At 32.3% G+C, this 144179-nt stretch overlaps 1 protein-coding gene and 1 long non-coding RNA gene across 2 annotated transcripts; one reads left to right on the top strand and one right to left on the bottom strand.

Moving 5' to 3' along the window:
* Nucleotides 1–8436: 8436 nt before the first annotated feature.
* LOC134689561 (uncharacterized) lies at nt 8437–10668 on the top strand. The gene is made up of 2 exons (XR_010101867.1): nt 8437–9177; nt 9790–10668. It is a non-coding gene; the product is annotated as an uncharacterized LOC134689561 (long non-coding RNA).
* An 18203-nt stretch (nt 10669–28871) lies between these two features.
* On the bottom strand, nt 28872–111108 carry LOC134689772 (serine/threonine-protein phosphatase 6 regulatory ankyrin repeat subunit A-like). The gene is made up of 5 exons (XM_063549742.1): nt 111015–111108; nt 109813–109935; nt 108398–108813; nt 88527–88575; nt 28872–33721 (listed from the first exon to the last, which is right to left on the bottom strand). The coding sequence occupies exons 1-5, from the start codon at nt 111106–111108 to the stop codon at nt 28872–28874; spliced, it is 5532 nt and encodes a 1843-aa protein (XP_063405812.1).
* Between the last annotated feature and the right edge of the window lie 33071 nt (nt 111109–144179).

The following is a 144179-nucleotide window of genomic DNA, read 5'->3' as shown; positions in this document are numbered from 1 at the left end:
TTTCTAAATGGTAAACCATAAGTGATAAAGACATAGGGTCTATAGATTCGAGGTCCTTGAAATAAAAATGAGGTCAAGGTCAAAGGTCAAGGTCATATTCTAAATTTTGATTTTGGCTTATTTTCATTTATTTTCAAATACCTTATGACATATCGACAAATAATTTTTCATAAATTGTTAGTTGCGACATGTCCTTACTTGTATATTTTGGTTGAAAGGGTGCGCAGACAATAGAAGGGAGTTTTTGCCCATCTTACATTTAGAATTACGCGTTAAGTGATATTACTAATAAACCAAACATATTGAAGACCTAGGGTCTTTTGATTTAAGGTCCTTGGTTTGTGAACTTGAAATTGAGGTCAAGGTCATAGGTTAAGATGACGTTCTAGATTTTGACCTTTGCTTTAAATTCATATAAATACATCATAAAACCATAGGAACTAACATTTTAAACTGATTTTTCATCTTTCAATATCAAAATAGATCTTTACTAGTGGAAAGACCTACAATTGTTCTCTGAACAATTGGTTTTAAATTATTATTTTTTTTTTCTTCCGCCTAAATTTTTTTCTTGCATTGTATTGATGTTTCAAAAGATGTCGCTTAGATATTTGGAATATGATGTCGTATAGTTTATACGCTTTAAAAATTTACAACTGCGTAACAAAATACTTTACGTTGTAAGAGTTATCTCCCCAAACACTGTTATTCTTGTGGCCACTACTCCTTCACAACCGTAAAAGATTACAACAAATTTATTTTACCAAATTGCTCGTTACGTCTTCAGGATTAGAATATTCATTGGACCGAAGCTATGCGGAGACTCCATATGAGAGTTATTTCCCCTTATGCATTTGATATAAGTGATATGCGTTTCTAACTGGTAAACCATCAGTGATATAGGCCTAGGGTCTTTAGATTTGAGGTCCTTGGTCCAAAAAAATGAAAATAAGGTCAAGGTCAAAGGTCAAGGTCATATTCTAGATTTGGCTTATTTTCTCTTATTTTCAACAACCCTGAAAGATATTGACAAATTCGTTTTACCAAATTGTGAGTTGCGACATGTTGTTACTTATAAATTTTGTTTGGAAGGGTGCGTAAACAATAAATGAGAGTTTTCACCCATCTTATATTTAAAATCATGCCTATAGTGATATAACTCATTAAACATACATATTACAGACCTAGGGTCTTTTTGTTTGAGGTCCTTGGTTGGTGACCTTGAAATTGAGGTCAAGGTCAAAGGTGAATAGAACGTTTTATATTTTGACCTTTGCTTTAAATTCATATTTATACATTATAAAGTCATAGGAACTGACATTTTAGATTGATTTTTGATATTTTGATAATAAAATAGATCTTTACTTGTGGAAAGACCTTCAATTGTTCTTTGAACAATTGGTTTTTAATTAGGTCTTTCCACCTTTCCGTGGAAAGACCTATTGAATTTGTTCTGATTATTATTAGGTCTTTTCACTTTTCCGTGGAAAGACCTATTGAATTTGTTCTGATTATTATTATTATTTTTTTTTTTTTTCTTCCGCCTTATTTTTTTTCTTGCGTAGTATTGATGTTTCAAAAGATGTCTTTTAGATATTTTGAATATGATATCGTATAGTTTATACGCTTTAAAAATTTACAACTGCGTAACAAAATACTTTACGTTGTAAGAGTTATCTCCCCAAACACTGTTATTCTTGTGGCCACTACTCCTTCGCAACCGTAAAAGATTACGACAAATTTATTTTACCAAATTGCTCGTTACATCTTCAGGATTAGAATATTCATTTGGACCGAAGTTATCCGGAGACTCCATATGAGAGTTATTTCCGCTTATGCATTTAATATAAGTGATATGTGTTTCTTACTGGTAAACCATCAGTGATATACAGCCGGGAAGCCACGGAACGAATCGATCAATCAGATCATTGGATGTCAAAATTCGCGGGCAAAGTGGAGATAATCGGCAATTATCTTATAGGTGGCGCTGTTTCGAAAACAAAACAAATCTCTCGCTAGCGTCAACAGTCGGTAATACGATGATTACACGTTACTACCTTGTAATCGTGCCTGTTTGTACGTGTTTTTTTAAAGATAAATGTCACAGAAACCAGACTGCACAGCTGAAATGTTATTTGTTTTGGAAAACATTGAAATTCAAGTCGTTTTCTCGAGTCAATTTTCCTTTGACTTCTGTGTCTAAATTTATGGCGGGTAAAAACCCAACCTAAATTTAACTGGCACACTTGCATCCCCCTAAACCAATCAAATGGTAGAAGCTAAAAATAAATGAATTATATATAAATGCATCAGGGAAACCTCAAAACTACCCAGCATTCATCCCCAGCTTCCGCAATTTCACCTTCAGAAAGCAGTTTCAAGATTACAGATATTTTCCATTATTGCACCCGTTTTGAACCATTTATAACACCGTTTTTATAGGTTTCCTTACAGATACAGTTTACCTTAAGATAAATATATAATATATTATTATTTTTAGATGTTTTAAGACAACAAAAAACATTCCCTTACCCATTTATTAGCGAGGTTACCCCACAAACCCGTGGCTGAGGCCGTGAGGGGACGAACTTGATAAAAAGTTAATGTGAATTTTCAGTATTTCAGACCAGCTCCTCACTAATATTTTTTCAATTAAGTGATTTGTTCCTTTCTTACACATGAAAGCACGATGTACAGATTATCTGATATATTTTTGACTTTCTATATTAGAGTAGCACAGATTCTGCTGACTAATGATCCTATTTACATTTAAGAATACTTTTTATTTGTTCATCTGTTTTTTTTGGTTGCATATATGCTTTGATGACTTTCTTCATTTACCCATAACTATGTCTGGTCGTAGCAGTTGTAGTAAATTGCACCCAGAGAGAAGACCAGGACCATGTGCCTATTGTAACAATGATCATGTATCAAATAGATATATTCATTTAATTCAGAAAGCGAGTGACTTGCCAGATTTTACCAATTTTGTTTCTTTAAGTTATAAACTTTCTGATTTAGACTGCATATGCAGAAAATGTGAGGGCAAGTTAAAAAAAGCTTTTTCCAGACAACAGAATGATTCCCACACTGTCACTGAACCAGAGGTTTCCCCATTTAAAAAAATATGTACTGAGACTGATAAATGTTTTTTGTCCAATTTTGCAGATGCTGAAGAGTGTACTAGTTCAGATATTCATCATTACACTGAAATCAATGTTCCAGTTTTTGATAAAGCTTTTTCAGTTTCTATCCATACACAGTTTCCAGAATACAGTACCAGTGATACCTTTTTTTCTCATCTTTGTCATTCCCATTATAATAAATTAAACAAATGTATTAACTTAACTGTTGTACAATGTATAGTCTGTGATAAATTTTCTGGAAAAAATACTGGTTCATTTAAAACTGTCAGTGAGGATAAACGGGAGCTATTTACTCGTTACTTTAACTTTGATATGCATGTGGAAAATTTAATTTGTTGTCCATATTGTTACAATAATTTTAATTCATTTTCTAGATCAGATGCTGCAGAGGACCAGTTGTCCAAAACCACTGAATACTTATTCAATTGTTTGGAAAATTTTACCATTATAGACACTGAAAAGGTTACATCAGAAAATATAGATATATTTTCTTTCAGGTCTGTCCTAGAATCTGTAATAAATTCTTTTGTAGAAGAAAAAGCCTTGCTTTTACCAAATTTATTTGAGCAGTACAAATGTATTTTACACAAAAATGCAAACAAATTAGGCTTATGTGTTGAGCAGAAGGTTTTTCATCGTCCACAGTGGTTATTTACCATGTTAAAGTCGTGCCTTGGCAGAGCCCTAACATATTATGTGCCAAACAAGAAAAATTTAGGGAGGATGATATATAGGAATGGTACTGATATATTTGCTTGTTTACATACACTTGTTGTTGAAAATAGTAAATGCATTGAAGAGAATAAAAGATTAAATAAAGAAAGCATTATCCAAGCAGAAAAATTGGCTTCTACTGTATCAGAGGAAAAAAGAAAAAACAAACAAGAGCAAAGTCTAGAAGATGCTGTAAAAATCTTAAAAAATTATGTCAAAATATATGTTTCAGATAAAATCAAGATGGACGGACTTCCTGACATAGACAATTTTAATTGTAAAGATGAAATTTTGAAAATCCCCCCTATATTATGGAATTTTATTTTTCGAATTTGTTCTACAGATAATGAAGAGAAAGTACTGAAGAAGTCACAGTTTACTTGGAGTTCGCATTATTCTGAACCTCTTTTTAATATTTTCAGAATGATGCCACGTTTGTACATTTTGAGTTGTATTTTTCATTTACAGAATTCTCAGTGTGTGCAACCTTTGCATTTGTTATGTACAGACATAGCTGACAAATTTTCTAATTCATCAAGTACATTTCTTTCTATTAATGCTAGATTAGGGGCTGGTATCTCTAAGGACTCTCTTAGAAGGTACATCACTAACAGGTGTAGAGAGTTGGAACAAAAACAGAGGTATATTTTATCAGATAGTTTTATTGTAGCCTCATTTGACAATCTTGATAAAAACCAGGCTTACTCTGTAGTATGTGCTGGAAAAGATAGAAGTGGCTTTCATGGAACCACAATACAGACTGTGGTTCCAAAGCCCAGTCAAAAAATTAATATGTTTGATGACTCTAATCTGATTTCTAATCTTAATCATGTTAATCAGACCAACATCGAACATGACATATCTGAAGTTCCCAATTCCAGAGACCGTAAACTGGAAAAAGGAATTATTCAGAAACTTGTCAATCCAGAAGACAAATTTGGACTACCACCTGTTAAAAAGCAAAACAAGTTTTCTGACATGTCACCATCAGATTTAGAAGAAACAGCTGCAGAGATTTCAGCATGGGATGAATTTTATAGAAGTATTACTAAATATGGATTTTCTAAAAACTTTTTTAAGAAAGAAAATATTGTTTTACCAGGTATTAAAACCTTTTTTTCTATTCCTGTTGAATCCACTGAAAAATCAGATTTTTCATCAGTGGCCATATTGGACGAAACAGCAGATAGCAAAGATACAGTATTAAAGGTTTTGAATATTTTATATGATAAATTTCAAGTTGGTCAGTTAACAAATTATGTTATTGTTGTAGGTGATGGAAAGAGTTACGATCATTTGATCAAACTGAAATCTGAATATGGGGAACAAATGGATTGGGTACTTGCCTACCCTGGGGATTGGCATATTTTAAAAAATGTCCTTCCCATATTTGTAAAGATTTATTTTGATGCAGGATTAAAGCAACTTGCTACTAAACATCATCATGGAGCTACATTAAAAGTTTTAACTGAGTGTAGCAAGTTTGCTGTAACTCATAGGTTTTTTATACAAGCTTGGGAAGCAGTTATGAGACATCAAGTGAAATCCTTTTTTGAATACAAATCATGTGAATCACCTTATGATATTCAAATTTCAGATTTAATACTAAATATTATTTCAGATATGTCATTAGATGAAGAAGAAGATGAGGTTTGTAAACCTGATGTCTGGGAGAAGGTATGTGAGAAAAAAAAGGAGATTTTTGCTTTATTTACAGATGAATTATTAGAAGACTATAAAACTTGGCGTCATGAGAACTCCTCAGTCAACCAAACTTTTGCCTTTTGGGACAATTTTGTACATTTAGATTTTATGGCTTATCTTGGTTTGTTCTTCTCCATACGTAGTAGAAACTGGCACTTGCGCAATGTTTCGCTGAAAAAAATTACTTGTCTATTTCATGCTTTTGATAGGCAAAATTATCAGAGACTAATACCATACCATCTTGCTGATCTCCACACCTTTCCAGAACCTGTTATTCAACATTTTACAGCTGGCTGCTTCTCAGTTTCAATTTCAGGTAAACATTTGTATTCTGTAGCATTAGATGAAGCACATGAAATGGAGATTAATTTAAAGTCAAAAAATGCTCTTAACTCTTTCAGCCAGTCTTCTTTAGCTAACCTCACTTTTTATTTACCTTACCGAGCAAAGACATTGCACAACCTTAAATCAGAATTACAACTTGAAAGAGAAGAAGGTTTATATCAGAGAGAAGGTACAATGTCTTATGTTAAAAATGCAGAAAAAACAGTTTGTGAATACATGTGCAATTTAGAAACATCATCTCTGTTTGACATAAACTGTAATGAACATTTACACCATATTTTTACTAGAACTGAAACTGATCATGAACAAACTGACAGTTTGATAAATTACAGAAAGTATGGCGAGGAAGACATGGCTAACTATTTGAAATGCTTTTTATTTAGGACTTATGAAATAGCAGGAAAGCCTCCCTCAAGAAAAAGAAGAAATTTAAAAACTTTTGCCCCTATTAAAATAACTATTCACAAGCAAAAGAAAGAAATTAAAGATCAAAATACAGTGATTTCTTGTTTAAGAAAAAAAATTGCTTTTTCAAAGCATAGTGGTAATGCAGTCAAAGATTTAGACCAGTTTTTACAGTTACCTCGTGCTTTGTGCGATGCAGAAGGAATTCCAGAAAAGGGTCAAAAAGCCACTGCAGCTAATGTCTTTAAAAATATTTATTCTGATGCTTTTTTATTACAGGTTCCTAAGGCTCCAGTATCAAGTAAAACTACTGTCATTATTGATGGTATGTTTATTATTAATACCAGTCCACTTGCCTCACACCAGACCTTTGGTGATTATGGTGATTTTCTTTTTAATAGATGGATTATAAAGTATTATAATCAATATACAGCAAATGAGGTTCATTTACTGTTTGATGATCCAAATAGGAATGGTGTGAGCCCAAAAGACATTGAAAGAACACGAAGGAATACAGTTGTACAGGAACCAGTGGTACGTACATGTATTTCCTCTGACACCCCATTGCTATCAAACTGGAGAAATTTTATTGCAGTTCGGCATCAAAAGCGACTTTTGGTTAACTTTTTGTCTGAATATTTTTTATCTCTTTCATTGACTTATTTCTCTACTAACCAATGTTGTTTTGTTACAGCTGGAGGATTCGACGATGACAGAAAAGACAGAGCAATTTCCATATTAAAGGGTCAGGTGGTAGATTATGACTTGGCATCTGGCAATCATGAAGAGGCAGACACTAGAGTATGGTTACATGCATCAGTAACAACAGCAGATCAAGTCATAATCTACAGCCCTGATACTGATGTATTTTTTATAGGTTTGCCACTTGTACCTGCTTTGAATAAAACTGTATATGTGCAGTTGAGAGATTCACCATACAACAATTCATTTCTTTCCATGGACAAACTGGTAAAGTGTATTACTTTAAATGATTCGCTTTTACAGGGAATTGACAGTGTTTTGATATGTATGCAGTTACTTTTTATCTATAGTGGATGTGATTTTGTGTCATATTTCAGAGGTTGTGGTAAAAAGACATTTTTTGATGTATTTAGAAAGCATGCCTCTTTCATTGTGGGAAATGGAAGCTTTTCAGATGTTCAGGGTAATAATGGCCTTTATTCATTTTACAGGTTGATATGTTCTGTTTATTTTAGTAAACATCGTGCTGCATTTCAGCCTTATTCTACCCCTAAATCATTATTTGATTCTATTTCAGAGGGGGACTTACATGAAAAACATTTATCTTTTATTTCAGCTATCAGAGAAAAGCTGTGGGAAAGAGTGGTCACTGAAGTGGAAATGATGCCAAACCATGAAGCCCTCAAACTACACTGGATGCGGTGTTGCTGGGTGTTTGATTATTGGAGTCAGAGCACCAGCAATACCCATGCACTACCTGATTTGTCAAAATGTGGATGGCAAATCACTGATAATAGATTAGAAATTGTTTGGGACACTGTTTTAAATTTTCAGAAAGTCGAGAAAACTGTAGAATGGTATACTAAAGGGTGTGGATGTAAGACTGGATGCAAAACAAATAGGTGTAAATGTAGAAAGGCACAAAATGAAAACTGTGATGGTTTTTGTGGTCCAGGTTGTAAATGTGTAAACTGTTTTAATGTTCCAGGTAGTGGAGATCAAGTACTAGATATGTCTATTGACCTTGATGATGATGTCATTTTAGATGACACAGAAGAGTTTGAAGATCCAGTTGAGGTTGAACAACCTGAATTAGATGGATTAGTAGAGGAACTTGATCAAACAGATGATTATTGGCTTTTCAGTACTGAAGAGATTTAATTTTTATTCCTTTTCAGACAAAAATACTTAGATGAATGTTTTTCATGGCAAATCTGTTCAGTTTATCACAGACACAGTGCTTTCAGATGAAAAGTGGAATCAAGCTTGAAATATTGTAATAGGTATTCTTTTAATGTTCTGCATATTTAGTTTTTGATGTTCTGGAAATTTGCATTGGTGGGTTTCTGTCAAAATAATCTATATCTAACCAATGCTTTTACTGAAAAATGACACTTCTATTTTGAAAGAATGTTTCATTAGAGAAGCCTTGAACCTAAATTTGATAAAAAATTTGCAAGTCTTGAAATCTTGCTTGTCAATATTATTTGAGTCAGTTATCTAACTGCATTTGTATGAAATAATTTGATAAAACTTTGTGTATATAATGTTTAGGATTAAAGTGTTATGTTGTTTTTATATTTTTGTATATAACTTTCATGTAAATTGATAATATTCACTGATATTTTTTTGATTTTATTAATATTCATTAGTCGTATTGGTCTTGTTTAACAATTGTTTTGTTTTCAAATTCCTATCGCTAAATTTGCAAGTTCCACTGTTCAAATTTGTTATTGTTAATTCTAATTTTGAACCTCATCTTTTTGTGCATTTCAGGTATATTGGGGCTTGATATATTGAAATCTTATCAAAGAGAGATAACTCTTAAAATTGGAGCTATTGGAAAGAACTGCATTAATTATAATCACTATATTTCTTTTAATAGGACTATTGAATGGCTGTTCTTGATGTTTATTTTAACTAGACACCAAAGGAGATTAGCAAATACTTATGTATAATGCTAGATCTGTAATGTACATGTTTTTATGCCTTTTTTTCAGATAGCATCATCTATTATCATAGATATTTTTCTGTTATTATGTTTGTACCACAAATGATCAAGAACAATTATCTTCACTAATTTGCTTTATGCTTTGTACAAGTTTCAGATCTGTAAATACTGGTTTGAGAAAATTTTATGTTGGATGTACAGATAATAAAGGTATGTATATTATATAAAAATGGAAAGGGCAGATACAGGAGTTTGAAAATACAGTAAAATATGTTATCGCTAATTTTCACGGCAAAGTATATCAACAATGTGAATTATCAGTTGCCTATTAATAGCAACATATAACATTCAAATATATTTGAATGTGGACTTAATCATGTTAATCAGTACAAAGATTAATGCAATTTCACAAATAATTTGACTAGCAACTTTTAGTATTAACAATATTGATTAGAAATACACATTTACTTATTATATGAATTGAATGGACTAAAGATCTGAGAGTTTTCTAACTTGTTAACAAAATAAGGCCTTGTAAATATATAATTTTAAAAGGATTGAATTGTTATTTCTTGCAATTGAATATCATTGTTTGTATATAAATATGTATATTAGTTACTAGGTTTTACAACTTGTGTAACTTTTACTTTTATGAAGCTAATATTGAGCAAAAAAACTGATGGAGTTGTTTGATTTAAAATGAAAAAGTTATGAAAGCTAAGCAGTTTATTATATTTGTCTGCATGCTATGATAATAAGAGGGGCATATTGATGCTTGCCTTGCAAAAAGTTATTAAATGTGTTTTTTTCTTTTTATTTTAGGTAAGTGAATTGGAATATAGAGATATTGGTTTGCTGTCTTTGAAGGATTTTCCATGGATAGTGAATGAACATTTTAATCAAAAATAAGATATATGATATCTTGCATAGTATTTTTCTCTATATGTTTTTGTAATTTGCCACTTTAAAAAAAAAAAAATTAAATTCTTGGATAATCATCTCTGAGAGACAAAATTAAATTAATAAAAATCTGAAGAGGTTCAAATGTGCTCAAAAAAATAATTGTGAAAAAGTTTAGTACATTACAAGATATTCTTTGAAAAGTTCAAAGGAGAGAAGTTTTTAAAGATTGAATGTTTAGTATAGTTAGCACAAACATGTGTTTACTTAGAAAGATGTGCTTATTACATGTCATTATTATTTCATGTTTTAATGATTCAGGTAATATTTTGTGTTGTCTTATTTGTGAATGCTTGTCATTCTGTATCGTCTTGGGAAAGTTGGTATTGCACCTTTAGTACCTCTATGTGTGAATGCTGGTCATTTTGTATCGTCTTGGGAAAGTTGGTATTGCACCTTTAGTACCTACTGTGAATGCTGGTCATTCAGTCTTTTTTTGTGAATATTACCAGTTCATTATTTATTGATGTAATAATCTTCTTTTCATACATCATACATGTATACATTTGTGACCAGATCTGGCAGATCATCAATTTTCTTTTCAAAAAGAATTTGCTGAAACAGGACAACATACCTTTTTTTGTGTTTTATTCGAAAAATAATAAACCTCTTATTTGGTCCAACAGATATTTGGCGCTTTTTAGGTGATCTTCTGAAAATGTGGCAAGTTGTATAAGATGTGTATAGTACCATGTGTTTCAATTTACAATGTTCTTGTAGTTCAATAAATTGTTCATCAGATATTCTCATTCTTGTTTTCTTTTGTGTATGCATCAATACATACATGTATATTTAATAAATATCCAGCAGTGATTAGAAAATGAGTACACACCAACTTTATATGACAATTGAAGTTAATCTCAGCTACCTGGTAGATATTAAGACTTTGAAATTGGTTTAAAAAGTATTGGCTGCTTTTTTCTGCTTCTTTATTTTAAGATTGGAAAAATCAATTGTAACCTGCTCATTAATGGATGTGAACTATTGCTGTATTTGATATATTTTAATCATAAACCATAGTTTGTGTCTCCTAGAATTTCTTTTGTTCTATAAAAGAAACATTTCTGGTAATTCAGTCTTTTTTGGTGAAATAAAAGGAATTGTGAAGAAACAAATATTTGGTCTATCATAAGAAGAACTTTTTACCATTTCCATCATTTTTATAGATGAAGGTGAATGTGGTATGATTGCCATTGAACAAAAATTCCACCAGAGACCAAAGGATGAGCAGTAAAAAAAGGAAGGCCACTGAACTGCCTTCAACAATAAGCAAAACCCCTACCATATGATTAGCTACACCAGACCAAAGTCTTGCAAATCTTATCATAATACAAGACATTATTCAATTGATGCCTATAACTAGACAGTACAAAACTGGATTTCAAAAGAGACTCACTGGCTTCTGTTTGGTTAACTAGTATATTATATGACATTCAAGATAATTAATGTCAATGTTGTATGTAAAATCTGACATGATTTATGAGTAAATATTTACATGGTAGCTCTAAAGGTTCTGCCTACTATTGTCTGCTCTTAAGACTACTAAATGGTTGATTTTGGCTGAGACACAGAAAAGAATGTGAGCTGCTGGAATTTTTCTACATTAAAAAGAACCTCAATAAAAAGGTTGTTCCTGAGAAGATATTTCCTAGATCTTCATAATATTATTTATATTTACTAACCAAATATTGCTGTACATGCAAGCATAGAAAAAAAACCATATTCAAATGACAGATTAATTTCACAGCACCACCCCCTCTCACACACACACATAATATGTACAACATGACAGAACACAAAAAACACAACTTGAATATCAGAGAGTTGGGAAATCAATATGCATGTGTTCAAATTCTTAACCTGGGCATAGTTGATACTGATTGTGAATTTGATATAAGAACAAATAAACAATAAAAAAAAACACCATGTGTGTATTTGTACTAAAAATATGGAATTAATAAAAATTATAATATTCTTATAACTTTTTAAAACTGGTTGTGTCCAAATGTCTTGCTTTAAAAGGAAAATTAAATACCAACAGTTGTCCCAATTAAATTTTGAGTAACTGTGCAGTGCCAAATATGTAACAAAACGCCATAGAAGGTTATTATATTGAAAGAAATTTAAGAAAGGAATAATATTTTTTTCATTTCGGGCATCATTAAGGAAACGTATTTTTCTCACGAGTATTAGGGAAAATCCAGAGGTGTTACGAAGACCTGGATTTCTACCGCTTCGAGTCAAATTCTGACTCTAGGACTGGCACTGGTAACTGACACATTTTCATCCCTGAACAAATATCCGTCTTTTATTAACATAAACACAATCTGCAATAATTTTTCTACTGAAAATAAATGAAATACGACCAGCATATCACGATTTAAGGGAATAAATAACTATTTTCTAGGGTGTCAACGCCGGAAAATACTGATTCAACTTTTGTCAGGACATCATTTTTACGTCACATTGTGAATTCTGAGCGGAATCGCTTAAAACGGAGATAAACATTGTTCATATTAAACATTGTGAAGCTTCAATACCAACATAGAATCAACACATGAAGAGAAAAAACGGAAAATTCATTCCCGATTTTGCAGATCAAAAACGTCATTTTGTTTACGTCTAAATCACGTGATCAAAAACGTCTAGAGGAACTCTCCTGCGTCACTGGCTTCCCGGCTGATAGGCCTAGGGTCTTTAGATTTGAGGTCATTGGTCCAAAAAAATGAAAATAAGGTCAAGGTCAAAGGTCAAGGTCATATTCTAAATTTTGATTTTAGCTTATTTTCTCTTATTTTCAACAACCGTGAAAGATATTGACAAATTATTTTTACTAAATTGTGAGTTGCGACATGTTGTAACTTATAAATTTTGGTTGGAAGTGTGCGTAAACAATTAATGAGAGTTTTCGCCCATCTTATATTTAAGATCATGCCTAAAGTGATATAACTCATTAACCATACATATAACACACCTAAGGTCTTTTTTATTTGAGGTCCTTGGTTGATGACCTTGAAATTGAGGTCAAGGTCAAAGGTTAAAAGGACGTTCTAGATTTTGACCTTTGCTTTAAATTCATATTTAAACATTATAAAGTCATAGGAACTGACATTTTAGATTGATTTTTAATATTTTGATAATAAAATAGACCTTTACTTGTGGAAAGACCTTCAATTGTTCTTTGAACAATTGGTTTTTAATTATTTTTTTTTTTCTTCCGCCTAATTTTTTTTCTTGCGTAGTATTGATGTTTTAAAAGATGTCGCTTAGATATTTGGAATATGATATCGTATAGTTTATACGCTTAAAAAATTTACAACGACATAACAAAATACTTAACGTTGTAAGAGTTATCTTCCCAAACACTGTTTTTCTTGTGGCCACTACTCCTTCGAAACCGTAAAGGATTACGACAAATTTATTTTACCAAATTGCTCGTTACGTCTTAAAGATTAGGGTATTCATTTGGACCGAAGCTTTACGGAGACTCCATATGAGAGTTATTCCCCCTTTTCCATTGAATTAAGTGATATGCATTTCTAAATGGTAAACCATAAGTGATAGAGACCTAGGGTCTATAGATTCGAGGTCCTTGGTCCAAAAAAATGAAAATGAGGTCAAGGTCAAAGGTCAAGGTCATATTCATTTTGGCTTATTTTCACTTATTTCCAAAAACCGTATGACATATCGACAAATAATTTTTCATAAATTGTTAGTTGCGACATGTCCTTACTTGTATATTTTGGTTGAAAGGGTGCGCAGACAATAAATGGGAGTTTTTGCCCATCTTACATTTAGAATTATGCGTAAAGTGATATTACTCATTAACCAAACATATTAAAGACCTAGGGTCTTTTGATTTAAGGTCCTTGGTTTGTGACCTTGAAATTGAGGTCAAGGTCATAGGTTAATAGGACGTTCCAAATTTTCACCTTTGCTTTAAATTCACATTAATACATCATAAAGCCATAGGAATTAACATTTTAAACTGATTTTTCATATTTCAATATCAAAATAGATCTTTACTAGTGGAAAGACCTTCAATTGTTCTCTGAACAATTGGTTTTTAATTTCATATGCAATCCTTTTAGAAATTGGAACTGACATCCATCGTCATATAATTTAATTTTGGATGTAACGCGCCCTCTGATTGGCTGACGTTATTTTGTTGTTAGCCCATAGATATAATTTAACTGTGATGTCATCTACGTATTTTCATGGTTTTCTACGGTTTTAAATGGAATTTAGAATTGAATCATAAGAAATGACTGTAATATTTTTTCTGTCTATTCGAAATAACATAAAAAAAAGTGGAGTACACTGTTAAATAACCCGCTACGCGAGTTATTCAATGTGCATCAATTTTTTTATGTTCTTTTTTCATAGACAGACAAAAATATTACAGCCATTCCTGAAGGATGTTTGCTCCTCAACTTTTAGAATTTTTGCCAGATTTTCGGAATCCTCTGGTTTTATCCATGTATTACCCCTACTTTTCTTTTCATATTTTCATTACATATTATTTAAAAAGCCGTATTTCAAAATCTTATGAAATCCCTGTTATTTTTTCATAGTTTTTTAAACAAAAAAAGTGCCAATGTTAAGTGAAAGAAAAATCTAGAGAGAATTATTTCCCGCCAAATTTTCAACGGCTTATATCTCGGAAACAAGCGCGCGAACCCTCCTATCTTTTCTGCTTTTTTAGTTTCTTTATTTACATACTTTCAATTCATAACGGTCTTTTAAAAAGCTTGGCATACGATACAGTTACAGGGAAGGTGATGACGTTGCTAACGTAAAATGTTATTTTTGCAACGTCAAACTGTGACATATCTGGAAAAGATGCATTTTTAGACTGATTTTTATCATTCAACTGGTTTTATTTAAAAACGTTTTGTTTCATTATGCAGGGAGATTATGTTAACCAAATTTTATAAAGCTGTAATTATTACAATTTTTTAAATGTTGATAGATATACACATGATACAGCAAACATACGTTTCTTTTCTCAATTCATGACATTTTGATTAATATGCGTTATTTCTGAATAAAAAAAGTTTTTTGGATACTTATACAATGTTATAAAATACAGAAATGACAAACTATTTAACAAAAAAACAATTTGTGTTTATCTTTTAAAACAAACAAGTTATGGCTTTCTTTCTAAAGAGAAATTACGTCCCCTTATCAAAATTTTGAGCAAATATTTCGACCTCATTTAACTCAAAAAGAAGCACATGAAGGAATATTTTATATTACATATTTGATTTAATCAGTCAGAAAATAGCTAATAATGGAAATTGTTATCAAACTGTAAAAACAGAATCAAACTGAATCGTATGCCCCCAAACAGATGTTGATGAACTTATCATACTGCTATCCTTATACACGATGTCTTACTTACCGTCCAATATACAGACGACTTTTTCATTCTTAAGACTTTCACACACTTCCCCATCGTTGCATGGATTTCCAACACATGGGTCAAAATGTGGATCCTGAAAAACAATGTTTATCTAACTGCCACAAATGTATAAGTATTCGATAAAATACAAAGGTAACAAAGAATCAGGCCGGTAACAACCGTTGCCGTATAGTTTTTCTGCCGAGTAGTCAGGTCAAGGTCCGAGGCGATAGGTGAAATATTTGGGTAGGCTTAGTATTAAATGAAAACGTTAGGACATGGGATCACTGTAGAACCCTTGTTGAATAATAAAGCAGTACATAACATTACAATAGGAGGGCACATTTATCCTGTTGTTCAGATCCAAAGTGCCGGTTTTTGTACTATCAAACTTCCGGGAACTAGTACGCTTTAATATGCAATACAAGGGAAAACGGCAGCATTTAATTTTCCCAGGATTATGTTGGCTTTTGTGTACCCAAGGCAGGTGAAGGACGTCATATTAGGAGAGCTGTGATTGGATGTAAGGGTGCAATATATTTTTTATTTATCTATAAATAACTGCAGTGTGTATATTTACAATATAAATTTTGAAACCTTTTGAAATATTTTCTAGAGAGCTATTCGAAAAGAAGTTTGTCATGATGCTATTTGGCTTTAATTTTAAAACAGAATATTAAAGTACTAACACAACATATAACTGTTTTATCTAGGTTTATATCTTAAAAAGAGGTACATTTAGAAAATGATAATATTATCGCCAATGGCAGAATAAATAGTACCGTTACCCCTATAAAGGTGTGTTGGATTTTTCACCACATATCAGGATAAGGTATAGTTTTAACATGAAATGACTGCCACTTTGTTTGAACTTAAGACAAAGAAGCCATTCATGCTTGAAATTGCAGAATTTAACATAGAAAGTAATGGGGCTATGAATTAGTGGTTTTAAACCTTAAGACTAGTGGTAGTAGGCTGGATCAGGGAGACCTCTGCCATTCTTTTTTAAATACGGCATCAAAGGGTATTTTATTGTATCTATTTGTTTATTTTTATTTCAAGTATCAGTTAAGAGATATACAACCGCATTATTACTGTTTAATTACTTGTCTTTTCCATATAAACAAATAATTTTAGAAATCAAAAATGAAAAAAAAGGCATAAAAAATTAGAAAGAAAACAGTTTCTTTTTTTGTAAATATATAAAATAATAAAAGGATCCCTAGTTATAATATTATAATAATATTATCAATAGGACCTGTATAGGAGGAAAGCACGTTAGTGGGAATCGTAATATCATATTGGCACCAAAATGTGCTTAAAGAAGAATTTCTTTGATAAGATTACATTAAATATTACCGTCACTTGAAGTTCTTTTTGTTGATGGCATATCTTCGGTGAGATAATGTTGATTTTTCTAAATGTTTTTACATTCGAAACGATAAAAAATCAGGAAAATTATTGAAAACTCTACGGTGACATCAACATACCTGTATCTATAGTTTTTTTTCCATTTGGTTTGTTCTGTAGATGACGTAAAACTGATATCTTCTTTTATTTATATTATGTGTGCAGCACGATTTTATCATACGATAACATATTTATACACATGTTACCAAATTACTTTATACCCGTTGAATTTAAAATGTAATAACAAAACAAAAACGTTACTCGGGAATATAGGATTTGTGTTTGTGTCTTACATTCATTAATGCATGCCCTTATTCGAATTTTAACCTTACCGCTCTGTAATGATGAGCCTCAACGTAGACATAACCGCTATCATTTTGAAGATCGCCTTCCAAAACATACATTGGTTTCAAATTATTAAGTTCACATCTAAGATAAGCTTTGTTATAGTTGTAAGAATGGCATCTTGTTCGCCGGATACATTTTTGGAAGCATGCCCTCGGTGACATGTTTTCAAATGTACGATAAGCAAATCCACGCAACCTTACATTTCGTTTATCTGGATTTATCCGGAAAAATCCTGGTGTACATTGCTCAGCAGAGATTTGCAGGATTTTACTCAGTAACAGCAGTCCTTGGTAAATACTAACATGCATTTTCTACAATCACGATTCTAGTGGAGATTTCTCAAGTCGTCGTCAACTATTAAAACCGTACCTGATTATGAATTTATATTTCAAGTGATGGTCTGTGATATAAAACCATTACTTGCAAGTCACGTTGCCATATGCAGTTAAAATCATAATTAAATCTTTTGTGTTTTAGTGCAACAATATCCAACAGAATAAATAATTCACACAAAACGAAATATTTATACAACAAATATCAATACTCTATGACGTCAAATGACACAAATGAACGAGTTTGCTGTCCATCATTTGTTTGTAATGTTTCAACTAATACATACACAACACAATACTTTATTTCTTTGCGTTTTTGGTTCCAACACTAACAATCATAGTTACGTTTGGTTTCGTCGTCTTGTCCAAGTCGGTTATAAGTCTCATTCGGTAGGTCGTGGAAGAGAGAAAGTGATCATTGGAACATATCCATCGTTATCGTTGAACAGTATATTCCGAATGTTTAAGATAGTGTGAGGTATATAAAAGAACGCAATTTATCAAAATAAAAGATTTATATTAGGATATATATGTTTAATCATGTAAATGATCATACACGTTGAAAAAAATCAGAGAATTCTTATGTAATACAATTAATGTCTTGTCTCTTAGTCCTATATATTAATGCACTTTCCGTATTTAACAGATAAAATAAAACAACAAATATATTAGACGAAATCCAAGGTTAAAGTATGTTGGCCTCCAATGTGTCCAATATTTTTGTCAACCTTTTATGAAACATTAGCAGAAGATTTGTTCATGCTAGAGCGTAATGTCTGATACAAAATTCTAATATATTTTGTTTTTGTTTTATTATTATACTGGTAGATGAAATTGCGGCTAAATTAATACACTGTTATTCGGTTGTTGCGGATTAGTATTATAAAATATAAATTTTTGATTATTGTTTTGAAATAAATCAGGCAGTTAGTTTTCTTGTTTAAATTGTTTAACATTTGTCTTTTTAGGGACTTGTAATGCTTGCTACATCCATACATTGATTTTTGCTCATTACTGAAGGCCTTGCGGTGACTATTATTTGTTTTTTTCTATGTCATTAGGTCCCTAAGTGGGAAGTTATCTCATTGGCAATCTTACCAACACATCTTATTTTGATAATATAAGTTATTTAGCATCACACATTAACAAAAATAAAGAAATTTTACATGAAACCTTGTAAACCTTCATGGATTGTTATAAGTATTGGACATATTAGAAATACTCTAATTTTCCAGATCAGGAAAAAAAAATCAAATTGGACATTTTTTTAATAATAAAAAGATCTTCACTTTTTACAGTGAATACTACACTAGAAGCAAGAGAAAGCAGGGTTCTATGAAACCCTTCACCATTTTTTTACAATAATGCTATTCGAACACTTTTGGAAAAAAAACCAACATGTCAAGTAATAATCTAACAACATATATAACGAAGTATCAGAGTACTGTAAATTCAGAAATTTTTGCGATGGTACATTGAAAAACCTGGGGATCTCATCGTTATTCCAAAAATCTGGGAGGAAGTGGCGAGGCGTGTGGCTTTCCATAGCTTTCCAAAACATTTATATTTATAGTTCTCAATTATGTTAATGCTTCTAGATTTATCGGCTTTTGTTTTTGTTTTAAGAAATTGAATGTATAAGATTACATCTCTGATGTCGTTTTATTGATGAAAATTCCCTTTTATAATGGCTTATATTCGACAGCTTAAAGTGGTCATACAACGATTTCCTATGTATCATTTCAGTCATTTTAGCTATTAAAATCATGATTTTAATGTTATCAAATATTTTAATTTTTATGATTTTCAACTAAATTTGAATATTGAAAATCGAAAAACGGACCGCTTACCTTACCAACTTTCAACATTATCCAATACAAAACAATATTCTGAGGTTGATATAAAAAGAAAACCACCCAAATTCTTAGAATTTTTGAAGCTATCACTCTCGCTGTATTTTACGAGGTGACTCAACCGGAGGGTCATTTGCACGTAATCGAAGTAGACTAGGTTTTTATGAAAGTATTTTGCAATAATAGCCGAATGCGAATATTTACAGACCTTCCTCTGTTTTCATACCCATTCTTTTTTTTCGACGAATTTTGTTGTGTTTCGACTCAGTTTTAACCTGTCTCGACCAGTCGTGATCAGTTTCGACCTATCTCGACCAGTTTTGACCTGATTTGGCTAGTTTCGACCCGTCTGATCAAGCAGTCTTCACTTTTTAATTTAGTCTGTATCATCTAACTCAATTATATATTGGTAGTTTGATTCATTACTGTCACATTAAAAGATTTATTTAATAGATAAAAAATAGACCGTTTAGTCTTGATTAAATTCAGATAGTCAGCCTTAATTATTTCTATAGCTATTTCAAATACACATGGGTTACATAAAACGTTACAATCTCCCATGTATACCAAGAGCTTATAGAATGACAGGTTAAATTTTTGCTGTAAATTTAAGGATTAAGGTAGATGGGGGTCTAAATTTAAATCCATAGAATATTTTGGATAATTTGTCAAAATGTAGTTTATATCATGTTGTTTTCAAAAATATAATAAAACGTATAGGTCACTGCGCTTTATTTCACGCAATAGATTATGCAAAATTGTTAGATTTTGTAAAGAGTATGCATGAAAACCTAATGTTGAGTGATAAAAAGAAAACTTCTCCAAAGAAAGATAAGATGAAATATGAAATATAAAAGCTATAACAATATGTTTTCAGATAAGAACAATACATTATAGTGGTGACGGAACTCTTTTCCTTGCTACATAACTGTTATATTTTGTAAAGGTTATGCACGGAAAACCAAACTTTGGATGAGAACACAGCAACACAGAAATCTTAATATAAAATATTCGAATGTAGCTCTAACAATATGTTTTCAGATAAGAAAAATAAACAATGGGGTCACGGCACTCGTTTTCTTGCTATATAATAAAAAGGATAAATTCATAACAAATCTTATGACTCTTTAATATCAATCAAAACTGAATAGCTATCTTTTTAACTGAAAAAAATAATTCTTTAATTTGAACTACCAAATGACCTGTGATTTTGTAATTCAATGTATAGAATGCAAGAGCTGATGCAGACAACTCTAGTCTAAATTTAAAAATCATGGCTCATAAAGAGAGGTTGAGACGGGTGATAACAGGTCGAGACTAGTCAAAACAAGTCGAACTGGTAACGACTGGTTGAAACAGGTCCATACTTTGTCAAGTCTAGTCGAAACAGGACGAGACTGAGTTGAGACTGAGTCAAGACGGGTTGAGTTTTGGTCGAGACTTTTTCAGATTACACCAAGATTATCAAGTAATGTATCAGACTTATTAAGTACAGTCCAAAACAAAGTCGAATACATTTAAGTACACTAAAGTACATTACCATGATTACGTCGAGTCCTATATACGTAAAGTCTGTACTCAACGTTACATGATCCTTTTTCTTTGTGAGCTGTTTATAGTGTAAAATTATAAAACTATTACATATACAACAAAAACATTACTTATTAATTATTCATTTTACTTAGAGTTCATACTCCATGATCTTCCATAAATATCCATCTGTTTTGACTATATTTAACAATGCCACAAAAGTGGAAGGTTTGGCCAGCCGCAAAACTAGATTCAACCCACATTGTTTGTTTTTTAAAACATTCTGTACAAAGTCAGGAAAATAGCAGTTGTTATCTGTGTGTGTTACATTGTCGTTTTGGTTTTGTCTTGCACTTCAGTGTTTCTGTTGTTTCGTGTTTATCCTCTCATAGTTGATGTGTTTACCTCAGTTTTAGTGTGTTACCCTGATTTGTTTTCTTTCAAACGATTTATGACTTCCGAACAGCGGTGTACTACTGATGCTTTTATAGTACATCAAACCGATATGTAGTTGTTGTCTTGTTTTGCTTGGAACGCAATTTTGAAAAAGAGATCCAAAAGATAATTAAATAAATTCAAATTTATAATAGATATAACATGTATAAGAAGATGTGGTGTGAGTACCAATGAGACACATTGTCATCCAAGTCGCATTTTTTAAAGGTTAATCATTAAAGGTCAAAGTACGGTATTTAACATGGAGCTTTGGCCAACACCGAACACAACGCTATAAAAGGACACCAAATTGACTAGTGCAAAACCATTCAAACGGGAAAACCAATGGTATATAGTTACATTGTTGTAATCTATATAAACAATGATCAAAAACGAGAAACGAGAAACACTTATGAATCAGATCAACAAGCGACGATTACTGATCATTAGATCCCTGACTTAGGACAGGTGCAAACAAATGCCGCAGTTTTAAAGAGTTTTTTTAAAAGTCAAAACAAAACGACAGTATCGACGTCAAGACGGACAAAGTACAAGAGGCTATCAAGAGCCTTAATCGCTCACCTGTTTTTTGATTGCTTAAATCTTTCAATAATGATAATTTTTACTTTTCAATATATATAAATGAGTTGCTTAAAATGCAATTTAAATGTTCATAAAGTAAATATCCTTGTAGCTGTCTTATTTTCTCCAAAAGTACATTATTGCATTGTATCCATATGTTCCGTTTAAACAATAGTGTCTATGTTTCTTGACGTACAAGAACATAAAGTATTAAATGTATACCATATTCATTTGAGAAGATTTCTAAAGTTTAAAAACATAACGACTGGTGTAAAATTGCCCTGTAAGGGCAATAACTCCTTAAGGGTTGAATTTCATTAAAAAAGCCAATTTAGTGGCAGCAACCCAACAATGGGTTGTTTGATACGTCTGAAAATTTCAGGGCTGATAGATCTTGACCTTGCGAACACATTGATCACCTGTTAGATTTCCTCTTAAACTTTTTTTTGAGATATAAGCCAAAAACTCCATTTGACCCCTTTGTTCTATTTTTAGCAATGATGACAGTGTTTGTCGATAGATCAACACTTCAGATACAATTTATTAACTAGATACCTTTATTAAAATTTAGTTAAAAGTTGAAGGTATTCGGCACAGTAGTTTCAGAGGAGAAGATTTTTGAAAAAGTTTATGACAATAGACGACCACGGACGATGACGGACTCCAATATATGGAATAAGGTAACATGGGACCCTTTGGGGCTAGTAAACTAAAGAAAACACACAAAAACTCAAGACTGAGCAACACAAAATGCACTTCAAACTTAATTAATCTCCGGTGCTTCAAAAGGTTACGCATATTCTGCACCACACGCGTGCGTTCCGTCCATCCTGTTCCTCACATAACACATTTTGATGTATATAGGTTAGTATATAAAACTATAAGACACAACATAATAGTGGATTTGATTTTGACTTTCATCAAACCCTAACATTGCCTTAGGTAGTACCAAAAGTGTGTAAAGTTTGCTATCTCTGACACTTGATAATTTAAAATTGTATTTTTTTTATTTTCCTTTACAAAGGATATACAAGACTGTTACCGGAAGAAACAACACAACCATTTATAAGTATACACAATCAAAGAACAATACGTCGTATAACGGAAACAAGAGCAACACGAACCACTTAAATGCAAATATCATGGTAATTTAAGATATTCGGACGGTAAGCAGATTCTGCTACACATAAGGTACCTATCATGTTGGTCATTTTAGTTTAAAACAAGTTCTTCTTCTTATTCCTTATATTTCATTTGGGAAAAAAAGGTGACGGGATTGTAGTTATGACAAATATGATATGTTTGTTGTCATCTGTTAAACAGATACTCTTTATTGGTCAACCAACACTTGATGGCGTCTGTGAAAACTATCGAACACTTTGTTAAAAGCATCCTTGTGAGCAACAACATTTTAATCCACTTTCAATTTAAAGCATTGGACAACAATATGTAAAGCTATAAAATAAATAGATATAACCTGACATTATAAATGAGTCAAATACATGTAGTATAAATTTTTAATAGCATAGAAATTGTATATATTTTAAGCTAGTTAAAAGACATGTGTAGCCAAAATCAAATGCACAAATAAGATACTAAACTAAATGGAAATGTACAAAACAGATGTAATGATTTCAATTTTGAGACCGCTTATGAATATAAAATATGTGTACCTAAACTATAACACAAACAAAAGAAGAAATATTTTTTTTACTTTAAATTCATATTTGTCCAATTACCGTGCTGGTGTAATACCACTATTGATTTTCCGGTTTTTTTAAATTTTACACTTTCCAAACAAATATGCAGAATAAAGAAATAGTTGGCATTGGTACAGTTTTATCATGTTGAGTAATACAGACAAAGTTTCACAAAACATTTCGTTGTATATATGAAAATACACATTACTTGAACCAACTTAAACCGAAGTAAAAGGAATCAATTAATCATATTGTAACAATGATATTAATTTTTGCAAAAAAAGACAGTTTTGTATTCTTTGATATCAACATTTGATTGTCCAACTAAAAATATCCAATTGCTACGATATGATTGTCTTCCTCTCTTTACTTGGAGTTTTATAGCTACCAAACTTTAGCACGTCACATCTGGTTGAATATAGAAATGTTTAAATCAATCGGGTCCAGGACCAATCCAGTATATCTTATCATAATCCTTCGTTTTCAAATCAATTTCCTATGTGCATGCATTTAAAGTAATTAAGAGCTGGTAATTTTCTATCAGCCCAGAAGAATGTATTCCATAACCGGAAATATTTATCATACACTGAGTTTACAAGCTCTTAATTACTCTAAATGTTTGCACATAGAAAATTGAATTAAAAACGAAGGATTATGATAAGATATACTGGATTGGTCCTGGACCCGATTGATTTTAACACTACGAAAAAAAGTACAAAAAATTTGACAGTTGTTGGTCACAAACAATGCATTTACATGATTTTGTTCATATATCTGTTTGCAAATGAATAATTAATACATATCTTATTGGCAATGTAGATACACCAACTTCACCTCAAATAATAACAAAAAAGCTTATTATTGAGCATTGCTATTGTTCCATATATGTTTTTTCGTTATTGATTATATATTAAAATGCAAGTTTTAGACCGCTAATGAACATAAAACCAAAACACAATATGAACACAAACTGTAACGCAAAGAAGAGAAGAAAATATTTTTTTTACTTGAAATTCATATCTGTTCAAAATAGGTGCTGGTGTTTTACAGCTATTGATTTTCTCTTTTAGTTTTCTTTTTTAAATTCACACTTTTCAAAGTGGTGTGCAGAATTTATCTTTGTATCAAAAAGGGAAATACTTGGCATGCATACATCCTTATCATGTTGAGTAATAAAGAAAAAAGTTTCACATTATATGTCATTTCATACACGAAAAAAGCATTACTTGAACCAACTAAAAAGAAAGTAAAATAATCATATTGTAACAAATTTATTTATTTTGGCAAAAAAAAACATCAGAAAAAACCCTCATTGTGTCAATATGATCGTCCAACTTAAAAAATCTTATTGTTATAATTTAATTGTCTTCCTCTCTATACTTCGGTTTTATAACTACCAAATATACTATCTAACATCTGGTTTGATACGAAAAGTAGTTCGAACAAAATAGTCCCATGAATTTGACAGTTGTTGATTACAAACAATGAATGTACATGATTTGTTGATACATTGTTTGTAAATGTACAATTAAAATATATCTTATGGGCAATATAGATAGACAATCTTGCCTCAATTAGTTACAACAAGCTTAATATATAGCATTTATATTGTTTCATATATGTATGTTCGTTAATAATAATAAAAAAAACAATATGTACACAAATTATAACGCAAACAACAGAAGAAAAATATTTTTTTAATTTAAATTCATATTTGTCCTTTATCCGTGATGGTGTTATTCAACTATTGATTTTCCCTTTTATTTTTTTTTCTAAATTTTCACTTTTCAAACAACTGTGCAGAATTTATCTTTGTATCAAAAAATAAAATACTTGGCATGAATATAGCTTCATCATGTTGAGTAATAAAGACAAAGTTTCACATTATATTTCATTGCATATATGAAAATAAACATTACTTGAACCAAGTATGAAGAGAGTTAAAAGTAAAATCACAAAAATACTGATCTTAGAGGAAAATCAATCCGGAAAGTCCATAATCACATGTCAAAATCATATAACAAAACGCATAAAAAACGATTGGACAATAACTGTCATATTCCTGACTTGGTACAGGCATTTTCAAATGTAGAAAATGGTAGATTCAACCTGGTTCTATAGCGCTAACCCTCTCACTTTAATGACAGTCTCATCAAATTCCGTTATATTTACATTGATGCGTTAAAAAAACAGACACAATTAATAAAATAGTCAACATATGGGTACATCAGTCATCATCGCATAACAATTTTAAAAGGAAGAATTTAAGAGAACACAAAAACATCTACTATCTACAAACACATTCATTGATTTGAGTGTCTGACGTCAGAAAATTGTATACGTCACATAGATTTGTCGTTCAATATACATACAAACAATTTTAAAATTTACATACTAGACAGTGTTAACACACAGGGTTAAAATATAAAAAAAGTATGTAAGAATAAAATTTCAGAAATAGACCGAGATTTAAACTAGTCCAAAAGTTATATATAAGATTTATAAGAATCAACAAATAGTTAATTCCACTACGCGATTGAATGATTTTGACGTTTGTGGTTCAACGTATATTGTAATTCATAATAGAAATATATCATAATGACATATAATAGAACAACATCATACTGACGGATTATTTTAAAGTACAGAGTCACGTTATAAGAACAAAAGAAATACTAAAAGTTGCATATACTATAATATTAAAAAACAAGCCATCAAAAAATGAAAGCCAATACAAACGCATTGGCGAGATGTATAAGAACCGAGCCACGTCAAACGGATATCACATAAAACCATTCAACAGTTTAAGAAATATTAATAATAGAACAAAGACAAATGAAAGAACTATAAAACACGTTGTTAAGATGATAAACAACATCAGTACGCAGAATCTATACATCAATACCATCGTGTATTATTTGAGAAGTCGATACGGAATATTTATCAACAAGGTCTTGGATGCTTCCGATGAACTTTTTTAGAAAAAGGACGAGATGTTCTTTGACATTCCCCTGGTTCATCAAATTTCCATTCAGACACTGATGACGTTTTACAAAGTAACAGAGATATTTATTTTGACGAACAAAAAAAAACAAAACAAAATCTCAATGTGTGAATTTGATTGTCTAACTTAAAAAATCTCATTCGTTACATTTTTATTGTCTTCCTCTCTTTATGTCGGTTTTATAACTACCAAATTATAGTACCTAACATCTGGTTGAATACGAAAATAAGTTCGAAAAAAATAGTTCCATGGATTTGACAGTTTTTGGTTATAAACAATGCATTTACATGATTTATTTGTTTGCAAATGTACCCTTAATACATATCTTATGGGCATTGTAGGTAAATCCAACTACACCTCAATTAATAACAAAAAGCTTATTACTGAGCATTTATATTGTTCCATAGTATATATTAAGATGTAAGTTTGCGACCGTTAATAAATATTAATAAAAAAATACAATATTTACACAAACTATAACTCAAACAAAAGAAGAAAATATTTTTTTACTTTAAATTCATATTTGTTCCATATCCGTGGTGTAATATTTGATTTTCCCTTTTATTTTTTTTTCTTAATTTTCACTTTTCAAACAACTGTGCAGAATTTATCTTTGTCTCAAAAAAGTAAATACTTGGCACGGATACAGTTTTATCATTTTGATTAATAAAGACAACGTTTCACATTATATATCATTGCATATATGAAAATAAACATTGGTTGAACCAAGCATAAAGAGAGTAAAATAACAGAGATATTTATTTTGACGAAAAAGAATCACAAAAAAAAAATCATTGTGTCAATATGATTGTCTAACTTAAAAAATCTACGGTTTTATAACTACCAAATTATAGTACCTAACATCTGGTTGAATACGAAAATAAGTTCGAAAAAAATAGTTCCATGGATTTGACATTTGTTGGTTACAAACAATGCATTTACATGATTTTGTTCATATATGTGTTTGCAAATGTACAATTAATACATATATTATGGGCAATGTAGGTAAATCTAATTTCACCTCAAGCAATAACAATAAGATTATTATTGAGCATTTATAGTTGACCAATATATGTTTTATTTCCGTTCTTAACTATATACAAACTAAAAATAAGATTACATCTTTTGTCTACTTTATTTTTTTTAAATTTTTCTTTAGACGCTTGATTAAGAAAAATCAATCAATATAAAAGATACTATCGTGATTGATCTTTAATCCTTAGCATGATACCATGATGAGTAATACTCAAATGTATTATACCATAAACTAAAACTATATTATATCGAAAATTATTCACAATTTTATGAATATACACTTTGTTTATGCAGTAACGTGAAGTAGACATCTCATAGAAAAACAATGTTATGCATACATATTACCAAACACAGTAAATAATCAATTACAAAATAATTTCAATGTTCAAAACTTGAACCAATGTTTGGAGACTATTCATACATAATTCAAAAAAGAAAATATGTACAACCAGAACAGCTATATGAAAAATTGTAGTCTTTAGCAATGATATTTTATTATGTAAACATATGTTAATATTACATGAACATCAATCTTTACAGTGTAAGAAAACAACAATCAGAACTGGATTTACTGACTATTTATCATTCATAACCAATAAACGTATTGTGTTTTAGATGAAGAAGAAACAAACTATTTAAACGGATAAGTAACTGAATACTTAAAAGATGTAAATTATGGGAAAAGGATGAAGACTGTTTCATTTTAGTATTTTGGTTCCCTTTAGTCTTGTTTGGTTTGATCAGCTATACAACGTTAGAAGAAGATAAAGGAAACGTAAAATAAAATAGGAAGACGAATATGTTCAGGATTTAACATAACGAGAAGTTATCAAATTACAGTTGAGGTTATTTACAACTGTTGCTGTGTAAATATGTTTATCCCTTATTTCTGTCTATGTTGTCACTTGTGACACGTGTTTTAACTCTACCATTACCTTAATCAGCACCACACTCATTGTCGAAAAATAATTGAACTATCAGTTGTAGTGTAGACTTCGCTATTTTATCTGTGAATAACTGTACTATTTCAAACTCATCCAAGATACTAGGAATAACAGTTGTGTACACCAGACGCGCGTTTCGTCTATAAGGCAAACAAATAACAAGCGAATTAAAAAAGTGATGTGTTAAAATAAATTATACACTAAGTGTTGAAAAACAATGTGGAACCAAACCGAAATGGTTGTCCCCCCCATTAAAAATTAACATGTAGTCTATTCCGGAAGCAGACAATACTTGCAAATACTTATTTTATAAGTAATAACTATGATAATTGATGCCAATACTGACATATGGATATCATTTTTGCACTCAATTATCAGCTGTCATAAACGTATCTCCTTTACTATTAACCTTGCTAATATCACACATTTTGTCTACAAGAAACTGGGCTATATTTTCATGTCTGTTCTCTCTAGCTGCTGTAAGAGGTGTTTCTCCCGTACGATCAACCTCATCAATATCACATCCATTGTCTATAAGTAACTGTACTAATGTCAAATTTCCAACTCTACAAGCAGCTGTAAGAGGTGTATACTCCGTACTGAGAGACTGTTTAACATCACATCCATTGTCTATAAGGCACTGTACTATCTCCTCATGTCCTTCATAGCAAGCTGCTGCCAGAGGTGTATAATCTTCACTATCAGCCTGGTTAACATCACAGTCGTTTTTTATAAGTAACTCTACTATTTTAACATGTCCCTCCAAACAAGCTTCTGTCAAAGGAGTATGTTCTGTACCTTCTGATTTGTTAACATCGCTTCTCTTGTCTATGAGTAACTTTACTATCTTCTCATATCCAATACCACAAGCTATCGTCAGAGGTGTCTGTTTGCTTTCATCCATTTTGTTAACATCACAGCCTTTGTCTATGAGTAACTCTACTAGCTTATCATTTCCTCCCAAACAAGCTTCTGTCAAAGGAGTATGTTCAATACCTTCTGACTTGTTAACATCGCTTCCATTGTCTATGAGTAACTGTACTAAATTATTATACCCCATCTGGCAAGCATTCATCAGAGGTGTCTCTCCATTACCATCAACCTGGTTAACATCACTTCCTTTCTCTATAAGGAATTTTACTAACTTCTTATATCCTTTAGAACACGCAGCTGTCAGAGGTGTCTCTCCCATATCATCAGTCTGGTTAACATCACTTCCTTTTTCTATGAGAAATTTTGCTATCTTTATATTTCCTTTCAAACAAACAACTGTCAAAGGTGTATGTGTCGTACCAACTACTTTATTAACTTTACAACTGTTGTGTATAAGCAACTGCACTATCTGTATTTTGTCTTCCGAACAAGCGACTGTCAGAGGCGTCTCTTTCAAATTATTAATTTGATCAACATCACAACTATTTTTCAAAAGTAACTGTACAATATTCTTGTTTCCCTTAGAACACGATACTGTTAGAGGTGTCTTTCCCGTTCCATCACACTGGTTCACCTTACTTCCATTGTCTATAAGTAACTGTATTATTTTTGGATGTAGTTTCCGACAAGCAGCTGTCAGAGGTGTCTCCGAACAATCAACCTGGTTAACATCACATCCTTTATCTATAAGTAACTTTACTATCTTCTCATTCCCTTGCTTGCAAGCTGCTATCAAAGCTTCTATCAAAGCTGTTTGTCCCTTACTGCCCCCATAGAAAGCATCATAACCTTTATCTATAAGTAACTGTACTATCTTCTCATTCCCTTTCCTGCAAGCTGCTATCAAAGCTTCTATGAAAGCTGTGGGTCCCGTATTGCCTCCATAGAAAGCATTACATCCCTTTTCAAATAGTAACTGTACTATCTTTTCATTTCCACTCATACACGCAAATGTGACAAGTGTATCTTTTGTTACACCATCAACCCGGTCGATATCATATCTATTGTTAAAAAGCATATGCACTATATTTTCATTTCCTCCACAGCAGGCAGCTCTCAGAGGTGTCTCTCTCATACCACCAACTTGGTTAACATCACATCCATTGTCTATAAGTAATTGTACTATATTCTTACTTCCATTTCTGCATGAAACTGTAAGAGGGGTCTCCATCAAACCATCAACCTGGTTAACATAACATCCTTTGTTTATAAGTAACTGAACTATCTTTTCGTGTTCTTCCGCACAAGCAGCGGTCAGGGGTGACCTTGTTTCATAATTATTCTGATTTACGTCGCATTCATTGTCTATAAGAAACCGTATTATTTTTTCATTTCCTTCTGTAGAAGCAGCTACCAAAGGTGTGGTTCTTCTCATATCTCCAGCCTGATTAGCATCACAGCCGCCTTGTTTTATTAATAATTTTACTATCTTCTCACATCCTTTCAGACATGCAGCTACTAGGGGTGTTTTTTTCATATCATCAGCCTTATTAACATTGCATCCTTTGTCTATAAGTAACTGTACTATCTTCTCATATCCTCTCTTACAGGCAGCTGTTAAAGGCGACTCCATCATATTTCCATCCCAGTGAACATCACATCCTTTGTCTAGAAGTAGCTGTAATACGTTAGCATTGCCTTCGATACACACAGCTAGCAGAGGTGTGCTTGTATTATCCCCAACCTGGTTAACATCACATCCTGCGTCTAAAAGTAACTGTACTATTTTCTCATTTCCTGCTGTACAAGCAGCTATTAGATGGGTCTCTCCAAAATTACTTTCCTTGTATACATCACATTTTTTTTCTAAAAGTAACCGTACTATCTTTTCATTGCCATTACTACATGCAGCTAGCAAAGGTGTTTTTCCCATAAACCCCGTCTTGTTAACATCACATTTTTTTTCTAAAAGTAACTGTACTATCTTTTCATTGCCATTGCTACATGCAGCTAGCAAAGGTGTTTTTCCCATAAACCTCGTCTCGTTAACATCACATCCTTTGTCTATAAGTAACTGTACTATCTTCTTATTCCCGTTGGAACATGCAGCTAGCAGAGGTGTATCTCTGTTACCATCAACCTGGTTAACACCACACCCTTTGTCTATAAGTAACTGTACTATCTGATCATTGCCTCCCTCACAGGCAGCTGCTAGAGGTGTTGTTCCCCCGTAATCAGCCGCCTGGTTTATATCACCTTCCTTTTCTATAAGAAGCCGTACTGTCTTATAATGTCCTCCTTTACATGCAGCTGTCAGAGGTGTTTCTCCCACACCATCAACCTGGTTAACATCACATCCGTTGTCTATAAGTAAACGTACTATGTTGTCATTCCCTTTACTACTAGCAGCTACCAGAGGTGTGTGCTTCCAACTATTTATCATGTTGAGACGAACTCCTTTGTCGATAAGTAACTGTACTATCTTCTCATTTCCGTCGCTACAAGAAGCTGTCAGTGGTGTATGTCCGTAACCATCAATCTGGTTAACGTCAACTCCTTTGGATATAAGTAACGTCACTATCCTTTCTTTTCCATCACTTGAAGCTGCTGTCTGATACGTCTGTCCCGTGCTATAGGCTTGGTAAACATCCCGTTCCTCCTTTACAGAGAAATGTACTCTACTCTCAGATTCTCTTGAACATGCAGCCGTAAGAGGGGTCAGTCCTGAATCATCCTCCTGGTTAACATCGCAACCTCCGTTTATCAGTATCTGTACAATTTTCTCATGTCCACTCCCACAAGCAGCTGTAAGAGAATTCAGTTCCATTACATTAGACTTGTTAACATCACATCCTTTGCTGATAAGGATCATCACTATTTTCTCATGACCTCTCCCACAAGCACCTACCAGTGGTACCTGTCCAATATTACTTTCTAGGTCAACATCGCACCCTTTGTCTATAAGTAACTGTACTATCTTTTCATTTCCTCCTTTGCAAGCAGCTGTTAGAGGTGTATTATATAAATCTCCTTTGTTTAAATCAACAGATTTCAAAATAAAATGTTTGACTATATCATAATATCCTCGAAAACATGATGTTATAAAGATTTTTTGTATAATAGCTTGATCGTTGATAACATCATTGATGTCAATTGACTCTAATACCTCTAGAAATTTATTTCTATATTGTTGGTGCTTCATATGTGCATTGCAAAAAGTTTGATCCAGTTTCCCAAGTTGTAAATCTTTTTTTATTCTCTCAAGGTATTCATTTTCAAACTCTTCCAATATACGTATGGTATATTTCCTATCTTGTTTATCAATCGATGTTAGCTGTGTCCGTTCATTGAACACTTGGATGGCTGCGTGACGCAATACACATGTGACAAGATTATCCTGGTTACCGAAATAATAACACAAAAAATCAAAAATGTGGTCATGTATAACCCTATACTCATTTCCTGTTTTCTGTAAGTAAGTTCCAATAAAGCAATCAAAATACTCCTTCATCTCAGTAAAACTTGGTGTCCGACCAACTTTACATATGTCAAAAACAATGTTCAAGACTTTTGCATCTATGGTATTATTTTCATTATACACATCAAAGGATGCCTCCGTAATTGTGCCATTCAAAAGAACAAGTAAAAAAAGTGCGCAATATTTGGATGGATTTTCTGATTTAATTAATTCCCAATCATATTCGTATGTTTTGTAAGGCCTGTGTAAAAAATCATGCAAGTTTAAGTTTTCAGTTTTCCGTTTTATTTTAGAATAAAGAAAACACATCAGAGGTGTAAACGATTCATTTTGATCTTTCAAGCACTGAATATCAGTATCGGTTAAATATTGTTTACCGATCTTTAATTTGTCCTCCATTGAATATTCTGAAGACAAATTAAAAATACTTGATTTGAAAAAAGAACATGTTGCGTAAAATTTATCATCATTGTAAATATCTAATCGACAGGTTGCTACCACAATTGTTTTCCCTGTTTTCATCATTATCTTTAGAACGTGTTCATTGTTTTGAATATATTCGATATCTTTCAGACTGACCGTACATGTGCCACATATATTATCAAGAACAAACATCTGCTTTACATTTTCTTCGTAAAGCTTCTTTATATCTTTAATACCAGAACATGGAATTATACTGTATTCACTCTGTTTATGTAGTTGAAAAGCTAAATGGTGCATCAACATACTCTTACCAATACCAGGTTCCCCTACTAGTAAGACTTTGTTTTCTGATTCTAAGATATGTGAAATCTTTTTTACAACAGATGTTTCAACGAAACCAAGTTCTTGTTCTTTCCAATCCTTAATTTGAATGTTATTCCAACCTACAAATAAACAGTGGAAATTTAAACTAGAAGAAAATTGACAGAATATTAACCAATGCAACATTTATTTCGGGGTAGCAAACTAAAACCGAGGGAAACGCATTGCATATAAGAGAACAACGACATAACACCGAAACGGATCAAGCATCAGACAAAACACCACGAGAATAACAAATATAACATGAAAACCAAATACATGAATTTAAGATAGACAAGTACCGTGCCACGTCTTATCTCAATATCTCCAAAATAAGAGAAAACACAAACGACTCAACGTTAAAATGCAACACACACAGCAACAACGAACATTAATATAACAATGGCTATCTTCCTCACTTGGTACAGGACACTTTTAAAGGGGAATACAAGTGGTGGGTTGAACCTGGTTTTGTGGCATGCCAAACCTCGCACTTTAATGGCAAAGTTTAATATAACATTGAAATGACAATATAATATTACAGGACTAAAATACAAATAAACATGATAAATAGGAGAACATATTAGACAAAGAAAAACATGATTAATAGATAACAAAAAGCATCAGGTTTAAAATGCAATACGCCAACAAACGCGCTTTGTCCACACAAGACTCACCAGTGATGCCCAAATATAAAAGATCGAAAGTGAAAAAAAGTGCAAAGGTGTACAGCACTGAAGATCAAAAGTTGAAAAGGTTTCGCCAAATACGGCATTGTTGTTATGCCCGGGATAAGAACATTCTTATTATATAGACCAATTAATGCTATTGCAAACAGTAAATTTTATCAAATGATTATTAAAGAGATATACATAAAGAAACTGAAGTATTAACTAATTTCAGAAAACTAAACCCGAAAACATAACGCCCAGATATAAAAGATCGAAAGTGAAAAAGGAACAAAGTTGTACAGCGCTGAAGATCAAAAGTTGAAAAGGTTTTGCCAAATACGGCATTGTTTTTATGCACAGGATAAGAACATCCTTATTATCAAACACACACACAACTATAGAAATATGACAAAAGCAACATATTTGTTATTGAGGACATGGTCTTGACCTTTGACCTAGAGAACTTTGTGATCCCATTGTTCTAGAACCTTTGGTTCAAGAGTTTTAAAGCTAATTTTGTCTTTTCGGATCCGCTAACAGTCCCTAATGTCATTGCTAAATAATCCATTGATCAAGGACCTTAAGTGATATGGTAAAAGCTGAATTGGGCATTCAGAAACTTTAAACAGGGGTTCTGCCCCTTACAGACAGATTAAATCTCTTCGGTCAAAATGTAACAAAGTTACGCCCTAGTGACCCAAACATTTTCCACTATTCAATACTTACTGTGAGTATAATGGTTTCTGAGATTATTCCATAACAAGGTGTTAGATCAAAGGTCAAGGTGAGCATAGATATTTGACCCTGATACATTTTTCAAAGAATAATGAATTGATGATCATTGGTGAAGTTCCTAGGTGTCTACTACTTATGGTCTCCTAAATTGTGTGGCCAACCGACACTTGTTAATTTTCATAGAGGCATAACTCTACCTAACTTTTCGATTCAAATATAACGAAGAACTGGGATCTTGTCCTTTACGAATTTCAACCTTTGTTTTTTGTTTACCTAATATGGTTGCGGTGTTTGAATGATATAAAAAAAAATGGTTTCGAAGGGATGACAACATTTTACGACTGACAGGTTGAGTTCCGAATAGGTATTCATGACACCGATACAAAGTGTGAACATGAAAGTGACACGTCTTACGGTTAAGGCTGCTAACTTCGTCAAAGATTAGCGGAAAAGGAATACTAATAATAAAAAGTCAATTTTTCTTGAATTGAGAGGTCCTTCCTTTTCGTTGTATTAAATGCATGCTCTAATAGACATAACATGCATTGAAAAGCTCTTAAACACACATGCAACTTTAAAACTAAATAAAAAACAATGGATTCGCTATTTAGGACATGGTGACCTAAACATTGACCTTGTGACCTTTGTGAAGGTTTCATTTAAACCTTTGGTTTAAGAGTTAACGCTTATTTGGTCTTTTCAAAAACCGTTAACGGGGAATATTTTTCTTGAGAATTTGGTTGAAATGTAAAAAAGTTGTGTCTCAGTCACCTAAACATTTTTCACTACTTATTATTTCTGTAAGATGATACCGTTTTTGAGATACCACACAAAAGTTGTAAGGTCACTGGTCAAGGTCAACCTTAAAAACATTTTAAACACACTCAACATCCTTTGAGTAAGGTAAAACACACATAAATCGATATTTGTGACATATCCTTGACCGTTGACTGTTTGTCCTTTGTCAAGGTCATTAGTCCCCAATGTCTATGCTGATGAGTTCATGGGTCTATGGCCTTTGGTTATATAGTTGAAGCTGATTTTGTCTTTTCCAAAACCTAAAAAGGGTTTTAACGCCCGTAACAGAAAGGTAAACTCACATCGGGCAAAATGTAACTTAGTTGCGCATTAATGACACAAACATGTTCCACTATTAAAAACTGTAAGTATTATGGTATCTGAGATTATCCCATCACAAGGTGTTAGATGAATGGTCAAGGTCGACATAGATATCTGACCTTGAGTCATTTTCCAAAGTCAAATGAATTGATGATGATTTGTAAAGATCCTGTGTGTCTTCGACTTAAGGATTCTGAGTTTTTGTGGCCAACCGACACCGGTTAATTTTCATAGGGGCACAACCTTACCAATAAGTCGTTGAATCAGAAGAAGAAATACAGTAGGGTATTTCCCTTTGAAAAAAAAAACTAACATTAATAAACAGAAGAAATACAGTAAGGTCTTTCACTTTTGAAAAAAGGAAAGACCTTAACAAACAGAAGAAATACGGTAAAACTGAAATACCTTAGAAATAATAAACAGAAGAAACGCAGTAAGGTCTTTCTCTTTTGAAAATGGAAAGATCTTGATAATAGTAATAATAGTTATCAGGTTATAATAATAATTAGAAAGTCAATTGGTCATGAATAATTTAAAGGTCTTTCCTTTTTTTCTTTTATTGGAAGTAAATGTGCGTCAATATCCGCGTTAACTGATTGTGTAAATTATGAAAAAAACTTCCTGTACGTTTATTTTTTTTTTTAACAAATTTTATCTTAATATCTTACGTATATGTGTTAAAAATCAAACAATAACAAATTAACAAATATAAAAACAAAATATCTACTTTTATTAATTGGTAAAAAATAGTTTAATAACTTAAAGTAGCGGATTTTATTTAATGTTTTTTTCAAATGTTAAATATACAAATATCGACTAACAAAAATATATGTTAAAAATGTCTTTATCTTTTCCTTTCATATTCATTTATACATTAAATAATGGTCATAAGATAACCACTCCTGATTGACAAATATGCATGCAGCTAGCATAAAAGAAAGGATTCTTTTAATTAGAAGGCCGATATAAATGTTCTCCAACGCATGAGGATTTTTTTTGTATATGATGGGAAAAAAACATCATGTTTTCGTTGCTTTGTTCCCCATTTTTAACTGTACCTTCCTAAATATTTTATCGTAATTCACCTTGTTTACATTTGATTTCCGAAAAAAAAACGAAAATTGAGTAGGGACGATATATAAGGCGTTATTTTATAATGGCACATCTAATCAATTAAGATATCAATGAACAGTATACTATACCAATAAGACAATGTATCATACTGTTTATTATAAAGTACGACATGTAAAATTGAAATCAATCATGGCACTGTTAAATGGTGCCGGGTTTTTTTTCAAATACAAGTTACTACTGACTTAAAAGAGGGACGAAAAATACCAAAGGGACAGTCAAACTAATAAATCTAAAACAAACTGACAACGCCATGGCTACAGATGAAAAGACAAACAGAAAAACAATAGTACACATGACACCACATAAAAAACTAAGGAATAAACAACACGAACCCCACCAAAAACTAGGGGTGATCTCAGATGCTCCGGAAAGGGAAGGCAGATCCTGCGCCACATGTGGCACCCGTCGTGTTGATTATGTGATTACAAATCCGGTGAATAGTCTATCTCGGTAGGTCACATTCATGAAAGGGAAGGGGATTGTAGTTACGACGTAAGGAACATATCCGATATCATTTGTGAAACGGTTATTCCTTAACGGTCAACCAACTCGTGATTGCGTTCGCAAAATGTACGAAGGGATGATTTCAACTGCACCATTTGGAACTCTTGGTTTAATAGCTTCCTTGTGAGCAGTAACCCTCTTTTAAGAAAATCATGATAGGAAATGCAAGCACGGGAATATAGTATCAATTGGGAGATATATACCTCGTATGCAGGTGCTGCTGGAATGTTGCTACTTAGAAATGGAAAGCTCACAATTGGAAAGCTGAAGTCATCTCTTTTGTCGTAAAGTTTTGTTTTCAACCGACCCTCATTGTCAATTTCTAGATGTAAGTCAAGATATGAAGCCGACTTAACTGTATCTGTATTATCCTTTATCTCCAATTCGATGGGATAGATGCGTTCACATAGTCACCAAATTTTGAATTGTTTAGTGAAATTTTGTCTTTTAGTTTGGAATGTGGATTACTTGTGCAAAGAGTAGAAAAGTCAAATGTTTTAATACTGTTACAAGATGAAAGAGAGTAAGATTGTATGTACTCTAAAAGATCTTTGGAATTTTTAAGTATCCACATCTGATTCACGCCACCTCTAGAATAGGCAGTTTCACAATAACTTTGAAGCCAGTCTTTGATTGCTGATAAAATAGATGTTAATAATTTAGAAAGAGGTTTCGTGGAGCACTCGGAAGAAGCAGCAATATACCGTTGTTTGTAAGGATAGGTATCCAATACAGTGATGGAAGATCCAGTTCTTCATCTTTGGTTGAAATTCCAAAGGAACAAAGAACATACCTATGATTATTCAGGATTTCCTCTTTGGTAAGTGTCGTGAGGGTATATGTAGAGTTTCCAAGTGAATTGTCTCTACCTAATTCGTTTATCAAGCAATTAATGTAATGACTTTTACAGACAAAAACGATGTTATTTGGGGCTTTGTCTGCGGGGACAACAACATATTTATCATGGAGGTCGGATAGGTGTTGAGCAACATTTGGGTCTTTAAAGATTGACGTAGCAAGGGCATTGATGGACCCATTCAGTTTCTTAATTCGGATTTGTATTAACAACCTCACTGCCTTAATCCATTCGGATAGAGTGTCTACGTCTTCCTTCTCGCGCTTAGCCCATTGCCTGGCATAATCCTTGACTGAATCCATCAAAATTTTAAAGTTGTATTTCCAATTGATGGATTTCGGCTCACGATATTTCGGACCCTTTGATAACACATTTCGTAAAAAGTGGTATTAACTATGTTAAGGTCATCGGTAATTACGTGGTCAGCAGGATCATTTGTGAATTGAAAACTAGCACAAGTGCAATCAGGAGGTTTAGACTTGAAGTCGTCAATATCGAGATCCTGCAAAACGCGTTTGTAGTTGAAAATTTTAGTTGCAATAGGTTTGGTATAGGTATAAGAAATTATTGGTACAGGCTGGTCTTTGAAATAAGGATGTATTTTCGATTGAACTGATTTATGATGAAGGATATTGCCTTAGTTGACGCCATCGAGACCTTTGTTGGCAAAGGAAAGATATAGACAAGATCTTTTCCCTTTTTCATCTTTTCCAATGCGAACTGGCTTGAAAAGTCTGTGACTTGCAATATCGTAAATTATAGCTGGAAGTTTGTATTGGTTTGAATGAGGTATAGATAATGCATATTTTAAGGTTTTTCTTGTCGTAGAACACACCGAGGGGTGTCAGGATTGATCGGAGGGAGGTCTTTCTTTGGACAATCCTGACACCCCGAGGTGTGTTCTACGACAAGAAAAACTTTAAAATATGCATTATCTGACTTATATACCGTCAAAAAATATTAATTTTATAAAGATTTGTAAAATTTAGTATCCTTTTTATACCGACAACAATAAAATGGGATATTCCTTTCTAATGCGTTCAGGTTTTAATACGCCCTGCGGCTCATTTAAAATGTGAAATAAAACTCACTAAATAATTTAGATATAAACCTTTTAATAATTGTTATCCATACACAATAAAAATACAACTGTAACTGCATGAAGTAAGACACAAACGAATTGTTACAATTCAATAACGGTGTATGACAAATACAAGACACATTGTAAGTTATTTATTGTACCACTTAGCTTATGAAAAAGGGGGAGGGGGTATTTTTTTCCGTTTTGTTATGTTATTTCTATCGCGGGAAAGTTGTTATTTATTTAACCATTTTACATGAATCGAATGAAAAATTCAGAAAGATTGTTTTTCGAATAGCAATACATTTTATTAAAATAATCAGGATAAAATTATATACCCTCCGCACCCGACCCTTTTGTGAGTTACGTTAATGTTATTCAATAGAATATAAGATTTTTTTATTATCGATTTATAGAGTAAAATGTATACATAAATTTTTAATAGTTATGAGCTGACACGAAGACGAATATAAATACATGTAGGTTACAGTATGAGTTCCTATTCAGTGTGTATCGTTCTGAACATGCATGAAATATTTGCCACTGGACGTTAAACAATCAACCTATTCAGTTTGACTCAATAATAGTCATCAAAGGTACCAGGATTATAAGATTTTCAAAATCTTACACACGAATATGTTAAATCTGGATTTATTTTATGAAAGTCTACATTAAAATTCATCTGACCTATATGATAATATTTCTTTATTATAGCGATAAATCAACAAAACTTCAAGTTATTTGTTTCTAAAATTAAATTGCGGGTCTACAATGAAGGTTTCTTTTACATCTATCATCCGTTGAACTTCAGAAAATAAATTTGAAAATCGGCAACCAAAAACTATTAGACGAATAAAATTTTAAAGTAAATGATAGATTGCATGTTTATCAAGGAAAATAATGACCTTACACAGGTAATTATTTTATGCCTTGGAGCATATACCTTTGAAACATGGTTACTGTGCATCATGGTATCGTCCGGGTAGATTCTGAAAAAGAATGACCTGACGTTCTGAAAGAAAAATAACTCCATATAGGTTTCGTTTCACCGACGTATACCGATCCGCAAAGGTTGCACATCTATCCCATCGAATTGGAGATAAAGGATACTACAGATACAGTTAAGTCGGCTTCATATCTTGACTTACATCTAGAAATTGACAATGAGGGTCGATTGAAAACAAACTTTCCGACAAAAGAGATGATTTCAGCTTTCCAATTGTGAACTTTCCATTTATAAGTAGCAACATTCCAGCAGCACCTGCATACGGGGTATATATCTCCCAATTGATACGATATATCCGTGCTTGCATTTCCTATCATGATTGTCTTGATAGAAGGTTACTGCTCACAAGGAAGCTACTAAACCAAGAGTTCCAAATGATGCAGTTGAAATCATCCCTTCGTAAATTTTACGGACGCAATCACGAGTTGGTTGAACGTTATGGAATAACCGTTTCACAAATGATATCGGATATGTTCCTTACGTCGTAACTACAATCCCCTTACCTTTCATGAATTTGACCTACCAAATTAGACTATTTACCGGATTTGTAATCACATAAGGTAGCAATACACAGTTAGGAGTTTAGTTTCGCATTATGGCCCCTGTGAATTTTTCAAATAGGAAAGTTATTGTGTAATAAAATTATTTTTTAGACAGATGAATGCTAATTTAGCCTTCAAAGGTGGTTTATAAGAGCATCAAGATTATTTTTTACATGTTTTATGGGCTGTTTTCTGTTTGACAGTCCGTATTTTCATAGCTAGACCGGTCATCGGTCCAGAAATTATTGTACTGTACCAACACTCTTTTTCTACACGAAGTTTGTTGACGCAATTTTACAAAAAAATGAGACGAAAGACATATGATTTTCATTGGATTTGCTGAATGATATATGTACACAGTTTCAGAAAAGGTATTACTTCAAGCGATTGAAATTCTACTTTTAGCCAAATTTTGGGGAAATATGTGACATCTTTCCCCCCCTTTTTGCAATATTTCATAACAAATAAATGCCGATTGTTGCCATGGATACACCAAAAAGAAATTATATTTTACCATTTTATATACTAGAAATAAAATCTATGGAAGATTCTGATTACATACATATGCCCATATATGACACAAACAGTAAGCTTGATATTGCAAGAAAGCAATGAAAAGGGAATGGTAAAATTCATAAGTGCAAATTTTAGTATTTTTTCCTAACTGTTTATTGCTACCTTATGGCATACTTACCAAGCTCAGAATTGTATACTTTAAAACTTTTCATGCCACAAATCTATTGATATTTAGATTCAAAATCAACTTCTGAGTAAATAAGTGTTTAACAATGACAATATGTGTCAATTTTATTGTTTACAGTCCTTAGCAACCAAAATTAGACATTTTGACACTAGGCTTATATTTGTACTCTATCGGCTTAACGCTTGCTTCTGATGGATTGGACTGCATGTAGTAGCCCAAGTATTGAACGCGTTGGTTTTTTTCTTGCGAATATATATAATTATTGTTTTTAACAAGATTTCATGTTACATTTTGGCATATATTAAATGTATAATTAAATCAGATGTAAGAAATTGATTCCCTATCACCAATTTTTTTAATCAAGTCTTTTGTATGTAATAAGCATAAAGATTAACATTTTTATGCTTAAAATTGCTAAATTGTGTACAATGTTGCATCATCAGAGATCTTTTTATAATATTCAACATTCAAAAACTGACAAAAGAGGTACAGTTTTTAAGATTTGGCTAAAAATTGAGGTAAAGACAATATTTTACACTTTGACTTGGCACCTTTCTTAAAATCAGTTTTTGTTGCTAACCTTCATAAAATATTCATTACTCAACCAATTTTCAAAATTAAAAGGCCATTTTACTCGTTTTAGCTAGCTGTTTGTTTTTTTCATTTTTAGCCATGGCGATGTCAGTTTGTTTTAGATTTACGAGTTTAACTGTCCCTTTGGTATCTTTCATCCACATAGTCACCAAATTTGAATTGTTTAGTGAAAGAACGTCATCTATATAGCGGAAAGTAGAGTTGAAGGATATTGCTTACTTCTTATATTTCTTCTTAAGAAGTTCAGCCTCATTATTATAAAGAAACAAGTCGGCAAGTAGAGGGGCACAGTTTGTTCCCATTGGGATGCCGACACTACTGACTTAAGTGACAAGTCATTTTAAACGATACAGAGAAGAAATGTTGGATCCATAAATTGATGCAGGCTTCATTTTTTAGTCCTTGTTTTCCAATATTGCTGTCATCTTAATTATACAATCCTTATAGCATAGCAATATTACTAATTTTCTATGAAACTATATATATTTACAAAATGAAGTGCAAACATGAGCAGTTTTGGTTGATGCGGTAAAAAAAAATTAATTGTAAATTAGCCTGAGTTATCAAAACTAATGAAGTTTGCAAATTATTCGATATTTGTAATAACAATAGTACATGCTGCACTCTCAATCAATGTAAACAAATTTTTTTAGTCGTTCAGTTTCTATATTGGTTGCATCTTTATTATGCAATCCCAGATTATACAGAAATATTACCGATTCAGTATGTGGATATATATAGTTACAAAATAAAGTGCAAATATGGTCAGTTTTGGTTGATGAGTCTTATGTAGACGAAAAGTGCGTCAGGTATTCTTAAATATAATCATGGTACCTTTGATAACTATCCACACTACTGGGTTGATGACACTGCTGGTAAAAGTTAGTCCCTGAGGGTATCACCAGTCCAGTAGTTTGCACTTCGGTGTTGATATAAATATCAATTAAATGGTCATTTTAATAAATTTCCTGTTACACAACTTTGATTATTTCGAAAAAACTAAATATTTTCCTATTCAGGGAATGGATTAACTTACCGTATTTGGCACAATGTTTAGGATTTTTTTGTCCTCAATTCTCTTCAACTTCGTACTTGTTTGGTTTTAAAACTATTTTGATCTGAGCGTTATGAAGATAAAACGCGCGTCTGTCGTATAAAATTATAATTCTGGTACCTTTAATAACTATTTGAATAAAACGAGAACATACTTGCACTCTAAATCGATGCGGACCAAATTTTTTATTCATTGTGTTCAAAATTTGTATCAACCAGGCGTAAAACAGACGGAAACTGCGCGCAACTGAGAGGAAACCGGGCGTCAAATTAAGCGTGTTATCTAAATGAATATGTCTGGTCTACCAAAAACCAATTTTTAAACATAAAACTTGAAATATTACCCATTAAAGAAGATATTTAAATATATACATAGAAGACATACACTTGCTTAAATAAGTTTTAGTTTAAAATAATAATTCTTTATATAAAACTATCATTATTTTTTTGGGAAAATTAAATTGTACTTAAATATCAATGATAATACAGCTGTACAACTTTTTGTGAACGATTTTTTATATTATTATCATAAAAAGAAGGTTTTCGGAATTCAAAATTACTGTTGAGGATGTTTACTACTCAGTTTAAAAAAAAACAGCTTTTCTTAACACTAGTTTATATTGATTATGAACTTACCAAATGGATTTTCTCTGAGTTCGGTATTTTTTGTGATTTCACTTTTTGATATGCGTTTAGTACATTAACCAAAAAAGCAAAAACATATAAATGTCAAAGTACAAAAGAAGATGCCAATGAGACAACTCTCCACAAGTGACCAAAATGACATAAAAATTAACAACTAAAGGTCACCGTTAGGCCTCAACAATGAGTTAAGCCCATACTGCAAAGTCAGCTTTAAACCCCGAATTAATTTACTTGTTTTCGAGATATTAGCCATTAAAACTAATATATGACGGGAAAATATTCTATCTTTGATTTTTCAGTTTGATAATTTAACATACATTTCTTATAAATTTAATTCCTTGTTTAAATAACTTAGTTTAACTCACATACTTTTTATTTACCATGTATACTTCTTTTCTCTAATTAACAATTTTCATTAATCAATTTGATTCCATTATTCCAATTTTAAATTCTTCCAAAAAGCACTAAACATGTTTATTTTTTTCCTGAATATATAAAGCTGCCATAAGTCCAACTCTTTTAAACCAATACCAAGAAAACACATTAAAACATTAATCCAATGATCCTTTAAACAAATCATAAAGGGTTATATGATTTACACCCGTACGCCTAGATCTATACACGTAACTACCACTTCCGCCTTGTTTACGCCAGGCTATATGTATTGCTTGGTCTGCATCTAACTGTATTTAATTTAATAATTGCACATAACTTAAAATATATGATACCCCGTTATCTGCCAAAGTGACAGAACTTGCAATCTATTGTGTACCCATTTGAACACCTCATCAACAACACAAATGACAGCTGACCTTTAAATTGCATGTTGAAAATAACGATAGAAATCTGTTTATTGAGGCATAACTTAATGGAATTTAACGCGTACTCACAGCTTTCAATTAATTTTGAACAAACTATTGTATATTTATTCAATTTAGCGGTAAACCGGTCATGTAAATTAAATTAAGTTCATTAATTTATGTTGCAGGTTACTGCCATAATACATTGTAAGTATAAAGTGTCATTATGTCCTGCTTTGCTTTCAATCCAGTCTAAAAAAAAACTTCCCACCATAAAAGGATAATTGTATCCTACTCAAGAATGATCATCCCTATTTACAGGTATAAACAACATGTACATGGTTTGTTCCCAACCTGTTATAAAAAATATTTCCCCAATATAGTTGTGTACATATTTTCATACTGATCACACTCACTGATTATCTCCAATTATATTAATTAAACCCAGATACGTATGTTTCTAAAATAATGGAATGCCAACGTGCAAACACTGGTCCATTACACATGTTACAACAAATATTATTTTAATAATCAAATTATGCGCAAATGTAATTATATGATGGTAAGTTACATATAATGATGTGCACATGTAATTTTATGATGTAAAGTTACCTTTAATGATGTGCACATGTAATTATATGATGTAAACTTAACTTTAATGATGTACACATGTAATTATATGATGTAAAGTTATCTTTAATGATGTGCACATGTAATTATATGATGTAAACTTACCTTTAATGATGTACACATGTAATTTTATGATGTAAAGTTACCTTTAATGATGTGCACATGTAATTATATGATGTAAACTTACCTTTAATGATGTACACATGTAATTATATGATGTAAAGTTATCTTTAACGATGTGCACATGTAATTATATAATGTAAAGTTACCTTTAATGATGTGCACATGTTCAATTTCTCCTCCCTCTGAAAAATCACAGTGGAAGAGCCTACATTGTACATCATCGCTTTACCCTTATACACATCGGACATATACATTACTTTCATTGTCCTAATCAGAATCGAAATAATTGATGCAAGCTATACTTTATTGGTTGTTTTAACATGGGTAGGCATTATATTCATGTTATTTTAACCCTTACTATCGCTCGGGCCAAAAAAAAAAAACGAATATAATGCAAACCCATCTTAAAAACAAACAAAAAAGTATAACTTGTATCAATTATTTCTTAATTATTTTAAAAAAAAAAATGACCTCAGCTCAAAACTTAGGCAAAGTCACTCAAGCGTAATTACATTATTTTGTTTGACTGTCTGTCCCTTCAATTTCAGGTTTTAGCTTTTGGTTATAGTATTTTGTGACGGTAGTTGTTCAAACACCATAATACTCAATATATATACATAATCCCTTTGATTATATCTTTCTAAATATAATAAAAAGGCTTTTTGACGACAACTGTATGGTCCACTGAATATAGAAAATGATAGTGCAAGCTTGGGATCAGTGATCTAGGGACACATGTTCTTGTTATATTATTGTATATGAAAATAGTGCCCTATATTTCATAATAAGACAACAAACATGATATATACTTTTGTATTTTTCACAGTTTCCAAAACTTGATGCGAATTTGCACAGCATACGAAGTTCAGTTGTCAACAAGAATAACAGCTTAAGTAAGTAAGTAGAACTGTTTTGCATATGAGTCAATATGCTTATTAGTTTCTCCATAGGCGGTAATGGTAACGTTTTCTTCTGTTGCTCAGTCCATATCGTTAACTTGGATATGTGCGATGGCTCGTTTCAAGGCTTAGACATTTTCACATATGTAGTCAAATTTTCGGGTACGAAGTGAAATTACCTTTTCCGTAAAATAGCGGTATGCAGTAACTATTGTAAGACAGCAATTGAATAAGTTGTTTTTAATTTAACCACGAGACCAAATTAACCAAACTAGGACTTAATCATTGTTAGGGTATCTTATATTATTGATTATGATTTAAACCTTATTTTACATTACTTCGAAAACAACAGTAGAATAAATTGAGCGACACAGGCTCTTTGGAGCATCTAGTTTTTGGTCTAGTTATGTTTTTTTTGTTATATACACATGTTAAAGACAACATTTTTTTGAGTCATCACAACAGCACAAAGAAGATATGTTAAGCAGTTTAAGTATCTCATCCATTTACATGTTTGAACCAACAGAAGAAAATTCAGGTTGCAGCTAGTGGAGTTCATATATATTCAAAATGAATCTCGGGTAAAGATTCCTTTAAGAGCTTTAAACCATTTTCCTTCATGACTGATCTCCTGTTAATAGATATTCAGTCAACTTTGAGAGATGCATGTGACGGTACCAAATCGCGAGACATTTCGAATGCTTAAACATGCTTAGATGCCATGATTGGTATCATGTATTTTGGTGAGGGAGATAATTGATTTGAACTTATAACAACATCTGCTGCGAAAATAAAAATAAAACATGTCATAAACTATGGAATTGGTGCATCTATAAAGACATATGAACTTAGTGAGAGGACAATTTATCTTCACCTTTGTCCTTTTGCGGAAGTCCGTTTTATGTACACGCATTAAAGTAGAATATATAATATGTTTTTAACTTCCTAAATTTAGAATCAAATGTTCATACATTTATAATTTGCCAGTAGTGGCTAATCATATTCATGATGTTAGTGTTCAGCAAGTGAAACAATATACGGAAACAATATCCGAAGTAACGTTCTTTTTCCGTTTTCCTCCCAAAATAACGCAAACGGAACAACCGTAATAGATGATGACAAATGCGACTATCCATGGTACCTATAGAACACAGAGTCATAGATGATTGTTATTATGGAATGAAGAGAAGCAACTCAGAAAATGAAGTCTTTCAGCAGAGTAAAGAAACACAAATTTAAATTATCTGAGTCCAAATGTATACCAGATTATCACTGATCAAATAGCAAAATCAAAAGCTTAAACACATCAAACGAATAAATAACAACTGTAATTTTTCAGGCTTGATACAGGCATTTTCTCATGTAGAAAATGGTTGATTGAACTTGATTTAAAAAGCGAAACCTTTCACTTGTACATCAAGTTCCATTGTATTGACAACGATGCGTTTACAAAAACAAAAACGCAAAAGGTAAACATGTCTCAAGTTTGGTTACAATAAACCTCAACCAAAATATGGAGGTGATTTCAGGAGCTTCGAAGCGGTAAACAGATTAACCTCCACATTTTGCACCGGTTATGTTGGTGATGAAATTAAAAGTACGCAAAAAGTCTATTTCGGTATGTCAAATTTGGGAAAGGACACATGATTGTAGTTAGGACATATGCAAAATATCCGAGATCAACTGTATACAAATATTTTATAAGGATAAACCAATTAGTGATTGTGTCCGTACAATTTATGACATGATAACTTCAACTCCACCATATAAACTCTTGGTTTAAAAATGAAAAGGACCCAATCGGGAAGCTGAAATCATCACTTATTATTATCATTAATCATTAACTTATTGTTATAATTTTGATCTAATGAGTATATGCTTTTTTTTTTTTTACTAGTATAGTATAGATACTGTTCGTCGTTGGCCAATTATGGCACGTTTCGCAGATATCCAAGTTATTACAAATAAATGTTTAACTGAACATTGCTTGGAATAATTGATTTGTATTGAAATGTTTGGTCCATACCAATTTAGTTTCACATCAGTAAAGGTTTTCTACATACAATGAAATGTCTGTACCAAGTCAGGAATATAACAGTTACTATCCAATCATTTCATGTGTTTGAGCTTATGATTTAGTCATGGGACTTATATCTAAAAATTGACTATGAGGGTTGGTTGTAAAAGTTTTTATAACCAACCCTCAAAGTTTAAATGCCAAGTTTGGTTTGACAGACAGGTTGCTTATCTTATAATTATCTGACAGTTGCCTTAACAACTCGTACAAGGATAGCCAGAACGGTAGCATTTACAGTTACCAACACAGCTGGAGTTTTGCCTCCGCATTTCAAACGTTCCTGACACGAGGATGCAACGACAGTCACAGAAGTCAATTTCGGTTTCCAACTGTTATTGATTCCTTATTTCATCAAACACCAGTGATCATGACTTGGTACATGTATCTGTCGAATACATGAATCAGGCTGAGCCCAAACAAATCCTCCTTGATTTACTTCTCTTATGATGTGCTCTGGAAAAGAACCTCTTGTAGACGGAATTGCGTCACAATGCCGCTGCATCATGGCAAACAATTCACATCGTGCCTCGCTTCATACTTAAGCCAACAAAAACGTCCTTTACATCTTAAACAAACTTCCATTGCTAGCCAATCTGACATCTTCCCATCCCTATGACAATTCGGCAAAGTGTCACATCCACTGAATGCATACACGAAAGGAAGAGCAGCTACACAAGGACCAATTGCATTTGATATGTCACTTACAGGAAGCCATCAACAGTCTTTATTCCTTCCAAAACCTATTCATAATGTGTTCTATCTAGTTTTGCGCTTGCTGTTTATCTTGATTCTTTTACATCTGTTTCAGTACTAAAATTACATTTTACAACACTTCTAATAATCATGTCGAACATGGACAAAAATTCGTGTATCTGCTTCTTTATGATTACAAAGGGTAGTATCCTTATTGAAATTGCAAATAATATTTTTATCATGAGTAACATACACATTTTTATTAGTTTTCTAAGAAGCAATGTCAGCAAGAAACTTGAACAATTTCATTTTGGTGTCAACTTCACAGAGAAAACTACACCAAACACTTGGTGTTCTACCAGAACCAGCACATTTTCATCTGACACAAAAACCTTGCCTTTGTTTTGTCACAGCTTTTGTATTATTCATTTGGTAAACATCAAATACAATGTTTACTCTTGAATACTTATCAATGCAAGATTTTACGTAAGGCAGTATGACATCATTTACATAATCATCAAATATTTTTGCCCAATCTTGTGACCTAGAATTAACCATTGCTGCCAAACCAACGATACATGCGTCCAACTTTGGATCAGAAAATCGCAGAATGTTTCAAGTAAAACCATTTGCAGCAATTTAATACCACTATTTCAAGAAACATTATCAGATAAAGACGGAGGAGAAGTTTAGTTTTAAAGGATAAAGAAATATTCCAAGGAAAACTGTCTTCTGTGACAAGAAATGAAAAGTCTAGAAAAGATATCGCAATCACTTTTAAGGTTTTCTAGCTTTGTCTTTCACAAAGACGTTTCCAGTTTCATTTTGCGGTCAAGATAAGAAGTTGTTATTTTTAAATTGGTTATAATAAACATATATAAATATAAAAAGCAGTTTCTCCTTCATTTGCACTTGCTTCACAAGATCTTCGAATTATTTGGACCAACATTTTTCGTATTTATTTACATACCTTACATGTTCAACAATTTTCTAAATGGAGTTTTTTTTTACACATCTGACGACTAGTTAGGAATGAATTTGCAAACATCACTTTACAAAGTATTTAGAGCTGTTTAAAGAGATCGTTCTGTGTTTTCGCAGAGTCTTTATTAGGTCGTTTATCTGTTATCGAATGACCCAAACCACAAAATATTTCAAATTCATCTTCTAGTAAACTGATCCCTGGTCTAGCTACCATCCATTTGTCTAAATTTGATCTTTGGTTAATCCTATTGCACCAACATCGTACTTCACAATTGCATTATTCTGTTGTTGTGCCTGATCAATTGTTTTATAAGAAAGAAATTTACTGGTTTAACGTACAGTGAAATTATCATTTTCAAATTCCATTGCCACCTGTGGGTGATGTTCGGGAAGTGAAGTCTTATCTTGGTGATGGCCGGTAACGATCGAGCATAATTTACACCATCAAGACCTAAAACAATACGCTATCATGCTTTATTTGGACTGTTTGTAAAGTACGAACTCTCACGCATGACATGAGCATAATACTAAATTCAGAAGAAATTCTTAATTTATAATTGAACGCCAGGAATTAAACTGTGGTCGAAATGACTCTATGCACCGGTCTTTTAAATAATTTTACGTCACAGAGTCATGACATAATTATACATTTTCAGTTTAGCTTTCATAATCCGAAATTGGCAGTTCATGCAAAATACATGCAGATGTCTGATGCGCCTGTCTAGTCCTAGGTATATTTGAACATACACACAAAGAATCTTCCGTTCTTGTGTTGCAATATTGGCTTCAGTAAGACATCATTTCCATTCCCTATCACGCAATTTATCACATAGAGTTTTATAACAAGTCATTTCAATGTGCAATCCACCAAACATGACAATAAACTTATCTTTTCTGTAAAAACCAGGCCATTCCCATTGAATTTGCTTAGGCATTTCCAAAAGTGGCTGATTTGCAGTTACAATTGATGTTTCTTTGCTATTCACCACTTTTTTGTCTTATATATCGAATACCTGAGAATTGCCTGTACTGGTTGTGCTTACACATCGCTCTTCATGTCTATGAATAGTTTGCACATGCGCAAAAGTGTCAAACACATGTGTATCATAACCTTGAACATTTTTATTAAACCAATTCATAATATTATTAAAAATCCAAAAACCCTCAATATATGGTAATTAATTCAAATCTTTTTGAAAGAATTTTATAACATTTTCGCGCATGCGCAGATACTGTATATGCCAAATGTTCATTTTTAATAAATATATGAAGTAAGGAAGGTAGCCGCCAAACCTGATAATTGGTTTTTACTAAAAGAAGTACAAAAAAAGTTTGCAAGAAAAATCAGTGTTTTTCAAACTGATGAAAACAGCCATTTCAGAAAATGGCCGTGGCCATCTTGAAAAAAATATTCTGTTTAATGGCCAGCAGTTATTTCGTAAAGAGTATATACTAATGATGCTTAGTGGTAATTTTTATGATTGTATCATCATTTGCACAATTCCCTCGATATTGTCTGCTAATATCTTTCACTATTAAATTGAGTATTGCCTAAAATACACTTCATCCCAAAATTAAGGATTTTCAATTAAAATTATAAGATTGTGTCCTCAAACTATACTTTAAATCTAATTAGAGAAAAAACCCACAAAAGAACAGGTAATATCTTTAACTTGGATTCAAATGATTTGTTCACTCATTAATAGAGTATAGCCATGGTGTAGTGGTTAGTGCATCGGACTACTAACACAAAGGTTCCTGGTTCGATTCCCGTTTGGGATGAAAATTTCAGGAACTCAGTTTTCGGCTCTCCCTTGATACCATTTGCGAGTATGGTCTTAAGGAAACGATGATAGTCCGTCGGAAGGGGACGATAAATGGCTGACCCGTGTTAAGAGAGAGCCATATCTCTTGCACGTTAAAGACACCCTTGTAGATTTCGAAAAAGAGTAGGCTAATGCCGCTACAAAGCAGCACTCGCACCCGCAAAGTGGAAAGGGATTAATATAAGTTGCAAAACTTGTTTCCCAATCCACTCTAAATAAATATGTTTAAACTAAAAAAAACTAAACTAATAAAGTATAACCTGTAAAATAATTCGATTCTCAAACTATCCATTTTTAAAGAAAAACAAAACTTTAAAAACTTTATATGAACCTTCAATTAAAAAGAATAATGATGCACTTTTTTTTAACTAAACAGCTCGTTTTTATAATGAAACCTATGTACATATTTTCTCAAGAACATTCTATAATTTGTTCACATTTAGAGAAAAAACATTTTTCGATTGTTTGCTTCCTGTAAACAATTTGCCGGTTTGTTTTCTGTAAACAGTGAACATACAGTGAACTTTCCCGTAAAAATTCAGTTATTGCAATACACATGGATCTGTCATTGAAATACACTATTATCTTATTGTACATGTGGTACACGTGCTCAATATCCATGCTTCTATGTTGACTGTTTGGTAAAAATTAACAATCGATGAAGGACGGCTTCAAAACACGACAATTAAATAGCTACTACATTTTCACACATTAACAGATCGATTATTTTTTGTACGATTAAACGTTATCGATGCGTATACATGAGAAAATTGTACATAAACATCAAAGTTTATGATATATACATGGATTGGTTAAAGAATAATAACCATTATGTTTCACATGTTCACAAACAGTTTTTTAAACTAATAAATTTCGAGTTCTGAACATTTGGTTTGTCATTGAGATTAAGGATTGGTCATACAAAGTAATTGTCAGGACACATGTCTAGGCTTGAAAATTAAACAATGTTCTGATGATTAATATTAGTGATTTATAAAAAATCGTTAATTTGCTGTCTAATTGAATATATGACGTGTTTATGTATTTTGTGATTCTTTTGTCTGCTTTTATTTTAATTCAACATTTATACGTATTTAGTTTATTTCATATGTTTGTGTTTGCCGCGTAAAACATAACTAATTACTTCAGCAAATTCCTATTTTTGTAAATGACAGAATAGGAAATTGTCATCATAATACTTCACTTATGATCACGAGAAAAAACGTATTGCATCAAACAACAGAGCTTTAATTTTTAGTTCATTTTTTCTAAACAGACATATTTAACATGAATGATTTCAAAGTGATATGACCTATCTAAATCTTATGTTCGTTAATGTAATGTCACTTTTAATCAATTACAGATATATGCCACAAGAATACAATTAGAGTGAATCGTTAAAGCCTTTGTTCGCAGATTGTCTGTAATTTTTTTTAATTATATACATGTTACATAATGTTTGCTTGTTTTATTCAAGCTAAACAAATACAAAGTTGAAGAGCATTGGGGATCAAATATTCCAAAACGTTTTACCAAATCCGGCTTACGTAATCTATGTCTGGGATAAGAAAATCCTTAGTTTTTTGAAAAAATCATTGTTTTGTTAACAGGAATTTTATAAAAATGACCATATAATTGATAATCATGTCAACACCGGGGACGAAACGCCCACAAGCAAAGGCATCGAACCAGTGGTGTAAATAGTTATCAAAGTTACCAGGATTATAATTTAGTACGCCAGACGCACGTATTGTCTACATGAAACTCATCAGTGACGCTCATATCAAAAAAGTTATAAAGCCAACGAAATGCAAAGTTGAATCACATTGAGGATCCAAATTTCAAAAAAGTTGTGCCAAATACTGCTAAGATAATTTATGCCTGGGATAAGAAAATTCTTAGTTTTTCGAAAAAATCAAGGTTTGTAAACAGGAATTTTATAAAAATGACCACATAATTGATTTTCGGGTCAACTTCTAATTGCTAACTACTGGGCTGCTGATACCCTCAGGGACGAAACGTCCACCAGCAAAGGCATCGACCCAGTGGTGTAAACAGTTATTAAAGTTACCAGGATTATAAGTTAGTATGCCTGACGCGAGTATTGTCTACATGAGACTCATCAGTCACGCTATATCAACATAGTTATAAAGCGAACGAAATGCAAAGTTGAAACGCATTGAGGACCAAAACTTCCAAAAATTGTGCCAAATACTGCGATTTGTGACTTGGATAAGAAAATCCTTAGTTTTCGAAAAATTCAAGGCTTGTAAACAGGAATTTAATAAAAATGACCACATAATTGATTTTCATGTCAACACCGAATTGCTGACTACTGGGCTGCTTATACCCTCAGGGACAAAACGTCTACCAGCAGTGTTATCGACCCAGTGGCGTAAATAGTTATCAAAGTTACCAGGAGTATAACTTAGTACGCATGACGCGCGTTTCGTCTGCATAAGACTCACCAGTGACGCTAATATCAAAATAGATATAAAGACAAACAAAAAAAAAAGTTGAAGAGCATTGAGTATCCAAATTTCAAAAAAGATGTGCCAAATACGGCTAAAGTAATCTATGCCTTTGGTAAGAAAATACCTTTGTTTGAAAAAAAACGATGTTATTTTTTTTATAACAGGAAATCTATGAATATGACCATATAATTGATAATCATGTCAACACCGAATTGCTGACTACTGGGCGGGTGATACCCTCGAGGACGAAACGTCCACCAGCAGAGGCATCGAACCAGTGGTTTAAATAATTATCAAAATTACCAGGTTTATAATTAGTACGCCAGACGTGCGTATTGTCTACACGAGACTCTTCAGTGACGCTCATATCAAAATAGTTATGAAGCTAAACAAATACCAAGAAGAAGAGCATTGTGGATCCATATTTTCAAAAAGTCTTGCCAAGTACGGCTTAGGTAATCTATGCCTTGTATAAGAAAATCCTAAGTTTTTTGGAAAATTCAAGGTTTGTAAACAGGAATTTTATTAAAATGACAACATAATTGATTTTCATTTCAACTTCTAATTGCTGACTAGTGAGCTGCTGATACCATTTGGATGAAACGTCCATCAGTAGTGACATCGACCCAGTCTTGAAAATAGTTACCAGCATCACTAGTTATTACGCCTGACGCAGGTATTGTGTACATGAGACTCATCAGTGACACTCTTTCAAAATAGTTATAAAGCTAAACAAATTCCAAGTTGAAGAGCATTGTGGATCCATATTTCCAAAACGTTGTGCCAAGTACGGCTTAGGTAATCTATGCTTTGGATAAAAGAAACCTAAGTTTTTTGAAAAATGCAAGGTTTGTAAACAGGAATTTTATAATAATGACCACGTAATTGATTTTGATGTTAACTTCTTATTGCTGACTACTGGGCTGCTAATACACTAAGAGACAAAACGTACACCAGCCGAGGCATCGACCCAGTGGTGTAAATAGTTATCAAAAATACCAGGGTTAGTAGTTAGTACGCGTGACGTACAAAAATGACCACATAATTGATATTCATGTCAACACCGAATTGATGAATACTTGGCTGGTGATACCCTCAGGGACGAAACGTCCAACAGCAGAGGTATCAACCCAGTCGGATGAAAATAGTTTTCAAAGTTACCAGGATTATAATTTAGTACGCAAGACGCGCGCTTCGCCTTCATAAGACTCATCAGTGACGCTGATACTAAAATAGTTATAAAACCAAACAAATACAAAGTTGAAGACCATTGAGGATCCAAATTTCCTAAAAGCATTGCCAAATACGGCTAAAGTAATCTATGCCTGGGATAAGAAAATCCATGATTTTTCGAAAAATCTTAAGTTTTGTAAACAGGAATTTTATAAAAATGACCACATAAATGATATTCATGTCAACACCGTAGTGCTGACTACAGGGCTGCTGATTCCTTCGGAACGAAACGTCCACCAGCAGAGGCTTTGACCCAGAGGTGTAAATAGTACTCAAAGTTACCAGGATTATAATTTAGTACGCCAAACGCGCGTTTCGTCTACAAAAGACTCATCAGTGACGCTCATATCAAAATATTTATCAAACCTAACAAATGCATAGTTGAAGAACATTTAGCGTCCAAAATTCCCAAAAGTTGTGCCAAATTCTTAAAGGTAATCTAGCTATGCTTGGGGTAAGAAAATCCTTAGTTTTTCGAAAAATTCAAAGTTTTGTAAACAGGAAATGTATAAAAATTACCACATAATTCATTATCATGTCAACAACGAAGTGCTGACTACTGAGCTGGTGATACCCTCGGGGACGAAACGTTCACCAGCAGAGGCATCAACCCAGTGGTGTAAATAGGTATCAAAGTTACCAGGATTGTAGTTTAGTACGCCAGACGCAGGTTTCTTTTACAAAAGACTCATCAGTTATGCTCATATCAAAAAGTTATGAAGCCAAACAAATACCAAGTTGATGAGCATTTAGGATTCCAAATTCCAAAAAGTTGTGCCAAATACGGCCGAGGTAATCATGCCTGGGAATAAAAAATCCTTAAATTTTCGAGAAAAAAAATTTAAGAAGGGATTTAATAAAAAAAAATACCACATAAGTGATATACGTCTCAACACCGAATTGCTGACAACTGGACTGGTGATACCCTCGGGACGAAACGTCCATCAGCAGAGGCATCGACCCAGTGTTAATAGTTATCAAAGTTACCAGGATTATAATTTAGTATGCCTGACGCGATTATTGTCTACATGAGACTCATCAGTCACGCTATATCAACATGAGCATTTAGGATTCCAAATTCCAAAAAAATGTGCCAAATACGGCCGAGGTATTCATGCCTGGGAATAAAAATCGTTAATTTTTCGAAAAACAATTTTTTAAACAGGAATTTAAAAAAAAAATTCCACATAAGTGATATTCATCTCAACACCGAATTCCTGACAAATTTACTGGTGATACCCTTAGTGAAGCTTAAATTAAAGTAGTTGTATAGCCAAACAAATGCAAAGTTGAAAAGCATTGATGTTCTAAAATTCCCCAAAGTTGTGCCAATTACGGCTAAGGTAATCTATGCCTGTGATAAGAGAATCCTTATTTTTTTCGAAAAAGTTTTGTAACTAGAAAATGTACAAAAATAACCACATAATTGATATTGATGTCAACACCGTAGTGCTGACTACTGGGCCGGTGATACTCTCAGGGACGAAACGTCCACAAGCAAAGGCATCGACCCAGGGGTGTAAATAGTTATCTAAGTTAGCAGGATTATATTTCAGTACGCCAGACGCGCGTTTTGTCTACAAAAGACTCATCAGTAATGCTCATATTAAAATAGTTATAAAGCCAAACTAATACCAAGTTGAAAAGTATTTAATATCCAAAATTCCCCAAAATTGTGCCAAATACAGGTTAGGTAATCTATGCCTTGGGATAAACAAAATCTGAATTTTTCGAAAAGAATTAAGTTTTATCAACAGAAAATGTATAAAATGACCACATAATTGATATTTATGTCAAAACCATGGTGCTGACTACTGGACTGATGATACCCTCGGGGACTAAACGTTCACCAACAGTGTCTTGGGACCATATTATGCCAATGGCCACAACAACGATGCCTCAATTGCCAAGCATTTATTTAAAACCAATGCTGAAGATATAAAGAATTGGATAAAGGACGATGACGTACTAGTAGTCGACAGAGGTTTCAGAGATGCTCAAGCTTTTCTTGAGAGTTTGAACTTGAAAGTAGAGATGCCCTGTTTCATCAAAAAGGGACAAAAACAGCACACTACCGAGGAGGCAAATTCTTCACGACTTATAACAAAAGTTCGGTGGGTAGTTGAAAGCGCCAATGGACGCATTAAACAGTGGCGTTTTCATGACAAAGTCGTTGCAAACCACTTTGTTCCCTATATTGGAGATTTTGTCAGAATTGTTTCTGCATTTACTAATTGCTTCCGGGCTCCACTGATACATGATTTTTGTAATAAAAAGATTGGCCAAACTATGCTGGATAAAGCACAGCTTGGTAACCAGGTACAGAAGTATGTTGAGGACAATAACTTAATTCGCCAAAAACTATTTATTCTGAAGTAAATGGCACGGAAAACGTTTTAGATTTTCCAAAACTTACTCTCCAACAAATCAGAGATATTACTATGGGAGTATATCAACTGAAGCAAGCCCCAAGATACTAGTATACAGAAAGCCATCTCTCTGATGACAATTACATGCTCCAGACTTGCCGTGACCGTCATAATCTACTACGAGTAAAACTAACATCCAGACATTCATCCTCAAGAGTGTACAGTCTATGGATTGAATTTAGTGGAGATGAAGTCACTGGTTGGTATTGCACCTTTAAAATTGGCGTCCGGCTGGTTAGTTGTTGTGCGCATATTGCATCTACAATGTGGTACCTTGGTTATAGCAGGTGGGAACTAGAGACACCAAGCACATGTAAATATGCAGATTCAATTTTGAATGCAAAATATGTGCCACTTGAAACAGATTCCGATTCTGATAGTGACAGTTTCATTAAGGAGTGAATCTCTTACACTCATATTTATTGACAGAGGTTAAGATGTAAATGCATAGAAATAGTGAATTTATTTAACAGGGGGTGGGTTTTTCATTGTTGTATTAACAAACGAATTTTTTTCGGAGATCAGCATCCGATTAAAACTGTTCTTGTCTTGCGGAATTCTTTTAGATCTTAATGTTGAATACGTTTTTTTCTCGCTGATCGTACATACTATACTGTTGATTATCTGTTCATTACTTAAGAATAAGAATATGTTTGTACACATTTTTAGTCACATATCAGATATATAAAAACGAAGATGTGTTATGATTGCCAATGAGGTTAGATCCACGTGAGTTTTAGTCATAGCTTAGGTATCAGTCTTTTTGCTCTTACTGAACATCGTTTGAATTGTTTTACATGGTCTTATCGGGGCCTTTTATAGCTGACTATGCGGTATGGGCTTTGCTCATTGTTGAAGGCTTTACGGTGACCTATAGTTGTTAATGTTTGTGTCATTTTAGTCTTTTGTGGATAGTTGTCTCATTAGCAATCATACCACATCTTCTTTTATATACTCTACCAGAACAATATATAAATCTAAATAATGAACTACAATTATACTGAAATAGAAGATTTGGTACACCTTGTCTGTAAATCTGGTTAAAATTTTCCCTCCTTGAAGCTGCTTGACGTGTGATGCTATGTGTCTTCAATAAACAAGACTTTGCTCATTTTGGAGATTACCCTGTTTAAGTGGTATTACGTACATATATACTATAAGGAACGTGGTTGATATATGATTATGCACTATGATAGTTTTATCTAATTACCTTCATATTTAATACAGACATCCGACAGTTTTTCATTCAGACCAACGGCGTACATTTTGTTGTCCATATTACACTATATCTTAAGATGCTTTTTAAACATTTCTGCGTAATACATACTTAACCTAGTAAGTTATACTTGTTGGCGGTTTATACTCTATATTCAGATTGTTGTCTCTTTGACATGCACATTCCACATTTCAATTTTATCTATATGAAGTGGAATTATTTACAAATGATGATTTTCATTGGTTCCATGAACATTCACTGAACATTGTGTAATATTGTCAAAGAAAACTGCCTGTTATTTCATTGTTTATATAATTGTTTGATCATTGAATAAATCAACAGTTCCAGTAATGAATTCTGTTTTTTTTACTTAACTGCTATTGTACACGGGCTTAACCATTGTTAACATAATACTTTTGATATACTGATGAAAAGGCCTTGAAGGTCATTATAACTTTGACTTTTTTGTAAAACTTTATTATTTTTTTTTTTTATTATTTTTTTTTGGGGGGGGGGGTGGGTGGAGTTTATTTGTTTAGTAAACACCAAGCTTATTCCATCTTTAGTTGGATAGTGATAAATCTACAAAATATTAATACCGTATAGATGACAAATTAACATAAAAAAGTACAATGTCAGCGTAAATCATATAGAAGAAGGTCGTTGCTACGCAATGAATACGGTTGCTAGGGAGTTTCTAATAAAGTTGTCAAATATATATGCAGGATCTCAGCCCAAACTAACCTGGGACATTAGTATAACAGTACAACATAAGAACGAACTATACAAATCAGTTGAAAAGGGTTAAACTTATCAGATGGACAAAAATACAAGTGGACGTGGCAAGGTTCATATACACCCCGACACAAAAAGACACTAGGAACAGATTTGTAAGAACTTGCAGTTATCTGACGGCTAGTTCAAAGCCACTAAACATTAAGAGCACTGGAAGATTAGTTGTAGAACACTAACTAGAGGCCGAGATGAAACAATATTTTAATTTTTTTTTTGTGTTGTTTAGGAAGCCAATACATAGTAGGGACCTTCACATGTTCAGAAGAAGCCTTAAGCGTTGATGTGGTTGTGCTATGCGTGTTTACTATATAACTCTCCGTAGAGCGGATTGACTTGAATGTAGATGAATTTAAAATTTCATTCTTAAGAACGTCCATTTGGTATTTCCGGCATACCACCACCACATTATTGGCTGCTTTGTCGGCCGGAACAAACACAAACCACTTTGAAAGAGTTTGAAGTTTATTTCTTTTTCTGGAAATAGGTGTACTACAGTACTTGCAACCTTAGGCATAACTGTTTGACGTGAACTTGACTGATCGGTGAATGATCGGTGACGGATGTTGGACTGATCGATGAGTGATCGGTGACTCATAGGATCCGTCAGATAAGTCAAATTACCTATGTGAGAGTTACCGTGACAACGGTCATCGATCAATCAGTAATTCAAATTTATGCACGGATCGGACGGATACGTATATATTTCAAATTCTTATGCAAACCGAACTGAACAGTGTTTGCAATCAATGAACGCGGTCCTCGACGAAGACACCATAATTTACACGTTAATTTGTAATAAAATTGGTTGCAAGAAAAAGTAAAATAGAATGACAGTAGAAGATGCTTAATTAAAGCGTTAATTGTTTGCGTTGGTTAATAGTTTTGTATTAAATATTGTAAACATCAGAGACATATATACTACAAAATTGTATTATATGCGTCGGTTAACATGAACTCTTACGAAAATGCCGGTAATTTTCCGCCATTGGAATTTTGTACTTTTTATAGTTTAGAAAAGGTCATTTTTCATAAAATTAAAAGAATGTCAGAGAAATCATTTTAAAAATTTGCTCTCATTGTTAAAAACTACCAGAAAGTAATCTCCCTTTTATCTAAAACATGACACTTTTTTATTTGAAATCAAACAACTCGAGATAAGTCTTTTTTAAATTAGAATTGAGATTTGATAAAAAAAAAAAACTTTTTTTTTGTGGAATAGGAATGTCGTTATTGCTTTATTATGATAAAAATTATTAACCGCCATATGATTTCAGTATTTTTTGTTTATCAGGATTGGTTGTTCTACATCAATTATGTTTACTTACAGGAGAAAGGAATAAATGTTTTGTACGTGTTCCCTAAAATGCAAATATTTCTTCTCATATTTGAAAATATTGTAACTTAAATTGCAATCAGTTGTTATCAATTTCTTTTAACAACTAGTTTTGTATAAAATTTGAATATTTGAAGAATAAGTAAGTTTACTTTTGATTTTGTTGAACCTGAATGCAATCATTTCTTTATTTGAATGGAAATTATTGACCACCATTTGATTTTTTTTACTGTATGTAGTTTTAAATGGGTAGTTTTTTCTTAAAATTAAAATGTCAAAGAATCATAGTAAAATTTTAATCGCATTATATAAAATACCCAAATTCATCCTTCTTTTTAATAAAAATGATACTATTTTATTTGAAATCAGTTATTTTTAACATCGCAAGACAAGTCTTTTAATAAGAATAGGATATAATAAGATTTAAAATTCTTTAACTTTTATTTTTGGGCAATAGGAATGCAGATACTACTTTATTTTGATACAAATCATTAACCGCCAAATGATTTCAGTACGTTTTGTACATCAGGATAGTCTGTATTTCATAATATATGCTTACTTTAAGGGAAAAGAAATTAAATTTTGTACGCGTTGCCTAAAATGCAAATATTTCTTCATTTTACTGAAAATTATTGACCGCCATTGAATCATTGTAATTTTTATAGATTAGAATAGTTTTTTTTTCATGAAATTCATAAGAATGGCAGATAATTCATACTAAAATGTTATTCGCATTGTTTAAAATAACCCAAATTATTATTCTTTTTATTAAAAATGATACTATTTTATTTGAATCAGTTATTTTTACCATCTTGAGACAGATATTCTAATCGGAATTGAGATATAATGAGAATTAATATACTTCCTTTTATTTTTGTGGAACAGGAATGCAGTTATTGATTTATTTTGATACAAATTATAAACCGTCATATGATTTCACTACTTTTTGTACAAGTTTTGCTGTTCTTCATAAAATATGCTTACTTTAAGGAAAAAGATATTAAATTTTTGTACTCGTTGCCTTAAAAACAAATATTTCTTCAATTTACTGGAAATTATTTACCGCCATTGAATTTTTGTACTTTTTATAGTTTAGAATAGTTTTTTTTCATGAAACTCAAAGAATGTCAGAGAAAACTTACTAAAATTTTATTCGCATTGTTAAAAATAACCCAAATTATTCTTCTTTTTATTAAAAATGATACTATTTTATTTGAAATCAATTTTTTTTTACATCTGGAGACAAGTCTTCTGATCAGAATTGAGATATAATGAGAATTAAATACTTAAACTTTTATTTATGTGGAATAAGAATGCAGCTATTGACTTTTTTTTATACAAATTAACCGCCATATGATTTCAGTACTTTTTGTACATCACGATTGATTGTTCCTCATAAAATATGCTTACTTTAAGGAAAAGATATTACATTTTTGTACGAGTTGCCTAAAATGCAAATATTTCTTCATTTTACTGAAAATTATATACGAACATTGATTTTTTGTAGTTTTTATAGTTTAGAATATTCTTTTTTATGAAATTCATCAGAATGTCAGAGAATTCATACTAAAATTATATTTGCATTGTTTAAAATAAACCAAATTACTCTTCTTTTTATTAAAAATGATACTATTTATTTGAAATCAGTTATTTTTACCATCTTGAGACAAGTATTCAAATTAGAATTGGGATATAATGAGAATTAAAATGCTTAAACTTTTATTTTTGTGGAATAGAAATGCAGTTATTGACTTATTTTGATACAAATTATTATTAACTGTCATATGATTTCAGTACCTTTTGTACATCGCCATTTGCTGTTTTTCATATAATATACTTACTTTAAGGAAAAAGATATTAAATGCGTTGCCTTAAATGCAAATATTGCTTCATTTTACTGAAAATTATTGACCACCATTGAATTTTTGTACTTTTTTGTAGTTTAGAATAGTTTTCTTTCATAAAATTACAGAATGTCAGAGAAATCATTCTAAAATTTTATGCGCATTGTTTAAAATAGCCAAAATTATTCTTCTTTTTATTAAATATGATACTATTTTATTTGAAATCAGTTGTTTTTACCATCTAGAGACAAGTATTCTAATCAGAATTGAGATATAATGAGAATTACAATACTTAAACTTTTATTTTTGTGGAATAAAAATGCAGCTATTGATTTTTTTTTATACAAAATATTAACCGTCTTATAATTGCAGTACTTTTTGTACATCACGATTGGCTGTTCTTCATAAAATATGCTTACTTTAAGGAAAAGGATAGGAAATTTTTGTACGCGTTGCCTAAAATGCAAATATTTCTTCATTTTACTGAAAATTATTGACCGCCAATAAATTTGCTTAAAATTATTAACTGTGATATGATTTCATTACTTTTTGTTTACCAGGATTGGTTGTTCTTCATAGATTATGTTTACTTTCAGGACAAAGATATTATTATTTTGTACGCATTACCTAAAATGAAAATATTTCTTCTTATATTGGAAAATATTGTAATTTCAATTGCAATCAGTTGTTATAAATGATTTTCATGTTTTTGTAGAAAATGTGAATTATTCAAGAATAAATTTGCTTAAAATTATTCCTTTCTTTATATTTAGGTTTACCACCATTGGATTTTTGTACTTTTCATTGTTAAGGAGTAGTTATTTTTTTTATCAAGGTAAAAAAAAAAGACTATCAAAAATTTAATGTAATGTTGTTTGCATTGTTTGAAATTAATTTATTCATATTTCTTGTTAAAAAACAGCATTTATTTTTGTAATTTGTTATTTTAACGGCTTCGATTGTGACAGGAATATAGAAAGTCCGTGATTATGATATTAAGTTTTTTTAAAAGTATTTTAATGATTATAAGCATACAAAAATTGAAATTATTGAAAAAATAGACGACATCCTTTCATTTCGTTTTTTCCCCGAGTATGTTTGGAAAACAGTAAAATCAAAATCGCGATGTAGATACATTTTCAGAACTCGACGGGTTTGAAAATATATTACCTAAATAAAACGAAAAAGACCATTCTTTAATAAAGATATTTTAATTCAGGTTTTATCTGTACATTTCTTTTCATTTCAATTCATAAAACTTTGCTAAATAATTGACATGATTGATAAACAAAATGTATCATTGAACGTTCCATTTACACGAGTCGCCATTTTAATTAAATTAAACGGAACTAAGATTCCGTAATTTGTATTAGTTTAGTATGTGACGTAGTCAAGTTCAATCCGTCATCAAGGTCGATCGGTACTATCCGTCCGATCAGTCCGATCAGTTAATGAATTTTCTTATAAGTCTGACGGATTGCTGACGTGAGTTTGACGCGAACGTGACTGATCGGTGACTGATCGATGACCGCTGATTGATCGCTGAAATAGTAACGCCTAAGGTTACAAGTACTGTATGTACTCTTTCATTTACTCTTAAATTATTTTCAAAATGTGATATTCTCCTATCTACCACATTCATACATTTATTTAAATAAAAATAAAAAGATTTTGTTTCAGATTTTCCCCGTTTACACCATTTTTTTTCAAAACGAGGAAGGAGCATCTTTGGTGACTTGACGACATTCTTTCCAATAGTTTTTAGATAGAGGACGATATTTTGGTCCGTTTTTTCAAAAAAAAATTAACCTCTCTGTCCTTGACGATATTGAAGTCGCCTGTAATAACATGTCCATAGGGAACATATCCAAACTTGGACGATTCACAGTTTCAAGTTAAGGGAGTATTACTATCTATATTCACGTCTGATGTAACCGACGTACAAATGTATAATTAAAAAATAAACTTTTACTGTTTTTTTTTTGTATGTGTATGTAACAATAGGTGGTTCTATGTTATCTAAAAAGGGAGGTATAAAGTTTTGATCGGTAGAGTCATTTAATATACTAGATAAAAAGATAAAATCAATACCTCTGCTAATATATATATATTTTTTAGTTCACCTCTTTGTTTTGGGGAAAGAGTGACGTGTCTGTTTTTGAAAAAAAGTTTACATTTGTGTTAAAAGGCCCGCTTAAGCGAGCATCCGGCTGTTGAACGACTGGTTGTGTAGAAGGCCCTTTTTGGTAGCCTTTTGTTAAATGTGCTATGTATTCATGGTGTGACTTCTTATTCCTTATTTTCAATCGTTTGTCGCATACGAATGCATGAATTACAGGTAAATAGATTACATCATAAAGAACATTTACTAGTTTCTTTCAAGCTAACTGAAAGTGACTACTTCTTTAGAATCTATAATCGCGTAAGAGCGAATTAAAAAACAGTTTAATAGACGGAGATACGTTTACCATTATATATTGCCCCTTCTTTTGAAGCATAAAACTTGCCTCACAAGACGTCATTGGGACAACCAAGAGTGAAGCACTTGGAGTAGAAATTGACAATTCCCCCCTCCCCCCTCTCTTTTGCCGTTTTTTTATGGGGTTGAGTCGTGTCAGACTGTCTTTGTTATTCTGTAGATTCTTTATGACTGTTTCGTCCTGTCACAGTGGCTTGTTGATGCGCTTGGAAACTCATTTTCGGTAATTGCCAGCACTTTTTCAGTATTTGTACATGTTTATAACTCTTTTAAAGTTACCCTGTGTAAAGAGTGTATCATATTGTCAATATGTTTTTAATTTGCATGTTAAAAAAACATTTTGTACATTTTTTTAGGGGGCTCCCTAGTTGACCTATCGGAATTTCTGACTCCTTTGGTTTTTTTTTTTATTGTGTTGAATTGTATCAAATTATTGACTTTAATTATTTTTTGGTCAGTGGACTAGAACAGGTCAAACACTGTTCCTGATTTATTGATCATGTTCTCGTGCATGAGATGTTTGACATTGGACATAAAGCAAAGCTCAACTAATTGAACACTTTTTTTTATCAAATTTCATACCCCCTTATCCACACCCCAAATGATATTGAAATAATTTCAGTTGCCTCGCACAAACAAGTTTAAGTTTGGCCTTTTTTTTTTAAATGTTAATTTCTAAGTATACCTTTTGGATAGTAAGCATAAAAAGATAGGAGCTATAATTCCTAACTGTCAACATTACGAGTCAATCTGATCTGTTATCTTCACTACATCATTTGAAGAACAGTTTATAGAATGACTTAAACAAATATAATGTTTGACACTGCATTTAATTGAATACTTAGAGAAGACAGTTTTTGCACGAAGATTTAGTCTTTTTCTGAGTTTATGCATATTATTTGTTGTTTTTATGGCAACACTATCACTACTAATGCCTGGAATATTATCAATATTTCCTAAATACAAGACAACCTGCGAAATGTTATCAAAATTGTATACATTCATTGCTATACACATGTATTGAAATTCATGAAACGATTTTGCCATGAAAATTTAGCACTTTTCTGCATTTTCACAAATGGACAGCTTGTATTCATGGCACTACATTCAATGACAAAAAATGTACAATAGAATATAGTATTGTTTAAATGATTTGATTTTTTTTCTATGTTACTTGTATATGTTAAATGATCATGAAAACAGACTGAAATTTCTTCATAATCAGCACTTTTATTCAGACTAGAAAAAATGTAATTGTTTCTTTTATTTGGTAACCCATTTATCGATATACTATAATAGCAAAATTATTATTCAAATATGCTCAGTGTTTTAATTTTCCTACTACGTGCACATATAAGAAACTAATTGAAACTTGTTTAACATCATACAATTGTTTCCGTAGCAACACAGTTAAAACTAAAATATCGTAATATATGAATATGTTTAAAATATTGATGATTACAATAATTACTGCAAACTGTATATTTATTCATTTTTCCTGACTGCAGAATGAGTTTGAAACAACTTAAAAAAAAACTTTAAACTACGCATATTGAGTAATGTTATGCGCATACTTATCTACATTGGCTAGAGGAATAGGAGAGGTTCGAGATCTCATAAACATGTTTAACACCGCCGTAATTTTGAGCCTGTTCAAACTCAGGAACCTCTTTCCTTTGTTAGTTTTGTATGATTTTTAATTTTAGTTTCTTTTGTATAATTTGACGTCCATTATTACTGTTCTAGGATTACTTTTTTAAGGGGTAAGCTGAAGGACGCCATCGGGTACGGGAGTTTCTCGCTACATAGAAGACTAATTGGTGTCCTTCGCCTGTTGTTTGCTCTATGGTCGGATTGTTGTCGCTTTGACACATTCCCTATTTTCATTATCAATCCTATTTTGTATTCATGGAAACAAAAGAATGAATAATACTTTCCCACTATTTTTTCGCATCATTGATAAGACAAGACTATGATCGTAATGAATTCATGGTTGACTTTAACTCTTTTGCCCACAGAAAATTATGGTGAGCATTCCAAAATGACACCAAAAGGGTATGTTTTACCTGATGCAAACCCTAAAAAGGGGGATAAATGTGATTATGATGTTATGATTGAAAATAAATACGAGTTACTAAATTACATTAATAAAATGCATACTTTTGATAAAATCGTAAAAAAATTTCTGTCTCTTAAAATCATATATTATGAAAATAGTGTTGAAAATATTCTTTTTTGCGCTTTCATTCATAGATATTAAAAAGAGGTAAAACTATTCGTTGACTGCTATGGTATTTATGCATGACAATTCGTGCCACACTCTCTATGTTTGAGTTTAAATAGTTACAAGGAACCAGTACTAGTAATCATGAACAGAGTTTTCTTGGAAAATGCACTAGTTTAAAAACATTTATTTCAGAGAAACATGTGAATAATAATAATGAGTGTAATTTTATTTTATTATATGTTGTTCTATTTGTAAACATCTGAAATTAGGCTATAATATAACTCGTATAAAAAGTCTGTACTAAACCGGTAAAGGTGAATACACTAAGACCTACATACAAAAAAATCTCAATTTTATTTTGAATTGTTGTTTTTTACATTTTTTTATCACCAGCAATTACTAGACTGAGTATATAATTTCATTATTTAAATTTAAGGTCCTTGGTGCGTTTGTTTAACCCCTTTTCTGCTTCTATGTGCTGCATTGTGGTCCTCTGTGCTACACATCTTTGCTACTTGGTGTGTATCTAAGAGACCTTCATTGTTTTTTTCCGTCCTTCTGTCCGTTTGTCATTCTTTGTTTCCGTATGTCCGTCAGTCCTATTCTTGTCGTTGCAACGCCCATAGAACCACAGATCGAAACTAAATGAAACTTTGTAGATTATAAGGACAGATTAGTTATGTGTATACCGATAGGAAATGTTGATTTAATATTTTTCTTTAGGTTAGGCTACTTTGATCTTCGAATTTTAGCCTAAATATACTACTGTCACACCTTTAATCCTCTGAAATCACACAACATAAATTTATGAAACTTTGTAGGTAATAAAGACATAATATTAAAAGTGCATGTCTACAAGAACCTATCAACAGTTGATTTTTATAGGGATTATGAGTCTTTCCTGTGACAACGTAGGGTTTCCGGTATGTGAGCGTGACCACAGAGATTCTTCATTTTTTTAATGGAGTAAGAACATCAAGAACTTTGCAGAAATCTTTGGAGTGGTGAGATCAACCATGAATTTATTACCTTTAAATGATGAATTTTGCTATTCTATTTTATCTATTTGTTGTCATCTTGAAAACTATATCAGATAAATAGAAACTTACAAAAATTAACGTGATTAAGAACATCGGATTTAAATAAAAAAATATCAAACAATCAAATACTTACCTGACTCTTTATAGTTACCAAGGTTATTATTGACCTTTACGGATAATTACTACTGATTTTTCAATACATTTGCCAAAACTATTCAGGTTAAGTACAAATGGTCGGCATACACAGATCTTTGTAATCAAGTCAAAGCTGAAATTGTCAATCAGCTCCTTATAGGACTGTTACTGTCCTTGAATGACTATTCTGAACTTTTTTGACATTTTAATAAACAAAAATATGGAACATATAGATTACAATGTAACTAAAAAAAAAAATACCTGAAACACGAGTAAAAGTACAAAAAATAGGTTAACGAAGCCGAACTTATAATTCACTCGTTGCCCTTAACATACGGGCTTTTTTCCAGATTTAAGTGTTATTTGGCTAGAACTATCAAACTATGTTTGATGTATGAAGATTACCAATGTTGAATATGTAGAGCCATCAAGATGAGTAACAAAGAGATAATGGTTTAATTAGTATCTTTTTTTTTATTTGATGGTGCAAATGAAAGTAGAATATTGCAATACAAGTCAATCTTTAAATTTAAAAATGCAAGTTCATGTACGTCATTTGACACCTTGTATCACTGACATAATACTAACAAAAAACTTTATTTAGAAACAGTACCTACATATTCAATTTCAACCAACGATTCCGTTTGATGAAATTGGCTGCCCTGTATTTATCATGCGTTTTAAAATGTTGAAAGAGCCCCCTCACCCTCTTAAATTGATGAACACTTTAATTCTGCTTTGGAAATAGTATATTGGTGTCAATAAGATAAAGCCTCCAAGATGTGTCTAATACTAGTATTTGTTAAACAAGTAAGTAACGGTTTATGTATACACAATATAAAAACATAACCCAAAAAATAAGGACCATCTTTTAAAATCGATCTTTTCTACTTGCAGCCAAACTTAAAGACTGCCTTATTTATCAAAACAAGGTGTTTAAATTACTAGATATCTATGATTTATACAAAAAAAGGGAACAGAAAACAGAGTTTTGTAAATACTTGTGGTAAAGTTGAATGAGTAACGTTAAGTGAAATTGGTTTATTAAGATAGAAAACTGCATAACATATTTTTAAACAAAATTCACAGCTGCAGATTTTTTATATTTTCTACAACATTGGTACACGAGTGTTGCAGTTTAAGAGAGGTTTCTCTACCTGATATAGTCCCAACAATGGTACGAAATAGGAGCCATTATTGAAGTTATGAACTTTATATAAACACTTCATATCAATCATAATCAACGGCATCTAAATTACTTTAAGCTGTATTATTATTCGTTTTTATAGCTAACAATATTGTGTTGGTTGAAATCACCTGCAATCCAAAATTCACTCTGCTAGTTGTCTAATCTGATTTTGGACAATTGATCTACAATGTTTTTCTTCAGATGTGCAGTTTGACGGACGATAAAATGCAGAAATGATGGTAGACTAAGTCTTTGAATAATGCAGTTTAGCACAGTCAATAGTTCTGAATCCATGCTTGTGTGGGTAGGTGTACATACCATGTCGCTTTTTATTGCAAGAAATACTCCTCCATATTCAGGACGAGGATTTGTAGATGTGCTATACATATAAAACACTGCTTTGTACGCGGTGCAGGAATTTTACCTTGCTAGTTTTCCAGGCAACAGTCTGAAGGAAGGTAGACAAATCGTATATGGCTAAAAAACACTCGAAGATTTGTTTCCAATATTTTATTTTTAATGTTAATTTTGAGAATGTATTTCAGGAAAATTAGAATTATGATAAAGAGTGTCCTTTTTTTACTTGAATAATCTGCTGGAATGATCGCAATAGATTCTTTAATTAAATATAACTAATTTCCAAATCATGCTCTAATTAATGAAAAAGCAACATCAATAACACGATCCTAACATGTTTAGGTCGTTCATGCATTTGGATATTGTTTTCTATTTTTCCGAATTCTGTTCAGACATAAGAGAATATTCCTTTTTTTTTTCAAGACATAAATAAAAAAACTATAAAACTTAGAATTTAAATTTAAAATCTGAAGGCGGTATTTACTCGTGAGTGTTAGTTCTGTTTGATTTATGTACTCGTTTACTAACTTAATAATCTCATATATAATCACAAACAAAATGATATAGAGTTATAGAAGTTCTAGAAACTGCAAAATCGTGATGAAATGAAAACAAAAAATATTCTAGTTTTTGCTTATATGCCATCCTATTTATTTAATTTTGACACATATAACATCATTTATTACATGGTCCCTAAAAGTCATAGCTAACGGTTGAGTTACTAACAAACCATACCGAAAGTGTGCCATTTGATTTGAAGAACACATGTTTAAACTCTACTTGAAAGGCTCCATATCCCTATCCAATATACATATCTGTAAGTAATTCACATTTCTGAAATTTTCATTTTTATACTTGCCGCCCCTATTGTTGTAAAAATTATCAATCTATACCCGAATTGAACATGCATAAATGTTTGATACTCGACGTAGACAATGAAAGAGCAAACTACGATCAATTTATGCAGTAGAACTTTTTAAGAGCCTTGGACTTTAGTCGAAAAAGCTAGACATAGCGATTTTACATTCCCTCGGTGTCGTCGTCGGTAGCGGCAGCGGCGGGGGCCTCAAAAATTCACTCTGTTAATTTTTTTTTAAATTGTAATAACTTTTTATACCTTTTTAGATTTGTACCAATCGTAAACAGAAGTTTGTTTATGATCAAAAGCTAGTATCAAGAAGGATATTTGGTTAAAATTTAATGACTATGTATCTGTAATTCAGTTTATTACAATGTAATGGACTTATTTTTTCTTCGAGATTACATTCCATACAGTCTGCAGGTAAAGTTGTTAAGCCATTTATAAGTTTCATAAACCATCCCGGATTTTTACCAAACTTGGACAGTAGCTTCTTACAATCAAAAGATAGTACAAACTTCCTTAAAATTTGTCATCTACTCTGATATCATAATTTCTGTAAAGAGCTCATATTTTTTTCTCAATAATATCAAGCTTGCCCAATACAAAAACAATCTTCTAATTTTATAAATATCATTATCAAAAAGACGACAAGAAAACAGTTGTGTATCACAAATTAATATTTTTACAGAAAAGGAAAAGAAGTTTCTAATTCAAGGCATGGCAGAGAACTGATGCGGCTAACATTTTTTTCATTTCAAGTCTGTTTTTTGGGGTTGCTTAATGTTTGTTTTAGCAGAATGATATTTGCTGTAAATAATGAAGAGTGAATGATAATTAAAACCACATTATGCAAGAATATGGACTCACTTCAAATCTACTAGCATTCTTTTTTGGGGTAATTTTTTATGGTCTTCAAGAGGGTGTACACTCTTTCAAACAGGCGGGTAAATTCACCAGATTAAGGCGTAATAAAGAGATTTGGTATGTAGGCAATGAGACAACTATTCATATAGCTCATACAAAGTGTATTCTAGCAATTAAAGGCAACATGTCTACCTTCAAAATGGGAAAACCCTATACCATATATTCGACTATAATACACCGGTATACACAGTCACAGGAAAACCAAAAATGCGTTAGAACATTATCCCATTTCGTGAACTGTATCATCTTTATCTGTGATATTTGTTGCTTAATTTACCAGAGTGAAACTTTTGCAAATCAATGTATCTTTTTGAGTTATCTGCTGGTGGAAATAATGCTCCACTTTTTCCTGTTCCTAATGTATCTGTTAGACGATATTTTTCTCATTGATCTTGTTTTGGTTATCCTTTCTGTGGAGATAGTCCCTTAGTCTACTGATAACTATTTGGTTATCATTCTTGTGGAGAAAACTCCAGTATATATATTTCCTTTTGAATATTAAGTGAGTTAGGGATTTTCACCGTTTTATTGATTACTTTTCATTAAAATTCTTTTCTGGAAATTACCCAGTCTATTATACTATTTTGGTTATTATATTTGTGGGGAAATGTTCCCAATATTTATTAACGAACAATTTCTATTTTTGTTGTATAACTGAAGTAAAACGTGTTTATATGTGGGGATTTCCCCCCAATTTTTGTTTAGCGTTCCATTGTTAAATACATTTGTTACAATCGTGCCCATAAAGTGTGTTTTTTAATAGTTTTGTCACACAAATAGGAAACATTAGGACAGAGAATAAAATGAGGATTTTCTTTTTCAAATATAAGGTTGTTATTTTAACAAACAATATCGTGTAAGAAACTGCAAGTTGACTACTTGTAACTTTTCTTAAAGAAGTTTTTTTCTGCTGCACTGTTTAGATTGTGATGAAACTGTCTAAACACAAGTTATAATGCTTCCTACAATTGTAGCTAAGAAAAGGAATTATAGTAACGGAAGGATTAATCATTTCAACAGCATTCAACATCAGCATGCTATTTAATCGTAAGTAGAGTTAATGAGATGGAAATCCATTGTTAAAACGACGATGCAAAAACTATAATGAAACAGCTGATTTGATTCATAAAAATGCTGCAGTTGAGTATTAACAATGGGGTTTAATCACCGATAACCTGTAATTAATGCAAACAATTCCTAAGTTCTTATATAATTGAAATATAATTGTGCAGAGAACAATTGAAGGTCTTTCAACATCAAATAAATTTTGAAAAGAACTGTATACTGTATACTGATGCGATACATATATGGTTTCGATATACTTTTGAGTGAAATAAGGGAGACAATGTGCTACTTCCAGTGAACACTTTGTCAGAATGGGTCAAAACAATCAGGTCTTTGATAAAACGTCGCAATCATATGTTGAAAAACTGTGTGAATGATCGACCTTAGTCTATTTTCAGTGACAAAGAGGCTGTAAAATGTATATCATCTCTTAAAGATAAGTATGTTGTTGTTCCTGCAAACAAACACTAGTAGCACGATTTCAGTCTGAAACGGTCATTTTGGTCTGATCACATCTTGATTGACTGGATTTACCGCTAGAGGAAATCGTCGAGACATTTAAGACCGTTAAGACTGCGTTACGATCGATAGCCGCATCAGGTAAAGCAGTTCGTTAAGGCATGTCCAGACGGAAAAGACTGAATCGTCTAGCGGGCTGTTTAGACCCGTTAAGACAGTGTCAGACCAAAACAGATCATGGATACAAAATTACGTTCAAAATTTTCAGACCCTGTTTAGATCCGTTTAGTATATCGGTTTGATACCACGAGTTGCGCCCCTTCTACTCGATAATGCATTTTAGATTAATATACATGTATTTTAATATAATTATAATTTGAAGTATATTTTGGTTAATTAAAAGATAAATAAGGATTAAATCTTCTGTTGATTCTTTATTTCTTTTCTTGTTTTGTTGAGGAACTACTAAATAATTCGTCTATATAATTGTTTATTTTTTAATAAATGTTAGTTTATATGAATATATATATTGATAATTAAATGCAAGGACGTATGTTTATTGTATACACACCAAAATGTATGCCATCAATTTAACCTTAAAATGTGAACACCGGTGAAAATGTGTTTCGTATTTGAAGATTAAAAAGTAACGGAAAATCCTAAACGTTACCTTAAAAAGTAAAGGAAATGTGGTATGATTGCCAATGAGACAATCCACAGAAATGCAACGGAGGCAAATTAACACATGCATATTTTTGTTTTATGTATTACAGTTGCTTTAATTCGTTATCTGTTGATATATGTCATAGTTTACCGTGGAAGCTGTTGCTTTTTTATGTTTTTTTCGTGCGAGTTACTCTATTAAACTTGGAAAAAAATATTCTCGACATCCGGAAATTAAAAAAAAAAGACTTCCCGGATCCCGAAAGCTGATCATGATACTGCATTCAGTCTCTGTCGGGACCGTGTTAAAGTATCACCGTATAAAAATGTTCATTCAAACAATGTTGTATCCTTATAAAATTTATTTTCTAATTCATATAATATGTATATAGTTCTTAGTATATATGTATGGCGTTAATTTAAAAAAAAATCTGTGTTAGTTAAAATGGTCGAGTTCAATGGCACGTGCTAGTAATCAACCGGGTCAACAGGTAACAAAATCAATGATCCATAACGTAAGAAAGAACATGCCTATTATATTTTACAATTACTCTCATCATCATTCTTAATAAAAAGGTGCCGTAGGGCTAAACGTTAATAAAGAACTAATGAATTTGTGTATACACGTATTTAAATAGTGATGTCTGACCGTCAGTTTTTAATATACATGTCTTTGTTTTTCTTATATTGAACAAAATAACGAATTTGAATCTATTATACGTTAAAGGTTCTTACAATGTCCAGGGACGTATATATTTTAAGTCCTTGCAATGTCATATGTCTAAACACTAAAAGACCATGCAAAATATTTGAGCGCCGTAGGAAAAATCATTAAAAAACATGTACTATTCCTTTAAATTATGTCAGTTACTTAGTATATAAAGTAGTGTGTATCATTGTATTCTATTTATTTGGCTAATTGTATAATTATAATATACATTTTGTATTTCACAACTATATATACTATAAGTTGTAGTGTGATTGATAATTGGTTGTTTAAAGTCCAGTGGCAAATACTTCATGCATATTCAGGACCAGCTGTAAGTTTATGACATATATGGAACTCACTGGTGTAGTTTTCACGTGTTAACATGGATAAAAGAATAATTATTTTTTAAAATATCGAAACATCAGGGAGGAAAGGCGCATGGATTCCCCGCACTTATCAGTTCTTTTCTCTGTTTTGTGTTAAAAAAAATAATGGTTTCTTTTCGATTTTTTTTATATATGTTTTTATAATTTACGATAACTGTGGTGTATACCTGCTGTCAGACGAAAGAAACATATGTGCCCTCTAAAAAAAATTATGGATTTTTTGCTTTCGCATTGACGTTTAACACACAACTTTAATTACTTACTGTGATATGTATGTAGAAATTCTGGAGTACTGGAAAATGAAGGATGCAAATCCAACTGACCAAGCTTTGAATTAAAATGGTCATTAAATAACCACACAAATAAAAGAACAAGTGTAATTGTTGGAATGACATATACAATATATCACCAGGTGCATTGTCAGAGAATTATAAATTTTGATTTTACTTTGGTAACTAGACACAATTGAAGAGAGGCAGCCCAATCTTTTCTTCTTTGTGTTACGTGTACACATAAACTGATCTTAGTTATTTCGTGAAGCATTTCCTTTGAATGATAAAATCGCGCGTGATTATCTAACAAATACTCACAGTGTAGTGTACTGCAATCAGGCGCGGATCCAGCCATTTTAAAAAAGGGGGTCCCAACCCAGAGTAGAAGGGGGGGGGTCCAAGTATATGCTCTATTCAAATGCATTGATCGGCCCAAAAAAGGGGGTCCAACCCCCGGAACCCCCCTGGATCTACCGAGACAAATTATATCAAATTATAGAGCAGTCTGACGGCTCCAACTCAAAATTTGAACCATTCTATGTTGGGGGTTGGGGTTACCATTTAGTTCGAAAGCTCAAAGTATACAAGCTGTTTCACCCTTTTTATTGTGATGATTGTGAATTTTCATTAAAGGGAAACTACGCAAAAAAATCAAAAATTGATATTATGTTCATTCTGTATAAAAATGCTCAAATGCATGAATATTAAAGTTTAATTCTGCTAGATAAGAGATCACCATCGATTTTGAATGTAGAGTATCAATTATCTCCGGTCGGCCATTTTGTTACCTTCTCCGCTTTGCACCCAAGATATGTCTAAAAATCTGTATGTTATTGTATGTAAAAATATCTTTCTTTGTACCATTTGCTTGGTTTTATAAGAAATAAAGAAATCTAAAAAAGAAACAAAACTACAGTAACCCGATGTAGTCGTAATTGCGTGTCGATATCTTGTCAATCGTACGGTTGTTTTATCCCACTAGTTAACTATACGAACTATGTTTATACGGAAAATTTTCTTATCTTTTTTTTTAATAACCATGATCTGTTATTTTTAACAATAATGATAATATTGGAATAAGTTAAATAGTAAAAATTTCAAATCATAAATAATTGTTCCGTGAAACTTGAATTGTTTTCGGAAATCTAATTCGTTCATAATTCTTTTATGTAATAAACTTTATTCAAATAAATTAGGATCTTCGTTCCACTGATCACCTGCATGGCTAAAGGTATTACTCCCAAAGGTATTGCAGGGGGTGCGACACGTCTAGGTATTCAGGCGATTTCCTGTCGAGCTTGCAAATTCATGCATCGTTGGATCACGTCTTAGGGTATTGGTCAGTGTAAACGGCCTGTAACTTATAACTTTCCATTTTGAACTATTAGGTGTATAACGGAAAAAAAGTCACAGGAAAAACGTCACAATATCCCTAGGAAATAAAGTCACAGGAAAAAAAGTCACAAGAAAAAAAGTCGCAGGAAAAAAAGTCACAATTTGTTTAAGTAAACTTATTTGTCAGAAATACGATTGGAATGCATGTTAAAAAGTCACTATGTACATGTATGCAATAAATAATTAAACTTTAGTTTTCGAATGCATTGTAAAAGTCATATTAATATATTTGTATCGGATTAATTTTTTAAAACTATAAAGGAATTATATACGTGATATATATACTAATAAAAGTGTATCTGAATAAATCATTTTCTTTTTTTCAAAATTGACTTTTTTAACTAACAGGGAACACTGATTGTGTCCTTTTATTTAATATTGAGCATAAGTTGTATTTCATTGATATGGCTTCCTACGAAGACAAGAAATAAAAGGTCTACAAAGGGGGGAGGTGTCACAAGAAGCCACACATCAATATCAACAGTCCCTAGATATATATGTATAAAATGCGTATAAAATGCTAAGCTATTATTAATGGCAATGAGTTGTTTGTTTAACACTAAATTACAGAATACTTATCTTTATAAAAATCCCAAAAACATGTGGTCAAGTTATATACTGAACTTCTAACTTTTATTAAAATTAGGGGAAATTGTTGCTGTTAAACTCACATCTCTAAGAGATATAAAACAAAAATAATTACAACAAATCCTTGAAAACATGTATCAATCTAGTACACTAGCATGAAAATGTTCCATTTAAATGATTTGCAATTTATATCTAAATTTCCAAAGCTAGTCGTATAAAATGAATTAACAAATGTCTATTTCCAAACAAATATCTATTGGGAATGTTTCGCTAATATATCCATATATATGTGCGGCCTTATGACCATTTCCATAAGAAAAAAAATTGGGAATGTTTCTCCTGTTAATACATGTATGTGCAGACCCTATGACTATTTCATGCAAAAAATATATATTGTGACTTTTTTTCCTGTGACTTTTTTTCCTGTGACCTTTTTTCCTGTGACTTTTTTTCTGTGACTTTTTTTCCGTGACTTTTTTTCCTACATTCGTATAATATGCATCTCTATCTTGTGTGTCCGAAAGTGATATTATATATACTAGTCATTAGTAAACTCATACGCTTGTTTATGAATAACATTTCTGATGTAAAGAAAATTATTAATAAAAATATAGATAATACCTAAAAATAAACAACAGATTTGATGAAATAAAAATCTATATACATATTTTTTGTCAATGGTGAAGGACAGATCAGACTTTATGGACATTTATATATCATTAGATTGTTCTCGAATAAAGGAAGAAATTCGTCATCATCACAATTGTTCCGACATACATGTTATATGTACGCAACTGGACGTACAATAATAATCCCTAAGTGATGTGAATATTTTCCAGGAAAACTATAGAGTATCAAACTTTCAAATCAATTTCGGGATTTATTTTCTTTCTTGATATTCAATGACAGCAATTTAAAGAACAAACTGATTGTCCGCTTTATGGGTATTCTTGCAAGTTGAAACAGACTTATAACATTAAACAAAAGGGAAAGATGACATTAAATTCGTTCTGTTTTTTTATACATTGTTGGTCAAATAGCTAAAGTATTATATATAGTTGGGCCCGATATAGTTACGGTGTGAGACTATTCTGTTAAAGACATTCCCGATTATGTATAAATTTTGTTGATGGTTTTCACACTTGAAAAGCATATATGTTCGTAAATTTCGACGGGGGAGGGGGGATTTAGGGGGGTAGGGGGTTGCCCACCTTTTATGCAGTTATTGGGCCCTACTTATGAAAATTTCTAAATCCGCGAGTGGATACTCAGTACCACAGAGGTCAAACAATGCACATTTGGGTAATTGTACACGACATGCATGCTACAATTCATGTTTGATGATCTTAGACCCTTTGGACCTCTATGTGGGCTATTTCGGTAACTTGGCAAAAGACCCCTAAACTGGATACACGGCTAGATTCAGCATGTCAGAGAACCCCAAATATCCATAAGGACTTTTGTCTATCAATTTGAAGACCACAAACTTGAAAAAGGGATCAGAAATATGAAAATGCATGCATGGGATACATTTGTTATTGAAGGCATGACTGTAACAATATGATGAAGATAAATAAATATCTTATTCTGGGGTATCATTGGGGAGGGGGGGTCTGATACCTGATCCTGCTTACTGCTTTGTCAGATTCCCGTATCCCGCTTATACTATGCAGTTCTGATTTTTTGAAGTTTTCCGTGTCCTGCTATACTTTATTTCTCGTTTTCACGACACAATCATTTAACTTTCACGTGTCACGCTTACAAAAACAATCGGCAATTCAGCGTCAAGCTTATACCCCAACGCGACTCACTATTCTACTCTTTTCTGACTCATATTAGGCCCATTATAAATATATAAAAAAGTGTGTTTTTATCCCTTTTTGTCCCGTTTCGTTTCGGTTTGAGCCATAGATAGATAAGATGTCGTATGTGACAATGAGACAACTCTCCATCCGAGTCACAATTTATAATAGTATATAATAAAAATAAGTCAAAATACGGTCTTCAACATGGAGTCTTGGCTGACACCGAACAGCAAGTTATAAAGTGCCCCAGTGTAAAACCTTTAAAACGGGAAAACCAAGGATTCAATCTATATCAAGATGTACGTAATTAGTGGTGAAGTGTCATGGAAATGGATAAAAAAAAATACAAGGATATGGAAATGGATAAAAAAAAACAAGGATAAAGATCCCTATACGATTTATAAGAAATTAAATGGAATACATTTGAAATAAATGAAATTTCTATTGAATTTATTTAGAGTTTTTTAAACCCAAACTTTCCTCCATATGTTAAATTTTATCAAATCCGTCTCTTACTTTATCTATTGTTTGAGCAAGTCGGCTAAATTAAGGCTTTACAGCTAGTTTCCTAATGCATGTAAAGCAAAACTTTGGTTTACTTGCTTGCTTTGTTTGTATAATTGTATATACAAATTTTGTTAATAAGATTGACATCTTTAAACAATATGTATCGGCATAGTTTAACCTGTATTTATATAATTATTATATTTGAATTAAATTTGGTGTTATCATAATGATTGTACAATAAAAAAAAAACTAAAGCAAGCACGCTAACTAAAGTCATTTCATCATTTAATTTATAAGTGCACTTGAATTGTTTAGGTTTTATGTGGTTTGCAATTGAAGGATGGAAGAGTTATCATTGATATGTTCATAATTATAAATTTATAGTTAACAAAATTTTGTATTTTTGAAACACTAAGGCTTTTTATCTCAGGAATAGATAACCTTACGGAGGATGAAATTGGGAAAACTTTTAGGTATGTTGGTCCTCAATTCTCTTCAACTTCGTACTTTATTTTGCCTTTTTTTATTTTTTGATTCGAGCGCACTAGGCTAATGAGCCTTTTTTTTTAAGACGAAACGCAAGTCTTCTGTAAATATTAAATTGCAATCCTGGTTAACATAACCATAGTGTCATTAGAGAGAAAATTCTTCGATTAAAACACACTCGGGAATAGCAAGAAAGTTCACAAAAAGAGTATTGGGAACTTTACTGATTTTTTTTATCATATATATTTCTGATAGTTTTTCCGACCGATTAACATATTTTCAAACTTAAAAGGAGACCTCTTTCAGCGGCACGAGCCTGGAACATGTACATATGACAGTTTTAAGTAATAGCTATATAAATATAAAAGAGAAGATGTGGTATGATTGCGAATGAGACAACTGTCCACAAGAGACCAAAATGACACAGACATTTACAACTATATGTCACCGTACGGCCGTCAACATTGAGCAAAGCCCATACCGCATAGTCAGCTATAAAATGCATGTCAAATATACTAGTATTAGAATTATTAGAATCAAAGGTTAAAGTACTTACAAAATATGTCATCTTGTAGAATGTGATTTCACAAATATATTATTTTCAAATTCGCAGTCCAAGTCAACGTTAAATCGGTTACACACATTTTTCATGTTATAAATCCATTCCAACAATATCATTTTAAATACACACTAGCTTGCCTTTTCATTAATTTGAATAATACAAATTCAGCTAAATTTTGTTTATTCCCATCAACAGAGATTTCTCACACTCATCCCAGACGTTAATAATACTCATGCACTTCAATTTTGATATTAAACAATTTATTGATACGGATGACTACGCTTTAAAAGTACGGTTACATCAGGGTGTAAAAAATGTGAATTTGTTATTTATTGAATTCAAAGATAGATTAAACGGTAGCTTTAATAGTGAAATGAACTATTTTTTTGAAGACTCGCCTAAATGTTTGTTGCATAGATGTATTTGACCCCAACAATTTTATTTAGATCATGCTGTATTAAAATTATATCTATAGAATCATTTATTTGAAAATACCGCATACATCTGCTCACCGTTTGAATATAGAAACTTGTCGATTTTATAATATTGAGAGATATCAAAAATTTTGTAATATGTGTGATAAACAAGTATTTGGAGATGAATATCATTTTATTTTAGTATGTGAAAAGTATAATGAGTTTTCGATAGAAATTTATCAAACCATATTGTTGAAGAAAACCGTCGAATCTTAGACTTTTTAGACGATCAATGCATTTGAATAGGGACATATAGTTCGTCCCTTTTTTGATGCTCGGTTGTGAACCCCTTTTAAAGTGGCTGGGTGCTCACCAGTATCTGTTCATTATGTAAAGCAACTTAACAATTAAAGGGAAATTTTTATTTTTGACTGTGAAGGCACAAAATTAAATTCATTTGAAAATGTGTTATATTTGATTATACTGTGCTGTACTGTTATATAAATTGGTATACTTATCTATATGATTATTTGACTAATATAAATATATTTCACTGATGTAATTGAATATTTGTTATAATTATTTTCTGTAAGTTGTATTGCTTACGAATAAAAGATTATATTATTAATAAAATAAATATTATGACTTTCCTTTTTTCATTGGATGACCATGCAGTGGTGTTGCAACGCCAAAGAACTGATAATAGAAAGCTATTTTAATTTGATACATAGGACAATGAATCTTAACAAAAGGTTCTATAATTTCAATTGTGAAAAAAAATCACAATACCGTGCATTAACTCAACAACCGTTCATCGACAAATATTACTTGATATTCATTGAAATGATAACAAGATAACAGTTATTATAAAAGCAGGGCAGCCTTAAATTCTAATATTTTTGTCAAAAAAGATTCAAAGTTTTACCGATGCAACGATATTTTTATATATTTTGAGTTGAAATGGCCTAGCGATAGTCTGATCACTTCGAATCATGCGGCAACACGTTTAATCTGAGCATTCGTAAAGTTTTTAAACTAAAATAAGATCTATATTAGCTATCGAAACATATGTTATATGTAAGCTATCTATTATAAATCTATGAGTTGTTTAATGAAAAATGGGGGGGGGGGGGGGTGTTGAAGTCTAACTTTAAATCTATATAAAAAAAAAAAAGATCGAGATGTGGTACGATTGCCAAAGAGACAACTCTCTAAAAGCACGAATAGAGATTAACTTTACTGAAACAAAAATTAACATCTATAGTCACGTACGGCCTTCAACAATTTGAAAAATTCATACGTTAAATTCCCTTTTATATTCAGTATAATTCCATAAAGTTATTATAGAAGTTATATTATGATAAAAAAGGCTGTAAAAATGATTGAGAGTTGACGAATATCATTATATCATGACATGTAAAGCGTTGGATGTAGCTATAGATAGACAGACATTTTATACTGGATAATTGCTGCAAATTTTATATCAAACGAATCGCTTTCACGTTCTATACTATTCTGTACTATATTATATACATCATGTTTTTTAATGTTCAATCTCTGAATTGAGACAGCACTATCGGTCATCTTATATAAAAAAAAATCTATTATACTCTTAAATAAGCAGCGTGTAATGAATAAATTCACACATCCCGTCCCGTGTGCAAATAGGATGAATATGAAGGATCCTGAGTGCACATTGTATGTCCTGAGTGCACTAAGGAGGTCATTACCGGTGTTTAGACGTACCCCAAATAAAAATTTGAATTTTTGTTCAAAATTAGCGCACATGCAATGCACCACCTCTTCGGAGTCCTCCAAAAAGTTAAAATTCCCCTGTATTAGTATTTCTGGTGTATGAAATTCATTGTGTATATTATCCGTTCCATCTACAATATACGCGGAAGTGACACGGCCGGGTATTGTAAAGCTGTTGAGGGACTTTAAATGTCAAATTCATATCCCTGGGCGAAGAAATTACCGGTTTGTGAAAACTTATATTAGTGTGTTACCTTGGTTCTGGTCTTTCACGCTGTCAGAATGAAAGTTTGAGCAACTTTTGTGGGTTATAAATGAAAAAAGAGAAGACCTTAAAAAAAATTAAAAAATTGTAAATAATATGCGTTAAAAAAAACGTGTCTCTAACGATAAAAACAATGTAGATTATTTAGATCATTCGAACTTGGGTAAATAATGGGTAAATAATGGATATTAAGTTGTTAATACTATTTCATATAATTGTTTTTATTTGTTGTATTTACAAATTTTATACAAACTTATGACGATTGATCATTTAGACCGTGACTTTTTGCATAGACACCTGTTTCTTGTTGAAGACTAAACATGCGCTCTTGATTCATCTATGTTTTTTGTCGTTTGGTTGCTGTCAAATTGAAATATATCCCACATCTCCTGTAGTATGTGTTCCGTTTGATTACTTTAAAATCAGTTTATAAGTATTTTTATTGAAAGGGTTATTTGCATGAGTATAGACCAATTCAATACTAATATATACTTATATATATATATGATATTATGAACCTCATTAATTTCGATCTAAACAAGATAATTATAAAGAGATCGATATTTTAAACAGTCTTAATAAATTCCAACGATCACAAATCTAATCTAAATTCGATTTCAATTATTTCGTGATTCTAAAATACGTTTTTTTATGCGAATTCCGTACACTTTCCTTTTAATATCTAGCATTATTAAAATCGTAATTTTTGTATCCTTGCTATCCTTGCTAAATCTTTTGCTGTATATCACAGCTTGTGAATAAGTCTAAATGTCCGTACAGTGTATAGTAAGATCTCTTTTCCACACATGGACATTTCATAAGTATAGAAAGTTCGCTATAGTGTTCCATCATGGTCTTAGTGCAGTTTCGAGACCTTAGTGCACCACGGCGGCCAAGGTTGTTTTTAGACGCACCGTAAAGTCCCTGTCACACCATTGCAACAACGTCCTTTTATGATATTTTTTTTTAAATTGCTAGGACCATGATACTAATAGTAAAATATTTCACTTTTAAAATAGTAATTGTTATGAATGATAATAGTTTATACATGTATGTATGCTGTCTCAGTTTTTAAATAGTTATTTGGTATAATATGGTGTCACGTAAGTCATTTTTGGACAGGATATTGTTTGTTTCATAGTATATGTATATTCTGCACGATTATTTTTTTATCGCTACCATTACATGTATAAAAAACATAACTATGTGGACCTTATGAGATCGCACACAAGACAGCTGATTGGATAAGTGTGATGAATTGTTACGCCTACATAAAACTGATATCCAATCGAATGCCAGCAGACACCTGTCAGTAAAAACAAATTGCAAGCGTTGATGGTTAGAGATTTATTTGTGTATTCGTTATATTTGAAAAATAAGTTAGATAGACACTAGTCTATTCGTTTTCCCTTTTTTTCAGCTGGATTTCAATAACTGTTTTTACACTTTTTTTATGTAACAGAAAGGTATTTGAATAAAAGCGCACCACATGTAATGGAGATTTACAAGCATTTATATAGCGACTTGTTTTCGGAATGTCATATTTTCAATAATTCACAGACTTTTGCAATAATATTTAACCTTTATTTTTTAACGAACGCCTCTAAATCTGGTATGTAAGAAAGTTATAAATGGTTTTTGGATTATAGACACAATAAAAAAAATATGGAAATCAAACGCACAAGTCTGACAAAAATTAACGGACAATGCTATGACAATAAACAGAAAACGACAAAAGACATACATAGTACTGTTATAGTTTTTCCCTGTCTTAAGTTTACAATAACTTAAATGAAATTTATATAGAAAACATGAAAAGTTAAATGATAATGCATATTATTTACAATATTAAAGAAAAGTAACATCAACAATTTAATAAATTAAACATATTTAGATAAACATATTTAGATTACGTTTTCAAGTGTTAATCCCGACATCCGTAATTTTTAAGGGTATACAAATTATCTGTAACGACACCAGTCTGTAATTGCATAAATATTTATTTACAATCACTTGTAAACCATTAAATATAAAGTTTTTGATGTGTATATTCAATGAATAATTATTAAATATAATTTCGGCAATTTGTTGATTTTAAACTCAATTCACCACGGTTTGCGCAGCAGTATGACTTTGAACCACTTATGTTTTTTTTAATATAGAAAATGTTAAATAATTAAATAGGAAGAGGTATGAATTAGAATTGATTATTTTCTTTTTTTAATTGAAACATGGCAGACTTTCAGTTAACATAAACCGTCTTCTTTTTAATTTTAATTTTATTCTTAAAAGGGGAGCAACCCCTGATAAACACTGGGAAAGTTTTACCCGTTTTCTGTCCAAATTAATAAATCTGAACACGACTAAACACGGTCTGACAACATCTTAACGTAATTTTGTATCCATGGTCTGTTTCGGTCTGACACTGTCGTAACGGATCTTAACAGCTCGCTAGGAGATTCAGTCTTGATAATCTTGACATGCCTTAACGGACTGATTTACCTGATGTGACTATCGATCGTAACGGAGTCTTAAACGGTCTAAAAAGTCTCGACGATTCCCTCTAGCGGTAAATCCAGTCAATCAAGATGTGATCAGACCAAAATGACCGTTTCAGACTGAAATCGTGCTACTAGTGAAAGCTTCAAATAATATTGTCTTTGTATGTATATAAGATTTAGGAATGAATGAGCACTCTTGTAATCCAACATACAAAAACATATCATTTGACAAAGATGTGATTTTGGTGAATCATAAGACCTTCATGGCATTTATGAACATTGCATTGAACAACAAATCGGAGGACCTACCTTGTTTGTATTGGATACCTAAACTTCACAAAATTCCGTACAAACAACGGTACATTGCCGGCTCATCTGCATGTTCTACTTAAGAATTGTCCATTAGATTGACTAAAATTCTGTCCGCAGTTCAAAATGGTATTCAAATATACTGTGAAACGATTTACCCGCGTAGTGGTTTTAACCAAATGTGGATTCTTAAAAAATCTAAAGAACTTCTGGATAATTTTAAATCTCGTTTTTTTCTGAAATTAGTTCCATTACAACTTTTGATTTTTCAACCATGTATACAATCATTCCCCATGTGAAATTGAAAACCCGTCTAAAAGACATAATCCACAATGCTTTTCATCATAAAAATGGTAGCATGCGCTATAAATTTATCACTTTGGGATACCATAAGACATATTTTGTAAATAAGGAACAAAAGGGTAAAACATACTACACAGAGAAACAAGTGATCAAAATGCTGGAGTTTCTTATTGACAACATATTTGTTGAATTTGGAGTTAGACTTTTTCAACAAATTATCGGCATTCCTATGGGAACGAACTGTGCGCTTTTCCTTGCCGACCTCTTCTTAATGTCATATCAATCGGAGTTCCTTCAGACACTTATCAAAAATAAGAAGATCAAACGCGCAATTTTACACCAGTACTAAAAATCCTCCATCCATTACGGTTATATTTTACATAGATAAATAAAGTCGTATTAGATAAGCAAAATGAGTATGCTAAATTTGATGTATGCCTTTTTGTGCTTCTTTGTTACATTTGTCGTTTTTATAGTGATAAAGATGATAACACAATGTTAACTGCTGTATCCTTATTTTTGACATTTTTACTCTTGCATGTGTGTTTTGTTCATGCATCGTTGACAATGTAATGGAATTTGATGCGACTGTCATACATGTGAGAGGTTTAGCTAGCTATTAAACCAGGTTCAATCCACCATTTTCTACATTAGAAAATGCATGTTCCAAGTCAGGATATGCCAGTTGTTATTCATTCATTTGATGTGTTTGAACTTTTCATTTTGCCTTTTGATTTTGAACTTTCCTTTTTGAATTTTCCTCGGAGTTCAGAATTTTTGTGTTTTTACTTTTCCCTATAGAATTTAATCGAAACGCTTCGATCCAAATGAAACGAACAATTTTTACTGCAAAGGAGACACACACAGTGAATGGTGAGATAACTCTTACAAATAAAATGGTTTGACTTAGCAGGGTGAAATTTAAAAGGTAAAAAACTTTACGATACAATATGAGAAATAGTTAAGCGACATATTGCAAAACAAACATTCATCGACAGAACAAAATTTGGCGGTAAAGAATTAAAATAATAATAATGATAATCAAAACAAATGCAATATGTCTTTCCACAGAAAAGTTAAAAGACCTTATATATAATTGACACTTTACCTGTGGTAATTGAATACATCATACAATGAAATTGGTCTTACTCATCTATATCACGGTGAAACTATCAAACAAAATTGTGTCTTATCGGAAATTCAATTGTACATCTAAATTCTATAACTTACCGATATGTGTACCGTGTTTCTTAATAGTTTGATCTTGATCCACTAAGCTCTGCAAAAATAAAAAAAGTGATATTACATATATATTTTTCACCTTTTTGATCTTTTGGAAAATGTTGTTCGTCCTGTATTAAGAACCTTCTAAAACGACTTTATTCGCATACACACGTATACATTTTTTGGTTTTTATCCAACATAATCATAGGTTTGAACGTTGTTTTTAATTTAAACTTGTTTATATTTTTTGGTTTTAGATTGTTTTATATTTGCCTTCGGGTTTATATAATTCGTTAATCCTTTTTGACCCTTCGAAGTTCAAGAGTCTTTTGCAATTAACCTCAATTTACAAAAGACTATTGACATTCATATATATAGTGCATATGATTAAAAGCAAAATCTTATAAAAAAACAACTTTATATATGTATGAACAGTTTCAGTAGGGTTTAGTATAGTTGCATTACTACTCTTATCAATGTATTGCATGTGCTGTGTTTGTGTCAAAGTGGAATATATATGAAGGTGAATCATTTTAGGATAATTATCTGGAGATTCATTCATAAATTGCGCGATCATTATAGATTCGATTGTATATGTCGTGTATAAATTGCGATTTTGGTTGTGATATAACATGTCCAGAAATATTGTACATGTTATAACTTGTACAATGCAAAAAGGCTATTTATAACACGAGATTATTGAAATATATGTTGCAATAATAAAAACATAAGTACAAATTAAAATCTTTTACCAAAATTGTGTACTTGTTATAACATGCACAAAGTACTTTTGTATATATTATAACTTTTATGTAAGCATATTGCAAGTTAAAACACTCATATTAGTTCTGTATATGTTGTAACATGTACAAAACCGCAAAGTGTACACCACAATATATATATCGTTGGTAAACATCTTTATTGAAGAACAAATAAACGCAATAACAAACATATTTTAGTAACAAACGACACAAGCAACAGTTTAGGATTGGATTAATGATTTGGGTCAGATTTATTTGTTGATCATTATTGCCATTCCACAGTCCTTTACATCGATAACAGTTTTCACACTAAAAGTGACTTAAACTTTCTAGTGGAAATAAAGATTCTCAATAATCAACAACTTTACCAACATTGGAAGCATCCTACTCATTGTCATTGATTTCTTTAGCTCATTTCAAAGTATCCAACTAATTCATGTAATTATGCTGATCTGTTTTACAATGGTCTTTATTGTTGGATCCGTTGTGCTCTTAAACTTTGTACATCATTGAACTCCTATGATGGTTTTCCATGGTCGTTGCTGACGAGTCTTTTGAAGAAGAAACGCTCGTCTGGTATATTGTTAGTCGTAATAAGTGAAATTAGGCATTAAGATTATTTCTTGAAATTTGAAGATGATTATTCAACCTATTGCCAAACATTGATAAACTTGGCCAACCTAAACATCTTGTAAAAAATTAAACCAGAGGTTGAAAAAATTTGGCAACTGAAATATGGCATCTTTTACATACTAGTATCGGCCAAAATTGGAAGTTTCCGAAATATGGTTGTAGGGTTAAATATGTTAAAAAAAATAATCCTAAATTGACAATAGCATGGCTAATAATGATAGCTGAGGTGAATATTAGGTCACTGATATCTTTTTCTTGTAAGTTTTTTATACCGGATTAAAAAATTTCCAAACCTTTAATAGGGTGTTTCAGAATCAGTCCCGAAAAGTGAATGCTGTTTTTAAACAAATGTGTCGTTTAATTCAGAAAAAAACAACTAAGCATTATGAGTGCTATACTAGTCGGATGTTCAGGGAAAACATTTTTAAAATCTAACCGCAAGATCTTTTGGTATTTAAATTTTAATACGCCCCACCCTCAAATCAGTTCAATATAAGAGCAAAATTTATTGAAAAAGTACATAATTGCCATATTTTTTTCGTTGTTTAAACTAGGCCTTAGATATTTGACCTATGGATGTATCATTACGGAGTTAAGTGTCTCGCATCATGATGACCTTCAAATGTGACCTCAAGGTCAGCTTTGTGTTGTTTTTGTCGTGAAAAACGCAACCATGTAGGCCATAACTTCTTCGCCTTTTGATCTAGGCCTTACATATAAGGCATGGGGATGTATCATCATGAGGTTGTGTGCCTTCTTAAAATTTTTATCTTCATGTGACCCTCGATCTCGAGGACGATAGTTGTGTTTTTTTTTTATAAGAAACACTTGTACGGGCCATGACTTTTATGTAGTTAAACAAAATCACGTTAAACAAGCTTCAATCAACCATACAACGATAGAGACTCATGTTATGACATGTCAACTCATTCCATGCACACGGAATACATAATGGACTTGTATTAAAATACAAGAGTTTGAAAAAGGAATAGTTCCTATTGAAGCGCAGTGTATGTACTTAACTTCACAACAAACAGAAAAGTGAAAACTTCCTAGGAATCAAACAATAGGCAGAGTTATGCCAAATAACTATTTATCAATAATGTTACGGACAGAAGGACAGACGGACAGGAATAAAAAATACCCCTAGACCCAAAAAAAAAGGATGTAACTGATTTTTTTTATTTGAGATACGAGCTGTTGAAATTAAAAGCATGACACGCCAAAAATACATACGATACATAGGGAGAAGCTTTAAAGTAGGCAGTTGCTTTACATGATTAAGATTTTCACTTTATCGGTCCAATGATTCAAACATATACAATTCAAAATGTAAGAACAAAACTATTGTGTTTAGAGCTGACCGTGCAAAATCCTGATACTGTGAAATCAAGTTCGTTAAGCATAGAACGTTTGTTAGTTTTTGTGCAGAGGTTAGGAAAATAAGATACAACTGATGTTTAGTTCAAAGCACGACAGTTACAAGTTTCACATTATTGTTTGGCCCCTTATTATTATAGAGAATGATAACTCTAATTTAGTAATAATCTTGAAGTGAGACGTGAGAAGAAACATTTTTACTTGTCACTTGCAGTAACACACCACTTTCTTTTTTATATTTATTTCAAAATTGCATTTGATTAAAAAATTCTGAAAGATACACAAACATGACATAAGCACAACAAAAGAAAAATAACAAATTTAGCTATCTCTCAATTTAAATTTACATCTGATAAAGCAAACATAACATGCTCTATTTATTTCATACATGTGTAGTTTTAGTTTCAACCATGATTCTAAATATATACTTAACTTTCCCTAAAATTGCGGACGGAATAGAAGACACCCGTTTATTTTCTACACCTGTCAGGATAAAGGTTGAAAAAAAAAATACTAGAAGGATATGGTATATTTTTTATTCAGATGAATGTGAGAGTGCATAAATATTGTGTTTTGTGGACTGAATCGATTGTTTTTTTTCTTCTTTTTGGCTTTGTTCCGTAACTAATAAATAATGCACTGTTGATTGATTACCCCCCCTCGGTCTCTTCCAATTGCACTTTAAAAAAAAATGCCAGAAAATTTTAAACTATAAATTATTTATAGCCTATTAAACATGACTACCTGTATTACTAAGCCAAAAGTGTATTTTATAATAAACTATGGTTTTAAAGAAAAAGTATTGTGGAGTCAATTCAGATTTTATTTTAATCAGTTTGGTACGAAGATCTACGAACAGAAGCATTGTATAGTTGTCAATGGTTTATTTATTTATTTGGTTAAAATTTTATTGGTAGAGGGAGCTATACCAAAGAGCAAGGAGGGAGGCTTTGATGAATTGAGAAAAAAAGGCAAGACAGGCTTTTGAGCAAACAAAGGCAGGAATTTATGTAAACAATTTCAGGATATACTAATGAAAATTACAGATTCCTTAAGAATGAAAAAAAAAATGCAGGACAATTATGTCAAATAAGGGAGGGTACACTATAGGACGAAATTCCGAGTTTAAAAAAAAATAAATCCCGACACCCCGAATTTCGAAAAAAGAATTTCCTGATTCCGAAATCAGGAGCTTAAAAAAAATCTCTGTCCAATCCCCCTCCCCCTATAATTACAAATAAAAAAGCAGGACAACATTTTTAATTCTGTCCCTCTCCCCCCACCTCCATAAAATCCATTGATAGCATCCTCAGACATATGACTGTTTGTACTTTATTTCATTTTATGTAAGACCTATGCATTGGCAAGTAAAAAACGAAAACAGTTATGGTCTTTGACCTTTCTGTTTCCCTCCTTTTCTAGGGTTCTGGTTTTCTCTTAGTAAATTTGTTTCACTTTGAAATTCCCCTATTATGTCTCTTTGAAGATCATTCATGGAAAATGAGTAACTTTATATGGATTAAAGGAATAACAATAGGTGCACAGCTTTACATTATAACCATGATCTTTCAAAAGATTGCATATTGCACATAATTTTAAAACGTAGCAATGAATCAGACCATGAGTAAGAGTTATCTTTTCTCAGGTGTTCTATACCCCCTAAACATACATTCTTTAACAAATCTTAAAATTCTGGTTTTCCGATTATTTAAAAATTGGATAGGTAAATGTTCTTTGTTAACAATTTCGTTTAAATACCCCCAGGAGATATTGTGTTTTTCACTTCTGCATCTTAACTATGTGACAACATCTCTGTTGAGGACAAATTTCTTTTGCCTTTGAGGTCTAAATTTAAATCGGCGAAAACAAGGAACATGTATCAAAAGTTATAGCTAGCCTTAAGCTTACTCTTTTACATAGTAATAATACTCTAATATGTAGTTTGTATGTATTTAACATGCTGGAATTTGTTTTCTTTTGTTACATAAACAGCTACCACACTCGGACTTCTTTTAAACTGAGTGTCACTGTGCGTATTACTATGTGTTTTTACTACATTGGCTTTGTTTTCTTTTGTTACATAAACAGCTACCACACTCGGACTTCTTTTAAACTGAGTGTCACTGTGCGTATTACTATGTGTTTTTACTACATTGGCTTGCAGTATGGCGGCAGGGTTAACATCTCAAAAAGCCTCTCGTATGATTTTCAATTTACTAACATTAGTTCATTTATATATTTTGGAGTTTAGTATGACGTCTATTATCACTGAACCAGTTAACATATTTTGTTTAGGGGCCACCTATAGCAAGCCTCTGAGTGCGGGTAATGAAGATCCGTTTGTGGCCTTCCAATGTTTTATGTTCATTGGGAAGAAATGTTGACTCTTTGACACATTCCCCATATCCATTTTTAATTTTGTTTGATGTCGTCCTTTCCATAGAAATAGTACTCCAATAAGATGTTGATACGTTGATAAAACGAACAATAATAAATAAAAGGTACAATAATAATTAAAAATGAAATGTACAAAAAAATAAACAAATAAACATATAGACAATAATAAACAAAACGGACGACCTCTGAAGATAGTTAACTGGAATATAATTCCGAAAGAAATAAACATTGTACACGTAGCACGTAATCAATGTAAGGTCAGAAATATGATCCATACTATAAACGGGTGGATATTGGATCAATATACCTATAATTTTAAAGTATGGGGTGTCTTCTTTGAACTACAATTCTCATCATTATTATGCAACAAATATATATAAAAAAGAAGATGTGGTATGATTTCCAATGAGACAACTTTCCACTATTCACAAAAGACCAAATTGACACAAACTTTAACAATTATAGGTCACCGTACGGCCTTCAACAATGAGCAAAGCCCATACCGCATATAGTCAGCTATAAAAGGCCCTGATAAGACAATGTAAAACAATTCAAGGGAGAAAACTATCGGCCTTATTTATTTAAAAAAATGAACGAAACACAAATATGTAACACATAAACAAACGACAACCACTGAATTACAGGCTCCTGACTTGGGACAGGCACATACATGAATAATGTGGCGGGGTTAAACATGTTAGCGGGATCCCAACCCTCCCCCTAACCTTGGACAGTGTTATAACAGTTCAACATAAGAACGATCTATAAAAATCAGTTGAAAAAGGCTTACTCATCAGATAAACAAAGAATACAAGTGGACGTGGCTGGGTACTTATACATCCCGACACAAAAAGACACAATGAACAGATCTGAGAGTACTCACAGTTATCTGACAGCTAGTTCAAAGTCATTAACAACTAATAAACAATCATGCCTCTAAGACTAAGCAATTAATCAGTACACATCCAACATACAATGGATTAATCGAAAGACGTCATTTATGTTTATTAAAATGAATAAATGTCTTTTGTTTACTCGTATTTAAATTTAAGCCATTAGGTTGAAAGCCTGCACATGTGTTTTTTCAGGATTTAGGACTGGTGCCTAACATCATTTAGGCAATAGACTTACAGCCTAGGAGATATCTTATTACCTATGATTTAAGCTTATTGCCTAATTTCTCTTATTGTCGCTATCAGATACTAGGTTAAATGCACATGAAACTTCAAGCCCTACCTTGAGGTGCTTCTTTTGCGCTTTGGTGAATAAACCCATGCTCTAAATCTTGCAAATCAAAAATGTGTGTGCACATGCGTAAATTGAATACTGCAGAATAATGCATTTGATCAAATTGGCAAGCATTTAAAGACTTCCAACTCTTAAAAGATGCACATATTGCTACTAATTTGTTTATAATGACTGTAATATGCTGCTATTTAAAATTGACATATTTGACCTATAAACGACAACCGTTCATGCTGGCGGTTCAAGCCCTCAACCCTCCCTCTAAAAAATAACATTGCCAGCCTTTTGTTTGTTTAAAAACTAAAATAGGAGGAGCATACAGAAACGATTTACACTTATACACATCGGACATACCAATAACCTTTAGTTTCCTATTCAGAATAGAAATAATTGATGCAAGCTTTACTGTGTATTGTAGTTTTATCAATGGTAGACATTATATTCGTTATTTTATTGATCGGGCAAAAATAATTACGAATAGTATGCCTACCTATGTTAAAACTACAATAAAGTATAACTTTGATCAATTACTTCTGGAATTAAGAAAACAAATGCATATAATTTTTATAATGTTATGGCTTCTCAAAACATTCAATAGCTTGTCCTAATTCAGAAGATTTGTTTTTCTAATTGTTAGCTTCCAGTAAACAATTCGTCAATATGTTTTCTGTATACACTCAATTTCGAGACCTTTCTAGTAAAATGCGGATGATTGCAATACGCATGGATCTGTCATTGAAATAAACCATTTTCTACTAGTGTTTATGTCATACCCATTCTCAATATTCATGCATCTTTGCTGATTATTTTCTTTAATGTTACAGTCGGTAAACTACGACTCGAAAACACGAGTTGGATGCAAGATATGGATGCGTAAAAAATGATAAAAAAGTGCACAGTAGACCTCGTTTATAATATATACATGTATTAGTTCAAGAATTAAATGAACATTATTTTTGACCAATCACTCAGACTTAAAGATCGGTATCGATCATGAGTTTATTTCCCATACATTTGATAACGTTTTACTTACTTCGATTATTTTAATAAATCTCTCTTTCAGGTTTTCGTCCATTTCAGAATATCCTGCTGTTTTCATATGTTCAGCAAGAATCTTTGTTTGTTTGCGAAATTTCTGATCATGATTTTGTCCACTCAAAAAGCGTGTACCTTAGCAAAAACAAAAAAAAATCCGTGGAGGTTGATTTACAAAATTGAATAAAAAATAAAGTACAAACATGTATAAACTAAAATTTGCCATATTACAACATACCTCAACTGAATTTATCACATATTCAACTATGAAACAATTTGAAATAGCATTTTATTTATCAATTGTATAATTGTATGTGTTGTTTCAATGTATGTTTTAATCATCAAACAATATCATAGGCTCTTTAGAGCTTTTATTTTTAACCTGAATTAAATCTTCATCACTCGCCACTCACTGTACTACAATTTAGATTAATTGTAATTTATAAATGAAATATCTTTATGTTGTTTCCGTCTTTCTGGCCTTTTTAAATGTTAACTGTTTCTTTCTACCTACTGTTGTGTTTTTTGTCAAAAAGTGATAAGGATAAAACAAATCGTTCAAGTGTTACAACAAAGGAAGTAGACAGGCAAATTAAGGTATTTTACCTACTTTTTGCTTGGTTATCCGGTTGATCTTGTATTGCTGATTATGATGTCTATTTATGATATTGCCCTTAAGATGCAGAATATCACATGATTAATGATTTTTTACAACAAAAAAAAGCAGGGATGTCAAAACATAAAGCAATCAAAACGAAATATTAATTGATTAATGTTCTCAAAAGTGTATAGGTAAAATCAAGAGCATATGTATACTCCAGGTAATAATTAACCATCAGATGCGCTGAAAGGCCGTTAGTCATATACCAAGCAATGTACATGCGTGCACAGACACATGATTATTTGCTTGATAACAATACACTAAGTTTTCGATATTATAAATTAAACATGTAAACCAATAATCAGTTATAGTACGACACGTGAAATACATTAGTTCGCTGAAGTGTGTTTTAAATCACGATTAAGGGCGATGGTTGCATTTTGAAATTATATGGTTGATAGCTACGCTGAATTTTGATTATAATATTGTAAAGCTGAATTAAGATGGTCTACACAAACTTCATTTTAAATATTTTTGATGTCGAAGTAGAAGTTTTCTTAGATTGTGTGTGTTGATAACGGCGTATAAACTTTGACTACTTTGATATAGACAGAAGATTGATGGATAGTGGAAAGTGTACCCTTTGTTGCCTTTTTTTTAACTCTGCAAAATGTTGCTTTTACATACGATTGAGCGTGGTATTCTCTAAATGCAAACGGGTCCACAATCAGACTCTCCTCATTATCATATTAAGTTAAGAGAGGAACGTAAAGGAGAAATAGAGTTAAAATGAAACGTTAATGCAGAATTGTGTTAACATGACCAAAGAGGACAAACTCTCATTTAGTATACGACTAAATACAATATATTCAAGGACAGTCATAGACCTTTTTTTCCATATACTAACTTTAACCAAAATCTGCAAGTGCTTTTCTTTACAATTGCATATCTGTAGATTTTAGACTAGCTATTATGCGACAAATAGACCGTTGTACATCAGCAAACGGACCTTATCAGTGTAGATCATTGCACTAGAGCATGAGTGTCGCACTTCAGCGTCCCTATCGCACCGCCGAGTCCTATATGTATATGTTGTCTTTTGAATTGCTAGAATGTGTGGTCATAATGGGCATAAAATTAGCTTCGCAAATTCTCATCGAGCAACGGGCTTGCTACTTTTGAGGCTTAGTTCCTTATCAATGGAGTCAGGAATCCTTAAATTGGAACTAGGAAACCTGGACACAACAACCGTTAATCAAAGGTGTCAATCTATAAGGGTACAAATCATGTAGTCTAAAATTAAGATGAGACGAAAATTACTAAATGATATTGAAGAAAGCCAATTATTACAAATACATAAGGCATGTCTCAATTACTAATTACTAAATTTCAATCAGTTTTTTACCTAGCAATGAGATTTTAAAAATACATATCATATAAAACTGCTTTTCGCTGTTATTTTAAATATAAAAGTTCATATTTAAATAAAGCATTAGTAGTAACATGTATGCATATATCATAATCGGACACATTCGCAAATGTATATTTCTTGTCCATGTTGACACTCAAAACTATAATGATGATTCAACATTACCATTTCTTTGCCATTTGTTTATTTCTTCCATAATAAGCCTTTTTTCATTGCAATCCAGATTGATGTCCTCGACTAGCTTCTTCATCAATTTGAATGATTTGGTAAATTTTGCAGTATCCCACTCATTGATTTTACAATGAGCCCATTGATTTCTTACATATTGACGTACCTGTCGTGAAAAAAAAACATAGTTCATGTACTATTATAGGTATTTGAAACCTCTAATAAAGAAGAAATAAATAAAACAGGAAAATGAAAAAAAAATACCATAGTATTTAAAAGTCTTCAAATAATGTAAAACATTTATTTTGTCTCTTGTGGAGCGTTTTCTCATTGGCAATTACACTGCATCTTCTTATATTTAATTGTCATATTTCCCTTTCACTTCATTTTCATATATTTTGTATGTATATACAGCTGATGGGTGCTGTTTCAACCTTGACAAAAGTTAACTTGGAACAGACTTGTTGACTGCTGTCTAAGTTAACTTGAGAAATTTTAAGCAGACAAGTAAGATAACTACGTGGTTGGTTGACCAAATTTACTGTCAGTTTTTAAGGACCGCTACAGACATATCGACAGGTCTTCCCCAGTCCAGATCTGTACACAAGTCTGTGCTTGATCAATCCTGAAGACAAGTCTGCCCCAAACCAGACCTGTGAATAGGTCTGCTCCTACCCAGACATGTGGACAGCTGTACATGTATCATTAAAGAAAGAAAGTTTTTAGGATTTTTTATTATTAGAAGGCGGATAGAATGGTTATCCAACGCATCGGAACAATATTCTTATATCATGGGATATTAACATCATTGTCGACATTGTTTCGTTCACCAATTTTTTACTGTCTCTTCCTAAATTTTACTTTTATCATTACATTCCTAGATGTTTCATCGTAATTCACCTTGTTTGCATAGGATATACAATTCCGTTTTCCACAAACTAGTATAACGAAACACAATGGAAACGTGCACAGTGTCCGGATACAGGAGGTATTGTATAACTATCAAAAATCTCGTAAATTTTATCAGATTTGTCGAGAGATTTGTCTTTGAGGACAACAATTGAGATATACGGGACGTCCAAAAATAATTCACTCGTTGTGCACATAAATAAAATAGTTGCCATTTGACGTTTAGCTACACAAAAAATCAATCAACCGGCATCATATATTCCCATAAGAGAACCTCATGTATTTTTTATTATGAAGTACAAATGACTTCAGACATGTCAGTGTTGACACTTTGTTTTGTTTTTCAATATTGCTCTCATTTGTATTATACAACAGTACAATTCATCCTGACATTAAGCCATATAGATTTACATAATAAAATTCAAATGTGATCAGTTTTAATTTATACGGTCAAATGATTTTGTTAAAGTAGTCAGCCTTAGGTATCGAAACTAATGAAATTTTGTTACGTATCAATAAATTATATAATTGGAGGACATACTAGCACCCTAAATTTTTTTGGTACACAATCTTTCAGTTATTGTATTCCTATATTGCTGTCATTTATATAAAACATTGAATCCTGGCGTTAAGAATATGGCTGATTTACTCACAGGCCTTACATGATTTACAAGTTAAAGTGCAAATATGGTCAGTTTTGGTTGATGGGGGTCAAATAATTTTGTTATAGGAGTCAGTCTGAGGTATCAAAACTAAAGACATTTTGTTGCGAGACTATCTTTTGAATAATAATTGAAAACAACACGTACAAGTCAGCCTAAGGTATCAAAACTACAGAATTTTTATGACGTATCAATATATGAAATACTTGGAGGACACTCCAAATATGTGTCGTCAACATTTTAAGTTTTTGGGAGAGTCACTGATGTGTCTTTTGTAGATTAACTATAAGAGTATCATATTGCAATGACTGAAGACAGATTTGTTTTGAATTTGAACATACACCTATATAATATATTAGAAAGAGGAAACCTTGTACTGTTACAATATCCCTGTCGTCAGGAGTTGATATGGTCAAATTTATTTCAAATTTTAAGTCAATCTGTTTCAATATTTGTCATTAATTTTATACATTGTATCCTGACATAAAAAAAATAAGGCTGATTTAATATGCAGATATATAAATTTACATGATAATGTGCAAATAAGATCAGTTTTGTTTAATGGGGCAAAACACTTTTGTTGTAGGAGTTAGCCTAAGGTATCAAAACTACGGATTGTTTACGTATTAATATATTTAACATGTTTAACAAAAGGAGGACGTGCTAGCACGCTAAATTTGTGCAAAAAAACATTGTAGTCATGTGTTAAAATATTGCATTCATTTTCTATTATGAATTCTATCCGGACATCAAATAGTATTGATATATACTATGCGGCTTTATAGATTTACATAATCAAGGGGAAATATGGTAGAATTTGATAGGTAATGAAATATACATTCTATGCCTGTTAGCATTGTAATTAAGATAGTTTTTTAATTGATATAATGGCAGATCGATTACGGATAAACTACAATTAGCAACGTTTTATGCGTACTTTATTTACATATATAATTATGTACTTAATCGTGTTTTCATCACGAAAGTATTACTTTCACTTTATTTTTCAATGTTAATACCAAAAATTAAAATTATTAAAAAATATGTTTAAACATCTATGTAGAGCGGTCCTTGTTACAAGTTAACTTAGTCTTGAGCAGACCAGTCAAAAGTTAACTTGAGAAGAGGTCTGGTTTCAATTGGGATTTTCAAATCAATGTTAACTAATATTAACTGGCAGGACTGGTTAGAAGTTAACTTATATCAATAGCGGACCTGTTTCCAAGTTTACTCTTTGGCAGACATAAAAAGTCTGCTTTTCAAGTAAAATATAACTGGTATAAGAACTGGTCAAAGCAGTCATAAATCATGTTACAGGTTAACTTTGACTAGCCAAGATGACTGATTAACAAGTTAACTAGGCTGTACAAATTAGACTGCACCTATCTGCATATATATATACGTTGAATTTATCTCCCCTTATCGTTATTGTAACGTAATAAACGTTACCATCGGCAGTGTCGTCAAGGACATTGTTAAAACGTCGCCTGAAGATTGCCAGAAGGCATGAAAGCGCTAGTCGCAATATTTTAACGAACTGTTATCATTTGATGTGAATTGTAGTTTGCAAATTTAAAAATAATATTATATTCATTTTGTACACCGTGTTTATTTACTTTTGCTATATATATATTTATACAACTCGTCTAAAAATTTACTCAACAATGTTAGATCTGTAAATTTGCTTTCGCAATTTTTTTGTTCTTCCCTCGCCGGGATCTGAACCCATGCTACTGAGATATCGTAACACCAAATCGCCTTCACTGTAGCCGTCCTGCTAGACCACACGACCACCTGGGCTTCATCAAAATGAAGCTTTTGGTGGCCGGGTGTTACCTTTCTACGTCAGTTTTTATCTAGCGTCTAACTAAAGTACATGATATATAAGGCATGGAGATTTTATTTTTACAGATCAGCTAAATTATAGTAAGGATCCTACAAATTAATACATGTAAGATACAGTCACAGAAAATAATAATATTATATTCAGCACAAACAACATTTTCCAAAGATCACAAGATGTAACAAAACTGATATTAATATCAATTTAATACTAAAGAGAAAACAATTAACTTGTGGCCACGATGTCATGCCACAAACATAAGGTGTTGATAATTGTTTTGTACACCAGATCCGGATTTCGACTATAAATGTGTCGTCGGTGTTGTTAGGCATCGAAACGGTATTTGGAAGGCCATATAAAATGTACTGTCATGTTTTGAAAAAGAACCCTCATTTTTAAATAGACTCTTGCATTTTAAGAGTCAATATAGAATGAACTGATCATATATAACGGAGGCAAAATATGATACAAGTCCAAATGAAAAAATATATACAAGTCTAAATTGAAAACTACGTTCAAACCAATGATTGCGTTGGATAAGAACCGCAATTTTTATACGTGTGCGTGTAAAACAAATTTCGGTGAAGAAGGGTCTAAATACAGCACGAACATAATTTTCAAAAAGACCAAAAAAGTTAAAAAAGTATTTTTAAAACAAAAAGCATTTGACTAACAAGCTGCACTACAACACATATATACAACTCGTCTACACATCAACCCAACACTGTGAGATTTGTAAATTTGCCTTCGCAAATTTTATTTATCTTCCCTCGCCGGGATTCGAACCCATGCTACTGAGATATCGTGACACCAAATCGCCTGCACTGTAGCCGTCCTGCTAGAGCACACGACCACCTTGGCTTCATCAAAATGAAGCTTTTGGTGGCTTGTGTTACCTCTCCTCGTCAGTTTTAATCTAGCGTCGTCTTACAGTACATGATATATAAGGCATTGAGATGTTATTGTTACAGATCAGCTCAATTATCTATAGTAAAGGATCCTACAAATTAATGCAAGATACAATCACAGAAAAAAAGTAAATTTATAAGTACGTCTGAGTCAATGACAACTCTACAACAGATTTATCCATCTGGTCACCAGCAATGATGGTGATACATGGCTGTGTATATTTTGTATATACAACTCGTCTAAACATCAATTCAACAATGGTAGATCTGTATCGCACATTTTATTTTCTTCCCTCGCCGGGATTCAAACCCTAGCTACTGATATATCGTCACACTAAATCTCTTGCACTGTAGCCGTCCCTCTAGACTACACAACCACCTGGGCGTTACAAAAATAAAGGTCGGTGGCCGTGTGTTTCCTTTCCTCGTCAGTTGTAATCTAGAGTCGAACTACAGTACATGATTTATAAGGCATGGAAATGTTATTGGTACAGATCAGCTCAATTATTCATAGTAAAGGATGCTACAAATTAATGCAAGATACAATTATAGAAAATACTTATATTTATAAGTACGTCTGAGTGCATGACAACTCTACAACAGATTAATTATATATATAATGCAATTATTAACTCCTTCCCATTCAGGCATTTTAGGCCTTTTCTTATCGAAAAGACACTATCGAAGTTTAAATGAATACTGCATTCGCATCAATGGTCATACACATGTCATGTTTGGCTCAAATGAAAGATAATTAGTAAAATAATTCAGAAAATTAAGTTTGGAGATAATTCGTCATTTTTTTGGTCACGTGGTTTATTTCCAAAAGTAACGTGACTGTTGGCGAAAAAGTGAAAAGATACGGAATCCTTGGACAAAAAGTCATGCAGAGACATATAGGTGTGCTAATAGGGTCATATTTTGGTGGATACACAATACCTTGAGTCTGTTGAACCCATAAAAGTTATCATAGTGGAAAAAATAGACGCATAATGTGCTATAGGCCTTGAAATATAGATGTCCGTAACATTCAAAACAACTGATATTAGACACCATTTTTGTCCGATTCAAACTTGGACCCTAGTTATTGGTCTAATTCGTTTTCAATCAATCAGCAACTTAAACTTTGTTTTTACAAGTGAAAATTCATTGAATTACCAATGCTAGCTTGATCTGGGACACCCTTGACCGAGCCCGATGGCGTCAAGGGGGTAAAAAAAGGGGGTGCAATTTGGCACACACATTCCTTGAAAAAAAATTCGTAGGTTTGCTTTTTGAAATTGAAAGTAAAGTAAAGTTAAGTTAAGTTACATTTAATATAGGAAATTATTTTTCCAACTCCGGCAGTGAGATTCGAACCCTCAATCTTAGCGCTTTGGGATTGATCATCGTACCCTTACGCCACTGGCATTGTATTGAATTTATTGAAATTTAAGTACTTAAGTCTACTACTACGGAAGAAATAAAAAAAAAATAGTATAAAGATTCTCACCCAGTTTGTTTTCCTTTTGGAATTATGTGTTCAGATGATATTTTGTTGTTGCCAAATGCATGATTTTTACGCAAAACTAGGAGGAATCCACTCTTTACAATGCCATTTTTTCATTGAAATATGCATGTTCCTTTATTCAAACAAAAGTGTTTTCAACTTTATCATACCGCAACATTTTCGAAACCATGTTTTGTTACATATATTTCATCTTTGCAAAAACATTTTAGAATGTTTAAGTGGTTTTTGTCTCTTTTCTCATAATATCTCTAAGAAATAACTTCGGATTTTTCAAGTTTGTGAGTGCGCTTCTACTCTAAAAATTACATTTGCTACTAGTGTACAAGTTAGAACTATCAGTTTAATACTATTCTTCAAAAACTCACTGCACAGTTATTGAGAAAAGTCATAAATCCTCTTAAAAGAGCAGTTTTCTTTGCCCTTCGTCTTGAGAATTTTCCTCAAAATTCGAAGAAAATTAATGATTTTTACAGAAGAATCACACATCAGTAAGAGGCGACTTTTTTGTTAACTAATAATGATCGAGGTATGCTGCACATTAAATCGCATTGCTGGTTATCTGAGGATTAATTTGAGTACTTAACCACATCTGTACGTCAGCAAATGGCTATGGAACAAGTCTAAATGCCCCAAAAAAGTCTTGAAATTGGCTTCACCGGTAAGCTGTACCGGTGTGAATGGGAAGGGGTTAAACAAATACATGTTTTTATAAAAAATGAAGTGATCTTTTTATTGAAGTGTAAACAGTTTGACCACTTTGAGTTTACATACTCTAGTGGGAGATATTAGCTGGCAAAATCGAGGGAATTGTGCAAATGATGATACAAGCATGAACATTACCACAAAGCATCCTTATTATATACTTTTTAAGAAACAACTGCTGGCCATTAAAAAAAAATGTATTTAAGATGACCACGGCCTTTTTTTAAAATGGCTGTTTTTACAGTTTGAAAATACTATTTTAACTGGAAAACTTTTCTTTGACCTTCTTTTAGGTCAAACCAGATATCGAGTTAGGTGGCTACCTTCCTTACATGTGAAAAATTTATTAGAAATGCATATTTGACATATCAAGGGTTTGCGCATGCGCAAAAATGTATCAAAATTCATTTGAAAACATTTGAACTATTTACTATAAAATTAGTGTTTTTGAAATTTCACTGATCTTATGATTTTTGTTTGATATCATTTTTCATGGTTATGATTCACATGATTTAATAATTTGCGCATGTGCAAACTATTTATAGACATAAATAGTGATTTGTATGCACTACCAGGGCACACTGGTATAAATTGTAGTTAATCGCATTAAAAAATCGAGGATCTTGTAGATCTGTTTAAGTGAGTGTAACATCTATGATGCCACTGTTTATAAACAAGCCCATTCAGTTGCAATGATCAGGTATTCGATGGATAAGGCGATAATTGTGGTTAGTGCGGGAGAAACATCAATAGTAACGACTGATCAGCCACTTTTGGTAATGGCTATTCAGTGGGAATGGCCTGATTTGTACGGAGAAGATAAGTTCATTGTCATTTGAGGTGGATTGCACATTGACATGACTTGTTTTAAAATTCTGGTTGATAAATTACGTATTAGTGGATGGACATGTGTTCTCACTAAAACCAATATTGCAACACCTAGAACGGCAGATTCTTTGTATATATGTTCAAATGTACCTAGGACTAGACATCAGATAAATGTATGTGTTTTGCTTGAATTGTATATAGCGGCTTAAGAAAGCTAAACACAGAAATTATAAGCATATCAAAACGCTGTGACGTTCAATGATTTGATGGACTTGTGTAAGAAAATGTAGTCATCTAGACCAAAGTTTAGTTCCTGGCGTTCAATAATAAAATAAGATGTATTTGTGAATTTGGTAGTTTGCTCATTTCATGAGTCAGATTTTGTACAAACAGTCCATATAAAGCATGATGCCGTATTTATGTAGGTCTTGATCGTGTAAATTATTGTCGATCGTTACCGACCTTCTCCGATATATGGCTTCCCTTCTATAACATCACCCACAGGTGGCAATTAATTTTGAAAATGATAATTTTCCTGTACGTAAGACCAGCAAATATTTTTCTTATAGTCCAATTGATCAGGCAAACACAAGAAAATAATACATTTGTGATGTTGTTGTCATATGGTTAAATAAAGGCAATAGTAGTATACCGCTGTTCAAAACTCATAAATTCATGGACAAAAAACAAAATCGAGGTAACAAACTAAAACAGAGGAAAACGCATTAACTATAAGAGGAGATCAACGACATAACACTAAAATGTAACACGCACAGAAACGGACCGAGCATCAGATAAAATTCCACGAGAAAAACAAATATAACATCAACCGAAGATCCCATTTAGACATAGGGATGGTAGCTGGACCAGAAGTCAGTAGACTATCAGATGAATTTGAAAGATTAGATAGAGTGGAATTCTATAACAGATGAACCACATAATGAACAATCTACAAAAAACAAAAAGATTTCTTAAAAAAGATCTAAGGCAAACATTACGAAGATCGTTTGAAGCAAATGCAAAACGAAGGAGAACCTGTTTCTTATAACCAGATCAAAAAGAACAACTTCCTATTTGTCCGTAAAACAAAACTGTAAACGATTTTGGCAAAAACAAAGATAGAGAACCTTAAAAGTGATTTCGATATCTTTTCTAGACTTGTATTTCTTGTCACAGTAGACAAATTGACTGGAATATTTCTTAATCCATAAAAAACAAACTGCTCCTCCGTTTTTGTCTCAGAATGTCACTTCAAACAGTGGTATTAAATCGGTGCAAATGGGTATACTTGAAACATTTTGCGATTAGATGATCCAATTCTGACACATTTATCGTTAGTGGGGCACAACGATTTGTTCCAGGCCAGCTTTTTGGGCAACAATATTTGATGATTTTGCAAATGATGTCATACTGCCTCACATAAAATCTTGCATCGATAAGTATTCAAGAATAGACATTGTATTTGATGTTTACTAAATGAATAATTTAAAGGCTAGATGTGACAAGACGAAAGCAAGGTTATTGTGCTAGATGGAAAAGTGTTGGTTCTAGTAGAACACCAGAGTACTAGAATCGCTTTCTCTGTGAAGATGACAACAACACGAAATGTGTCAAGTTTCTTGCCGGCAGAATTGCTTCTTTAGAGACTTATAAGGATACTTTTCAGCTACCCCTTGTAATAATGGAGAAGCAGATACACGAATGTTTGTCCATGTTTGGCTTGCTTCCTGTACGTGGCATAATAAATGCGTTTGGTCCTCGTGTGCCAAAATGTAGCTACTCTTCCTTTCATTCATGCATTCAGAGGATGTAATACTTTATTGGATTTTCGCGGGAAAGGGAATAGGTCAGTTTGGATGACATTGGAAGTATTTCCAGATGTAAGGGACGTTCTTTTCTTCGCTGAAGTATAAAGACACATACATGGACATCATAGAAGCATTTTGCTGTTAACGAGGCGCGATGTTAATTTAAACCCGGGAAGCAACGGCACGTGATGCAGTTCCGCCTACAAGAGTTTTTTTCGGAGCACATTAAAAAAAGCATATCAAGGAGGACAAGTTTGGGCTCAACTTGATTTCTGTTTTCGACAGGTACATTAACCAACGGCTGCCATTGCATCATCCTGTCATGATCAAAAACAGCAAAAAATCCAGTTGTGTTGACAACTGTAAATGCTACCGCTCTGTCCTTCCCTGTACGGGTTTTTGTATTGGCTACTCTCAGATAATTATAAGATAACTAACCTGTCTATCTAACAAAACTAAGCATTTTAACTTAACATAGAATTTGACATCACTTGTTAAGTTAATGGAAATTATGAAAAAAATACTTTATCAAAATTGTTGCCGCCATTTTTGAACCGGAAGTCACTTGTTTTGTCATTTATGTGTTGTTTTGTCGTAGTTTAGGAACTGTAATTTACGTTTTATCAAAACCTACATTGGTTTATACCTATAACACAGCTTTCAATGATTTTCGAAATGTAGCCAATTGGATATGACGCCATTTGCATAATGATCAGTAGCCATCTTGAAAAATGGAAATTTTTGATGGCCAGCACCTGATTTCTTTTTAATATCATTTAGTCAACCTTTATGCCAAATTTAATGCTTGTATCACGATTTGCACAATTATGTCCATAATATCTCCCACTATATATATTCTATAGTTTATTGAGTTTAATCTTTTTCTTAAAACTATTTATTTGAACGTGTTCTGCTAACAATGTGTTACGCTGCTTTCTTTGGTCTAAAAACAACAACAATTTTATAATTTCATTCCATTTACTTATTTCGATCAAAGCATATATAGGGTCTGTGTTCAAAAGTGGTTAGAAACCAGTTTATACAGATACTTTACTTACAGCACTAGCATCCTCCTTCACAGCTTCATCAAACTTGTGAATTTTTATAATCAATCCCAGCAAAGCGGAAGGTTCACATGTTTCATCAAAGCCTTCATAGAGCGCCATGGGTGTATCAAGATATAGCTTGGATAAATCAACTGAATTCTTGATAGTGTAATCGTAACTTGTTTTGCCACTTTTTGCTTGGTTGTTATTGACAGCTTTATAGTTCAGGAAGGCTCCTGTTTTGGGATCTTTTCTTAGATGTGATGGATATATCTGTGTATCAATATTATGATCGCGAATAAGTTCATTATAAAATACTGCTAAAATTGAATCAACATATTTCCTCAAGGGTGGTGATATTACACTTTGAAGACATGTTCCAACAATCAACCATCTTTTTTCAGCATCGTCTAAACTTGGTGGTTTTGCTATAAATAACAGTTGAACAGTATTGTTTATAATTTTCTGTTTCACAATTGTAATGTTTTCCTCAACTTTCTAACATGTGATTGCTGATTTATCAGTATTGTTTACTACGGCGTTGGTCGGCTCGTTAATGCGTACATTTATTTGGTAATGTCCTTTTAGTCATACAATCTGTTTTTTAATTCCCTTGGTTCCCACGATATGTTTTCGAATGTGTTTACAAATTTTATTATGCAAACCCTGTTTGGCTTGCTATTGAGTTAATATAACCAGCTTTCGGTTTCTTGACCATCGCCTTGCCAAACAAAAACCTAACACTCTCTTCAAAAAGTAATAATTTCGGGATTTATCCTGTTTTTATAAAAAAAATATCATCTGGTAAACCACCCAAAAGTCAAAATGTAAGCAATAGTGAAAATGCTTTTTTCCTTTAAAGTTATTAAGCTAACAACATGAACAAATTAAACAACTGCTAATGATTGGTGTAGGGGGATTTGTGGAAGCCTTAACAAACGAATAAATATGTGATGATAAAACGCGTAGAACTGGCATCATTAGCCTCCTTTGCATAACAAAATCGGAATAAGACACAATCTTTTATATTTTAACAAAGGCAATGTAAATGGTACGCGCTTATTGGTAGTTATTTCCAAATTGACATTATTGAAAATATAAGTTTGTTGAAAGCTGTCAAGAGGTTATCGGGATATGCATTCTAAAAATCAATGAAGTTAAGTTCTGTTTTTTTTTGTTCATTCCCGTACGTTCAGAAAGTATTGCATACATTTATGATATGGATTTCTGAAGAACATACAAATATGCAAACATAGTTATCACAATATATGTTTGTTACTATATGAGTTTGTAGTATTGCAATACTTTGTTGTCTGCTCTATGGTCGGGTTGTTGTTGCTATGACACATTTCCCATTTCCTTTCCAATTTTATGCATTACGTTTACTCAGTACGATATTTGTAAACTAAAAAAACAATTTAATATACCTTCTTTACATGGACGTTTTGCATGTGTGACATCATCATCGTCTTGTGATCCTTGACGTTTTTTACCACGTAATGTAGATGGTTCTTCATCCATTCCAGATGTAAGGGACGTTCTTTTCTTCGCTGAAGTATAAAGACACATACATGGACATCATAGAAGCATTTTGCTGTTAACGAGGCGCGATGTTATTTTAAACCCGGGAAGCAACGGCACGTGTTGCAGTTCCGCCTACAAGAGTGTTTTTCGGAGCACATTAAAAAAAGCATATCAAGGAGGACAAGTTTGGGCTCAACTTGATTTCTGTTTTCGACAGGTACTTTAACCAACGGCTGCCATTGCATCATCCTGTCATGATCAAAAACAGCAAAAAATCCAGTTGTGTTGACAACTGTAAATGCTACCGCTCTGTCCTTCCCTGTACGGGTTTTTGTATTGGCTACTGTCAGATAATTATAAGATAACTAACCTGTCTATCTAACAAAACTAGGCATTTTAACTTAACATAGAATTTGACATCACTTGTTAAGTTAATGGAAATTATAAAAAAATACTTTATCAAAATGTTTGCCGCCATTTTTGAACCGGAAGTCACTTGTTTTGTCATTTATGTGTTGTTTTGTCGTAGTTTAGGAACTGTAATTTACGTTTTATCAAAACCTACATTGGTTTATACCTATGATTGGTGTAAGGGGATTTGTGGAAGCCTTAACAAACGAATAAATATGTGATGATAAAACGCGTAGAACTGGCATCATTAGCCTCCTTTGCATAACAAAATCGGAATAAGACACAATCTTTTATATTTTAGCAAAGGCAATGTAAATGGTACGCGCTTATTGGTAGTTATTTCCAAATTGACATTATTGAAAATATAAGTTTGTTGAAAGCTGTCAAGAGGTTGTCGGGATATGCAGTCTAAAAATCAATGAAGTTAAGTTCTGTTTTTTTTTGTTCATTCCCGTACGTTCAGAAAGTATTGCATACATTTATGATATGGATTTCTGAAGAACATACAAATATGCAAACATAGTTATCACAATATATGTATGTTACTATATGAGTTTGTAGTATTGCAATACTTTGTTGTCTGCTCTATGGTCGGGTTGTTGTTGCTATGACACATTTCCCATTTCCTTTCCAATTTTATGCATTACGTCTACTCAGTACGATATTTGTAAACTAAAAAAACAATTTAATATACCTTCTTTACATGGACGTTTTGCATGTGTGACATCATCATCGTCTTGTGATCCTTGACGTTTTTTACCACGTAATGTAGATGGTTCTTCATCCATTCTCTGTTAGTAAGTATAATGTTGTGTCATTTGTCCCATTTTGTGAATCTTATATAATGTTTTTTTTAATTTCTGTACATTTAAAGGTTTGTTCCATCAGTGACAGCTATCGTTACTGAGTATCCATTCTAAAATAATGAAATTGATATATAGTTTGTCATTAGTGAGAATAAGGTTCCTTTTGGTTTTTAGATAAATAAGCTTTCGGTGGCCGGGTGTTACCTTTCCTGGTCATTTTTAATCTAGCGTCTGGTATATAAGGCATTGAGATGTTAATGTTACAGATCAGCACAATTATCTATAGTTAAGGATTCTTCAAATTAATGTAAGATACATTCACAGAAAATAATTATATTTATAAGTACGTCTTAGTCAGTGACAACTCTACAACAGATTTGTCCATCGGATCACCATCAATGATGGTGATACATGGCTGTGTACAATATGTATATACAACTCGTCTAACCATCAACCAAACAATGTTAGATCTGTAAATTTGCTTTCGCAAATTTTTTATTCATCCCTCGCCGTGATTCGAACCCATTCGACTGAGATATCGTGACACCAAATCACCTGCACTGCTGCCGTCCTGCTAGACCACACGACTACATGAGCTTCACTAAAATAAAGCTTTCGATTGAAGTGTGTCAGTTTTAATCTAGCGTTGTATTACAGTACATGATATATACGGCATGGATATATTAATGTTACAGATCAGCTCAATTATCATAGTCATATTAAAAGTCTTGGGGATAGATAAATATATCTAGATAAAAAAGTCCAACATTTCCGGATAGTGCATATATTATTTAATATTCACAAATACTTTCATGTTTTACAACAATATTCAGGTGAAAGGCGAATAGTTGTAACTATGAAATGGTAGTTAAGAACGTAACGTCATTAAACTATTAGAAAAGGGAGACAAACGTTCTAAAGTAAAATATGGAAATGTAAGCTATTGAAAGCCTAATGCGCATTTAGTTTTGGCTTGAATTTGGTTATAAAATATTGTTCATTTATGGATCTTTTAATGTCACATTCTATATTAATCTTATAGAACGGGAAAAAATTAAAAAGCCCTCTACTACAACGACTTTAATGTTCACTAAGATGATGTTTCTATATTGCCGCTGTCGGATGTGTTGTCGATGAATGCTTGTTCTTTCCACTAAACTATTACCGGTTTGACCGATGTTAATTTCTTTGCAGCCGCAGCAATAAATGCAATAAACATTTTTTTCACTTTTACATGTCATGTTGGTATTGACATTTATCGTTTGTAATTGTTTAATGACTTTACGTACTTAACGACAGTGTCATAGTTACAACTTTTCGGCTTTCATCTGAAGATTGTTGTAAAACATGAAAGTATTTGTGAGTAATAAATAATATATGAACTATCCTGAAATGACGGACTTTTGTATTTAGATATATATAGTGTACTAAAAAAATATTGACACCGTATGTTTGTGGCATAACATCGTGGCCACAAGTTAATTTTTTTTCTGTTTAGTATTACATTTATATTAAGATCTATTTTGTGACATCTTGTGATCAATTTTATTTGGCAATCACCAATGGCAGTCAGCAGGGTTTAACAAACACATCAGTTGTTCGACCTGTTAGTCAAATGCGTTTTGTGTAAATATATTTTAACTTTTTGGTCTTTTTGAAAATGTTGTTTGTGCTGTTTTTATACCCTTCTACAACAACATTTGTTTTACATGCACACGTATACAAATTGCGGTTTTTATCTAACGCAATCATAGGTTTGAACGTAGTTTTCAATTTAGTCTCGTTTCTATTTTTTCGTTTGAGCTTGTATCATATTTTCCTTCCGGTTTATATGATCCGTTCATGTTATATTGACTCTTAAAATTCAAGAGTTTTACTAAAAATAAGAGTATTTTTTTCTAAAATTGAGGGTACCTTTCATATGGCCTTCCAAACACCGTTTCGATCCCTAACATCACCGAAGAGACATTTATTGTCGAAATCCGGATTTGGTGTACTAGAAAAATATTGACACCGTATGTTTGTGGCATAGCATCGTGGCAACAAGTAAATTTTTTTTCTGTTTAGTATTAAATTTATATTAAGATCCATTTTGTTACATCTTGTGATCAATTTTATTTGGCAATCGCCAATGACAGTCAGCAGGGTTAACGAACATCAGTTGTTCGACCTGTTAGTCAAATGCGTTTTGTTTAAATATACTTTTTCACTTTTTTGTCTTTTGGAAAATGTTGATTGTGCTGTTTTGAGACCCTTCGACCATGTCTACAACCAAATTTGTTTTACATGCACACATATAAAAATTGCGGTTTTTATCCAACGCAATCATAGGTTTGAACGTAGTTTTCAATTTAGACTCGTTTATATTTTTTGTTTGGGCATGTATTATAATTTCCCTCCGGTTTATATGATCCGTTCATCCTATATTGTCTCTTAAAATTCAAGAGTCAATCTTAAATTGAGAGAAAATTATATTGCCTTCCAAATACCGTTTCGATCCCTAACATCACTGAAGAGACATATATTGTCGAAATCTAGATCTGGTGTACTAAAGAAATATTGACACCGAATGTTTGTGGCACAACATCGTAGCCACAAGTTAACATTTTTTTTTTCTGTGACGTATTACATTTATATTAAGATCTATTTTGTTACATCTTGTGATCAATTTTATTTGGCAATCGTCAATGGCAGTCAGCAGGGTTTAACAAACACATCAGTTGTTCGACCTGTTAGTCAAATGCGTTTTGTGAAAATATATTTTAACTTTTTGGTCTCTTTGAAAATGTTGTTTGTGCTGTTTTTATACCCTTCTACAACAACATTTGTTTTACATGCACACGTATACAAATTGCGGTTTTTATCTAACGCAATCATAAGTTTGAACGTAGTTTTCAATTTAGTCTCGTTTCTATTTTTTCGTTTGGGCTTGTATCATATTTTCCTTCCGGTTTATATGATCCGTTCATGTTATATTGACTCTTAAAATTCAAGAGTTTTTCTAAAAATAAGGGTATTTTTTTCTAAAATTGAGGGTACCTTTTATATGGCCTTCCAAACACCGTTTCGATCCCTAACATCACCGAAGAGACATTTATTGTCGAAATCCGGATCTGGTGTACTAGAAAAATATTGACACCGTATGTTTGTGGCATAGCATCGTGGCAACAAGTAAATTTTTTTTTCTGTTTAGTATTAAATTTATATTAAGATCCATTTTGTTACATCTTGTGATCAATTTTATTTGGCAATCGCCAATGACAGTCAGCAGGGTTAACGAACATCAGTTGTTCGACCTGTTAGTCAAATGCGTTTTGTTTAAATATACTTTTTCACTTTTTTGTCTTTTGGAAAATGTTGATTGTGCTGTTTTGAGACCCTTCGACCATGTCTACAACCAAATTTGTTTTACATGCACACATATAAAAATTGCGGTTTTTATCCAACGCAATTTGGGTTTGAACGTAGTTTTCAATTTAGACTCATTTAGATATAGGACTCTGAGGTGCGATTGGGGCGCTGATGTTCAATGGTCACGCTGAATTGCGATGGTCTTCGACGGAGTGCGATGGTTTGGCATTACGTTTGAACAATATGACGTTTTTCAAATACAATGTTATCAAATTAAATTTCTCCGTTTTTATGACCTTATTTTGACCTACACTATAAACCATCAAATGTCTGAAATGGCCTATATCTGTACTCGTCTGTACTGATTTTTACTCGACCAGTCTGAATTGGTCTAAAATTTAATCGATTATACTCGACTGTAGACTGAGCAAAACTTAACCGTCTGAATTTGTACTTAACCAGTACTTAACCATATTTTACGAGTCTGAACTATGCTCGACCTAGTCTGAACCGTTTTTTTTTTATATAATCGTGATTACTAAATTTCCATAGCAATCCTTAATAACCTTTTTAAAAAAAGAAATGTGTTCCACAGTTACAGTAAACACTTATTTCAATTAATTTAAGTATTTTTTGTCAAATTAAAGACATGGCATACATAAAGCTCTTTACTATAGTGTAATTACCTCAGTACATGTGTGTTTTATGGGTAATGTCAAATAAAAGTCACACCAATTCAGACTAGTCATGTAAAAATCAGTACAGTCGAGTACAGATATAGGCCTTTAATGGTTTGTAGTGCTATAATGGTATACTTATATTAATTATGACTTTGATGGGGAGTTGTCTCATTGGCACTCATACCACATATCATATCTACATAGGGATGGTTACACATATATTCCAAACTAAATCGGAAACAAACCATTGATAATCTTGGTGTCAAAATGTGCTACATTGTAACCAGTGTTTCTGGAAGCATGTATAGTGCATTCCGAAAAAGTTTTGTTAGACATTTAAAATGTATTTATTTCAATATTATGTTTTACTCTTCTCTTTATGTATACATAACTTAATAATAACTTAAATTAATTATTAGCAATGTTTTCGAGATAACAAGAAGCTATATTTTTGTTTTATTCTTGAGATGAAACCTTCTTTGTAATAAAAAAACGTAAACTTAATAATTTTATTTTGAGTCTACTGCAATTCGTTATGCCAACATAAACCCGAATGGTTTGTATTTCCTATATATAAATTAGTGTTGTTGGCAATTCACTCAATACCAAAATATGCCAATTTTGAACAATATATTTGTCCAATGTTTAATTTAGTTTTTGCTAATAAGATAAATTTTCACATGTCAGATTAATCCTTTATCATATACATTGCCCTGTAGTTGTAATGGATAATTGCAATAAAACAAACCTTAATTAATCTTCTACCTGTCAGTTTGAAAGTTGACAAAAATGATTTTAACAAAATATTATAATTCAGGATTATTACTATAGTATTAGTGTATGGACTTTTCATATTGGCCCTGTAACATGCCGGAGGTATAAATAATGGCCAAGAATGGTTGTAGTGACCCTTAGGCATGCCGAGGGCCATTACAACTGTCCGAGGCCATTATTAATATCTAGGGCATGTTACAGGACCAATATGAAAAAGTCCATATATTGATACTTTTATTAACCAGCTAAGGCAACTTCATTCAAGAACAGTCTTCGAGTCCCGGATCCAAACTATACAGCTATTCTCAAACTACAACAGGACCAATACAGAATAAGCCAGTTTTATAACATTTTTATTAAATGGTTTTAATTCTTAGATTAAACAAAGAGTAATAAACGTATTGTGAAGAAGAACTTCAACTAGTCTTTTGACATTCAATTTCGCATGGAATTGGGGTTAACATTGTGACTGTCAGATGTAATTTCTGATTTCTCATCCAAGTACTTAACTTTATGCTGTTTAAATTCATTTCCTCTTTCAAATATAAAATAGCTGGAAAGAAAACAATGACCATCATTTAAACTTGTTTTATGATATTAACGACATGTTGATTGAAGCGATGTCCCGTTTCATCTGTTCATAATGCATGTGATTTCGTTATGCACGGGTGTGACTTTGTAATGCATGACTGATATTTCGTAATGACTGGTTGTAGCAATTTCTCCGTTCATAATGACCAGGTGTCGAAATTGTCCTTTTATAAAGCATAGGCATTTCTATATATATATATATATTGTAGTGAGTTGGTAAATAATTGATCATTACAGTCATTATCAAAAAAATATATCATGTATACATGTGTATGTGCATCTTTAAGTTGTGAACATGTACAATATCTTTTACTTCTTTGTTTAGGCTAATGATGACTTTTCAATACTGTAAGTCCGTAACAGTTTATTTTTACGGAGGTATACACATCAATTAACATGCTTAAAGTAAGCAAAACTCTTTTAACAAGTTAAATATTTATTAAATATAAATAAGAAAAAGGTTCATGTATTGACCATGAGCACAATGTTGGATTGTTTTGATTGTAATCAGAATGTAATAAGAAAGTAATCAGGATTACAAGGAATTTTTGAAAGTAATTGATTAAATCAAATAACATGTAATCAGGTTTGAGGCTGACTAATGATTACAATGAATCTGAATAATTGTAATCAATTAGAGCTGATAAATGATTACACTTACAATAACCCCAAATCTGGTTCTGCTAAGTTAGTACTACATACGTCACAGTAAGACCATCGCACTTTATCGTATCTAACAACAAGTACGCGTCACAATGTCACCATCGCACTTCAGCGTAAACCATCGTACTTCAGCGTGACCATCGCGGTTCGAAGAACAATCGTGGTTCCGAGTCCTACATATATACATTTATAGTTTACTTTTTTTGTTGTGCACACTTTTTGAGGCGTTTATATAATTAACTCATTGTGAGCATGTATCGTTAACTGGTAATTCTCCAGCGCCCTTTTGGAAAAAATCGTTGACTATTCTTTAGACGTTTCAAATATATATATATATATTACCTTCAAATAAACGGGACAGCGATGGGGACGAAAATTGCACCGTCTTACGCCAATATTTCCATGGGCAAATTAGAGAAACATATTATTTCATCATCTTTATCCAAACCTCTGTCTTGGTTCCGTTTCATCGATGATGTTGACATGAAATGGATCGAATCCCAACAAAAATTGGATGCTTTTATCAGACATGCAAACAACGCCCACCAGTCAATTAAATTTACATATGAAATATCCGACTCTAAGATATCTTTCTTAGACACAACTACATGTATAAAGGACGGTGTCATATCAACAGACCTCTATTGTAAACCTACAGATAAACATCAGTACCTTTCTCCCCAAAGCTGTCACCCCAAACACTGTACAAAAAGTATCCCGTACAGTCAAGCTCTCAGAGTAAAGCGGATTTGCTCCTCTGAGGAGGCTGTAACTCAGCGGTTACAGGAACTTCACGGATTTCTAATCAAACGAATTTATAAGAAATGGGACATAGATACGGGATTTGCGCGTGCTAACAATAACAGCCGCAAAGACCTGTTACAGTACAAAAAGAAGAGGCGCAGCAAAATAGTTCCATTTGTGTTAACATACAATCCCGCCTTTTCAAAACTTCCACGTTTGATCCGTGCCAATTGGCAAAGTATTGCCAATCACCCAAAATTATCCACAATCTTTCCCGATCCTCCTGTCTTAACTTTTCGGAGACCAGCAAGTCTAAAAAACTTATTTGTAAAAGCTGCCATCTCCTCTAATAAAAGCTGTTCAACTACAGGATGGTGCAAGTCGTGTGGTAACAAACGATGTCTGACTTGCCAACAAATAGTGACTACTCCAACATTTACTTGCCACTCCATTGGGTCTGTGTACACAATATTTTGTAATGTAACTTGCAAAACCCAGAATGTTGTATACATTCTTCAGTGTCGATGTGGCATGCAGTATGTTGGCGAGACAGAACAGCCATTCAACAAACGCATGCATGGTCATCGTAGCGACTACACATGCAAGCCCGACCTCCCCGTAAGTCGTCATTTAAGATCACATGGGCACGCCCAAGCTGATCTTAAAAAACTTACTATCACTATCATAGATCACAACGAGGATTGGTCAAAGGCCGACAGACTTGCTCGGGAAAGTTTTTGGATAAGAAAGCTGAGGACAGTTTCCCCAGAGGGCATTAATGAAAAAACATAGAAGAGTCACTCATTTTTCCTACCATCCCTTATTTCCTGCCATCACTAGTGGCCAGTTACTACGGCTTCCGTACTGGACCCTTACACTTTTCAGGAATTTTTGAATTATATTAGTTTTGATTACAGTTGGCAAAGATATGTAAGTACGCAGCCACGTTCTATTACTTAACCTTAGTAAAAATTTATTACTCGATTTTCTTATCAACAAATTACTATATTTTTGGGATGTTTAAATACGCAGTCTCTGATGCAACTGCCCTACTGTTGTCATATTTTAAATATCATACCAGTTTAGATCGGTCAGGACTGTTTATTGGGACTGTATTTCCACGCAGTTGTTTAACATCTCAACTGTCAACACCTTTGGGAATTTAGAGTTGTGCCAGTTCACATCGTAAATAACTTTTTTTTATTTTTGGCATATTTTTGTAGTCTTTGCGGTGTGTTTGGAAATTTAAAAATTATTCCAGCGTTCGCTTAAATTGTATAAATTAAGATTTTGATAGAGTCTAAATTTGAATTGACATGATTCATTCTTCATCATGCAATAACCGAAGAAGGATATCTGTTATCCGAAATATCTAACATATTGTTCGTTTTATTGTGTTTTTTGTGATGTTGTATTCTTTTAGACTTGTTATATATTATATTATGTAGTGTACTGCATCATGTTTATATGATCCATCGCCCCGTTAGATTTATCGTTGACTATTTATTCAGTCATTTTATATATCTATATCTATATATCAGTCTAAAGATTTGCACAACGGTACTTATATAAGGTGTTATTAAACGAAAATATTGTTATTAATTCGTGTTGACAAATATTTCGGCTCAACACATGGCCTTCTTCTTGTGTCACAAGTTTTAACAATACTGATACATTATGTATAAGGTGTGAAAATAGATAAGTAATAATACAGGTAAATTTTAGTCGATTGATTTTGATCCTGGATATCATAATTTAAACAAAACACTATAATTTAATATACGTGACTGTGTATATTAACAATAAAAATGAGTGAAAAACTAAACTTTGAGTATTTCTTATTGATGTGAATTTTCATTTAAATGAACCAATTTATAAGAATGTAACTTATACACATTAGTATTTTTGCAAATGTTGATTATTTCTGGTTGTTTTGAAAGAAAAAAAATTAGCATTTTAAGGGGAGGTAACTCTAAAACAGTGCATTTTCTGAAGGATTCTACATGGATTTTTCCTATTTTGTATTTTAGCCGGACAAAACGTACGGTGACCCTATCTATTCTCAAACCATTGTGTGAAAGCTATCTTTTCCTCAAGTATTTAACGATTCTATCATTTTGTTTAGTTTTTAATCACAAAATGATGTTTTTTCCTGTATAATCCATACAATATGTGCCATTTCTTTAGAAATCTTTAGATTGATATATATAGAGATTAATACATGGCCTTTTCCATATCAGCGTGGGTATCATCCCAAGACCCCCATATCAGCCCGAGACGGAGTCGAGGCGCTGATATGGGCCGAGGGATGATACTCAGGCTGATATGGAAAAGGCCATGTATTAATCGCTTTATCATATACTTCCGACAATAGTTTTATGTAAGGCACAAAAAAAAAATGCAACAACTAAAACAGTCAAAAACTTTATAAAGAAGTTAAGTTATAAATCCAATATACTATAATTGTCAACCAACAGCATCACTACCTCCATATATATGTACATTGTATGGTAACATTTCCTATAGAGGCATTTTGAAACATTGAATTTTTGGAAGAGTTTCATGATCATTATTACTCCAGGTTTGTTGTACTATAAAATGATTCATAATTGCCAATGGCAAGTGTTAGCAATTACTTAACTATCCCCACAAAAGGTCCCGTAAATTTTGACGTCGTCATCAATATCTGACGTCACAATGGAAAAATAAACAACCGATACCGGAAACACCGGAAGTAACTTGCACGAGAAGCACTGTTATGGGCTTTTACACGAGACGCCCCTGATATGGGTTATCAGACCGTGCTGATATGGGTTATCAGCCTGGGTGGGAAATTATGGCTTGTGTACTTCCGTTCGTTACACATATGCAAAAGCTATATGATGGCTATATAATGATCATAAAACTCTTCCAAAGGACTAGGTCCGGTAAGGGCCGATTTGGCCTTAAATTTCAGGTTCATCTGACGAAAGATTTTGAACTCTCTTTGACCACTGAAGTGTGTATTTCATTTGAATCAATTAGTTTATGTGAAAGATTTTAACTGAATTATGCATTAAAAAACGATCCGATTCAAGCTCAAATATAAAAAATCTACCAAATATGCCGAAAAATGTCACTTTTCAGATGATTCTTGTCACAAATGAAAGTGGCCGCATCCGTGTTCATCCTCAACCTTTATATATGTTATGAAATATCATAAAATACAACTTACATTTCAATATGAGGGATGAACACGAATGCGGCCACTTTCGTTTTACACGAAAACAATCTAAAATTTGACTAAAATGCAAGAAATGTGAAGGTTTCAGTAATTTAGCATGACTTTATGGTGCTAGTATCTGATATATGTGCATTGTATTGTATAAAACAGCCCATATTTATGTAGCAAAATCATTCTTCTTTCCAATAAATAACTAAAAGTTAACATTTTAACAATTTTGTAAAACTGCTATATTTTTTAATGTTTCAAAATATATGGAGGTAGTGATGCTGTTGTTGGACAATTATATTATATTGTATTCATAACTCAACTTCTTTATAAAGTTTTTGACTGTTTTAGTTGTTGCATTTCATGTGTGTATTTGCTTTACATAAAACTATTGTCGGCAGTATATGATAAAGCGATTAATACATGGCCTTTTCCATATCATCCTGGGTATCATCCCTCTACCCATATCAGCGCCTCAACTCCGTCGCGGGCTGACATGGTGGTCTCGGGATGATACCCAGCCTGATATGGAAAAGGCCATGTATTAATCTCTATATATATATATATTACATCTTGTGATCAATTTTATTTGGCAATCGTCAATGGCAGTCAGCAGGGTTAAAGAACATCAGTTGTTCGACCTGTTAGTCAAATGCATTTTGTTTAAATATACTTTTTCACTTTTTTGGTCTTTTGGAAAATGTTGTTTGTGCTGTTTTTAGACCCTTCTACAACGAAATTTGTTTGACATGCACACGTATAAAAATTGCGGTTTTTATCCAACGCAATCATAGGTTTGAACGTAGTTTTCAATTTAGACTCGTTTATATTTTTTGTTTGGGCATGTATCATAATTTCCCTCCGGTTTATATGATCCGTTCATCCTATATTGTCTCTTAAAATTCAAGAGTCAATCTTAAATTGAGAGTAAACTATATTGCCTTCCAAATACCGTTTCGATCCCTAACATCACTGAAGAGACATATATTGTCGAAATCTAGATCTGGTGTACTAAAGAAATATTGACACCGAATGTTTGTGGCACAACATCGTAGCCTCAAGTTAACAATTTTTTTTTCTGTGACGTATTAAATTTATTTTCAGATCCATTTTGTTACATCTTGTGATCAATTTTATTTGGCAATCGTCAATGGCAGTCAGCAGGGTTAACAGTCAGGGGCGTTACTTAAACAAGTTATTTTTTTTAATTACTTATATAAGTAACTTTTTATTTTAAAAATAATAAAATTACTTAATAGAGTTATTTTAATTTTTAATAGAAACATAGACTAAATGTAGTTTTCATGATTTTAAACAGCATTTTATATCATAGAATAAAGAATTTATCAGATTTGAGAGGAGTATAGAGATAAAAGGTTACTTTGAAAATAATGACAAAAATATTACTTGAATAAGTTATTTTAAACATTTTTGAAAAAAATTGCAATTACACTTATCTAAGGCACATATATGTAATTGATTTAGGTTACAAATTATAAATAACTTCGGGTCTTAATAAATTCACAAGTATCTATCTATAAATATCAGTCTACCTTCAAGATTTTAGAGGAAAATGATAATTTAATAGTCCCAAGAGACCAATCTTTGACCCAGAAGCGTCTGTATGAAAGATAAGTGCGTCGGAAAGTTAATTAGTGTTTCTGAAGAATTAGTTTTTATATATCAAGGGAAAAATAACCAGATAACTGTGAAAATTATTTAAAGCTAGTAAAATCTGTATTCTTGGACACCTATAAAAATAATATTCAGAAAAATAACTTATATAAGTTATATTTAAATAAGCCTCGTTTTCAACATTACTTGTATAGGTAATTTTAATTGTTACTTGGTTAAGTAATGCCCCTGACTGGTTAAATAACATCAGTTGTTCGACCTGTTAGTCAAATGCGTTTTGTTTAAATATACTTTTTCACTTTTTTGGTCTTTTGGAAAATGTTGTTTGTGCTGTTTTTAGACCCTTCTACAACGAAATTTGTTTGACATGCACACGTAATAAAATTGCGGTTTTTATCCAACGCAATCATAGGTTTGAACGCAGTTTTCAATTTAGACTCGTTTATATTCTTTGTTTGGGCATGTATCATATTTTCCCTCCGGTTTATATGATCCGTTCATCCTTTATTGTCTCTAAAAATTCAAGAGTCAATCTTAAATTGAGAGTAAATTATATGGCCTTCCAAATACCGTTTCGATCCCTAACATCACTGAAGAGACATATATTGTCGAAATCTAGATCTGGTGTACTAAAGAAATATTGACACCGAATGTGTGTGGCACAACATCGTAGCCACAAGTTAACAAAATATTTTGTCTCTGACGTATTAAATTTATATTCAGATCCATTTTCTTATATCTTATGATCAATTTTATTTGGCAATCGTCAATGGCAGTCAGCAGGGTTAAAGAACATCAGTTGTTCGACCTGTTAGTCAAATGCGTTTTGTTTAAATATACTTTTTCACTTTTTTGATCTTTTGGAAAATGTTGTTTGTGCTGTTTTTAGACCCTTCTACAACGAAATTTGTTTGACATGCACACGTATAAAAATTGCGGTTTTTATCCAACGCAATCATAGGTTTGAACGTAGTTTTCAATTTAGACTCGTATATATATATATATATATATATATATATATATATATACAACTCGTCTAAACATCAACCCAACAATGTTAGATCTGTAAATTTGCTTTCGCAAATTTTTGGTTCTTCCCTCGCCGGGATTCGAACCCATGCTTCTGTGATATCCAGACACCAAATCGCCTGCACTGCAGCCGTCCCGCTAGACCACACGACCACCTGGGCTCTCAAAAAAAGAGCTTTCGGTGGCCATATGTTACCTTTCCACGTCAGTTTTAATCTAGCGGAGTACTACAGTACATGATATATAAGGCATGAAGATGTTATTGTTACAGATCAGCTAAATTATCTATAGTAAAGGATCCTACAAATTAATGTAAGATACAGTCACAGAAAATAATTATATTCATAAGTACGTCTGACTCAGACGTACTTATATATATATATATATACATAATTACGTCTGAGTCAGTGACAACTATACAACAGATTTATCCATCCGATCGCCATCAATGATGGTGATACTTGGCTGTTTACATTATGTATATACAGCCCATCTAAACATCAACCCACCAATATTAGATCTGTAAATTTGCAAATCTGTAAAATTAACTCTGTGTTCCAATCTAATTTAAAAAAGAGGAACGTAAGATACTAAAGGGACAGTCAAACTTATTATTTGAAAATAAACTGACCACGCCATGGCTTAAAAGGAAAAAGACAAACAGACAACTTATAGTACACATGACACAAAATAGAAAACTAATACAAGCTGTGTCATGATTACATAGATCTTAACCTGTTTGTCATATTTGCAGTTTACAAATTTTTCTACCTTGGTGCAGGAAAATTGGTACCGTTTATTTTATTAAATAGGTTTAGCTGAAATATTGAAAAATGGGTATAAATTATAATATCGAAGAGTCGAGTGAAAATTTGATTATTTTAGTTAAAATTGAGAATGGAAATGTGGAATATATAAAAGAGACGACAACCCGACCAAATACAAAAAAAAACAACAGCAGAAGGTCACCAACAGGTCTTCAATGTAGCGAGAAATTCCCGCATCCGGAGGCGTTCTTTAGCTGGCCTCTCAACAATTATATACTAGTTCAGTGTTAATGAACCCCATACTTATTTCTAAATTGTACACAAGAAACTAAAATTAAAATAATACAAGACTAACAGAGGCCAGAGGCTCCTGACTTGTGACAGGCGCAAAAATGCGGCGGGGTTAAACATGTTTGTGAGATCTCAACCCTCCCCATATACCTCTAACCAATGTAGAAAAGTAAACGCATAACAATTTTTTTTTTTATATCTTAATTTGCTGATCACTGGGCAGCTTTTATTAACTCCTTAACTAAATTTGTGCTATACCTGGAACATTTTTCTGTAAAACAAATGTCGAAAAAATCGGTGATTTGATGATCCGTAACGGGCAATACTAAACATAAGGAGTCAGATAAAAATTGGTTTATGTTGGTTATAACATACTTTTCGTGTTAGGTCCGGTCTTTCTAATCACGTTTTTTTTAAATTTCTATCTATCTGATATAGTTTAAAAATGAAGGACGAAAGATACCAGATGGACAATTAAACTAATAAATCAATAATAAACTGACAACGCCAAGGCTAAAAATGAAAAGTACAAACAGACAAACAATAGTATACATAACACAACATTAAAAAAACTAACAAATAAACAACAGGAACCCCACCACAAACTAGGGGTGATCTCAGGTGCTTCGGAAGGGTAAGCAGATCCTGCTCAACATGTGGCACCTGTCAATTTGCTTATGTGATAACAAATCCGGCAATAGTCTTATTCGGTAAGTCACATTCATAGGGAAGAGGATTGTCGTTACGACGTGAGGAACATATCCAATATTATTTGTTAAACGGTTATTCCATAACGGTAAACCAATTTGTGATGACGTCCGTAATATTTACGAAGGAATGATTTCAACTTCACCATTTGGACTTCTTTGTTTAATAGCTTACTTGTGGGCAGCAACTCTCTATATTAGGAAAATCATGATAGGAAATGCAAGCATGGGAATATTGTATCAATTGAGAGATATATACCCTGTATGCAGGTGCTGCTGGAATGTTGCTACTTAGAAATTGAAAGTTCACAAATGGAAAGCTGAAATCGTCTCTAATGTCGTAAAGTTTTGTTTTCATCAGATCCTCATTGTCAATTTCTAGATGTTAGTCAAGATTTGAGGTTGACTTAACTGTATCTGTAGTATCCTTTATCTCTAGTTCGATGGGATGGATTCGTTAATCTTTAATTTCTCTTGTAGACGAACCAAATTGAATGATGATTTCTGGACACAGATTTATGTTTAAATTGTGAAGATTTAAAATCAAATATGTACTATTAGGAATTTTCATTATATTATACATATGCTTCAATTTTATAGAACGAGATTCAAACTGAAAGCTTTTATTTCAATACTGAAAAATCAATCAGTTTAAATAAATGACAGTACCAAAAATGTTGGATGAACATTATTTGGACAACAACCGCAAAGCGAAAAAAGGTACAAAGACGTATATTGAGTTAATAAAACAAAAATCAAGAAACACATTGTTGTCAGATATGTCAGGGAAATAAGTTTGGTATTAACATATTAAAAACAAATCATATAAACAATCGAACAGTTAGTTTCCACGTTTAATTGTCTCTAATTTTCTTGTAGGGCCCTTTTATAGTTTACTATATGGTAGGAAGTTTTCTTAATATTGAAGGCCATGCGTATATCCATGACATTTGAACTCTGTTGAGTTTTTGCCTCGTTAGCAATCATCCAAATTTTCTTATTTTTATATAAAGGTTTATAGGAGAAGTTATCAATCTTGTAAAGCTGCCATTTATTGCATGATGATACATTATGGATGTTATAATAGTTGGAGAAGTAGAATACACTTTTAAGTTATTATTTTTTTTAAAGTTACCATGCAGTTTGGGATAAATACCGTTTCATCTTTTCCATGTGCATGATTCAAACATGCATTACAAAAGTATTAAGTTTCATGAATAACTGGTGAAGCTCTGTATTTTTCATTAACACTGGGTATACTGGCAAACAGGTTTTGTGTGAAGGTTGGTTCCAAATTATGTTCTTCCAAAAGGATTAGGCGATTATTAGTGTAACAGCTTAGAAACATTAAGACTATTCGGTTGTTTGCAGTTTTAAGGTTAGTTAATTTTGTAAACGTAAATTGAGTTGGCTTATTGTGTAATCTCATTGATCCGTGGTAATAATTTGTAAGGAAGTTTTTTTTCTACTTGTAGTTTAGTAGTTTTAGAGATGTTTTTCCTGAAATAGACGTAACTTGATGTGTGCTTTTTTGTTAGGTAAGTGTTTCAAATATCCAAAAGAATACACAAAAAGGACAGCATAAATTATAACAGGAATTTACAGAAATGAGAATAATGAGACAAAACTAAGAAAAACAGATAAAAAATAAAGAATAGAGACTTACGGTAATACAATATACTGACAGTGGGTTGCTAAACGTCCAGTGGCAAATATTGCATGCATGTTTAAGACGATGTGATACCAATGTAAAGAATATAGAATAGTGATGTGCTATCATGTCAATAAAAGAGAATAATTGTAATTCATAGTATGGAGATAAGAGAATAAAGTCGACAGGTGTGCAGTAATATTAGAATAGATTGATTTTTGTTTGCTTGGTTATCGTCTTGTTGTAAATAATGGTAATATCAAGGACGGAAATAAATTACCAATAAATATAAAAGTAGATTTTAAATGATAGTCTGTTTGGGATGCATGTCGGAAAAGTTATGACTCGCTAAAAAATTAGGGTACATGTATATTGTACTGGGGCAGAAATATAGATTTAAGTACAACGGTCTACCTATGGATCCTCTTTTAGCGCACAGTGAGCGGTGTATCCTCTATACAAAAACAGTGGCGGATCAACAACTTGTTATAAAAGGGGACACTACACTCAATTATGCTACAGTGTTTTCCTATATAATCAACTTTTTTTCCTACAAAAAAAGTTGGACTGTTTTCGTCAATTGCGAGTGCTAAAATGTTTAGACAGGGCCGTATCTATAGGTCTCAGAATCATACGAGGCAGGTGTTTGGATGTCTCCGCATTATGTAATGGTGGAAATAGTGGTGACACCCCTTGTCGAAAATTGTAATATTATTGGTCGAATAATTTTACATTTGTTTTTGTATCATGCCATATTTACCGTTTTTGTACCGAAAAACTGCAATAGGCTAGCTTTCAAAGCAAACTGACAGATGCTTGTCTAGAATTTTGTTCCATCAAACATTTATACATTTAAATAAGAGGTTCATGTTTGAACGTAGAAAAAAAGCGGGATATTCTAAAACCACATCACGTAATTTAACAAGTACACTACGTGAATTGAGTCACATACACATCAAGGATGTTAAAACCACATTAACTAAATACACAACCACATTAAATAATGGTCGAGTCGAGTACACATTGAGTAATGACAAAACCATATTGAGTAACTACAAAACTAAATCAAGTCAAAACGAAACCATATCGTGTAATATCGAAACATCATTAAGTAATGACTATTCCTAATTGAGTTATATTAAAACATCATTACGTTATGTCAAAACAATATTAAGTTAAGACAAAACAATATAAAGTAATATGAAAGTTCCACATAAGACAGCTGTGGCGTTCCATAGTAAATATTAATCTGATGTTTTTTAAGACATAGTTACTGTAATCAACTCCTTAATATTTAGACCTGAATCAAGCGATATTCCTGAATTCCTTGACTTGTCAAGTGGAACAAAAAAGACCAAGGTAGTATGTTGTCACCTGGCATTTAACTTTTGACCCTTTGTGCCCATACATTGCGTTCTGTTTTATTGGGAAGAGGGTTTTGAGATTAAACAAACGGTGCTAGCAATCACTGAAAAGATTCAAATGTAGGTATCCGAGCACAGTAAGAAGCCCTTGTGGCAGAATGAAACAGTTAACAAGTACTATACAGGACAACATATGCAGTCTAACTAGACTCATTTCTTCTAACGGCAATATATATTAGAGACTGGATCTAGTTACGCAATGTGGTTTTTAACTTTGTAAATCTTTGAGGCTAGTTGTACGGTCCAAAGGAAGGAGTAATATATTTATGGTAAATGTATCTGTCCGTCTATTTGTCTATTTTCAATTACATTCTTTTTTCAGTTACATTTTAAATTTTTAAAGCAGTTGATAGTGTAGTTCTTTACACTCCTAAACAAAAGCATGAACCAAAAAAAATATGCATGACTAATAAAGGCAAGAGGTTCATGACCTTTGGACTGGCGCAAAATTGCTACCAGCTTAAACATGTTAACTTATGTGAGATATAAACTTTTCCCTGTGTATACACATTTTAATTAACTAAAAAGAACAACACCTCACCTTTAAATGTCACGTAAAAATTCGATTATGTTTAAAAATTTAAAAATTTATGAAAAGTATACCGAACGAAAATCTTTAATTGTTTAAGGGAGACGCAACCTGGGAGTACATTAAACTGGAATAGACCAACTGGAATGTTATCATTTGCAGTACCTGCTGATACGTTAAGTTATATAATAAATATGGAACGCCAACATTGTCTTGTTATGACCATTTTCATTATATGGTGTATATTTACCTTTATATGATGTGCACTTGTCATTATATGATGTGCAAACACCTTTATATGATGTGCACATATCCTTATTTGATGTGCAAACATCCTTATATGATTTGCAAATATCCTTATATGATGTGTTTACATCCTTATATGATGTGCAAACATCCTTATATGATGTGCACACATCATTTTACGATGTGCACACATCATTATATGATGTGCAAATATACTTATATGATGTGCATATTATATGTTATTCAGGTCTCAGACAGGGTATATACTGTGACATTCCCGGCTTAGAGTTTATATCCCCTGAGCCGGGAATGTCACAGTATATACCCTTTCTGAGACCTGAATTACACATATATTACGGATTACCCCTGACTTAATGTTATTTTCCAGTGCAGGTTTTTGTTCACAACACATATATGATAAGTTGAAAACCCTAATATGTTCGGCATACGTGAAGGATTTTCTAATTTGCTGTGATCATAATTTTATCGTGTATGTAATAATTTATAATAACACTTTTAACATTAAATTTAAGTATTAGAAGTGTAAATTGCGTGTTTTTGTATCAAACATGTATTATTGACTGAAGCACGTCATTATTTCCCCACTGTGAGCCTCTGACAATCTGATAGCTTTTGACTACGTCACATCGTAACCGGTGTTATGATGACGTTTTTGAGGTTGCAATTGGGGATAAAAACGTCGTATATACCCCGGCAGTTTCCTGAATATACACTGACATTTCTGTGTTGTTATCCAATCACAAACCTCGACACATTTGTAATCCGTAATATATACTTATATGATGTGAATATATACTTATATAATATGCTTATATACTTATATGATGTGCAAATATACTTATATGATGTGTAGATGTGCTTATATGATGTGCGAATGTACCTACATGTATAATATGTGCAAACATTTTAATATGATGTGCAAATGTACTAATATTATGTGCAAAGAATATTATATGATGTGCAAATATACTTATATCATGTGTACATATATGATGTGCAGTTACCATTATATTATGTGCTAATATCTTTATATGATGTGGTTGTGTCATTATATTATGTGGTTGTGTCATTATATGATGTGCAAATATACTTATATCATGTGTACATATCATGATATGATGTGCAGTTACCATTATATTATGTGCAAATATCTTTATATGATGTGATTGTTTCATTATATTATGTGGTTGTGTCATTATATTATGGGATTGTAATCTTATATGATATGGTTTGGTTTATTTCATTATATGATGTCGAAATGTCATTATATGATGTGCTTTCATCGTCGTTATGGTCAATGAACATGAATACGATAAGAATGATTACCGTCTACGTCATAACTGATTCCGATCTGCTTCTGTAAACTATAAACCCGGCTCAAATATGTGTATGTCGCTAGCAAGAGTGAATCAATAGGAAAAATAAGACAATGCAATTTAACAAAATCAACGTTTCAAACATTTCAGAGGGAGATTAAGATTAATTAATACAGGAGCTAATTGGAGAAATTTGCGGCTGTGGCGAAAATATGATAAAAACAATTTTGAGACTGTTTATAGCTTGCTATTTGGGTTAAACAAAGGCTACGTGTAGAATATCTTACTTTGACCTATAATTGTTTACTCTTACAAATTATATGACTTTGATAAAGAGTTTTCTCATTGGCTCTCATACCAGATCTTCTTGTTTCTATTCATTTGAAAACACACCATTACACACAGAGTCAGTTTTTTAAAAAAAAACACGACAATAGCTATACAATTATCTACTCATGCATAATATGGCGAGATGTTTTTTTTTATAAAATGTTATTGAATAATATAAATGGTAAGATATATAATGTAGTATTATTCCTCCAAAACCATAAAAAGTTGGAAATATTTGTGATATGACGTATACATGTAGTGTTTTGTTCTTCCTTTATTTGTTTTTGAAACAATATTTTTTCCACAGAAAAAAAGCCGAAATATCAAAATTCGGAGACCGGGGGCTTATTCCACGTACTGCCGCGAAATGCGGAATGGTCAGGTTGGGGAATGTTTACATATTTGTATATACAGATTGTTTATTTTACTGGAGATTTTTTTAATTGCTAATAACATTCTGCAGCTTGAGTATGTCAACAGATTGGCGTCAACGGTTTCTGAGATACAGAGGGGTTGATTAATGGTGAAGTGAAGTGAAGGATTTTATATTTCATCCGATTAGATGGATTTTTTTGCATTGTGTACTCATTTTGATTGTTTTCGGTAATGTCATATGGTTATTTAGTTAAAAGGGGGAAAAACACACTGAACATCACACTTTGCCACACTTTTTCAATTTAGGGACGACATCAAAAGATCGATGTAGGATAAAAAAAAAATCGAATAGTTTGGGGGTGGGGGTTAAAATTCTGCAAGTTTTGTATATATAAATCGATTTTTACATTTTTTTTTTATGTCGTCCCTTAGGGTATTTAATATTTTTATTTTCCAACAGAGATGAATGGGGTGATGCTTGTCTCTTGAATTATATTCCTAGTTTCCGTCTCTTGAACGATGCATTAACCGTGTCCAAATCCTTAAGATGTACACCTTATTACTGTGTCCACACCCTTTGTTTCGCGATTTCGCTGGCATCTTCTAGTAATTATAATTCGGAATACCTTGCTTGCTTGCGACAATGGTGTTCGACAAGGAGAAAACTTGTCACTTTTCCTATTTTCTTTACTTTTGATTGACTAAAAAAATGCCTTAGTGAGTAAAATATTACAGGACTTAATAGAAGTATACCAGAAGATCTGGAGAGAGAATTATAATATATCTTTTTTTTTTTTTTAATATATTGTTTTTAGTACTCGAAAACCAGTCTTGAAGATGCTTTGTTCATTTATAAAAACCTATATCTATAAACACATGCGTTTGTCCTCCTGTCTAAAGACTTTTGAAACATCTCCCTCTTGTTCTGAATATATTGTAAAGTTAGTATTGTTATCTCTGTACTGTCATACATTGATTTTAGGAGAATAAAGGTATAGATTAAGAGGCAATAATTATGATTGATTGATTAATTTATTGATTGATAAATATTAAATGCCACTTTCAACACTTTCATGATATTTCGTTGCGGTGAGTTTATATTAGTAGAGAAAGCAGAAGTTCCCAGAGAGACCACCGTCATTCGTTTGGAAAACTGACAATTCAGGTCAATTAAAATAGGCGTCGAGCTTACCTGTCACATACGGTATTCCAACTCACACACCTAATTGTCGACAGACTAGTGATACAGTAGTTCGACTATTCACACCACACGACCAGCGAGCGTATATTTCACAACTTCAATGTATATAGTATCTATGCATGGCTGCTTGGTGTGCAGCGGAAAATTGATATGCGTATTCGTACAAGAACATGTTACAGCTACATTGTGTATTTTCCTAATGTATGTAGTTTAAATGTTTGGTAGGTTTGCTTGCTTTGTTTGTATTAATTGTTGTTCAAGCATTGAATATCATCATAAAAAGTAAAACCCAGCCTATCTGTTGATTACAATTCTAAAACTAGAATGTATGATCAAACAGTAATAGAAACAAAGCAAATCAAACCTTTGAACTACATGCTTTAGAAAAATAGCTGTAACAGTAGCGGATCCAGCAATTTAAAAAAAAAGGGGGTCCAACTATATGTCCCCATTCAAATGCATTGGACGGCCAAAAAAAGGGGGGTCCAACCCCCGGACCCCCCCCCTGGATCCGCCACTGTGTAATGTGACATGAATATTAACCCTGGTTTGTAATAGTTCGACATTTTCAACATGCTAGTTCACAAGGTAATTGTCAGAAGGGAGACATTACACCTTAACCGGACAAATTCTTCTGATTCCGAGCCGACCAGCGTTTGCTCTTTTTCCTAATTTCGCGTGCATAGCAGGGAAGTAGCAAATATCAATTTAAGAGTCTTTGGATTTGACCCGACCGGGGATCGTACCAATGACCTCTCCCACTCTTTGCGAACATGCTCCTTTAACAATGGAGTCGAGCGGAACGAGGCGTAAACATTGATGCATACGGATTTTGAAGACATCGCCAAACAATATACCGCAAATCTATAACTATATAAAATTGAATGCACCTTTCCATTTAAAAAAATATGAAATTTAAGGCCCCTTTTATTTCTTCCGACTCTTTTTGCGGTAACAAATGACTGGTCACTGCCCCCCCCCCCCCCCCTAATTCTTGTGTGTCTATTTGGAGAATAGAGAAACTCGAACAGCTAAAATAATCAGCAATGCAAAATTTACATTAATGTACATACTAGAAATTCATGTATTAACTTCTTATAGAGTTTTTTTTATGGTGTACAGAAATAGACAAATATAATGCCCTCCCTTGTTAAGATTAGCAAAGAGCATGAAATAAAAGAATTATTTCTTAAATTTAATAATTTTAACCGTGTGTTATTTATTGCAGACTCCGTATGTTTATTTCAGAGGTAAAAAATCACATCTGATATTGTTGGAAAAATGTCAAAATATATGAAGTACAACTGTTTTTGTTTTAATCAACTGCATTGTACTGTAAACAAAATTGTTTAAAGCCGTGATATGAATTGAATGCTTTTTATAAGATAAAATCTTTAAAACGATCTGTACCAAAAAAAAGAATTAACAATTGTTTTAGAATAAGCTATATCACTGTTTCAAATTTCATCACAGCTTGAATTCTGACAAATACTTCTGTGTTATCCTTTACTATAACCAACTGATCTGAAGAAAAATGAAATCACTGCCGGATGCAGATCAACTATTTATATTTATCCGTTTTATTCAAATTTCGCGTTAACTATACTTACGTGAACATAGTCATACCAATGTTAGCATCTTATCCATTTAATCCAAGATAAAATTAATATTTTTCATACCGGAATACAATCAATTAATTAATTTTCAGTTTGAATATGCGAGTTTTGTTCCATTTACAATGTTAGCGATTGAACCATTTACAATTAAATACATTAGAATATTTTGTAATTGACTAAGAAGGTTAAACTGAAATTAACGAAATTTGAGTCAAGTAAAAATTGATCTAATAGTTTGAAATTGCTGGATGCAAGACATACATAGCAGTAATGTTAAACTTCAGTTTATAAGATGGAATTAGAGTAATGATACAAACAATGCCATGAATACACAAAATTGCGTCCCGTTTACACTGATTAAAATGTGATTTTTTTGTAACGGGTATCCTCAGTAAGCTCCACATATCAGAGATGACAAACGTAAACACTATTTGAATAGAAAAAATAAAATAGCACTGTTTTATATTGATTTGTGTATAGGAAGACATGTTTATGGGATGGAACATTGTAACATTGTGTATTGTCAATCTTGATGATTACTACTCTAAAACAAAAATAGTGCACATACTGCATACTTGAAGAGATGTATAACATCACTGAAATACTAACATGTGATAAAAGGTGGTAACTCACAGGAGTAAAAAGTAAAGAAGGAGAACTGAAAGGTGAAAAGAAATGATATATTGAATTGATGGGTAGAACATTTTACTGAAGTTTTGAATAGGCAAGACCCTCTTCGTCCAATTTCAGAGAAAGATTAAGATATGACTGAAGTTGTAATAGACGAGATCGATCTGGGACCAAATACAGTAGCTAAAGTTAATATAGCTTTGAAGAAGACACAAAATGGGAAGTCAGCAGGAATAGATAGTGTAACACCATAGCTTATAAAGGCAGATATCGACCTTACAGCAGAAAAATGGTAGAAATATTTAACAGCCTATGGGAAGAAGAAAAATGGCCATCAGACTACAGACAGAGATTGATTTGCAAATTCTTTTAGAAGAGCGATATGATAGATTGAAACATCTGGCGGGGAGTGACTCCTTTATCTGTTTTCAGTAAAGTATTCTGCAGAATACTAATAGAAAAAATAAAAGAGGAATAGACAAACGATTAAGGAATGCGCAGTCAGGATATTTACCAAAAAGAGAAACAACTTAACATATTCTTATCCTTTGAAACATACTCGAGCAAACAAATGAACGGAGAGCAGCTTAAATAATATTTTTTATAGACTTTGAACAAGTATTTGACTCATTCCGCCGAGAGAGTCTATGGTATATCACTAAGAGCTACGGAATACCAAACAATATTATGAAAACCATTAAGGGAATATATACTGGATTTAGGTGTACTGTCATCGGACATAGAGAAACAACAGAATGGTTTGAGATAAAATCAAGGGTGAAACCGGGATCCGTTATGCTAGGTTTTTTCCTCTTCTAAACATAAATTGGATCATACGAAAAACAACTGCAGACAAAAGCCAGAGGTATACGATAGAACTTTAATACTGTTCTAGAAGATCTTGACTTTGCTAACGACATTGCACGTCTTTTCTAAAAATTAAAACCTTGACGAAAAATCAACAACTTAAGCTAAAAGAGTTGGAATGAAAAACTAAATGTAAAACTCTGAGATCCAAGCAAACAAAGAGTAAAGAAATCATAACATTATATGACCAAAAAGTTAAGATATACACACGTTCATATAAGTGGGAGCATTCATGAACAAAATGTAGCGAGAGGAGGAAGTTGTTACATCAAAAACGGAATACAGAAAGAAAGAGGTACATTCCATCGCATACTAAGAAATATATGGTTTGAAGAGGAATTGGCCGAAAAACAAACAAAAAACAAACCTATATATATATATATATATATATAAATCATTAGTTAGACATGTATTATTTCATGGATGCGAAACATGGAAACTAGCAAACATTGAAGACAAGAAACTAAATACTGTAGAAAACCAATGACTAAGAAAAATGCCAAAAAAAAAAGGGCAAAGTAAAACATCGAATAAAACAGTAAACTAAATTATGACACAAGAAACATCGGTTGTGAAATCAGAAAGAGACGGTGGTCATGGATAGGATATACATTAAGGCATGAAAGAGACAACAACAGCTATATACAGATGGGTGCGGTCCTAACCTTGACAAAAGTTAACTGAGAGTTAACTTGTTGACTGCTTTCTAAGTTAACTTGAGAATTTTTAAGCAGTCAAGCAAGTTAACTTCGTCGTAGGTGGACCAGACCTACGGTCTGCTTTTTTAGGACTGCTGCAGACCTATCGACAAGTCTGCTCCAGACCAGACCTGTGGTCAAGTCTGCTTTTGACCAGTCCTGAGGACAGGTCTGCCCCAGACCAGACCTGTGGACAAGTCTGCTTTTGACCAGTCCTGAGGACAGGTCTGCCTCAGACCAGACATGTGGACAGGTCTGCTCCTGACCAGACCTGATGACAGGTCTGCTTTTGACCAGACCTGTGGACAAGTCTGCTATTGACCAGACCTGAGGACAGGTCTGCTTATGACAGATTATCGATATAAGAGTTTTCATATCAGACTTGAGCTTTCATTAAAATATGTAAAAAACATTCGCATTGTTTTTCCACAGATATCATGTATTATTTACTCGCTAGACTCTACTAGATATTATACAAATGCTCTCTTTTATATGATATACATGTATTCTTATATAAATAAAAAATGGCTATACGATCACACAGAGTTTTTTTATTAGAAGGCGGATAGAAAGGTTATCCAACGCATCGGAACAATATTATTATATCACGGGATATCGGCAACATTGTCTACGTTACTTCGTTCCCCGTTGTTTACCTGTCCCTTCCTAAATTTTACTTTATGCATAAATTTATACTTGCATGGATATTTCATTGATATTCAACTTGTTTGCATTGGATTTACTATTCTATTTCCCGCAGAATAATCTAACAGAAATTGTACAGTGTCCGCAAGCATACGGTGTGGTAAAAGTATCAACAATCGCGTCAAATTCGTCAGATTTATCGAGAGATTTGTCATTGCCGATATTTATATGGGACGTCCTAAAATTATACTCAATGCGCACTTTAATGAAATAGTTGCCACTTGACGTTTAACTATAAACAAAATCAATCAACCGACATAATAGATTCCAAGAAGAGAACCTCGTATACTTTTTTTTTATTATAAAATCATTGTAAATAGTACAAATGAATTCAGACATGTCAGTGTTGGTACTTTGATGATGTGGCATAATAGTTTTGTTTTACACGTACACCATCATGAACTCCTATATACATGATATATGATGTGACTGTTATTATGAATAAAGAGATGAAATTCTGACATTCTCAATTTATTCAGAATATGTTTTGCATTAATAGTTTTCCAATATTATTGATTACGTGTAGCCTACATTTACGGTCCTACTAAAATGTGAACAGTGGCACCAGGAGAAGACATTAAGGCGCTCGGTACAATGGTATGCGGGTATATAGATTTGCAAATAAAAGTGCACATATGATCAGTTTTGGTCAAATAGTTTTGTTTTCCAAGTCAGCATGAGGTATTAAAACTACTGAAATTTTGTTACGTATCAATATTTTGAATAAAAGGAGGACACGCTGGTATCCTAAATTTATGCGAACAGAAATTTTTTGTTATTAAATTGCAATATTGCTGTCCATTGTCATGATTATATTATACATTCATTCCTGACATAAAAAATATGGCTGATTAATACTATGCTGGTACGTCATGGTGTATGTAGATTTACAAATTAAAGTGCACATATGGTCAGTTTTGGTAATGCGGTCAAATAATTTTATTGTACAAGTCAGCGGGAGGTATCAAAACTACTGAAATTTTGTTACGTATCAATATTTTGAATAAAATGAGGACATGCTGGTATCCTAAATTTATGCGAACCAAAATTTGTTGTTATTATATTGCAATATTGCTGTTCATTGTCATGATTGTATTATACATTGAATCCTGACATAAAAAAAATGACTGATTTACTGTCCGTGTATATAGATTTTCAAATTAAAGTGCATATATGGTCAGTTTTGGTAGATGCGGTCAAATAATTTTGTTGTACAAGTCAGCTGGAGGTATCAAAACTACTGAAATTTTGTTACATATCAATATTTTGAATAAAATGAGGACATGCTGGTATCCTAAATTTATGCGAACCAAAATTTTTTGTTATTATGTTGCAATATTGCTGTCCTTTGTCATGATTGTATTATACATTAAATCCTGACATAAAAAATATGGCTGATTTACTCTGCCGGTATATAGATTTTCAATTTAAAGTGAACATATGGTCAGTTTTGGTAATGCGGTCAAATAATTTTGTTGTACAAATCAGCTGGAGGTATCAAAACTACTGAAATTTTGTTACATATCAATATTTTGAATAAAATGAGGACATGCTGGTATCCTAAATTTATGCGAACCAAAATTTGTTGTTATTATATTGCAATATAGCTGTCCATTGTCATGATTGTATTATACATTAAATTAAGGCTGATTTACTGTCTGGGTATATAGATTTTCAAATTAAAGTGCACATATGGTCAGTTTTGGTGGATGCGGTCAAATAATTTTGTTGTACAAGTCAGCTGGAGGTATCAAAACTACTGAAATTTTGTTACGTATCAATATTTTGAATAAAATGAGGACATGCTGGTATCCTAAATTTATGCGAACAAAAGTTTGTTGTTATTATATTGCAATATTGCTGTCCATTGTCATGATTGTATAATACATTGAATCCTGACATAAAAAATAAGGCTGATTTACTATGCGGGTATATAGATTTACCATTTACAGTGCAAATATGGTCAGTTTTGGTAATGCGGTCAAATAATTTTGTTGTACAAATCAGCTGGAGGCATCAAAACTACTGAAATTTTGTTACGTATCAATATTTTGAATAAATGAGAACATGCTGGTATCCTAAATTTATGCTTACCAAAATTTGTTGTTATTATATTGCAATATTGCTGTCCATTGTCATGATTGTATTATACATTAAATCCTGACATAAAAAAATGACTGATGTACTGTCCGTGTATATAGATTTTCAAATTAAAGTGCACATATGGTCAGTTTTGGTGGATGCGGTCAAATAATTTTGTTGTACAAGTCAGCTGGAGGTATCAAAACTACTGAAATTTTGTTACGTATCAATATTTTGAATAAAATGAGGACATGCTGGTATCCTAAATTTATGCGAACCAAATTTTTTTTTTATTATGTTGCAATATTGCTGTCCATTGTCATGATTGTATTATACATTGAATCCTGACATAAAAAATAAGGCTGATTTACTATGCGGGTATATAGATTTACCATTTAAAGTGCACATATGGTCAGTTTTGGTAATGCGGTCAAATAATTTTGTTGTACAAATCAGCTGGAGGTATCAAAACTACTGAAATTTTGTTACATATCAATATTTTGAATAAAATGAGGACATGCTGGTATCCTAAATTGATGCGAACCAAAATTTTTTGTTATTATGTTGCAATATTGCTGTCCATTGTCATGATTGTATTAAACATTACATCCTACCCGTACAAAATTATAAGGCGTATTACGCCTGGAAATAAGGCGTAAACCAGGCGTAAGTGGTAGTTACGTGTCTAGATCCAAGCGTAAGGGAGCAGGAAACGTAAATTTGTAGTCCTTACGGGCGTAGAAAAAAGCAGTACACCTGGCGTAAATTGAAATAAGCAAGGCGTAAGTTTTCTTACAGGCGTAAATTGAAATAAGCAAGGCGTAAATTTTCTTACGGGCGTAAATAAAAATACCCATAATGCTTTGTTTAGAGGATCATGGGATTTTTTTTCAAAATTTGGCTATTTGGTTTAAGTTTGCAAGAGTTGGACACATGGCAGCTTCATATATTCAGGGATGATTTGCTTGTTATGTGCTTTTTGGAAGAATCTGAAATTGGAAATACTGAATCAAATAAATAAATGAAAATTGTGAAATAAAAGGAAAGAAGTAATACAGGGTTTAATAATAATAATAATAATGTGAGTATAACTTAGTTATTAAGTTTTATGTTCTATCAGAATTTTTGAAATCCCAAAACCTTTATCCTTGGATAATAACATTAAAATCTTTTACTTTAAGGTAAATTGCAGTATTATCATTTATATTTTAGATCAAATGACAGTAATTTTTAAAAACAACTTAGTTAAAATGCTAATTGTATTTCAAGCAAAAAATATTGTCATAATTCTTATTTAAACTTGAGCTTATTTGAGCCATTGTCTGCATAAAATATATCTATTTCTATATTAGCTTCTTCAATGGTTAATATGTTCAAGTTTTTTGTCAAACAGTAAGATATAAAAGCAACAGCATAGAAGTATGTATCAAATACACAAAAGTCCACAGTAAGGTTAATACATTGAACTATAATAAGTGTAGTAGTATGTAAAGATATGACGCCTGGTTTATTTATTGACCAGGCGTACTCGTTTGCATATTACGCCTATTTTTTTTGTGAACCAGGCGTACTCATTTAAATATTACGCCTAATTTTACGCCTGGTTTACGCATAAGTTACGCCTAGTTTACGCCTGGTTGACGCCTGGTTGACGCCTGGACATGCATTTTGTAGACACTGCAATGCCGCCAGGATAAAGTATGATTTTTACGCCTGGTTTCCGTGTCATATACGGGCGTCACAGTTCGTACAGGTGACATAAAAAATATGGCTGATTTACTATGCCGGTATATAGATTTTCAAATTAAAGTGAACATATGGTCAGTTTTGGTAATGCGGTCAAATAATTTTGTTGTACAAGTCAGCTGGAGGTATCAAAACTACTGAAATTTTGTTACGTATCAATATTTTGAATAAAATGAGGACATGCTGGTATCCTAAATTTATGCGAACCAAAATTTTTTGTTATTATATTGCAATTTTTCTGTCCATTATCATGATTGTATTACACATTGAATCCTGACATAAAAAATATGGCTGATTTACTATGCGGGTATATAGATTTACAAATTAAAGTGAACATATGGTCAGTTTTGGTAATGCAGTCAAATAATTGTGTTGTACAAGTCAGCTGGAGGTATCAAAACTACTGAAATTTTGTTACGTATCAATATTTTGAATAAAATGAGGACATGCTGGTATCCTAAATTTATGCGAACCAAAATTTGTTGTTATTATATTGCAATATTGCTGTCTATTTTCATGATTGTATTACACATTGAATCCTGACATAAAAAATATGGCTGATTTACTATGCGGGTATAAAGATTTACAAATTAAAGTGCATATATGGTCAGTTTTGGTGGATGCGGTCAAATAATTTTGTTGTACAAGTCAAATAGAGGCATCAAAACTACTGAAATTTTGTTACGCATCAGTATTTTGAGTAAAAAGAGGACATGCTGGCACCCTTAATTTTGGCGAACAAAAATGTGTAGTCATTATTCAAATGAATTAAACTATTGCAGATTGTGGCTGCATAGTTCAAGGATGTATAATTATAACAAGGACGTATACACCTAACATCAAATATACTTCTTTTCAAAAATATACTTCAAATGATTGAATTTGATCTCGGAATATATATATATATTCAGTGCCTGTTATCTTTGTAACCGAGATCGTTTTTATAATAGATAGATTGTCAGATCACAAATAAATTTGTGTTACGTTCTGTGCGTAATGTAATGAGTTTATTTAATACTACCTTACGAAACCAACGTAGTCATGGACAAAAACGTTACCATCGACCTAATGTAAAAAAGTCTTCCAAATCTAGATCGGCCTCTGGAAGCTTTGATGACCTTCTTTCTCATCTGCATCATCCGTTAGGGTTACATTACATTAGAACTATTCTTTTTTCACTGCCGGTTAATTTTCTAAAATGTTTGAGAGATTATGCACTTGACAAAGGAGGTACTAATACATTTTCTCCAATATACAGACTTGTCAGTATAATTTGTGATGTAGCTCTTTTCCGTCTCTTTAAACCAGTAAGATCGGAACCTTTACATGAGGAAAAGAGAAAATTCCTTCCTGTTCACTTTAACAATAGAGGAATTGATGCAATCAACATCAGCAACGTTCTACATAACAAGGAGGTAACATCTAAAATTCCTATTTATTTTCAAAATCAGTCTGTTCCTATTGTATCCTACAGTTACACCAAAACCATTGCACCCAAAATATTTAACTATAAACAAGCATTACATGACCTTGATTTAGAACAATACCTAAAAAAACCTCTGACATGTGATTGTTCCAACTCGCCTTACAATTACAGCCCCTCTGGCCATGTTATTACTGGGGATCTAAACATAATTCAACATGATAATCTCCGAAAGGTGATTTCTCGTGGTCCTAAGTTTAGAGAACCCCAACACATCAATTGGAACCATAACTTCAAAATAATTATGGATTCCATTGAGAACTACGCCAGAGCATGGGCTAAACGAGAAGAAGTTCAACTGGACACTTTGTCAGAATGGGTCAAAACAATCAGGTCTCTGATAAAACGTCGCATTCATAAGTTGAAAAACTGTGTGAATGATCGACCTAAGTCCATTTTCAGTGACAAAGAGGCTGTGAAATGTCTATCATCTCTTCAAGATAAGTATGTTGTTGTTCCTGCGGACAAAGCTTCAAATAATATTGTCTTTGTATGTAAATCGTATTACTACGAGTGTCTTATAAAAGAATTAGGAATTAATGAACACTCAGGTAATCCCACATACAAAAACATATCATTTGACAAGGATGAGATTTTGGCGAATCATAAGTCCTTCATGGCTTCTATGAACATTGCATTGAACGACAAATCGGAGGACTTACCTTGTTTGTATTGGATACCTAAACTTCACAAAATTCCGTACAAACAACGGTACATTGCCGGCTCATCTGCTTGTTCTACTAAAGAATTGTCCATTAGACTGACTAAAATTCTGTCCGCAGTTAAAGAGGGTCTTCAGATATACTGTGAAACTGTTTACTCTCGTAGTGGTATTAACCATATGTGGATTCTGAAAAACTCTAAAGAACTTCTTGATAATTTTAAATCTCGGTCTTTTTCTGAAATTAGTTCTATTAAAACTTTTGATTTTTCAACCTTGTATACAACCATTCCCCATGTGAAATTGAAAAACCGTCTAAAAGAAATAATCCACAATGCTTTTCATCATAAAAATGGTAGCATACGCTATAAATTTATCACTTTGGGATACCATAAGGCATATTTTGTTAATAAGGAACAAAAGGGTAAAACATACTACACAGAGGAACAAGTGATCAGTATGCTGGAGTTTCTTATTGACAACATATTTGTTGAATTTGGAGGTAGACTTTTTCAACAAATTGTCGGCATTCCTATGGGAACGAACTGTGCGCCTCTCCTTGCTGACCTCTTCTTATTTTCATATGAATCGGAGTTCCTTCAGACACTTGTCAAAAACAAGAAGATCAAAGAAGCCAGGTTATTTAATTTCACTTTCAGATATATTGATGATGTTCTTTCCATTAACAATCCGAACTTTTCTGATTGGATTCCATTAATATACCCACCAGAACTAGAAATTAAAGAGACCACAGACACGGCTTCCTCCGCCTCATTTTTAGACTTATACCTCGAATTTGACATACACAGTCATCTCAGTACCAGAATCTATGACAAACGAGACGATTTTAATTTTGAAATTATCAATTTCCCCCACCTTAGTAGTAATATACCAACTTCACCTGCATATGGAATATACATTTCCCAACTTATTAGGTATTCAAGAGCTTGCAGCTCCTATTCAGACTTTGTAAAACGTCACCAGTGTCTGAGCAGAAAGTTGATGAACCAGGGGTATGTCAAAGAACGT

The sequence above is a fragment of the Mytilus trossulus genome, chromosome 11 (genome assembly GCF_036588685.1).
Source record: "Mytilus trossulus isolate FHL-02 chromosome 11, PNRI_Mtr1.1.1.hap1, whole genome shotgun sequence".
Lineage (NCBI taxonomy): Eukaryota > Metazoa > Mollusca > Bivalvia > Mytilida > Mytilidae > Mytilus > Mytilus trossulus.
This window is presented reverse-complemented; position numbering and strand designations above follow the sequence as displayed.

Excerpts from the sequence above, each read along its gene's own strand:
- LOC134689772 (XM_063549742.1), bottom strand. The coding sequence starts at position 111,108 with ATGGATGAAGAACCATCTACATTACGTGGTAAAAAACGTCAAGGATCA. Across the intron at positions 108,814-109,812 it reads AAAACGTCCATGTAAAGAAG|CAAAACCACCAAGTTTAGAC; the intron begins GTATATTAAATT and ends TGTTATTTATAG. Across the intron at positions 88,576-108,397 it reads TGAAGGAGGATGCTAGTGCT|AGCTTAGTGGATCAAGATCA; the intron begins GTAAGTAAAGTA and ends TTATTTTTGCAG.